Source organism: Sminthopsis crassicaudata, chromosome X, assembly GCF_048593235.1.
Source record: "Sminthopsis crassicaudata isolate SCR6 chromosome X, ASM4859323v1, whole genome shotgun sequence".
Classification (NCBI taxonomy): domain Eukaryota; kingdom Metazoa; phylum Chordata; class Mammalia; order Dasyuromorphia; family Dasyuridae; genus Sminthopsis; species Sminthopsis crassicaudata.
The window spans coordinates 81,937,927-82,078,545 of record NC_133623.1 but is presented as its reverse complement, the minus strand read 5'-3'; the positions used below and the strand labels follow the sequence as shown (position 1 = coordinate 82,078,545).

The 140,619-nt window shown below is 48.3% G+C and overlaps 4 protein-coding genes across 22 annotated transcripts; 1 reads left to right on the top strand and 3 right to left on the bottom strand.

Moving 5' to 3' along the window:
- Positions 1–36,871: 36,871 nt before the first annotated feature.
- Positions 36,872–88,547, bottom strand: FLNA (filamin A). Of its 2 annotated transcripts, XM_074277366.1 has the most exons (48): positions 88,183–88,547; positions 83,124–83,607; positions 75,719–75,967; positions 75,247–75,344; positions 74,778–74,925; positions 74,275–74,393; positions 74,013–74,090; positions 73,757–73,919; positions 72,949–73,149; positions 72,009–72,146; positions 70,178–70,301; positions 69,564–69,700; positions 68,968–69,161; positions 68,249–68,362; positions 68,020–68,163; positions 66,796–66,919; positions 66,240–66,400; positions 65,693–65,783; positions 65,286–65,455; positions 64,661–64,778; positions 64,140–64,402; positions 61,631–62,228; positions 59,563–59,736; positions 59,282–59,444; positions 59,019–59,179; positions 58,311–58,481; positions 57,391–57,514; positions 56,849–57,005; positions 55,521–55,710; positions 55,220–55,243; positions 52,492–52,739; positions 51,610–51,702; positions 51,022–51,124; positions 50,771–50,911; positions 50,432–50,560; positions 47,727–47,900; positions 47,283–47,444; positions 45,845–46,048; positions 45,577–45,729; positions 45,125–45,247; positions 44,210–44,476; positions 43,320–43,457; positions 42,142–42,257; positions 41,354–41,486; positions 40,580–40,756; positions 39,156–39,374; positions 38,873–39,076; positions 36,872–37,602 (listed from the first exon to the last, which is right to left on the bottom strand). In XM_074277366.1, exons 2-48 carry the CDS (start codon positions 83,512–83,514, stop codon positions 37,415–37,417), a joined length of 7,959 nt encoding a protein of 2,652 aa, XP_074133467.1. In that variant the 5' UTR covers positions 83,515–83,607; positions 88,183–88,547; the 3' UTR covers positions 36,872–37,414. The 2 variants fall into 2 exon arrangements, with proteins under 2 accessions (XP_074133467.1, XP_074133468.1); XM_074277367.1 differs by lacking the exon at positions 55,220–55,243.
- Positions 88,548–89,606: 1,059 nt separating this feature from the next.
- On the bottom strand, positions 89,607–96,849 carry LOC141548475 (uncharacterized). Of its 17 annotated transcripts, none has more exons than XM_074277371.1 (8): positions 96,721–96,849; positions 93,831–94,563; positions 93,591–93,648; positions 93,028–93,103; positions 92,223–92,278; positions 92,004–92,099; positions 90,141–90,261; positions 89,832–89,990 (listed from the first exon to the last, which is right to left on the bottom strand). In XM_074277371.1, the coding sequence occupies exons 2-8, from the start codon at positions 94,542–94,544 to the stop codon at positions 89,972–89,974; spliced, it is 1,140 nt and encodes a 379-aa protein (XP_074133472.1). In that variant the 5' UTR covers positions 94,545–94,563; positions 96,721–96,849; the 3' UTR covers positions 89,832–89,971. The 17 variants fall into 17 exon arrangements, 16 of the variants coding, with proteins under 16 accessions (XP_074133482.1, XP_074133469.1, XP_074133470.1 ...); XM_074277375.1 differs by having other exon boundaries at positions 93,612–93,648; XM_074277373.1 differs by lacking the exon at positions 96,721–96,849 and adding an exon at positions 95,957–96,223.
- Positions 96,850–131,535: 34,686 nt separating this feature from the next.
- EMD (emerin) lies at positions 131,536–137,347 on the top strand. Of its 2 annotated transcripts, XM_074278140.1 has the most exons (7): positions 131,536–131,666; positions 131,767–131,856; positions 132,403–132,498; positions 132,583–132,642; positions 133,446–133,621; positions 135,472–135,521; positions 136,314–137,347. In XM_074278140.1, exons 2-7 carry the CDS (start codon positions 131,775–131,777, stop codon positions 136,663–136,665), a joined length of 816 nt encoding a protein of 271 aa, XP_074134241.1. In that variant the 5' UTR covers positions 131,536–131,666; positions 131,767–131,774; the 3' UTR covers positions 136,666–137,347. The 2 variants fall into 2 exon arrangements, with proteins under 2 accessions (XP_074134241.1, XP_074134242.1); XM_074278141.1 differs by lacking the exon at positions 132,583–132,642.
- Positions 137,348–137,376: 29 nt separating this feature from the next.
- On the bottom strand, positions 137,377–140,252 carry LOC141549083 (uncharacterized). The gene is made up of 6 exons (XM_074278406.1): positions 139,966–140,252; positions 139,556–139,630; positions 139,168–139,265; positions 138,158–138,275; positions 137,808–137,928; positions 137,377–137,542 (listed from the first exon to the last, which is right to left on the bottom strand). The coding sequence occupies exons 1-6, from the start codon at positions 140,250–140,252 to the stop codon at positions 137,438–137,440; spliced, it is 804 nt and encodes a 267-aa protein (XP_074134507.1). The 3' UTR covers positions 137,377–137,437.
- Positions 140,253–140,619: the final 367 nt, after the last annotated feature.

Genomic DNA, 140,619 nt, shown 5'->3' with positions numbered 1-140,619 from the left:
AGACTCATCTTGTGTAAAAGTCACAATGCCCCAGAAACTGTGCCAGGACCTTCTGTGTTCCAATGATTTCAAGCTTAAATGCGCCCTTGATTAATCTTAGAAGGGGAACATCCCAGTGACCAAAGTCTGCAGCTTCCTGGGAGCTCTCGACAATGAAGAAACTTTCTCCCCTTTCACGTCTCTCAATGATGTGTTAAAACAATTTCTAAACATTTTTTTTAAGTTGTGAGTTCCCTCCCTTGTCTCTTCCCCTCTCCCTGAGACAGTAAGCAATCATATATAGCTTAGGTGCAATCGCATAAACCATTTCCACGCTAGTCATTTTGTACAAGAACCCAGACAGCCACGGGGTGACTATGAATATAAAAATTCAGCAAAAAGCGATAAAAGCATTATGGGAGGCTCAATTGATTAGATGACATTTACAACAAAGATGTAGATTTTATTATGAGTGTAAATCATGTGCTATGTATCTTTTATGTCAGTAAAATTGAAAATGAACTTATGTGCCCTGTATATATGGACTTTTTTGGAGGGAGATCTCAATGTGAAACATTAAGCACAACTTCTTTCATCATTACAATGTTAGCATTTCACCGTCACATACCTCCTTCCAGTTGTGCAAATAAAACTTATCACTTGAGGTTTGTCTTCAGTCGTCTTTGCATTTCAAAGTTCCTGATTCCGTTCTGGCCTCTTGGTCAGAAAGGCATGAACAACTTGTCTTCCATGAGAAGTTCATTGTTTCCTACCTCTGGGATTATATTTAACTTTGTAGGTTATTTTTGGTTGTAAACCTAATACCTTCTGCCTTTTGGAATATAGTATTCTAAGACGGCATTTTCACTAGAACATGCTAGTATGATGCCGGAGAAGATAGAAATTAGAGAGGAAGAGATTTGCTGGGGGCATGTCGCCCCCAGGGCTGATGTCTCAAAGCATCTAGCGGCGAATGTGTGTTCCCATGAACTATATATGCACGTGGCTCCAAGCTACCAGGGGGTAGACCGAGGCAGGGGTGGAGTCAGAGCACTGAGAAGGGGAGCAACTGACCGGGAGGCGCTGGACATTCTGATAAGTAATGTCTAAGATAGAACGTCTTTCTCCTTGTTTGGGTTAAACATTTACAATTTATACTCTTAGCCAGCCCTAAATCATATCAGTTCTAATGATTAGGAGGGAAGGGGGGTATTGCAATCGGGAAGATTGAGGCAGAACAACTTAAGGGAAACTGAGGCAGAAAGGAACTGTGGCACAACATGGGGTCCTATGTGAAGATACTGACTGTGGTCCCTTGGTATCTGATTTGTTTCTTTCTGGATGCTTGTAGAAAGTATCCAGAAATGTTTTTCTTTAACATGAGAGCTCTGGCTTTGACTCTAGCATTTCTGGGACTTTGCCTACGAGTATTGTTTTAAGGGGGTAATGTTTCTATCTTGTCCTCTGGCTCTAGTTTTCAATTATGATTTCTTGAAATATTCTGTCCAAGATTTTATTTTGATCATGGTTTTTAGAGAGTCCAGTGATTCTTAAATGACCTCTCCTTCACCTGTTTTTGAGATCAGTTGTTTTTAATAGGAGATATCTTCTATTTTGAGTTCCTAATACTTTTTGCTGTCTCATGGAATTATCAATATGTGTTTTTGTTGTTGTTCCCCCCCCCCCCCCCGAGGCTGGGGTTAAGTGACTTGCCCAGGGTCACACAGCTAGGAAATGTTAAATGTCTGAGACCAGATCCGAACTCACGTCCTCCTGACTTCAGTACTGGTGCCCTATCCACTGCGCCACCCAGCTGCCTCTATGTGTTTGTTTTTTTCAAGTTTTCAGGAAATGTAATTTTGGACAATGTGCAAACCTTCCTTTCTAAATTATTTATTTTTCCAATTATTTTCTTCAGAGGCTTCTTTCCTCCCTTCCTCCTTTCCTCCCTCCCTTTCTTCCTTCCCTCCCTCTCTTCCTTTCTCCCTCCCTCTTTCCCTCTCTTCTCTCCTTCCTTCCTTCCTTTCTTCATCCTTCCTTCCCTCTCTTCCTTCCCTCCCTCCCTCCCTCCCTCCCTCCCTCCCTCCCTCCCTCCCTCCCTCCCTCCCTCCCTCCCTTCCTTCCTTCCTTCCTTCCTTCCTTCCTTCCTTCCTTCCTTCCTTCCTTCCTTCCTTCCTTCCTTCCTTCCTTCCTGTCTCCATTTGTAGTTATGGAATTATTCACTACTTTTGGGTGAGATTTCTATATCTATAATATTTTTTTTCTACTGGTTAGCATTTTCTTTGATTTACTTATCTCGCCAACTTTGGCACCTGAACTGGGGCTTTGTGCCAGGGCCAGGCCCTTTTGGTCAGGTTGGTCAGCCCAGCTTGGGTAAGAAACCCTTAGTCCTCTGAGCTCCTCCTGGACTTGGGTTCACCTAGATCTAGAGGATGGATCCGAACACTGAATCTGTGGGGCCTTCTATGGTATGTCAGGATAAAGTATCAAGGACCTCAGAGCTCTCCACTGCTGTGCAATTCTGGACAATGTCACTCCAAGATTTCCAAGGTCCCTGCTATTGTGGAAGTTTCTCTGAGTTCCTTGAGAGCCCAGGGAGAATATCACCCACCATCAAATCTGCAAGTTCCCTGCAAGGGAAGTGAGTAGACACTGACGGATTGGCTAAGATGACAGGAACAAATAATGATGAATGTTGGAGGGGATGTGGGAAAACTGGGACACTGATGCATCGTTGGTGGTGTAGAAGAGGTTGATGAAAATGATTACTGTGAGTTTAGTGGAACCATCTTCCTAGAGAAAAATCCCCTCTGAGGCCCAGGACACGGCAACCCGAGGGTTGTGCCTTACCTCCCTTCTTACTTGCAACAGATGGATTCTCTCATGAAGGGGGACTCCACCACCTTAAACTTTTCCTGTTAATACTGACCATTCAAGAGTCTGACCGCAGCAGAAGAAACCTGACCTGCAGCAAGTCCTAGGACCTCAAGGCTTGTATATTTTCCCCATTTCTGCCTCAGAGTGCCACCAATTGGCATATCTGATACTGGCATATCTTGAGTATCTTGGTAGTTGTTTAGTCTGGTGCACCTTTCAGGATTTTGTAAGAGTGAGTTTGTGGCAACTAGACCATCTAGTTGTATTCTGGCAATGTTGGCCAGATGTCTTAAATTCCGTTTTATTGAGTCTCTCCACATTAGCCTTTGCTGTACAGTATCTGCTCAGCCTGTAAAGCAGAAGGCCTTTTTCTTTATGCTCAATGTTTTAACTGACAAATTTTGTGTACAATTCCTGTAGGGTCCCATTACCTTTAAAATGCATCACTCCATTTTGCAAAAAAGCCTTCCAGATAATTCCAAGTTGTTTGGCCCAAGGGTTAAGCAGAAAATCAAGAGCTATCTCTCAGATTCTCTGTAAATTTGAACATCTTTTCTGACTGATGCCTTCCTCTTTCTGAAGCCTGGATGGCTCCTAGGCTTAGATGACGTGGAGAAGTCTCCCACTGTTGTTCCTCTCAGAGGCATGGGTTCTGTCCAGAAAAGATGCTAAATTTGGGCCTATAGTATCTGGCTGCCACACAACGTCTCGCTTCCTCCTTATCTACACAGAAAGTGTCATTTTCAGACTGAAGGATGACTTCCTGGTTTTCTGGGGGAAAGCCTTCCTCATTCAAGCTAGTTTTCTAAGTTGCTTCTCCTCCTCTTCCTTGTCCTTCATCTCAAAGAGATAGCTTTTGACTTAATGTAGATCCTTAAGATTAGACAGCCTGGAATCATCTGGCAGGACTGTTTATATGCAAAAGGAGCCCTGTGTAGAAAAGGTGGGTCCCACTTGTGCAGAGAGAGCAGTGTGCTATGAGGAGGCTGTCATTGTGCGTGACTTGAAGGGAGGCAGAAGAGATATCTTGGGCTTCTTCCTTTATTCTTCTCCAAAGAAGACTTCATTTCTGCCATGAGGGAAGCAGGAGGACGAAAGGCTACCACTCTGCTCTCCTCAAAGAGGAGGCTACGAGGCTACAAATATATGTATATGTGCGTAATTCATTCATCTGGAGGTATAATTAGCTTTCCACTATGTTCTGATCCCTTTTGTCATTGGACCCCAAGCTCTATATCCAAGACTTGACCTCTTTCCTACTGAATACCAGTTCCATAATGAATACATATAGTAAATAGCAAAGAAACCTACATATCCAAATATAAAACAAAACAGAAATTTGAGATATTTGATATAGGAGAATATATACCAGACAATAGAGGATGAAGGACTTCTCCTTTTGGGAGTCAAGGAACTTAGCTCAACCAAGAGAGCCGGTCCCGTAACTAGCTCAAGGGGAAATTCCCTGAAGTGTTTAGAGCAGTAAACTAGGAATAGGGCCATGAGGAAGACTGCCCACTACTCTCAATTCTTCCCAGTCTTTTCCTTCAGTGACCTGAAATAGAGTTTGTCTTTTCTATCTTTTCTCTTCAAGGTGCCCAAAGCAATGCAACGTGAAGCTTGAAGCATTCCCAAAAAAGAACTGGAAATTGAGGAGTCCCAAAGAAGACTGGCCAAGAACTAAAGCTCTTACCCGTCACCGACTCTGTCCTAACCTTGACACGAGGCAGGGCATCTCCACCAATGAGAAGAGAGTCCTGTACTAATGGACTTTGGATTGAGAGAATTTGAACGAGACTAGAGTTCGTTCCAATCAAAGCTGACACTCTAGGGACTGTTGGAGGGTCTGAATATAGCAGAACCACTGTCCACTTTTCATTTGACACTGTTATGAGAATTTTTCATTTTCCTTTTATTAAATTTTATTATGGCATTTCTTCTGAAATGCCTATCGAAGCCTATCTCTGTCTGCAGTTAATAGCAGCCCCACCTGGCTAAAAACTGACTCATGGAATGATAGCATGTAAGGGAAGACTTTTTCATATTCGTTAAATAAGAAAGCGAAAGGGAGTTTGAGCTTTCCAAAATAATTTAGCTGATTGTATTTAGGATCTTTCTAACTCTAATCCTTTGGTTATTTTTGAGGCATGTAAATCTCCCCATTTCAGTCAGCCCCTGTGAACCCCTTAAATGGAGTTTAATTTGTAACTTGACTTAATTTACTTATAGAGTTTCACTAACCTTACGGGTTATATGACTTTATGGTTCTATTTAACAAAGTTTATTTGGGAGCAGAACCAGCAGATCACTGTACACAGCAACAAGATCATACGATGATCAATTCTGATGCACGTGGCTCTTTTCGACAGTGAGGTGATTCAGGCCAGTTCCAAAGGACTTGCGATGGAAAGAGCCATCTGCACCCAGAGAGAATTCTATGGGGACTGAGTGTGGCTCATAACATAGTATTTTCACTTTTTTATTGTTGGCTGCTTGCACTTTGTTTTCTTCCTCATTTTTCCCCTTTTTATTTGATTTTTCTTCTGCACCATGATAATTGTGGAAATATGTATAGAAAAATTGTACATGTTTAACATATTGGATGACTTGCCAGTTAAGAGACAGATTGGAGAGAAGGGAAGGAAAAAAAGAACCATAAGGTTTTGCAAGGGTGAATGTTGAAAATAGCTTTAATTTAAAAAAATATATATATTTCCCTTTGCATTTTTGTTGAAGTAAAATACTCTGAAGAAAAAAAAAGTTTATTTGATTTTTATGACTTAAGAGGCACACATTTGTGTGCTTCAATTGTCAGAGGTGCAGTGATCCAAAGCAATCCCAATAGACTTTGGACAGTCAATGCCATCTGCACCCAGAAAAAGAACTATGGAGATTGAATGTAAATCAGCACATGCTATATTCACTTCTTTTTCTGTTTTTTTTTTCCCTCTTCCCATGGTTTTTCCCTTTTGTTCTGATTTTTTTCTCCCAACATAATTCATAAAGCAATGTATATTAAAATAAAAAAAAGACAATGAAAAAATTTATTTCTCTGTCTTTTTGATGCAATTTCCCCTGTAAAGGCACTGTTAGGAGCCCTGATTGGAGTTCAGGGTTATTTTCCGACTCTATGCTTAAGCATAATAAAACCTAAGTTTATAACCACTGGGATTTTCATATTGTAGCAGATTTCTTCAGCAGCAGTTACTTATCATATAAATTCAACGGGAATCTACTTTTCCTACTGGCTTAGGAAATTTCAATCTTAAGTGGTATGGATAATCTTTACCAAATCTAAGCCCTGTCATATAGTATTGAAAGACATTTTATCCAAATATTTGTCACTGGAAAAGGACTAATTTTAAAACTGTATTTTATTTTTTCCAGTTTGATGTAACAAGTTTTCATCATTCATTTTTATAAGATTTTGAATTGCAAAATTTTCTCCCTCCCTTCCTTCTTTTTTCCCTCTCTTCTTAACCAAAAAGCAAACAATCTGATATAGCTTACATAGGTGCGATCCTATTAAACATATTTGCACATTAATCATGTTGTGAAAGAATAAACAGAACAAAAAGAAAAAACTATGAAAAAAACAAACAAAGAAGTGAGAATAGTATGCTTCAATCTGCATTCAGACTCTTACCTATTTTTTCTCTTGATGTGGTTGGCATTTCCCATCATGAGTCTTTTGGAATTGTCTTGAATCTTTGTATTGCTGAGAAGAGCTAAGTCGATCATAGTGGATCACCACACAATGTTGCTGTTACTGTGTACAATATTTTCCTGGCTCTGCTCACTTCATTCAGCATCAGTTCATGAAGTCTTTCCAGGTTTTTCTGAAATCAGCCTGCTGGTTGTTTCTTAGAGAAAAATAGAATTCTCTTACATGCACACATCACAATTTGTTCAGCCATTCCTCAGTTGATGGACATCCCCTGAATTTCCAATATTTTGCTACCACAAAAAGAACTGCTATAATTTTTTTTGTGTGTGCATGTGGGTCCTTTCCCCCCCCTTTTTTTTATGAAAAAACGATGGCTAAGTTGGGAATCATTGTTTAAGAAAGCAATGCAATCCAGGGTGACCTCCTTCCCTGGTCCTACTCTGCTTTCCTAAAGTTGGATCAGAAGATTTTTAGCTTCTTCATCACCATATTCTCTTTGCAAATACATCCGACACAAGTATCTCCCTCTAATACACAATAATAACAAAAGTTGGATCAGTTACTCTGATGATGATCTGATACAGGTGGTTTTGTGTGCACTTTTCATTCCCTCCATGCCCTTGGTCCTCTGCCTCACTTCCAAGAGAAATATACAAGATGTGCTGCTGCATCTCTGACCTGATAATCTCTGATTAGTGTCTCAATGACCTATTTCACAGTGTTGTTGCTGCAAACAGTGACAAAGTTTCCTGAGGACTGACATAAGCATTTTTTTGAGGAGGTTGAGTTGAATTTGTTTCAATGATTTTGATATGGTAGAAAAATTTTGTTCCAAAATCATTCTTCTTTTGGGTTCCTCAGATTCTGGTTCAAATAGTCCTGGTAAAAATTTTTTATTGTAAAGCCCAGTTTCTTAAACTGGTTTGTAACCCTATATGGGTCTTATAACTGAATGTGGGGGTCACAAAATTATAATTTATCAGTAAATGCTTTGATTTGTATACCTGGAGTCACATAAAATTTCTTAGGTGAAAATGGGTCACGAGTGGAAAAGATTTAAGGATCTTTCTTCTAAAGTATGGGATCTAGCCAATGTAATTATGATGTTTGATCCTCTATCGATAGACCAAACTAATATACTTTAGTATATTAAAAGCAACATGCTTAGAAACTATGAATAAGAATTTAAAATATCAAAATTATTCTATGTACTGATCTCAGCAATTAACATAGCATGCCAAATTGATAGCTGGATAAAGTGCTTCTCTATGTAAGATGATCTGGAAATGCATTCAATTCAATTGATCGGCAGAAGTTTTTTCTTCTGTTTTAAAATTAATATTACTTCTGTTATTGTTGGGCTTCTAATTTTTCTTGTATGTAATTTTTGGGAAATCATTGTATAAAAAAGGTCATGAATTTGAAAAATGATTTCTTGAGCGTGATGTAATTGTATCCTCAGAAAATTTATTTCTTTTTTAATCTGAATAGTGTGAGATTATGAAATAAGCTGTTACAGAATGTGGCCACAATGTAGAAAACTGTAGTATATAATTTGGTTTCAAATCAACAATAGTAATAACTTACTGTTTGGGAAAAGTATAATTGGCCTTGTAAATTCTGTTTGTCTATGGGGACTTACCCTATTGCTGAAAAAGGTCATAAAATCCTATCCATCTTTCTGAAAGCAGTTTGTGAAATCCTAAAGGAAGGAAGTGGTTTAGTGAGAAATTAGGACCTCTCCCAGCTGAAGTGAGGGAGCTTACAAGTTTGTTTTGTAAGAAGTGATTTTTATCTGATAGATTTTGAAAATTATAGCATTTTACTGTTACAGTATATATTGAAGTTATACGTTTAAACCAGTTTCATCTCAACAGACCCCAAATGTAAAGATTTTATTTTTGCCTTAGCAGTTAATATGCATTACCTCTCACTGCAGACAGCAACTGCAGCCCTGAAATTAAAAGACATTTCTTCTTGGAAGGAAAGTTATGGGCAATCTGCTAAAAAGCAGAGACATCATCTTACCGACAAAAGTCGAATAATCAAAGCTGTGGTTTTTGTAGCAATGTGTGGCTATGAGAGTTGGATTATATGGAAAGCTGAGTGCCACAGAATTGACATTTTTAAACTGTGGTACTGGAAAAAGACTTTTGAGAGTCCCTTGGATAGAAAGGAGATCAAATTAGTCAATACTTAAAGAAATTCATTCAGGCTACTCACTGGAAGATCAAAATACTGAGGCTCAAGAAAACTTGGAAAGGGGTGTGTGTGTGTGTGTGTGTGTGTGTGTGTGTGTAGCATTTGGTCTGCATAGTACCACCTCTTTTCTGGATGATATGATGATGCAATATAATTATATATAATACAATATCATTATATGTAATATAATTATATGCACATACACACACACAGTCACACATACTTGCACATAGACATCTTTTTTAATGTGGGATAGAACAAATATGTGATGTGATAAAGATGTAAAAGTTTTATGCGAAAAGTTTTACATTTGAATGGAGAACTCAATTTTGAGAAAAGCAAGGATATTTCGCTGTTTTTTTCTAAGAAACATTTGGAAGCCATATATGTGTGTGTGTTTCTCTTTAGAATGACAAGTAAACATGATGTCATGATGTTCCTGGATGTTTTTCTTTTGATCCTGAAGGTAATTAAGAACAAAATAAAAAAGTAAAGTATTGAACATCCTTCACATTCAATTGAATATACATGGATGAATTATTTTTGTACATTGTTTTCCTTTTCTTTAGAATACACAAACTTTGATTATTTTTAGTAATAAGTTCTCAAAATTGAATGAACGATTTTGCATGTAAAATTGCATTAATAAATACAAAGAAATTTTTTAATTAAAGCTTTTTATTTTCAAAATATATACATGGGTAATTTTCAACATTCACCCTTTCAAAACCTTGTGTTCTAGTTTTTTCCCTCCCTTCCCCTCTCCCTCTCCCCTAGACAGCCAGTAATCCAATATATGTTAAGCATATGCAATTCTATACATATTTCCACAAATATCATGCTGCATAAAAATTAGATCAAAAAGGAAAAAAATGAGAAAGAAAACAAAATGCAAACAAACAATAACAAAAAGAGTGAGAATGTTATGTTCCCACAGTCCTCTCTCTGGGTGTAGATGGATCTCTTCATTATTTGAACAATTGGAACTGGTCTGAATCATCTCATTGTTGAAGAGAGCCACGTCCATCTTCTTAGAACTGATCATTGTATAGTCTTGTTGCTGTGTATAATGATCTCCTGCTCCTGCTCGTTTCACTCAGCATCAGTTCCTGTAAGTCTCTCAGGGCCTCTCTGAAATCATCCTGTTGGTCATTTGTTACAGAACAATAATATTCCATAACATTCATATCCCACAATTTATTCAGCCATTCTCCAATGGATGGGCATCCACTCAGTTTCCAATTTCTAGCCAGTGCAAAAAGGGCTGCCATAAACATTCTTGCACATACAGGTCCCTTTCCCTTCTTTTTGGAATATAAGCCCAGTAGTAGCACTGCTGGATCAAAGGGTATGCACAGTTTGATAATTTGTTGAGCATAGTTCCAAATTGCTCTCCAGAATGGTTGGATCCGTTCACAGTTTCACCAACAATGCAGTTTTCCCACAGCCCCTCCAATATTTATCATTATCTTTTCCTGTCATTTTAGACAATCTGAGAGGTATGTAGTAGTATTTCAGAGTTGTCTTAATTTGCATTTCCCTGATCAATAGTGATTTAGAGCACCTTTTCATATGCCTAGAAATTTCTTCATCTGAAAATTACCTGTTCATATCCTTTGACCATTTATCAATTGGAAAATGGCTTGAATGCTTATAAATTTGAGTCAACTCCCTACATGTTTTAGAAATGAGACCTTTATCAGAACCCCTGAATGTAAAAAAAAAAAGATTGCTTCCCTATTAATCTTGTTAGTTTTTAATTAACTGATTTTTAATTAATTAAGTTTTTAAAATTAGTTTTGTTTGTACAAAACCTTTTTAACTTAATATAATCAAAATTATCATTTTGTGATCAATAATGAGCTCAGATTCTTCTTTAGTCACAAATCCCTTCTTCCTCCACAGATCTGAGAGGTAAACTATCCTATGTTCTTCTGATTTTCTTATAATATCATTCTTTGTGTGTAAATCATGAACCGATTTCGATCTTATTTTGGTATAGGGTGTTAGGTGTGGGCCAGTGCCTAGTTTCTGCCATACTAATTTCCAATTTTCCCAGCAGTTTGTGTTAAATAGTGAATTCTTATCCCAAAAGCTGGAGTCTTTGAGCTTATCAAACACTAGATTGCTATAGTCATTGTCTATTGTGCCTACAAAGGAAATTTTAAATCATATGTCTTTTCCTGTTTTAAAGTCCCTATCTGACAATATCATGAGATAGTAGGGCTCATTTTTCCAAGTCAGCCCCTCATAGACCTTTTAAAGACTCTTCCTTCAGCCCGAAGATGGCATTATTCACATCAGGTAAAAAGACCAGATGGTATATGAAGACTGAAATTCTCTGAACTTGTGGGAATTATGGGGCCCTAATCTGATGTTCTTTTTATAGCTCTATTGAGCTATAAATATTGAATTGTTTTTCACTTCATGAATTATTGGAAAGTCAACTTTAAGAGATTGTGTTAGTTATATTAGGTTTTATCACTAACAGGCTTTACTAGCAGCTAAAATTACCTTAACAAGCTCTGTAAGTGACTTGGAACTAGGAAGATGGATCTACTTGGAGGAACATCTCTCCTAAACTGCCCTGGCGATGACAACTATTCCAGAATTTCCAAGGGAAAAGGTTTCTTAGGATTAGACAGCTACATAGGTCAGCTAAGACTCGAAATGAAATATCCTAATTTAATGGACATTTGGAGTGGATTACCAGGAATAAGCTGTTTCAAAGAGAAGCTGTGTTATTTAACAATGATTATCATTATTATGTTGTTTTAATGTTTCCTGATGCTTCTGTTTACCTGCAGAAGCAAAATGTATAATGTGCCCATAATATGCTGAAATTGTAAAGTTTAATTTAATTTAATAAGTTTTTTAATTTTTAATAAGTGTACAATTAAAGTATTGCAGATAGCTCCTTATGATCAAAATGGGGGAAAGTGAAATGAGAATTTTTCATTTTTTATTTCCTTTTATTAAATGTTATTATGCTATTCCTCATGGAACATTTTGACTATCTGAAACCTGTTTTCTGTTATTAACCTCACCTACTTAAATCTGATTAATAGAATGATGGCATTAAGGGAAGACTTTTTGATATTCCTCACATATATGACAATAATTTTTCATCTTTTTTCTTTTACTAATTTTTATTATTTAGGGACAGATTTTTGAGCTGGCTGAAACCTGTCCCATGGGATGTGAAAATTTACTTAAGGCTTCAAACATTTCTCAGATAAGAACTGTACTTCCCCGCCCCTCCACCCCACAAGGAATCGAGGCTTCCCAAAGTAATTTGGTTTACCTTATTTGAGGGAGGGATTTTACTCTGTAGGTCCATAAATCCCCTCTCTTAATTAGCCCCTTGTGAACTATTTAAATGTAGTTTAATCTGTAACCTGACTTAGTTTTCTTGTAGGAGTCTGTTTAACCAGGTTTGTTTCCTTAGGTGAACTAAATTAAATTTGTTTCACTTTTTTGACATTGAAGAAGTATGGAAATATAAATTTGTCTTTCAAAAAACTTTTATAGCCTAAAAGAACACACAAGTTTGCAAAATGTAAAATAATTTATTTCTCTGTCTCTCTGATGTAATTTTCTACCTAAAATCTTGCCAGAATCTTTTCAACAACAAGATGGAATCATTCTAATAGACTTGTGATGAAAAGTGCCATCCACATCCAAAGAGAGGACTACAGAGACTGAATGTGTATCAAAATATATACTATTTTCACCTTTTGTTGTTTTTTGCTTTTTTTTTTCTTTCTCATTCCCCCGCCCCCCTTTGATCTGATTTTTCTTGCATAGCATGATGAATCTGGAAATACATTTAGAAGAATTGCACATGTTTAACCTATATCAGATTGCTTGCTGTCTTGGGGAAAGGGGAGAGGGAGAAAAATTTGGAGTACAAGGTTTTGCAAAGGTGAACGTGGAAACCTATCTGCATATATTTGGAAAAATGAGAAACTATTAAAAATAAAAAAGAGAAAAAAGAAGAAAAAATGCTATCCATACCTAGAAAAAATAAAAACAAAAACTTGGCAGAAAATTCTAATCATTTTTCAGGATTATTTGCCTCTTCCCAAAGCCTCAACCTGTGCTTAAACATAATATAACCTAGGTTTTTCTTACTTCTGTAAGTTCTGCATTGCCGTAGATTTATTTCAGCAGCAATAACCTACCACATAAACTCAAAAGGGAAATATTTCTCCCATCGCATCATCATATAGCAAAGATAATTCATTATATTCCCCTCAAAATTTCTCCTAAACTTCTTATTATCAGAGCACCACAAGCATCCTATGCTTGCAACTTCAGTGCTATCTTCTCACTTCCACTCAATACACATCCAAACAGTTGTCAAATTTTTCTCTCATGTAGACCTCTTAACATTCACTCAGCCATCATCCTAGTTCGGGAACTCGGTCCCTTTGACTGCTATAGTAGCATGGTACTTTAATAGCATCTCTGCCTCAAATCTCTACTCCTACCCTCCATTCAGTCATTCAATTAGTCAGTCAACAAGAAATTGATTAATCCATACCATGTGTCAGGTACTGTGTTAAACCGATGAGTTTGAAATGTAAATTTAAGGCGTCCAAAAAGCAGTTGATGATATCCAGTTTGCCCAGGATATATGGATCTGGGAATCATCTATGCTGATGGATATGAACTCAACTCCCAGGATTCAATGGAATAATCGAACCCATTGGAACTGATAAGATAGTAGGGCAAAATATATAATGTGCCCAGGACAGAGCCTTGGGGGATGCCAATTGAGTTTATGGATATGGCAGTTCTGAAGAACTAGCAAACAAGCCTGGGAAGAAGTAGTAAGTTATATCAGGAGGAGAACCAGGAGAGAGCATTATTGCAACCAGGACAAGAGGTAGTCAGAGGAAGGTCATTAAATAGTGTCAGATGCTGCAGAGAAGTCAAGAAGGATCCGAATTGAGAAAAGTGATTAAAGTGGGCAATTAAGAGATCATTTCTTTGTAGACAGCAATTCAAATACTGTGGAGTCACATTTAGTATCACACAAAATTTAGCAGATTTCATATTAAGGGAGTGGAGGGCTTGGGATTTGATATTCTGGAAGGCAAAGAGGTTAGGATTATAACCAAGCATCACCTACCCAGCAAAACTGAGTACGCTCCTTCAGGTAAAAATAAATGTATGTTTAATAAAATAGAGGACTTTCAAGCATTCATGATGAAAAAACCAGAGCTGAATACAAATTTGACATTCAAACATATGACTTGTAAAAAGGTAAAAATGAAAGAGTAATCAGAAGGGTCTCAATAAAGTCAAACTGTTTACATTCCTAAATGGGAAGATGATGGGCAGGTGCTACAAAGGATAGAGTGTCAGATGTGGAGTCAGGAAGACTCATTATTCTGAGTTCAAATGTGACTTCAGACACTTTGTAGTTGTGAGACTCTGGCTTCAGTCTCCTCATTTGTAAAAATGAACTGGAAAAGGAAATGGGACACTGCTATGGTGTCTTTGCAAAAAGCAAAACAAAACAAAAAACAAAAAACTCCAAATGGGGTCCTGAAGAATGAATAATAACTGAATACAAAAAACAAAGAGAAAATGATACATGTAATTCCTAAGAACTTCATCATTATTAGAGGACTTAAAAGGAGTTTACCTAGAGAACATGTATTTGAGTCCATTTTGTTGGAACGATCTAAAAATAGTGAGGAAAAGAGGGATGCACTGGGAGAAGGGGGAAAGGAGAAGGAAAATGGGGAACTTTTTCTCAAATAAAAATCACATAAGAACTTTTACTATGGGGGGGTGGCAGGCAAGACTTGAACCTCACTCTTATTTGCAATTGGTTCAAAGAAGGAAGAATATGCAAACCCAGTTGTATATAGAGATATAGCTTATTCAATAGGGAAATAGGAGAGTAGCAGGGAAAGAGAAACAGAGGGTAGGTTGATAAAGGGAAAGGTGGATTAAGAGAGACAGTTATTAGAAGCAAAATAGGCTTATGGGGAAGGACAGGATAAAAAACAAGAGAAAGAAGAAGAAACAGAAGGAAATGGGATGAAGGGAAATACACAGTAATCATGTAGGAATTTGAATGAAATGAACACACCAATAAAAAAGAAATGGATAATGGAATGGATTAGAAACCAGAATCCAATAATATATTGTTTCTAAAGACAGAGTTGAAACAGAGGGACACACACAGAGTTAAATAAAGGACTGGAGCAGAATCTACTGTGCTTCAATAAAGTAAAAAAAAAAAAGCAGAAGCAGTAATCAAGATCTCAGACAAAACAAAAGCAAAATAGACTAAATTATAAGGGATACTTAGAGAAAAATAAGAAATTTTGCTAAAAGGTACCATAAACAATGAAGTAATATAAACAATTTACAGCAAGTTTCTCTGATAAAAGGCTTCATTTTCCAAATAAATACTGAATATGGAAGTCAAATCTATGAGAACAAGAACCATTCTCTAATTGATAAATGGTCAAAGGATATAAACAGGAAAGTTTCAGAAAAAGAAATCAAAAGCTATTTATACTCATGAAAAAATGCTCTAAATTACTATTGATTAGAAAAAGGAAAATTAAAACAACTCTGAAGTACCACCCAAGACTTATTAAAAATGACAAATGCTGGAGGGGAGGGGGGGAAAATGGGTCCACTAATAGGTACACAATAAGAATAATAGATTCACAATAGTGAACTGGTCCAACCATTCTGGAGAACAATTTGGAATTATGTTCAAAGGGCTATAAAATTGTGTGTATCCTTTGAATTTAGCAATAGCACTACAGGGTCTATATTGCTAAAGGGATCAAAGAAAAAGGAAAAGGACTTAATTGCATTTTAAAATATTTATAGCATCTCTTCCTGGAAATTATGGGAATGTTCATCAATTGGAAAATGGATGAATAATTTGTGGCATATGATTATGATGGAGTACTATTGTGCTGTGGGAAATGTGGGAAACAACAGAGTAAGGTGGGGTTTCAGAAACACATGATAAGATCTATGTGAACTGATACAAAATGAAGTGAGAAGAAATGGGAGATCCTTGTACACAGTAACAGCAATTTTGGAATGATGATCAATTGTGAAAGACTTGACTGCTCTTACAAATACAATGATCAAAACAGTTCCAAAGGACATATGATTTTAAAAATGCTCTTCACTTCCAGAGAGAGAACTCATGAACTCTGAGTGAAAATTGAAGTGTAATTTTCTTACTTTCTTTATTTTTATTGTTTTTTTTTAAGATATGGCTAATATGGAAATGTTTTGCATGATTTCACATGAAGAATACTAATAAATAAATAAATTATAAATGTGAAAAATATTTTGTAGACACCACAACAAGCTGCTCTTAAGAAAATAAAATACTTTGAATAAGTCCAGGACAGAAAGAAGATTGTCCCAAGTTTTATTTTTATTTTATTTATTTAAAATTTTTTGTTAAAGCTTTTTATTTACAAAACATACACATGGTAGGTAATTTTTCAACATTGACCCTTGGAAAACCTTGTGTTCCAAATTTTCCCCTCCTTCCCCTCTCTTCCTCCCCTAGATGGCAGGTAATCCAATACATGTTAAATATGTTAAAATAGTTGAAATATACATATATATGCATATTAATACAATTATCTTGCTGCATAAGAAAACAAGAAGAAAAAAAATTGAGAAAGAAAACAAAATACAAGCAAACAACAACAGAAAAAATGAAAATGCTATGTTGTGAATCACATTCAGTTCCCATGGTCCTCTCTCTGGGTGTAGATAGTTCTCTTCATCACAAGATCATTGGAACTGAATCTGAATCATCTCATTGTTGGAAAGAGCCACGTCCATCAGAATTGATCACCGTATTGTTGGTGGAGTTGTGAATACATCCAGCCATTCTGGAGAGCAATTTAGAACTCTGCTCAAAAAGTTATCCAACTGTGCATTCCCTTTGATCCAGCAATGCTACTACTAGGATTATATCCCAAAGAAATACTAAAGAAGGGAAAGGGACCTGTATGTGCCAAAATGTTTATGGCAGCTCTTTTTGTAGTGGCCAGAAACTGGAAGCTGAGTGGATGCCCGTCAATTGGAGAATGGTTGGGTAAATTATGGTATATGAATATTATGGAATGTTATTGTTCTGTAAGAAATGACCAGCAGGAGGAATACAGAGAGGCCTGGAGAGACTTACATCAACTGATGCTGAGTGAAATGAGCAGGACCAGGAGATCATTATATATTTCAACAACAATACTATATGAAGAGCAATTCTGATGGACGAAACCCTCTCCAACAATGAGATGAACCAAATCAGTTCCAATAGAGCAGTAATGAACTGAACCAGCTACACCCAGAGAAAGAACTCTAGGAGACGACTATGAACCACTCCATAGAATTCCCAATCCCCCTATTTTTGTCCACCTGCATTTTTTATTTCCTTCACAGACTAATTGTACACTATTTCAAAGTCCGATTCTTTTTGTTTAGCAAAACAACTGTTTGGACATGTAGACATATATTGTATTTAACTTAAACTTTAACATATTTAACATGTATTGGTCGACCTGCCATCTGGAGGAAGGGGTGGAGGGGAAAAATTGGAACAAATGGTTTGCAACTGTTAATGCTGAAAAATTACCCATGCATATATCTGGTAAATAAAACGCTATAATAATAAAAAAAAGAAAATGGAGGACAAAAAATGTTAAAAAAAAAAAAAAGAATTGATCTTCATACAGTATTGTTGAAATATACAACGATCTCCTGGTCCTGATCATTTCACTCAACATCAGTTCATGTGAGTCTCTCCAGGCCTTTCTGAAATGCTCCTGCTGGTCGTTTCTTACAGAACAATAATATTCCATTACATTCATAAACCATAATTTATTCAGCCATTCTTCAATTAATGAGCATCCACTCAGTTCCCAGTTTCTGGCCACTACAAAAGGGCTGCCACAAACATTCTTGCACATACAGGTCCCTTTCCCTTCTTTAAGATCTCTTTGGGATATAAGCCCAGTAGTAACACTGATGGGTCAAAGGGTATGCAGTTTGATAACTTTTTGAGTATAGTTCCAAATTGTTCTCCAGAATGGCTGGATCCATTCACAATTCCACCAATAATGCATCAGTGTCCCAGTTTTCCCACATCCCCTCCAACATTTGTCATCTTTTCCTGTCATCTTTGCCAATCTGAGAAGTGTGTAGTGGTACCTCAGAGTTGTCTTAGTTTACATTTCTTGGATCAATAGTGATTTAGAGCACCTTTTCATATGACTAGAAATGCTTTCAATGTCATCATCTGAAAATTGTTTGTTCATTTCCTTTGACCATTTATCAAATGGAGAATGGCTTGAATTCTTATAGATTTGAGTCAATTCTCTCTATATTTTAGAAATGAGGGTTTATCAGAACCCTTAAATGTAAAAATGTTTTCCCAATTTATTGCTTCCCTTCTAATCTTATCTGCATTAGTTTTGTTTGTCCCAACTTTTAGAAAAACAAATAAGGGTGAGGATTCTGGGAAGATGGTAGAATAGATCAGTAAATTTCAAGCTTTACAGATTTTCCTCACAAATGGAAAAAATTTGAACCTCAGGGATAGCATAGACCGATTAAAAATCAAGCAGATGGGGCAAAACAGGGGTCTTCTGGGAAGACCCAAAGAAAGAATGCAGGCTGGGGATTAACCTATGTGAAGTCACAAACACTTTTGGATAGCTTCACAGAAACACCCAGTGGGGCCTCTCAGGCTAGTTGAGTTTGGCGGGAGCCTCAACGGGAACTACAGAAATTTTCACCTCCTAGACTACCTGCAGAGTCTGGGGTCTGAGTGGGAAGACTGAGGGAATCTTGGCTGATTAGGAATGTTACAGAGACACAATCCTGGGCAGAAAGGAACCAGCGCACTGGGAGTACAGAAGTGAGGGGAGGGGGACAGGAATATTGCTGGCTGCATCCACTTGGAGGAGAGGGGAGCTGTTGGTTTGGGGTTCCAGGTCACTGGAAGAGCTGAAGTGAAACTAGAAGCATCATTCCTTCCCCCCCCCCCATGTTATTTACACTAATACTTCTCATTTTAAAAAAAATGAATGGGCAAAAAAGAAAGACTTCCATAGTAGAAACCTATTGGGAATAGGAAGACATCTTCAGAGAAAGACAATGAAGTAAAAAAAAAAGTTTCTACTCGGTAGAGTAATGTTAAATGGTTCTTTGCTCAGAAAGAATTTATAAAAGAATTCAACAAAGAATTTAAAAATCAAATGAATGAATATTAAGGAAAAACTAAAAAAAATTTAAAAACCCACAAAATTATGAAAAAAAAAAGGTTATCTAACTAGAAAAGGAGATATAATCTTAAAGATGAAAATAACTTTGTAAATAAGAATTGGGCAAGGGGAAGCCAGTGAAGCTATAAAAGATCATGAACAAAATAGAATATATGAATGAAAAAATAAACCAGAATGTGAAACATCTTATAAGAAAAATGACAGATCTAGAGAACAGATCAAGAAAAAAAAACTATAAGAATAATTGGACTACCTTACAGCTATAACCAAAACCAAAATTTTGACACAATAATGCAAGAAATAATCTAGGAAAATTATCCTGGAGTAATAGAACATGAGAGAAAATAGAAATAGAAAAAAAAAACCATCTCAAAGAGATTTTTTATGGAAAACACATTTTTCTCCCCCTGAGGCTGGGGTTAAGTGACTTGCCCAGGGTCACACAGCTAGGAAGTGTTAAGGGTCTGAGACCAGATTTGAACTCGGGTCCTCCTGAATTCAGGGCTGGTGTTCTATCCACTGCGCCACCTAGCTGCCCCACACATAGGAATCTTATTCCAATATTTTAAAATACCCAGATCAAAGAGAAAATTTTGCAAGAAACAAGAAAAATAAAATTCAAATACACGGCAGCTGCAATTAGAATTGTACAGGAATCATCAGTACCCACAATAAAAGACCACAGGTCCTGGAATCATATTGTTGGCACTCAAAAGAACTAGGTCTGAGGCCAAAAATATCACATCCAGCAAAATTATCCATAATATTGATTAGAAAAAAATAGACATTCAATGAACTTGCAGATTTTCAGAACTTTCAAACAAACCTGAACTCAATAGAAAACTTGACCTGTAGGAGCCAATGTCAAAGAACAATTCCAAGGAAATTAATATGGACAAATTATGTTTTCACATGGAAATGTATAGTATGTGTTTAAGGTTGACATCAGCTCAAAAGAAAGGATGGGGCAGCACTGAGTGTGATCTGACTCTAAAAAACAAAACCATCTAGGAAAAAGTCAAAATACAGATCATGTTATACAAATGAGGTGCAGAGGAAGAATAGACACAGAAACATCAGAGGGCGGAGGAGAGTTAGTAGTTTTGAAAACCAACTCAAGTTGGGGATGTAGGCAATTTTACACACACACACACACCCAGTCCCACACCCAAACACACACACACACACACACACACACACACACACATGCCATGAAGGGTTTAGCACCCTCCAAAATTTATAAAGAAATAAGGAGGTGGGGAAACTAAGGGTGAGGGAGACAAGGAAGGGATCCTTGGCGGGGGTGGGCTGGGGGTGGGGGGGAGGTGAAGTAATGCAAGGCAAGTTAAGGATCAGAATTAAAGCAGAAGAATCAGCAGAGAGAGGAAAGAAGAGATATATCCAAATATACACAAACACTGCTACGAGGATCTGGAGTAAAATTTATTAGGAAAAATATGGCTAGTAATCATCTATCTTAGACAAAGCCAAACTTAAAGATTCACTCAAGAGAGAATCTACATTATATGCCAGCCATATTCATATTGCTTTAGATGAATGTTTACATATGAGTCAATGCACATATGTGTATATATATGTCTGAGTATAGGATATTATGCATGTTGCTCTATGTATGTGTGTATACAGATATATGTATATGTATGTGAGTGGGTGTGGACGTGTGTATATATGTAGGGTGTATGTGTCTGTCTGTCTATCTATCTCCGGGTTTAACTATAGCGTGCTTGGGGGAAGTGAGGGGAGAATGAAAGAGGAAAAAAGTGCACAGCAGAGAACAAAAGAATAATTTACATGGAAGCAAGGAAAAGATGGACACTCATGAATGTGATTTCTTCTACTTTTATATGTCCTTTCTTGAACCGGAAATTTTTGTTATCATTTGAATCCCCCCTGATGTTCTGCTGGGTGCATGACAATGTTCTGTTTTGTTTTTCTTCTCTATTCTGGTTTTTTTTTTTTTGATAAAATAAAATTAAAACAAGAAAAATGGCCAGGCCCTCAAAGTCATGATAACTTGCAAAAATAAGTGGCAAGAAATTATATTCCTATAGACAGTGCTCTCATGTGTAGAGAAAGAATGGGCCCCACATGTGTAGAGAGGCCTTCTTATGGCAAGAGCTGTCATTGTGTGTGGCTTGAAGGGAGGCAGAATAAACATGTCCAGCCTCTTCTCCCCCACCCTTCCCCAAGGGAGGCTTTCAGTCCTGCCAGAAGGGCAAGCAGGAGGTTGAAGCCAGAGGCTACTCCATTCTACTCGCAGAGGCTCGAAGCAGCTCTGTTCCCCTTTATACATTGTTCTCCTGGAGGACGCCATTGAGTTCCATCTCCCTTGGAGACTTCTGGGGGAAAGGGGAACCCCAAGTTCTCCATCCAAGGCTTGATCCCTTTCCCGCTGAACAGCTGGGATGAGCACACTTACTGAATAACAAGGCAACCCCTTTATCCCAATCCTAGCAAAACAGAAATTAGGAAAGGCACACGGAGGATATAGAATGGACACTAAGGAGCACTCCTATTGGGAGCAAGGTAACCCAACCAAGGCGGAAGACCCTGGGTCGCAGCCAAGAGGAGCCTCCCGGCTGGGAATGGGGACATGGTGGAGACGGCTGCTTCCTCGCAAGTCTTTCCAGAGTCTTACTCTCCTTTCAGCAAACGGAAGGGAAGTTGGCTTTGTGGAAGCCAGAAGAGCCTGAAGTGACTCGACTCAAAGCTTGCTAAGTCCGGCATGGAAGAGTTCCCTAAAAGGGACAGGCCCTAAACTGAAGTTCTTGCCTTTCACCATCTCCGTCCTGCTCCTTACAAAGGGCAGAGCATTCACCGCCATCTTATTTGGGGACAAGGGTTACATTTGCAAATTTTAGTGATGCACTTTAGAGGCAGTGGGACCCTCCAGAAATTACTTACAAAAGTTATCAATTCTTCCCCCTCCTCATATTCCCTTTTGTCCTTGTCGTCATCTTCAGCCTCTTCATTGTCCTTCTTCTCTTCCTTGGTTTCTACAGAAATCTTTCTTCAGCTATCATTTGGTACTGCTGCTTCCCCAGCTTTTCTGCCCAAATTATACCATTACTTCATGTAATGCCTCTTGACATACTACAGTTGCTTTTGTGGCAGCATACAGTCACTCGACACATGTTTCTAACAATCACCACACGATGCAAAATCAGCCAAAAAATCCATAGAGTTTCTGGGGAAAATGAGATGGGGGGAAAGAACCATCAGAATTATATGGACTAAATTGACTCCATCTTGTAAAACGGACTCCATTTTGAGGCAAATGTTCATTTTCCTGTAAATTCCACCTGCTTGCTAATTATGGGATTGACTGACATCCTATTTCACATCTGGAAAAATCTACCTGCTTGCTGTCTCCCCCCCCCAGCCAACTTCTGAAACTTTCTCCTCCCAACTTGAAAAGCTCCTAATCTTTCCAAGAAGAAATCAAATGATTTAGTCTTGTATTTTGGTTTATATCTTGTTAATTTTTTCTTTTAATGCATAAAATATGTCTTCCCTTATAGTTGGGGTTCTGCCCCAGCTGAGGGGGGCTGGTCCTAATTTGTTATGCACATGCATTGCTTACTATGTCAATATGCTTGAAAGCCTGAGTCGTTGCTTCCCCAGTGATTTAGATTCCATCTATCAAATACATTGTTGAAAAAAGAATCTCGAACCGTTTTTTAAAGGCGAAGTGTTTCAGAAATACCTATTTACCACAATCAATAGCAGTAGGGTTAATGGTCTCTGGATACTACTCAGATTTCCACAAGGCTCAGCCTGGCAAAGTCAAGTTGTTGCGGGAGACCACAAAGAGGCTGGGGGACCACAACTCTGAGGAGGGGGAGGGGCATTTGGGATGAGCCAGCCTTCCTCAGTGCACAGCTTCTATAGTGCACCATGAAGAAATACAACATATATGGCACTTTGCCTTGACAAAGCGATCTGATTTTCTTGTGTTAGTAGACATTGGAGAGGGTGTATGTTGGGAGATAGTATGAAGTCGGGCAGTTTTCTTTACTCCCTCCCTATTTTTCAAGGATGAAAACTTGTAAAAGGAAATACCAAATCTGTATCATGTTCAGATTGTTTCCTAACATCACGATTGCTTTGGAACAAATTCATGTTTTCAAAACAGGAGTTTTAGCAAAGCTTAATTCTGTAATATTCCAAGCCGGGAGTCGGGAGGCAGAGTCGGGAGGGGTGAACCTTTTTATTATTATTATATGGATCTAGTCCTAATCTCAGGAGACCTGCCATTATCAACACATAGAACACAATACATCTCAACCCATCTTTTTTTTGCTCTGTGTTTTACATATTCAATAAGACAAGTAATATTAACTCAGAAAACCCTCAGTTGTCTGCCATTAACAAATGGTCCACCTGATGTGGTGCAGCCCTTGGAAAGGATGTAGTAGAGAGCCTATTAGTAGCAGATGCTCCAGTACTTTCTCAAGAAAATTCAGCCATCTTGCCTTGGGAATGATGCAGTCACCTTATAAATGTAGCTAGTGGGCGTGACATGGTACAACTTTGAATATGTGTGAAAGAAAAGGACTTGGGCCTGATATATTTATTCTGCCAAGCTATCCTTCAAGGATGTCTCATTTGTCATCCAGAAGTCTGGGCTGCTATCTCACACCTGGACCCAACAAAGAGCATTTCTCGGTTTCATGGAAGAGGAAAGGGGGCTATTGCTAGACCTCATTACCAAACTTTCCACCAATCATGTGAACCCCAATCCTATGGCGTCTTTTGCCTTGCTTTGCTCTTTGTCCTATATTCCCAAACCCCTATGAATTGACCGACCTCCTCCTTATTCTTTGCTATCTCCCTCTCTAAGGAGAATTTAGCCCACTTTAATTAGTGTCACAATTATAATAAAAATCTGCCTTTTGAGAGTATCAAAGCCTCCAAATTCTTTTGAGAAACCTGCATCATCAGTCAGAATACCAATATTCTGGAGTCCCCCCGAACCCCAAAGTTTTTGATGGCAGCAGTGGGATCAAAGACCAGGGGCTTTAACCTCTTCCTTGTGAAGGTAAGCAAGCCCCCTGTGTTCTATGGCGGTCACGTCCCAATCGCTTAGGAATACTGGCAGGGCCATCAGTGAGCCCTACACTCTGCATACACTCATGGACGAGGTACTTGGTCATGGCAACACTTGCGATTTCTGCCTCCTTGGATGCTGGAGGCGATGTACTATAGGAACAGAATCACCCACAGGTTGTAGCAAAGATGGGAGAATCCAATTCCTAAGGACTCTCCCCTCAGCTGCCTCCTCAATAACAGGGGTAAATTTGGCTCCAAGATCTTGAAAAGTAGAGCCTTGTTTTCTGGACAGGACACCTTGGAGGATCAGGAAAAATGGCCCATCAATGGGTCTCTCAATTAAGTATTTTAATTTCATACTTTGTTGTTTGGATCTGTCTTATCATTTTCTCTGTGTCCACATTTCTGTGTTTGCAGAATGTCTGTCATGTTTGTTCTGTAAGCTAGATTCTGTTACCTTGAAAGATCCAAAATGTTGCCAGCAAGAAAAAATTTCTAAGGGTTGTACTTAGACCACTGGGGAAGATTTATTAGCAACCCCTAACCCTTAACTTTCCATGGGAGGTTAGAGGGAAAGTCTGTGAGATGTTTGGTTTTTTTTTCCCTGTGGTCTTTACACTGGCCAAGTTGGGTGTAGAAATAAAGTTAGAGAATTAAAACTGTAGGATAGCTAAAAAACAAACAAACAAACAAACAAACAAACAAGACAGTGGATTCTGGAGGTTTGTAGGTTGATGAATAAAAATTTGGAAATCAGTCATTTTAAGATTGCAAGAAAGAATTCCTGAGACTTTGGAGGATAATTGCAGGAATTCAACCCCTTTTGAAAAATTTTAGTAAGTTTTGAAGTACCACCCTCTACCACTCTGTGAAATTTATTTTAAGGAAAAAGAGGGAGTAAATCTTATGAAAGTTTAAAAAGGTTTTAAAGTCAATTGGCAAAATTAATAGTTTCAAAAGAGTCTTTCTTTTTCTCTCTCTCTGCCATTTCTTTCCCTGACTGCATTAGGATTAGGTGGATGGAGAAAGAGAAAGAAAGAAAAAATACTCCATGTAGAAAAGATTATTTGAGAAAATAAAAGCAAGTAGAAGAAAGTAAGAAGTGTTGGATCAGTATAAGAAACAGGTGTAGTTTTTAAGGGGCTTTAATCGAAGTCCACTGAAGATATATAAATCTAGGAAGGAAAGCGAGAAAGTTTAAGCATGTAGGAATGAAAGGAACATGGGAAGAAAGGAATTTGAGATTTTGGAAACTTTTAAAAAGAAAAAAAAAAGATGTCTGCTGCCATTTTAAAAAATTCTGGCAGCAACCAATATGTATTTGCATGTTTATAGGGACTCAGGCTTCTAGGGGCTGTCAATGAAAATTTCAAGGTGAAAAGAGGTAAGAACTAGCCATAACCCTTTTGTGGCTCACAAAAGGAAAAAAGGTTTGTGTGAATTGGAAAACAACCGAAAGCTTGAGTGGAATAATTGAGCTTAAGTGGAATATCTGGTTAAAATTTAGGGATTCTTACAAATTAAAGTTAAATACTAATTAATTTTAATGTAACTTTTTAAATGTGTGTGTGTGTGTGTTTGTGTGTTAAAATTGGAAAATAGATTGTAAATTATATGAGACTCCTACCCATTTTTGTAATGGATTATGTTCTAAATGAATTTGAAGGATTGTCTTGTTTTCTCCTTAAAACAAAAGGGAAATTTATTTAAATGGACAGGAGCAGGAAGCCCAAGCCTTCCTGAGAAGTCCCATAACTGCAGTGTCTCAGGAAAAGAAAATCCTACTGCTTGGGTCCACTATTGAGTGATGAGATTCAGAAAATACTAAATGATGAACAGCTAAAAGAAGGTTGAAAATTTTTAAAAATCTGTTCTGTTATTTTACTAGCTTTGCTAGCTCTATTTTATAATGTTTTGTCAATGTAATTTAGGGAACTGGATATTTCCACCCTTGCTTGTAAATTGAGGAAATTACAACTCAAGACAATTTGGCTATCATTTATGAAAGATTGCTAAGTTATTTAAAGTTATTGTGTAATGTTAAAACCTAAAACTGCTAAGTACTGTGGGAAGAAAGGAAGGAATTAATTTTTTCTGGAGTATTTCACCTTGAGGTCTGAGTGTGGGCAGCACCCTTTCCCCTTTTCACAGAGTGGGGGAGGTGTCAAAGAGCATAGCCCAATGCAGCCCTAAAGTTAGATGGGGTGGGAAGACAGGAGCAACAATCTCAGTCCCTTCTTGGGGGACTTAAAAGCTTAATTTATAAGATTTGCAGATTTCTTGAAATCATTGATGTGGGCAAGGTCATCAACTGTGAGAAAAGAGCTTGTTTGGGTTATATAGTTTCCAACAAGAAATGGGTTTATTGAGAATTTAGGTTAGTTTATTATTTAGAAGTGATTTCTAATGATTGGTTTTTATACTAGATGTTTTGGCCCCCACAACACAAATAGGCAAGTGGCGATTGAAAATAAGAAGATGGGGCTGCTGCTAATTCAACAGAGCCATTTAGTGAGAGAAATCACGTTGCTTATATATCTTTTTTTAAATTAATTTATTATTTTTTTTTTTGCTTATATATCTTAAAACAAAATATTACTATGAAAACATTGTTCTGTGACCAACCCTGGTTTCTGTTTTCAATGATCTAATTCTCTGAAGCGTCTTGTTAGTTTGTAGGGACTCAATCTTATTTAAAGTTCACAATGTCCCAGTAAATGTGCCAGGACCTTACGTTTTCTCATGATTGCAAGCTTAAATGCATCCTTCATTAGTCTTAGGAGGAGGGGAACATCCCAGTGACCAAAGTCTCTAGCTTCCTGGGAGTTCTCTACAACTAGGATGAGTTTAAATTTGAGAAGAAGAAAAGAAAAACAAGTGAAAGATGCTAAGTGAAATCTCTTATGTGTGTGATTCCTGGTAAATGTTTATTGCTTATTGCAACTTTATGAGAATAAAAATAATTGTATCTAGCCATATTTGAGATAAAATCTCCTGAGACCGTAACTGATAGTATTTAGAGTTTTGAATTCAGGTATGATTGTCTGGTGGATCATTAAGTCAGCAAACTACCATTTGAGAGACATGCCATAAAATTACGCAGGGGATGTGATTCTGAACTGTTACAGATGGAGTCTAGGCAAAAGCTGTCCTCCTAACCTTGGCTTAGCTTAAAGTGGCTTTTGGCTCAGTTTCCCAACTATGTTTTTTGAAAAAGAATATTTTCCACCTGATTATTCCTGAGTCTGCCTATGAGGTGTAATATTACTGCATGTTTGATTGTTAATGAACTTTTTTTTATTAAAGCTTTTTATTTTCAAAACACATACATGGATAATTTTTCAACATTGATCCTTGCAAATGTTCCAAATTTTCCCCTCCTTCCCTCCACATCCTCCCTTAGATGGCAAGTAGTCCAATATTTGTTAAACATGTGCCATTCTTCTATACATATTTCTACAGAAATGTACAAGAAAAATCAGACCAAAAAGGAAAAAACTGAGAAAAACAAAATGCAAGCAAACAGCAAAAAGTGAAAATGCTATGTTGTGACCCACATTCATTTCCCACAGTCCTCTCTCTGGGTATAGATGGCTCCCTTCATCACAAAATCATTGGAACTGGCCTAAATCATCTCATTGTTGAGAAGAGCCACGTCCATCACAGTTGTTCATCACATAATCTTGTTGTTGCCATGTAGAATGATCTCCTGGTCCTGCTCATTTCACTCAGCATTGGTTCCTATAAGTCTCTCCAGACCTCTCTGTGTTCATCCTGCTGGTCATTTCTTACAGAACAACAATATTCCGTAACATTCATAAACCATAACTTAGTCAGCCATTCTCTGACTGATGGGCATCCACTCAGTTTCCATTAACTGGAACTCTTACCTAAAGCAAACAGAGCTAAGGGTGCTTTATCCTGCCAGATATGTGCTTTTAGACATAAGCCTGAAGGATTAGTTTTGCTGCTTTTATAATTGTGTCCTTTTCTAAGTGTGGCCTTTTTTCTCTTATAGCAAATTTCTATCATCAGATCAAGTAGTCAATAAGAACCATGAGCACAATGCAAGTGTTGTGACCAGCACAATACAAATGGGATTAGGGGTGGTTGAAAATGAGATGGGGTTGCTGATAATTCGACAGAGCTGTTTAAGACCATATGTTATTATGAAAGGCACTATTCTGTGACCAACCCCTGGTTTCTGTTTTCTATGATCTAATTCTCTGAAGCATGTTGTTATTTTCTGGAGACTCAATCTTGTGTAAAGTTCACAATGTCCCACCAATTGTGCCAGAACCTTATGTTTTCTCATGATTTCAAGCTTAAATGCACCTTTGATTAATCTTGGGAGGAGGGGAATGTCCAAGTTTCCAAGTCTCCAGCTTCCTGGGAGTTCAATACATACAAGTATGTAGGATCTTGCTGTTTTCAATCCAAAAATTTCTCAATACTATATCCTAAACAATTAGGTAAGTGAGTATTTGATTTAGTCACCTGCCTGTTACTGTGTGTGTGTGTGTGTGTGTGTGTGTGTGTGTATGAAATAAGGTCTTTAAATTTTCAAAATGATGTAAGAATAATTGGCTATTGATGCAACTATGTGTGAGATCTGTTATTTTATTGGTTATTGAAACTAACTCAGAAATGTCGTTAGTATGATTTGAAGAAGAGAATTTTAGTGCAATCAGTTTTCTTAAGAGGATATAATTTATGGAATATTTTGTGTTACATCAATTAAAAAGTCAATTTTATTCAAGTTTTTTACTAGTGTGGAAATAACATTCATTTGTACTGTGTATGCCATGGTACATTACATGTTTTCTTATAAGTATCTTATTTGATATGTACTGTTCTGTACGTAAGTACTTTCCCAAGTCTTTTATTATCATGTATTTTAATTATTATCAATATCTTAATTAAATTTGTTCAATTAATACTTGTAAATAACTAAAATTAATTAAATTTGATTAAAATTTTATTTATTATGATTAATCAATAACTATAATTAAATAAATTTATTTGTGTAGCCATTAAACCTAGGGGTGGAAAGCCTCCAACCTACAAGAGTTGTTACTCATGTTTCTTTGCCAACTGCTATCTAATTTTCTTGGGAGCTTTGTCTCTTTTGGCTCTAAGCTATGCACCTCCAACTACTTGCTCAAGAGGATGAATAACCATCCTTTATTTACTCCTGAGACTCAGCACCCCTTGGCATCATCCTTCTCAGTCTGGATTCCACTAGGCAGGGACAACTCTCCACCCCTTAGCAGCCTGAAGCATTTTTGGAAGATAAGACCTTTGTCCCTTGGTCCCAAATGAATTTGGGTCTTGAGGGGGGGAATGATGTAAGATAACCTTTGGAAATGATGTAGTTGAAACCCCAATAGTAGTAGAGATCCAAATACTTTTTAAAAATATATTTATTAATTTGAAACATATTCAAAATAAGAAAATAACTACATAGGAAAAGAAACAAAGACAGAAAAAGGGGGAAAAGCATTGTCATGTGGTTAGCAGAACATCAGGGAGGATTCAAAATGTGTAACAATAAATTTCTATTTCAAATAAAAATTTAAAAAAATTAAAAAATTTCTATTTCAAGAAAGCACAAGTAATAATAAAGGGCATTGTGTTCATGACAGTTTATCTTTGCTTCCTTGGAGGTTTTCTTTTTTCTTTGTGGTGCACTTTTTATTCCTTTTTTTCCCCCTTTATTACCTTCAATACCTTCCCCAAGAAGATTATAGTTAGGCACAGGTATATTTATGTATATCTCTTATCTATTTACACACATACATGCCCACACACCTACAGACATCCATATATCTATACACACACACACATAAACCTACATCCATGCAAACACACACACATATACACAAATGCATATACACATACATCTAAAACACTATGAGTATAGCTGACATATAATGTAGATTTCTCTCTTGAATGACTGAGTTGGAGATAATTCATTACTAGTCTTCCTTTTGTTTTATTAAATTCTACTTTTCATCATTGTTATTATGTTTGCATGTATCTCTTATTTCTTATCCTTGATAACTTTTCTACTTTAGTTCCTTAACTTGCCCTGCTATTACTTAACCCCGCCATGGATCCCTTCTTTATTTCCCACCCCCACCTTTTCCTTCCTTCTTTATCCTTTTTTGATTAATCTACTCACCTTGTTTCACTTCTGTTAATCTTCTATACCTCACATTATCATACTCCCTCCCACCTTGTTTCTTCATATTTATACCCTCTTTGGTACACACACACACACACACACACACACACACACACACACACACAAGTTCCCTCTTTAAGCCATTCCCAATATGAGGTTTTCAGAACTAACAGTCTTCAGTTGGTTCTTGCTCTCACACCTTATTCACATAGCATAAATACGATGCTTACTTTTTCTTAGACAATTTTGCTTATTAGAGTCACAACATACTTAGCTCCACCCCAATCTTTCTTGTGGGCTACCCAGTAACGAATGACAATCTTAAACTTTTAGTTTACATTTACATATATAAAACAGTTTGTCCTCATTGAGGTCCTTGAAACTGGTCTTCTTAACATTTAAGAGCAAATATTAAATTAACTCTATTGAGTTCAGATTTTTTTGAGTCAAAATCCTGAAAATTTGAGAGTTCCTTGAATGTCCACTTTTTTGTTCAACATTATACTTAATTTCACTGAATATATTATTCTTGTCCACGACCCATAGTCTTTTATTGTAGCTGATGATAAATCCTGTATAATTCTAATTTGTAGCTCCCGCATGTTTGAAAAAATTTTTTTGTTTGTTTCTTATGACGGTTTCTCTTTGGTCTGGGGATTTCAACATTTAGCACTAATGTTTTCGACAAAGGATCTCTTTGGAATGATGATTGCTAGTTTTTTTCTATTTCTACTTTCCCCACTTGTTCTATTATTTCAGGACAATTTTCTTGTATTATTTTTTGCATTATTGTGTCAAGGTTCTTTTTTTGGTCACAGCTTTCAGGTAGTCCAATTATTCTTATATTTTCTCTTCTTGATCTGTTCTCCAGATCTGTTATTGTTCTTATGTTTCAAATTGTTTTTTTTTTTCATTCTTTATATTTGTTTTTGTTATTTCTTGGTCTCATAGCTTTATTGGATTTCCCTTGCCCCATTTTAATTTTCAAAGAATCATTTTCTTCTTTAAGACTAGATCTTATGATATCAATTCTTTTCAAGAAAAGACCACCAGGCCTTGAGAATGATGTAGTCACCTTAGGAATGTAGTTATTGGGAGTAACGTGGCACAATGTTGTATGTGTGAAAGAAAGGGCTTTGGGCTTGATATCTTTATTCTACCGAGCTATCCTTCAAGGATATCTGGTTTGTCATCCCAAAGTCTGCTGCTACCTTGCACTTGGGATCAAACAAGAAACTTCTTAGGGTTTCACAAAAGAATGAAAATATAAACTTTATGTCTCTCTCTTCCATCCCCAATCCCTGTTCTCTCTGTGCACCTCCTTTCTCTCTCTTCTTTCAGTCTTGGTTCTTTCTGTGTGTTTTATATGTCTCTAATGTCCCTTTCCTCTTCATGTGCCCCTAGTCTCGTCTCTTTATCTTTTTCCCCTATTTGTGTCTCTTATTAGCTTTCTTTTTTTTTTTTTGGTGTGATAATAGCTTTTTATTTTTCAAAATACTGGCAAAGACAGTTTTCAGCATTCACTCTTGCAAATCCTTGTGTTCTAATTTTTTTCTCCCTCCCCAGCTTATTTCTCTCCTAGACAGCAAGTAGTTTAATATAAATTCAAATTTAATATAAATTTAATATAAATGTGCAATTCTTCTAAGTATATTTCCACAATGACCATGCTGTACAAGCAAAATAAGATCAAAAGTGAAAAAATGAGTAAGAAAACAAAATACAAGCTGAAAACAACAGAGAGAGTGAGAATGCTATGTTGTGGTCTGCACTCTGTTCCCATGGTTCTCTCTCTGGGTTTAGATGGCTCTTTTCATCAGTGAACAACTGGAACTGGTTTGAATCCTCTCATTGTTGAAGAGGGCACGTCTGTCAGAACTGATCATCGTATAGTCTTGTTGCCGTGTACAGCGATCTTCTGGTTCTGCTCATTTCACTCAGCATCAGTTCATGTAAGTTTCTCCAAGCCTCTCTGTATTCCTCCTGCTGGTCGTTTCTTACGGAACAATAATATTCCATAACATTCATATACCATAATTTACCCAACCATTCTCCAGTTGATGGACATCCATTCATCTTCCAGTTTTTAGCCACTATGAAAAGGGCTGCCACAAACATTTTGCATATACTCTCTCTGTCCTTTTCTCTGTCTTCATTGTCATCCACTTTGTATGCTCCATCCTCTGGGTGTTCCTCATCTGTCAATGTTTTCTTTTCTCCCTATGAGCTTCTACCATTTTCTGTACCTCTTTCATCCGTATAGAAAGACTATATCCTTTGGTACTTTTTTGGGTGGTTAGGATGCACACATCTGACCACATGGAAATGGATTCTTTTCATTGTAGCCAGGTCTCTGATGGTCAGTAAGTATTTATTATGCTCCTCCATGGCAGCTACTTAGAGTACAAAGAAAGGCACAAGATAGTCCCTGACCTGAAGGAGCTTGCAATGTAATGGCAGACAAAATATGAAAACAAATATAAACAAATTACATGGAGGATAAGTAGGAAATAATTAACAGAAGGAAGGCACTGGAATAGAGTGGTGTTGTAGAAGGTTTTCTGTGGGAAGGTAAGATTTTATTTGGGATTTAAAAGGAGCCAGGGAGGTCAGCATTTGCAGCAGAGGAGGAAGACCATTCCAGGGATGGAGGACAGCCAGAGAAAATACTGGTCAAGAGATGGGATGTCTTGTTTGTGGACCAGTCAGTCACTGGTCAGTGTCACTGGATCAAGGTGTGTGTCAGGGAGTAAGTGTGAGAAGATTGGAAAGGGAGGAGGGGACTGAGTTACAGAGGACTTCGAATGTCAAGCACAGCATTCTGGTATTTGCTCTTGGAGGCGATAGGGAGCTATGAGAGTTTACTGAGGAGAAGAGTGACATGATCAGGCGGAATGGAGGATGGATTAGAGTGGGGACAGATTTGAGGGAAGCAAATCCACCAACAGGTTATTTTAATAGTTCTGGGATGAACAGATGAAGGCCTACACCAGGGGAGGAGCAGTGTCAGAGAAGAAAAGGGGACATCTTGGAGAGATACTATAGAGGTAAAAAGGAAAGGCTTTGGCACCATATTGGGTATGAATGAGAAGAGATGGTGAAAAAGTCTTGGAGGACTCCTATGTTGTAAATCTGAGGGACTTGGGGGATGGTGCTGCCCTCTACGATAATAGGGAAGGTAAGGAAGGGGAGGGGAAAGGGGACTTCAGTTAGGGACATGTTGAGTTTCAGATGTCCACTGCACACCAGTTTGAAATGTCTGAGAGATGATCAGACGTGGGAGACTGGAGGTCACAAGAGAGGTTGTGACAGAAGAGGAAGAGGTAGAGAGCATAAAGATGTGTAGAGGCTAGAGATAGTCATTAAATCTACAGGAGCCAATCATCAAAAAGCATTTAAGTATCTGCTATGTGTTAGGCACCGTGCTAAGGATGCCATTGTGGAGAGCAATTTGGAACTATGCTCAAAACGTTATCAAACTGTGCATCCCCTTTGACCCAGCAGTGCTACTACTGGGCTTATATCCCAAAGAAATACTAAAGAAGGGAAAGGGACCTGTGTGTGCCAGAATGTTTGTGGCAGCTCTTTTCGTAGTGACTAGAAACTGGAAGATGAATGGATGTCCATCAGTTGGAGAATGGTTGGGTAAATTATGGTATATGAAGATTATGGAATATTATTGCTCGGTAAGAAATGACCAGCAGGAGGAATACAGAGAGGCCTGGAGAGACTTACATCAACTGTTGCTGAGTGAAATGAGCCGAACCAGGAGATCGCTGTACACGGCGACGACAAGACTATACAACGATCAATTCCGATGGACGTGGCCCTCTTCAACAATGAGAGGATTCAAGCCAGTTCCCCTTGGGCAATGACGAAGAGAGAGCGATCTACACCCAAGGAGAACCACGGGAACACAGTGTGGACCACAACATAACACTCTCATTTTTTCTTGTTTGCTTCTACTTTTTTGTCTTTTTTTCCTTTTTGCTTTTTCTTGTGCAGCATGATAAGTGTAGAAATATGTATAGAAGAATTGCACATGCCTAACACATATCGGATTGCTTGCTGTCTAGGGGACATGGGGGGAAGGGGGGAAATTTAGAGCACAAGGTTTTTGCAAGACTGAATGTTGAAAACTGTTTTGAAAATAAAAAGCTTTAATAATAAACAGGGAAAAAAAAGCAAGTTTCTGTTTTCAAGGAGCTTATGAAGTAGGGAAAGACAATAGAAAAAGACCCCCGAGAGGTGGTAAAGGGGGAGAGGCGAATGAGATCACCAAGTGAAAGGATAGAGGGAGAACAGAAGCGGGCTCAGGACAGAACCTAGAAGCAAACACCCAGGGGTGTGGCCTTTCTGTCTCTCAGAGGAGTCAGACAGGGAGAGGATCCAGGAGAGAACCAGGGATATACCAAAAACTTAGAGAGGAGAGCACCCAGGAGCATAGGCTGGCACTGACAACGGATTCAGAGAGGTCAAGGGCAATGAGGATGAAGAAAAGGTCACTCGGCAATGAAGAGCGCACCAGTAACTTGGGAGAGAAGTTTCAGTGGAATAAGACTAGAAGCCACAGAGAGATAGAGAGGAAGGAGAGGCGTTTGCTGGAAGCAGCCTTGCCTGGGAGTCTGGGCTGGAGGGATCCAGAGAGGGTTTTGTCAGGCTGCGGAAGCCACAGGCATGCTTGCAGGCAGCAAGGGAGTGGCCAGGAGAGGTTCCAGTTCGCACACTTGCTCAGCTCTATGGGATTGCTGACCCTCATTCCTCCTGGCCTGTTGGCGCTGGAGCATTTTTCTCCCGTACTTGGCTGTAACGTGCTCTCCTGGCAGTTACAATTACTAGTCTGTCCTAGACCCACCAGAGTACCTTTGACCACTGTCCTTTGCAGTGTGAGCTCTACCCGGCTCGCCTCCTCTGAGGCCTTCTAAGGTCTCTGGCCACAATCTCTTGAATCTATAGCTTAGTAACCGGTAGCGCACTCAAGAACAACCACATGTAATCTTAAAAGCCTTTATTATACCTACTCACATAATGCCCTAACTGATGCCCTGACTTGTTGGTTCCCTGGTGAACACCTGGTCAGAAGACCCATGTGTTCACTACCAAAACCCTTACCTCTTTTGGCTACCCATCTTGGCTTGGCCACCCAGCTGGGGAGCCAGGGTGAACAGCAGGAGGTTAAAGAGGGCGGTTGCTGCCTGCAGTGGGCTTATATAGGGCCTGTGAGGTCACACACACAGCCAATCAGCGAGAGAGTCACCCATTACAAAACTATCTCAATATGGCCAGGATCCCGCCCAAGGGCAGTCCTAATATCCACAGAAATTACTTCTGGGCCTCAATCCCGATGCACTGTGTCCGCCCATTTAAAGGGCCCTTACACTTGGCAATGGTGTCCATTTCTTATCTCGAGACCTTTGGTGTCTTATCTAAGGTTAAATGAGTTCCTTGTGTATCTGGGATGTCAGTCAGCTTCCTTGTGTAAACAAAATCCTCATTTAATTTTGAAAATTGTCCATCTGTACGCCTGCGATCCTTTCTCATACTTGCCTAGTGCGGAACGCTTCTATCTACTTATAAAAGGTGCTCTCTCCTTCCTTGCCCCTCTTCCTGATGAGAGGGCTTTTTACTACAACACGCACCATTGGGGGCTTTTTTTTTGGGGGGGATGTCTCTGGATTAAGATGACCGGCAGTAGAATTCCCATTTCAAACGGTTGAACAGCTGATGGAATCCTCAGCAGTGACACCAGGGACCCTTTTGGCTTTTCATGTTTGCTGTGGAAGGTGTGAATACAGGCTAATTTCCCTCCCTTTGTCACCCAAGCCTCCTGATTGGGCTAAGGCTCTGCTCTCCAGTCCCAGCCAGGGTAGAGATGGAGATGAGAAAGGCTTATTGGTGTAGATTTTGCTAGGGCAGTTATGGAGGCAGCTAGGTGGCTCAGCGGATAGAGCATCGGGCCTGGCATCAGGAGGACCCGAGTTCCGGTTTGGCCTCAGACATTTATTAACTGTGTGACCCTGGATAAGTCACTTTACCCGTTTGCCTTAACCCACTGGAGAAGGAATGGGAAACTACTTTGCCAAGAAAGCCCCATGGACAGCATTGATGCAGTACGGTGCACAGGGTCACATTCAGGCAGAACAGATCAGATGGTAGCTGTGGCCCAGTCTTAGTCCCAAGGGAGGAATCCTGCTCCCATCATCCCCCAGTCCCCTCCAGTGACCCAGTTTCCCAAGTCGTCTAGTCCACCAGCAAGTTGATGAACATGTGGAAAAGATGCAGCGGCTCTTAGGGAATGGAGCCCATTCCCTCCTGAATATTCACTCTAGGTCTCCCCGAACACCCCCAGAAGCCTTCCCAGAAGCCCCTTGGCTCCCAAAGGCAGAGTCTGTGACACTAGAGCCGGAGGGGGCCTTCAGACCCGCAGCTGGGCAAACCGACTGGCAGGACTTCCAGAGCGGCTGATCTATCGAGTCTGGAGCCAGAGCCGAGCAAGTCGCCGGAGAGACGAGTCCTTATCGTTCCCGCCACCCCCCTCCTTCCATCGGGCCTCGGCCCTGGCGCAAAAAAGCAGAACTTCCCAGACCAAGAGAGAGTTGGAGCAGAACTTTATTCCCCTTCAGGCGGGAAAGGGAGTGGCAGATGCATGTCCCCTCCCCCCAAAAACTTATCTGAACAAAATAAAACAAAAAAAAAATTAAGAACAAAAACAAAACAAAAAATACCCAACTGTTTCTGAGCCTAAGGACCAGAGAGGTGTTTAGAGCAAGGAGCAGGAAGCAGCCAGCCGGGGACACCTCCGCACGGCGACGAGGGGGCGGCCTAACCCGCGCCAGTAGTACAGTGGGAGTGCCGGCCCTCCCCTCCCCTCCCCCCAGTCAGGAAGCAAGGGGGCCTCCGCCGCCGCCTGTGGGGACAGACGCTTCCCCACCCGCACCACATCCGGGGTGGGCCTCCGGGGTGGGTCTCGGGAGGACACAAGGTTAGGAAAATAGTGATGGAGGAGGTGTGGGAAGAAGGTAAATTCTCCTCCTTGTAAACTGATCCACAGGTCAATACTGGGGGTAGGTAGGAAAGAGGGTCGGGAGCCAGTGGAAGGCAGCTGGTGTGGGCTGGGAGGGGAAGAGGTGGGAATCAGGGCATGGTGATGTGATAGGGGCTCCCCGGGATGTGCTCCTCGCCCCACATGACCATGAGGGTGTAGTCGCCCTTCTCCTTGAGCAGGTAGGTGATGGTGTAGAGGCCGCCGCTGACATGCTTCACCAAGATCTCCTCGCAGGGGGTCTTGGGGCCCTGGACCCCCACCATGAGGATATTATTACCTAGGAGAAGGAGAGAGAGCTCAGACATGTCTTCTAGCCCAACACCACCCAGGGGGTCCTGGTGCTGAGCACTGGCGGCCTGCCGGGACACGCCCCCCACAAGCTGGCTTTCCAGAGCAGAAGGCTCGGGGAACAAAATCGGGCAACCCGGCCATGGCGAGGGGACACGCGCAAGGGATCGGAGGGAGGTGACAATGGAGGACACACACAAGGGCTCGCAAATGGCTCAAAAAGCCAGTGCTCCAGTTGCTGCTGAAGAGCCCGCTTAGGCTGCCGAGTGGCCAGGGCTGGGAGAAAGGCAGGAGGTGCGAGCTGCGAGTAGCAGCTCGTTTGGCACTGCTTGGCTGGGGGCACCGGGCTGGCCCCCAGTAACAACCCTAGACTCTTTAACACGTGACCTTTCCAAAGGCCTGCGGTTTCTAACCCCAAAGCCCTGGTCTAGAAACGCAGAGATAGGAGCAGGGATCGTGCTCCTCCTGGGTATTAGGGAGTGCCACAATGCACAGAGCTCCAGGGGAGGAGTCGGGAAGAGCCGGCCTTGGTGGGCACCCCTATGAGGCTCACTTCGCATGTGACGAGCGCCTTCCTGCCGGGCCACACAATAGGGGTCACAGAAATGGTCATCTCTCCCTCCTCCCACCCCTCTGTCCGGGAAGGACAAATCATTTCCCCGAAAAGGATCGGCCCAGATACAAACTGGTCTGGAGTCGGGAGTGCCGTGTGACCCTACTAACTGCTCAGGACCCCACTCTCTCTCTCCCCTGGTTCCCCTGCCCCCCCACTCCTTCCCATCTCCTTTGCTGGCTGTTCCTCCAGATGTGGCCCTCTAACTGTGGGTGTCGCTCAGGGCTCCATCCTGGGATGAGCCTCCATGTGTCAGCTCCAGGTGTTCTCTCTAGTTGTTCTCCAGGTGTGGAACACTTCCCCTCCTCTGCTCCAACTACTCACCTCCCGGCTTCCTTTTAAGGTTCAACTAAATCGGCACTTTCTATAGGCAGCCTTCTTCGAGGGCTTTTATTTCAGTGCCTTCCCTCTGAGACCCTGGGGGGGGGGCAGCCTACACAGGTCTCCCCCATTAACATAAGCTCCTTTGCTTTGGATCAGTGAGCGTACACCCACTGTTCGAATCCCCTGCTTCCCCTTCAAGTTCTTATACTTCCTGGGCCCCACAAGAGTGGCAAGGTTGCCCAGGGGGTCATTTTGGACCCCGATTCCCACTCCCAGCCCCAGAATCCCTTTCCCCAGTTTCTGGCCCAGTCCCCATGCATGCCTGCTTTGCTGCAGTCCACAGTGAAAGAGTTCTTCTGGCCCACAAAGGCCTTGCTGAGCCCCAGGCCCTTGGCCACCACCTTGCTGGCATCGGAATGGAGCTTGGGGAGGGCCCGAGACTGCAGGGGCGCTTCGCCTTTGGTTACCGAGTCGACGAACACCGACGAGGTCTCGTGAAGACTGTGGCTGCTGACCAGTCGGGGACCTACAGGGCAGATGGCGCGTGAGAATGCGAGAAAAAAGAGGGGATCCAAGGCCGGGAAGGGGGGAGAATCAGTCCACACCTGTGACTTTGGCCTTGAAAGGGCTGCCCACGATGTGGTAGGGGCCTCCATACTTGATGGAGATGAGGTAACTGCCAGGCGCCATGGGCGTGTAGGTTACCCGGTAGCCTTCGGAGCACTCCTGACAATCCATTTTCACCTTGGAAGGGCCATCGATGGTGACAGATAAGGCGCCAGCTCCAGCGCTGCTGGTGTTGACAATGAACTCTGCTGGGCTCCCTGGTGTTGAGGGAAGAAGAGGAAGGTTGTCCCAAAAGGGAAGGGAGAAAGGAGGTTCCCTGAACCTCGTTCTCTCCAGTTCTGGCTCAACGGTGCAGAGGAAGGGAACGGGCCTGCAGATCTGGCGGGCGCCGGTGCTGGGTCGGAGAGCCTCAGCACTTCTGCTGAGCTTTGTGACCAAGACGGGAAAATGGGGGACTTTAAAAAGCGTAAGAAATCACTCTGAACCCCAATGTCGGTTTATTTTTCCCTTTGAGCTTCCCAAGTGGACAAATGGCTAAGGCAGACCCGTCCCAATGTTGCGGAGGGAGAAAGACAAGGACCAATGGGGTCGTATGTAAGGCAAGGCCGGGATCGAGCTCTCTAGAAACAGCTGGAGCAGCCACTCAGGTGAAGGAGAGGTCATGGCCCCAGAGAGAGGGGCTTCTGCCTGGGGTGGACACCGAGACCTGGGTGACAATGGCCAAACATCTGACAGCAAAGCAGGGCAGTGAGGGAAGTTAACTTTGTGGGAGGCCGGCAGGTTCCCCGTCAGGGCTCTGATCTAGAACGAGCTGCCATTGGATGGGCATTTCTGTGTTCCCGTTCCTTCCCCAGCCACATGTAGCAGGAGTGGGGGGTCTGAAGCTGGTTATAGTGTCCGTGCATAAGACATGCTTCTAGGGGTCACGGGGGTAGAGGCCGGAAGACTCAGCGGGCCGAACACGGAGCTTGATCTCAGATGGGCCGAGCTGGGGTCTGGAGACCCCGCCCAGTCTCCCCACCACAGGGGTGACACACCTACCTCCTCAGCTGTTGGGAAAAAAGGGTCTGGCAAGTGCTATGGGCCCGGGGTAGCTTAGACGTCGAGCACCTGGCCGAGCATGGGCAAGGCCTCCCATGCCCCGGCTCGGCCAAGGCTCGACTTCTGGGCCAAAGGTAAACACTGATTCCTGTTGAAAGCTGGTTCAACGGAGCCCAAAGGCCCAGCAAGCTCTCAGGCCAGAGAGATTCCTTCTGGCTAGCGTGAGCATCCCTTGAGACGAGTACCGGTGACCCCCTAACGGCAGAGGGCAGAGAGGGATTTCTTCCCAGAAAGAAGACCTGGCTCTGTCCCCAGCCAGTTGCTGGGCCCTGGGGGGCCATGCTGCACCATCACTGGCAAGCTCTGGCTCCTGCGAGCACACCCGTCACCTTCCCTCGTCCCTTCGTCACTGCGGACCTACCTGTGACCCCACCTTCGAGGCCTGCCCCATAGGCGGATACCATGCCCGGATCCCCTCCTTGCCCGGGCTCTCCCACACGGATCTTGAAGGGGCTGCCGGGGATGTGGGAACCGTTGAATTTGACATCGATCAGGTAGATGCCGTTCTCTCGGGGAATGAAGCGCACGGCGTACTTATCTGATGGGGAGAGGGGAGGTGAGAGAGCGAAGAGGAGATCCCACCGACCCCCACCCCTCCCAGAACTCTGCCCCGGACGTGCCAGCCCGTCCGAGGCCTGTCTGAGGGACAGCTGTGACCCCGCTCATTTCCCCAACAACCACAGTCCGAGCCCCTTCCTGCCACCTTACTGGCAAACTCTGCTCTCAGGGGCCGCCGCCGGCCCGTGGGGCCTCACCCCTACACTGTGTTGTGAAATTTGCCCGATAGACCACAAGCACGTGTCCACTGCTCTTCTGCTTGGGAACACGGGGCCCACACGGAGCCGCAGCAGACACGGCCGGGGCCGTTACACACAACGGGAGCGGCCTCAGGGCCTGTACTCATTTGGAGGGGAGTCTTTCTAAAGCGGTGACCAGGCCTCCGTCTCCAGGGCTGGCACCATGTGCCGGGGCAACATAAACGGACGGGGCGGGGGCGGCTCCCGTTCTCCGGGCCTTTGGAAAGTGTCTCCCGTGTGTGATACTCTAGCTCCGACGCCAGAAGAGGCGGACGGGCCAGCTCGGTCCTCCTGCTCTCCGCCCCTGCCCTGCCTGGCCCAGGGCCACTGGACCTCACCTTGGTCAATCTCGGTGACGTAGCATTCCTCTAGGGCCCCTGAGGGGCTGTGGACCTTGGCATCAATGACGCCCGTGGCCCCATTCAGGCTGACTGCAAAAGAGGCTGGCTGGTTGACCTTTAACCCTGACTCCTGGAATCACAGCACAGGTGGTTAGAGCCCATCAGGGAGCCAGGTTGGTTTGGGGGCACACGGAAGGGGATGGCACGGAGGGACGGAAGGGGAAGGGGGGTGAGCAAACGGGTAGGAAGAGCAGCTCCAAGGCCTTGTCCAACTTACCCACTCGGCAGCAAATTCAGTTTAAAGAGGGAGAGCAAGGGGCGCCCTGGGAGAAGCAGCGGAAGCCACACCCACACGTGGCTCACACCCACACCTGCCACACACACACTCTCACACGGGAGAATGAAGGGAAGGACACTCGCGTCACCAGCACGCAGCCTTGCTGGGCTCTCCCTCTTTAAACCTCAGCCCTGGTACACAAAAGGCACCGAGATCTGTTAAAAGCCTTTAGATCTGAGACACGAGAAAAACCCCCAGCGGTGAGCAGGGGCGGGTGCCAGCCCTGGGCAGGGAGGGGCACAGCCAGGCCAGGAGCTCCTGCGTCCTTCCCCGCCAGCCCGGACGGAGCGCTCGGCTCGCCGATGCTCCCCACTCCTGGCCGGGGGCAGTCCGGACTCCGGGCCTTCGTCCTAAGCTCTCCCCCGTGGCAGGGTCCGGCCTGGCGCTGCCCGCGTCCTGCCCAGGGGGGCTGGGCCCTGCAGGGGGAGGGTTTCTCTCAGTGCCTCACCTGAAGGCTAGAAACAGTAAGGCGCCGGGCATCGCCAGACGGGGAAGCCACGGGCACCACGAAGGGGCTGTCGGGGATGTGGTCGTCGTTGAACTTCACCGAGACCTCGTAGTCGCCTGGGCGGGAAAAACGAGGCGTTAGGTGCCAGACTCTAGGGCGCCTGGCCGTGTCCCCCCTCGGGAAGCCCACTCTGGGCTGCTCTCGCAAGCCCTGCCGACCCCCACCCGGCCCGGCCCGTACCCTGACCTGTGCCCCGACTAGTCAAACCCAGCTGTGGGGGGCTGGCGCCACCGGTGCTTCCCCATAAATGGAGGCAACCCTCCCAAGTGGAGATGACCCCTTGTGGACGGAGGCAACGCTCATAAACGGAGGCACCCCCTTTCGCTGGGGCTAGCCCAATACCCATCTACTGCTTGCTGCTCCCTGGTCCCAAGAGCAGAGGTCGGCCTGCGGGGCGGCAACGCACCACGACCAAACGGCCACGGCAGGGGCAGAGGGGCTCCCCGGCACTTAGCTCTTTGCCTCAGTGCCATCGCTAACCACAGTTCTGTCTCCCCTTGAAACGGGGGAACTCCCCAGAGCTGAGGAAAGAACTTCGTCTCCTCCTTCAGGTGGGGGGGCTCCTTAGAATCAGGGGGGCTTTGTCTCCCCTTCAGATGGGGGGCTCTCCAGAGCCGGGGGCCTTGTCACCCTCTTCAGATGGAGGGGGCTCCCCAGAGCCAAGAGGGGGCCTTGTCCCCTTCACATGTGGGGCTTCTTGTCTCCCCCTTCAGATTGGGGGCTCCCCAAGAGTAGGGGCCACGTCTCCCCCCTCAGATCGGGGGGTTCCCCCAAGGACAGGGGCCATGTCTCTCTCCTCAGACCAGGGGCACCCCAAAGGTGGGGGCCTTTGACCTCAAGGGGCTCCTAAGGCCAGGGCTGGCTCTACATCTTTCCCCAGGGGTCCGTGGCCCTCCTCCATAGGCCCCAGCCACCGAAGAGCGCGGTGGCTGAGCCGGGGAGTCCACCTCTCCAGCTGCTCAAGAATCAGTTATGAGTCTGTCCAACGGCCACCGGGGCGAGGCCGACTGCTCCTGTGGGGAACTCTGTGTGGGAGCACAGGAAGGTCCACACGAGGCGTGGTCCGCCATGACATGTGGCCCGCCGTGGCACGGCCTGCCCTCCCACCCCCCACCTACCGGGCTCTTGGACCACATAGGAGACGCCACAGGAGCCATCCTTGCGGTCCTCAAAGGAGATCTCAGCCTTGCTAGGGCCTTCGACAGCAATGGCGAGGCCCCCAGCGCCAGCCTCCCTCGTCCAGATGCTGAACTCCGCTGTGGAAGGAGAGGGAAACACGTGTGAGGGGCTCGAGTGCCGCAGCTCCAGCTCGGCGCCTACACTCGCCGGAAGAGCGCCGACTCGGATCTGGCAGAGCCCCGCACTTAAAAGCTCGCCTCTGCCACGGCCGAGCCGTGCGCCTTTGGGGGAGTCCTAAGTTCCAGAGGAGTCGACACACTGGACGGCACAACGGGTCGGCCCGATGACAGCCAACACTGACACGGCGGCATCTCGAGAGGCTGCCGAGTGCCTCGACGTGGCCGTCTCGGTGTGTCCCCCCGGAAACCTCTGGGGGCTGGCATTACAGCGGGAAGGCAGGCCCTCGGTACAGAGACAGGTGGAACGGCTGGCCCGAGACCAGAGGGCTCCAAAAGCGGGGCCAAATTGGCTTCCAGGCTCAGGAGTAGGGGACTGCAATGATGGGCCTCCATCTAGCACGGCCCCAGGCTACCTCTCCCAGTATCCAGCGGGTCTCCCAGCTGGCAATGCCCAGGTCCCACCTGGCTTTGGGCATGCGAGTTGGAATGAAGCAGTCTGTCCCACTCTCCCCATCCCAGTACAGATGCCCCAACCTGGCCCTCGCTCCTCTCCCTCCATGTCTCCTAGGGGCGTGCGGCAGGCTCCCTGGACAAGGTTGCGTCACCCTCTCAACCCGGGGATGCCTAACGAGCCCCGTGAAGGAAGCGCTCCCAAATCCCCACGTGGTGCAAGGGAGGAGGGAGGCTGTGGGGGCAGGGGCGTGACTTACCTGGCACTCCAGCTTCTGCCCTCTCTAGGCCAGGTCCACCAGCACGGACTTTGTGGGCGCCCCCTTCTCCCAGGGGTCCCACTGTAAACTGGAAGGGGCTGCCAGGCACATGTTGCCCCTTGTACTTGACGATGACCGTGTGCACCCCCATCTCGGTAGGTACAAAGCGGATGCAGTAGGTGTTGTTCTCTCCCTCCAGGATCTCAGCTTCATGGGGCTTGCCCGAAGGGCTGGTCACCTGGGCCGTCATGTCTCGGACGCTGATTTCTGGAGGCAGAGAGAAGAGAGCACACAGATGGTGGGCAAGGAAGGAAGATGGGATGCGGGCCGGGCGGCCGAGGAAGGAAGATGGGATGCGGGCCGGGCGGCCGAGGAAGGAAGATGGGATGCGGGCCGGGCGGCCGAGGAAGGAAGATGGGATGCGGGCCGGGCGGCCGAGGAAGGAAGATGGGATGCGGGCCGGGCGGCCGAGGAAGGAAGATGGGATGTGGGCCGGGCGGCCGAGGAAGGAAGATGGGATGCGGGCCTGGCCAGGTAATTGTTTCAGGAGACCTGAACCCCTCTAATCCCCTGGCTTCAGAGGCCTGTGCCTTCCCTGCCTTCATTCCAACTGCCTCCCAGCCTGGAAGCTCCCGGCTATCTGACTCACACCTGGACCGGAAACAGGAGGGGGGAGAAGGGGATGGGAAAGCTACGTTGGCCTCCAATATACCCTGGCCCCCCCCAAGACCCTTCCTGTCCCCTGCTGTGATCCCCCAGGAAGCCACTGCCTTCCTTGTCCCCGCCCTGCCTCCTGGACCACAAAGGTTCAAGCTTTGGTTTCCAATTGGATTCTTCTAGCTTTGGAGCGACTTGGGGCTCATGGGAAGGCCCAGGCAGGGAAGTCAGAGACGGCGCCACCTCAGGTACACCTACCGGGGATTTTCAAGCTGAGGTCACAGTGACTGCCGACATTGGCGACCGAGGGGGCTCTCCGTCTCCGAGTGATGCTTTCCTTTACGCGCCCCTCACCGGTCACTTTGACGGAGAAGGGACTGCCTGCAGAAGGCGGAATTCCACCATGTGTTAGTGCCAGCTCCTCCCAAAAAGCAGGGTGATCCTCCTGCTCCCAATGGGCAGGGCCTCACTGCCACACCTACTGCTTTAGCCAGGGGCAAGGTATACAGTAGAAGGCTCAGTGGGCACGCCAACGTGCCAGGAAGGGAGCCGGTCCGCTCGCCTCCCTTGGCTGGGCTGCTCCAGAGCAGCACGTGCTCACATGCCCACTCCCGGGGGGCATCAGAAAGGTCCTGGAAGGCATGCTTCTGTCTCTCCCCCCTCCCCCCACGCATTTTCCCACATGGCCGAGGCCCTTGGCCCGCTCTCACCTGGGACATGCTGGTCGGCAAACTTGATGTTGATGATGTAGTTTCCAGGTTCTGTGGGGCAGTAGGTGACCTTGCAAGTACCATCTTCTAAGTCCTCGGTATTGATGTCAACTTTGCTGGGACCCTCAATGGACAAGCTGAGCCCTCCATAGCCTGGCCAGAGGAAGCAAGACGAGGTCCGGCCTGGCTCTCCCTCCTCCCCTCCCCCAAGGCTTGCTTTTCTCAACTCCCTGGCCTCCCATCCCCCCGCCTGGGCGGTGACAGTCACCTGCATCCCGGGTATCGATGATGAACTCGGCTGGTTCAAAGGTTCGGCCTTCGTGGAGGCCTTGGCCGGAGACATGCACCCGGCTGGCGTCCCCGATCTCCGACTGGCTGATCATCACCGTGATGGGGCTGTTGGGGACATGTTGCCCGTGCTTCTTGACATTCACCAGGTGCTCTCCTATCTCTTTGGGCACGAACGAGATCCCTGTGATGGGCACAACAGAGCCCGGTGAATGCGATGGGGCAAGAACAATTAAGCCCCACTGGGCTGAAAGTCGCCGTGGAGCTCTCGGGTGAGTTCTATCCCCCCCCACGTCTGTCTGTCTTTCTCCTTCCCTCTGTGTGCGGGTGTCTCTCTTGTCTCCCCCCAGCCCTCTCTCCTCCTCCAGCTGTTGGAAAGTCTGCTTGTGCCTCACTGTCCTATGGGTCTCATCCTTCCCTGACCCATATCCTGCCAAGTAGCCTGGCTCATTAGGATTGCTGCCCCATGTTCATTCCCAGCATCACCCACGTCCATGTAGGGAAGGCTCTCAGAGGGGATCAGTCAATTCCCCATGGGGGAATCCCAGAATCCCACAGTCAGAGGGGAAGTCGTCGGCCAAGCCGGACCTAAGAAGCCACCCAAAGGGAGCCACCGCTCCTGTCCCCCCCCCACTGTCTGGAACAGTCCCACTGTGCCTTCCCCTGCGGCCCACAGACAATCAGCCTCAGCAACACGAGAGCCTTGAGGATTACTTAAAGGGAGGGAGTGTTTCATCTCCCCCAAATCTTGCTTTTTCCAGACAAAACGTCCCCAATTCCCATAACCACTCCTTAGATGACCCAGACCTTTGTCAAGGCCTGATCATCCTAGCTGTCAGCCTCTAGACTCCGGCTTAGCAATCTCCCTCTTAGCTCAACTTCCAACGGTTCCAGCCGGGACAGACCAAGGAGGGATGGTCGCCACTCCCTTCTGAGCAGCCATGCACATAGCCCACGGTCCCACCCAACCCCCCACTGACTCCCACTGAGCCGGCGGAGCCCCTGATCTTTTCCCTGCGAGGCCCCGTCTGCCCCTTGTCTTCACCTTCTGGCCTACATTTCTCTCCTTGCCCCCTGACCCATGTGGCCCTGGTTGATTGGAAGGCAAGCCGAAGACCTTCCCTTCCTCCCTCTTCCGTTTCATTGTGCTTGGTTTAGCCTTTGATTCTGGGCCTGCCCACGAAGCTCTTTCGAGCCTGGCTTGCTACCTCTGAGGTCTGATATGTGCCAGTGGGCGCGCCATCCCCAGTAGGTGGGCCTCTTCTTGAATGCTAGCGGTACTGGAGCAATCACTACTTCCCCCTGGGCCAGCTCCAGTTACTGCTAAGTCTTTCCTTATACTTGGCAGTAACCTGGCACCCTCGGACTTCCTCCCTTGGTTCCTAGGGTTAGAGGAGAGCAAATGGGAGCTTCCTAACCAACGTGGCCGTTGCGCAATCTCTTGAGCAGGCAGGGCTCCTCTCGGCCCGACGGGGGCACAACCGTTGCCGTGAGCTGGCTGATGTCGGTCTCCGTGATGTTGAGGGGGATGTCGGCAGCCGAGCCCACCTTCAGGTGGGACATGCGCATGGAATCGTCACCTGTGGGGAGAGTGACCACGCTGGGAGGCAAACAGAAGCTTGACCTCTTTCCTCACCCATGACGTTCTCGATCGGATGTGAAGGGGGGGGACACACGCTTGAGACTCCGTGCCCTGTGGCCGTGCCGGGGAAGAGAAGCCCAGGGGTGGCGTGGGAGCGTTCATATGCACTGCCACTTCCTGGCCCGTTCTCTTAGCGTCTCACACTTTGGGATCTAGCAGCCGGTCTAGGAGCCGAGATGGGCCCAAGAACATCGTCCCGCCTGCCCCGAGAGACCCGTACCTGTGATCTTGGCCGTGAAGGGGCTGCCGGGGATGTGCTTGTCGTTATACTTCACCAGGATACTGTAGTCCCCTGGGAGGACCGGGAGGTACGAGACAGTGCAGGTGCCGTCCTGGTTGTCCGTGCAGCTGATGTCGGCCTTTGAAGGGCCCTCGATGGCCAAGGACAAGCCCCCTGGAGAAGGCACACCGTGAGCCCAGAGGCTCCAGGAGGGGGAAGGGGGGGAGCTGAGCCCCGAGTCTTCCAGGGACTCCTTGAGGGCTTGATCCAAATCGGGGGTTTTGTTAAGTACCTCCGGGTCACCCGCAGTCTGCAGGTGTATACTATGCGCGACACATGCAGATCCCCCCCCCCCCACTTCAGCACCGGGGGTACAACACGGCTCCTTTCCTCGTGGAGCGTGCATTGTCGGGAGGAGGCAGCGGCAGGGGATCCACGTTAAGAAAGGAAGGGGAGGAGAGCATGCTACTGCCCAGGAAGAAGCGACAGGGCTATGGCCCGCTGTCCCATCACGTCTATAGGGTCCCGTGCTGGGGAGATTCCAAGGAATCGGCCCGGGGAGGTCCGGAAAGAGTCCTCCCTATTTAGTGAGAATCTCTAGGAAAAGCAGGAAGGGGCCCAATGGACTCCTGGGATGGCACTGCCACCTCATGCCACACACTGACCATGATCTGCATGTTAAAGACCGTGAGCTCAAGTGAGAAGACCTGGATGTTAAAGGCCCCGAGCTCAGCTGAGAAACTGGGCTGGGAAGGGGCTCACTGCAGGAAGGCAGGAGCTTCTTGGGAGAGGACAGGACCATCAGCTGCCCTGCCGTGCAGAGCTCAGGGAGCTGGCCAGAGTGCTGAGGGGCTTGCCTCAGTCTACACAGGGGTCATCTGTGCTAGAAGCGGAGTCCAGTCCCGGGTAACCTAGGGCCAGCTCTCACTTCACCGGTCACTGCACTTCTCCAAACCAAAGCAACGAAAAAGGGAGATCCGGGACCCTTCCCAGGGATGGCTGAGAGGCAAATGCAAACAAGCAAGGGTGCGCGGCCATTCAATGAAGCTCAATTCAATAGCTTTTGGGGGAACACAATGAATGTGACCAGGGTGAGAGGGATGGGAGACGGGCGGAGTGGGGACCGGACCTTTGTGCTGGCGAGGGGCCGACTGACAAAACTCTACGGGGACTAATGAGATAGGCTCCGACCAGAAACCACGCATGGGGCTAATGGATATTAACACAACGCTGCTCCCAAGACTGTGATGAGCACTCCAAGAGACATTCCCAGCGATCCGCTCCAGCAAACTGGCAAAAGGGGCACCACGGGGCAGCTAGGGGGCGCAGCGATTAGAGCACCAGCCCCGATATCAGGAAGACCTGAGTTCAAATCCGGCCTCAGATACTTAACTGCTCCTAGCTGTGTGACCCTGGGCAAGTCACTTAACCATAATTGCCTCAGCAAAAAAAAAAAAAAAAAAAGAAGAAAGAAAAAAAAGAAAAAGAAAAAAGAAAAAGGGGGGGGGCACCACAAGAACAGTCCAAGTTGGAGGGGTGAGCACAGAACCATAGGCCCAAATTTCCTGGAATTATGTGGAGGAGAAGCCAAATGTCCCCACCCTCACCCCTAGCTGGACACCCGCTCCGAGAAGGACGGAAGCGTACAGAAAGCTATTCATAGCAATGCTCTTTATGGCGGCGATGGAGACCGAGGACACAGCCGGGCGCTTGAGGGCTGGCTCAGAACACTGCGGTATGTGACTACAATGACGGGCAGGGCCTTCTAAGAGGCGATAAACAGCATGAAAAGAAGCAGAGGGAAAGAGGCGAGCAGCCAGGAAAACAATTCTTCTACACTATAGGGGGCAGGAGGGACACCTGAGTGACAGGAAAACAAGGGGGATCCGGAAAGCAACAGCACCAATAACGGGGAGCCTTCCAGGGAGGTGGCATAGAGAGCTGGCCTCCGGGAGAGTGGTGGGCCCCGACTGCCGGAACGCGGAAGAGGAGGGGCCGGACCGTCCCAGAAACGAATGGAGAGCGGGAGGGAGACAGATCTGCCACTGGAACAGTGTGGGGGAGGGCAAAGAGAAAAGGCCAACAAGGTAGTCTGGGTGGAGAGCCTGGCAAGCTTGTGGGCAGGGGCTTGACTACAAAGTGAGGGCTGGATGGGGAGGAGACCGCACAGGCCCGGAGTTGGCAGCTCTCAATCCCGAGGCCTGCTTTTCCCCTCCTCCTCAGCCTCCCTCGGGTCTCCCCTCGGTCCAGGTTTTGCTTGAGAATTCCTACTCAATTGGGAAGGCAGAAGGCCCCAAGTTGACCGTAAACCTAAGGGGCTGATTCAGCTTCTCTGGCCCCAGCTGGGCCCCCTGCCTCCCACACCCGTAGTCATGTGATCTGACTTGACAACGCTTTTGGGTCCCCTGGCAGCCCTGTCACCAACTCGGGGGGAACCCTGACACAGGTCCGTCACAGGGCCCGTTTCCCAGATCTGTAGGAACCTACATCCTCGGGGTGGACATGTCCTCCCTCCCCAATGGAACCTGCTCTAGTTAGGGGCAGATGCAGGCTCTTCCTGTGTCAGAGGCCAGCCACGGCCCCTCTATCCACTACGCCACGCTGACCAGCGTCTGGAACTTAAAATCTGCTCCATAACCTCCCAAAGCAAGAAGAGAAGGTAGTGGGTAAACCAAAGCAGCCTGAAGGCAGCCCTGTGTCCTTACCTTCCCCTGCGTCCTTGGTGTTAACAGTGAAGATGGCTGGTTTGTTCACTAGTCCGTGAGTCAGGCCCGGACCGTAGGCGGTGACATGGCCGCTGTTGACATAGTCCACGTAGAACTGCAGCGGGCTTCCTGCGGGGAGGGTTGGGGCTCAGCCGGGTAGGCCCTTTGATGCCCTGGAAGCCGAAGCCTACCCTGGGGCTCTCCCCCACCGAAGGGCTTGGCCCACTTAGCTGCCCCCCGCCCCTGCCCAAGTGGCGCGACCCGTCTTGGCCAGGCTTCTCCAAGACTTCCCATGATGTCAAGAGTCACCGGGCCCAAACACGCAGCAGTCAGGCCCACCTGGGATGTGCATACTGTCGTAGCGTATGTCCATCTCGTGGAGGCCCGCCTCGGTGGGGGCATAGCGCACGGTCACAGTGCCGTCCTTGTTGTCCGTGATGGAGGGCTTCGCCACCTGGCCCGACGGCATGCGGACCTCTCCTGCGGGGACCAGAGACGTCAGAGATGGCTGCAGAGGGCCTTGCCCGGCACCCGTGACGAGGAGCCGCGGCGAGCCTCCGGCTCCCCTCTCCCCTTGCTTCCCCCCTCACCTGTGATCTCTCCCTTTTTGATGGTAAAGGGGATGACCAGGTCGAAAGGCCGCAGGCCGGCGACGTCGAGCCCGTTCACCCCCACCAACGGCCGTTCTGCGGTCTGTGAGGCAAAGGCAGACATGAAGATGCTCCAGGTTAGGGGTGGTAGCCGGGAACTAGAGCTAGGCTGGGGAGGGGGAATGAGGCGCCCTCGGTCAGAGGGGCCTGTTTCTGAGCTGGGGTTTCTTCCTGTGTCAGTCCTCGGTGGGAAGCCCAAGTCAGGCTCTGGGACCTCGGAGGCCCCGCCTAGTGCACCACAAGCTTTTGGAGACCCTGGCCTTTGCACCGTCAGCACCCATCATTTATACCGGGCTCCTTGTGACCGAATGTTTTTCCAGTGGGAGGTGGCTAGGTGACCTCTGGGGCCCAGTAAGGAAGCAGCCGAGTAGGAACACAGAAAGAAGGCCCGAGCTGGGGCCCAGAGGGCTTCTTTTTCACCCTGTGCTCTGACTGAACAGCCCAAGAGCCACGCTCTAATGGATCCAAGGCCCTCTGGCCGAGAGCAGCCTCTGGTTCTGTCTCAGAGGCGAGCAGAGGGACTCGTACCCAAGGTTGCTGGACACCCGGCGCATACGCGTACGGAGCTGACAACTGCTGGGCCCGCATCTGCTGAGTGCTGGGCTGGTCCCCGTCCAGGGCCTGCAGGGAGAAAGAAGGCCATTAGCAGGCGGAGCAGCTGGAGCCAGCCCGGACGCCCTTCTTCCGGAATGCCTGAATCAGGGAGCGAGAGCCAGGCCGTCGACGCCCATGGCTCTAGCGTGCTCAGCTAGGATAGGAGGGAGCAGGCCCGCCTCAGCATCTGGGCCCCCGGAGGGGGGGCGATGTGGGGTGCGAGAAAGCGCTGGACGAGCCTCCTTTCGGAAACCAGTGGGAAAGGCTTGTCCTACCTGGCTGGCTTCTTGTCCCCATTGCCCCAAGAGAGCAAAAAAAGGGGCTCTGGAGCAGCCAGCGGGAAAGGGCTTGTCTGACCCACTGTCACGTGGGGGAGGCTGGGAATGGGCTCCCCAGCTTGAATCCCAGAAGATAAAGGGCTCATGTGTGCGGGCACCATGTGAACAGAGCCCAGCTGCTAACTCTGGGGTAGAGAGAGACAGCCCCGGCTCCACCCTCACCCAGGACTGTGGCTGCTGAGGCAGATCGGTGGCTCTCGTGGCCTTTGGAAAAAAAATCAGGCCCAGATTAGGGAGGGGCCCCAGGAACTGAGGCATCGAGGATGCTGCCATTCTCTCTGCCGTGTTACCCGTCGCTCGACCTCTCACTTTGTCACGGTCGGTAAAGGGACGAGGGTGGGAGAAGCTTCCCCCGAAACCAGAGCCCTTGTCCACTGCCTTGGGAATGAGCAGCGACCCCCAAATCCCAAACACGTGGACAGCTGGGGAGCCCGGCACAGAAAGGCTCACGCCCTTCGTCTCCCCCCGGCCAACTCACCATGACCTGGAAGGGGCTGTTGGGAATGTGCTCGCCCCCGAAGCGGACGCAGATGATGTATTTGCCCGGCTGGGGGGCCGTGTAGAAGATGTCAAAAGTCCCATCTTCGTTCTCCACCACGTCCACGTCCACTTCCGTGCCGTCAGGGGTGCACACCGTGCACGTGACCTTGCCTTTGCCGGCAGCCTTGGCGTCCACGGTGATCACCGTCTCCTCGCCAATCTGGATGGTGGGGCCGATGCCGGTGCCTGGTGTGGGGCGGGGGAGGGACGGTGAGCCCGGGCCTTCGGCCGACCCTGCGGTCCCCCCCTCCACGACTCCCCAAGCACAGCCAAGGGAGCCCCCATCTGTCCCAAGGGAAGGGGGAGGAGTTTCTCAGTGGGCAGGAAAGTAGCTCCTTCTCCATAGTGTTGGGGGCCACCCCGATCCGGCGGACCCGCCTTCCTCGCTCGGAGCGGCCGAGGCCCGGCTGCCGCTTAGCGTCCCAAAGGTGGGGGGAGCCCTCTGGGGTGCCGGGGGGCTGTGGGAGGGGCGGTCTCTGGCTCAGTGGTAGCAGTGAGTGTGCATCGTCAGCCCGTCTCCACTTAAGGACAGGCACATGCCCTGGCAGCGCAGCGGCCTCATCCCTCCTCCCGGGATTTGCGGAAGGAACCGAGAGCCCCCGGCCCCGGCAGCAGCGTGGGGGGCGCCGAGGTTCCGTGGGAAGTCCTGAGTTTCCTGACGACTGAGAACGCTCACCCCGTGGGAGATGCCAGCACAGCCAGACATGGGGCAGGGGCGGGAGCCGGGCGGGGCCTGGGCGAAGCGTGAGCGCACGCGAGTGCAGTCGGGGGGGGGGGGCCTCAGTGAGATGTTCAGGGCTCAGCGGGGTTAGCACAGCAGTAGTGGCGATGGCAGGGGGGGGGGGTGCACCGGGAGGGGGTGAAGCAGCAGTAACAGCAGCCGCCTAGCGGGTCCCACTGCAGCCTAAGTAGCGGGGCCTGGCAGTGACGTTTGAGAGCAAAGGGCCGAGGGCTGGGGCACCCCAGGGCTCATCTCGTTACACGGGAAGGTCTAGGCCCGAGCAGTTTCCGTGCCACCCTCGCTCCGTTCCCCGGGAGTTGTCTTGCCCCCCACGACTGCCGAGTAGAATTGAGCCGCCAGCCCCGAGTGCCTAGAATCTGGGCAGCTGTACGTATGAGAAGGGAGGCCGGCCAAGGGGTCCCCTGCCCGGGAAGGTGAGGCGGGGCGGACCCGGCAGTAGCCAGGGACATCCCGCTAGACAAAGCACCCACTGTGCTCACAGCAAAAGGCCTGCAGGGGGCACTTTAGCTTGCCCCGCCTCTGCTTGAGGGACACGGCTGATTCTCAGGCCATCTCCACTAAAGGCTCCACCACTCTCAGGTACGTGAGCTTCGTCCCGGCCCGGCCCACCAGTAGCCGATCTCACGTCTAAACGTCCCTGGGTACCCAGGGCTCAACGCACTGGGAGCGGGCTGAGCAGCAGCAGCCCGGCCCGGAGCAGCTGTCGCCCCCCCTCCTCGCCACTCAAACCCCCGGGTTTCCTCAGCAGCGCCGCTGGGCTCCCGACATGAGGGACGGGCCGCCCGAGGCCTTCCTCAGCGGTCTGGCCTCTGCCTCTCCGGCTTCCTGTGGCACCCGCCCCCCACACCACCTCGCCCTGGCTGACATTCCCCCGGCCTCCCCGGCCCCCTTCCGTGACTACTCCACTAAAAGCAACACAGCGAACGTGTATGTGACAACACCAACCCCGACAGAGGCCTACGGGACACCCGTCGCCAGAGGGGCGCCAGACCGGGCCAGGCCCCGGGGACACAAGCACAACATGGCTGCCGCCTTCCTGGGCTTTCTCTCTCCCCTCCCCAGGAACCAGAACGTGTGCAACTACGGCCCCCCATCTTGCCCTTTGGCTGGGCCAGCCTTCAAGGCCCGACTGCGGAGTTCCCTCCCTCGTAAGCCATCGGCTCCCCTGGCGAGGGCCGCCTCGGGTCCCCTCTCCGCTCTCCCCAGAGTCAGGGCCCTCGTTAAAGCAACGTCACTGCTCGGGCTTTGAGGAGCGATGGGTTAGTGGGCCAGGAATGGGGGGTGCGAGAAGATGCAGAACACTGTCTTCTGCCATGCCGGCGGAGCCACCTCCCCAGCAACACCCCCCCTGCCATGCACCCCCCGGAGGTGGGGAGAGGAGTCTGCGGATCCGGCCAAGGCTGGGAAGGGGACGGAGGCCCGCTCCGGGCCGGGGCAAACGACACACTCCCTCAGGCCTTGGGTCTGGGCCCTTGGGGAGGGGGAGGCGGGGTTTCCTCAGCTAGCAAGGAAGAGAGGAAGGGAGGATGGGAGGGAGACAGCTGCCCCTGGAGGAGGTGACGGGGGCAGGGCAGACAGAGAGCCAGGTACCAGGCCCAGCTTCCCTGGGAGAAGGGGCAGCGTTTGTGCCGAGATCCCCAGACCCCAAGGCTCCCTGCAAAGATGGTCCCTGTGGATGCCCCCGACCCAAACAGCTCACAGCCGCTCCCTAGAGAACCCGAGGGCCGAGGGGGGAGCCCCGGGAGAGCGCCTCGCCCGACAGAGCCCCCCCAACCCCGAGTCCACCCTCTCCTTGCCCCTCCCCCCAGCACTGCCCAGAGTGGCTGCAGCTGTGAACGGTTTGAGGGGAGCTGGGACAAGCAGGAAAGGAACCTGTCCCTCTGGACAGGGACGAATGTGGGGTATGCACCAGCAAGCAGCTTACCTAGCCCGTGACCTCCGATTGACACTGAGGTGAAAGGGCAGAGAGCAAGGAGAAAGGTCAAGTGAGAAAACCAGGTCACACCAGGTGCCAATGCCACCTGCATACCCACACACACGCGCGCACACACACGTCTGCACACACAGACAACTGGGGGGGCGGTGAGCAGCGGTGAAACGAGGGGTGTCTGTAAGAAAGCGAGTGTCTGCGGGGCCGCTGACCCGACCTCGGCTTGGGGGGAGGGGGCCCACCAACCCCTCCCCCCAGGGGGGCACGAGGCCCCTCCCCTGCCAGCCACTCTCACCTGTCACTGTGCACTTGCTGGCGTCCCCCATGGGCAGGGCCCGGACCCGGTATGGGGACAAGGGAATCTCGTCACCCCCATACTTGATGAGAATCGTGTATCTGCCCGTCATGTCGGGGACATAGGATACGGTGTAGGTGCCGTCCTGATTGTCCTGAATCGTGGTCTTCTTGGGTTTCCCTTCAGGGTCCTGCCATAAAGGAAGCCAGGATGAGAGGGGACCCCCCGAACCTAGTCTGCCCAGCACGCGGGACTCAACTCCCCCAGACTGAGAGCGGGGAAGAGACCAGAGCCTCGCAAGGTTACCCAAGAGCCCACGGGATTCAAACCTCAGCCCAAGAAACCTAGATGCTCAGGAGGACTTGGGAGGACCGTGGTCCAACCAACCGTGGTTTCTTTTATGGATGAGGGACCCGCGTGCTTAACTTCAGACCCAGATCCGGAACTTGGGTGTTCTTGACTCCAAGTCAGGGATTCTTAACCCGAGACCCAGGCGCTTAAGTTGTGACAAATATCCGGGGGGTCGCGTTGCACCTCAGTGAGCTCTTTTTTGAGCGGGTGCCTGTGCAAACCCGACTCGAAGAGAAGCCTCTCTTGAACCTGAGACGCCGGGGACCCAGGACACAAGCCCTTGGCCCAAGGAGCTCCCCCACCCTAAACCGAGCTCTGTTGCTACAGCTCCCCACTGCCACCTAGGCCAGCCAGCCTTTTGGGACACGGCCGTCCCAAGCAAGCAGCACACAGGGAGCACAGCAGCAAGCCCAAGGACTTCTGAGATGGGCTACATGAGAGATCTCTTCCTCTTCCTCCTTCAAGGTTTGGCTCTGTTCGCCCCAGGCTGCCCTTCTTACCCCCCCCCCCCCCATCTCTTTGTGACTCACCAGACAGCTCCCTGAGGGCAAGGCCCAGGCCTAGCTGCTGGTCCCTCCCGAGCCCCTCCGGGGCCTCCTCACTGCCTTGACCCCCCCCCTGGCGGGCCCTTGGCACAAAGAGCCTTCCCACCACGCGGCCGGCACCTTCCACTATCGTGGCTCCACTTACTTCCGAAGCACTTTGCTCATGAACAACCTCCTGCCGGGTAGGGCCATATACCGCTTGCCCTTTTGCAGGCAAGGCGCAACATCTGGCCCGCTCCTCCTCCGGCTTTTAGTCAGAGCCAGCTGTGGGCCCACGGGAGCGCTTGATAGCCAACACTCGGTGAGTGAATCCCACGGTGGGGCTGGGCTCCCCCTCCTCTAGGAAGGGCTTCCCTTCGCCTTTTGCAGCCTGGCCTTGTGGCTTTTATAATTAGGCGGGCACACCACCTCCCCCGAAGCCCACCAACCCACCGTGATCTGGACGGCAAGCAGGCCTTCGCCCGCATCCTTGGCGTCGATAGTGAATTCCACAGGCAGGCTGGCGGGCACACCTGTGGTGTTGAGCCCGGGACCACTGGCCTTCACCTTGCTGGCATCGTGGGTGGGCAGAACCTTGACTTTGAAGGGACTAGAAGGTCGAGATGGGGATGGAAACAAAAACAAAACTCCATAAGGGGGCATGCCCTCCTAGAAGGGGCTGAGAAGGCCTACCAGCCCAACCCGCACAAATTTACCAGTTCCAGGGACCCTCCCCCTTCTCCTACACCCAACGACCTTGACAGTACCCAGGGAGCACACCCAACTCACAGAATGAGAGGCAGGCATTTCCCATGCTCCTCTGGGCCATGCTTCCTAGATGACCCTCCTTGACAGTTCTCTCTATTGCCATTCAGGCACCACACCTTCTTATCCCCAAGGCCCCCGCTAGGAAAGGGGGCATTTCTTTGCCCCTCTCATCTGCCAAGCCAGATTTCCCCACTTCCTAAAGCTCCCTCCCCACGTAGGGCACTTACCTTCGAGGAACCTCTTCATCCCCATAGAGCACCGAGATGCTGTAGGGGCCCTCCCGGCTGGGCACGTAGTTGACCGTCTTTGTGCCATCTGCATTGTCTACCACATCCACAGGCTCTACTACCCCTGTGGGATCGGAAGAGGATGTACTGGCCATCGGGTTGGGTGAAGATGAGTCAAGATAAATACACACACCCCAAACTCAATATCACTTCTGTTCCAATTTGGCACCAAATGCCAGCTGGACAGCAGTGCCTGGCACACACCTGGTCCCCTGCTCAAAATACCCTTTCTGGCTTCATCAGACCCCACAGCTAGCACGACCCAAGCAGGCCCCCTCCTCCATTACCGAAGCTGAGACCCTCTCCACTTAGCCCAAGCTCCCGGTCTGCTCGGTTCTGGCCAACCTTATCCCAGAAGGCTTTTCTAAAAGCCCCCATCGGTGCCTTCATCAGGGCATCGGGCCTTCCCTCCTTCCCAAGCGCTGTCCTTTGCTAACTCACTGACCCTCCACTTAAACCTTTCGTCACTGTACCCGTCCAACTCCGAGCCTCCAGTGCATTTAGGAGGCAGTTGGATGGTAGAGGACAGAGTGCTGGGCCTGAAGTCACAGAGACTTGAATTTCAATTCTGGCTCAGACGCTTACTAGCTGGGCTCCTGGACAAGTCATTAACCCCTCTCTGCCTCAGTTCCCTCATCTGCAAAAAAGGCATCATGGCTCTCAGGGTTGTTTTGCCGATCAAATAGGTACTATTTATAAAGCAGAGCATCCAGTACCCAGGAAGTACTTAATAAATGCTTGTTTCCTTCCTTAGGACACTCGGTCACTTAAGCCCCTGCCTTGGAGCCCTTCCCATACCATGGCAGTGGGCACTATGCAACCCCCGCCCCCACCAAGAAGGCAGCTGCTTATTAACTTACCCTTCGGCCCCTGCACCTTGACCTGGAGTGGGGCCACGCCCGCCTTACTGGTGTCGACCTGGAAGGACTGAGGGACATTGGCTCGGACCACCCCGGGGCTCAGTCCAGGCCCTGAGCACTTCACCTTGGAGGAGTCAGTGACGTCATGCACAGGAACCTTGAACGGGCTGCCTGTTGGGGGCACGGTGAGAGGCCCAGAAAGGGTGAGGGAAGGCGCCAGACCCCAGGGCCACATGGTGAGACAGGTCCCTCACTTCCGTGCCTCAGCTGGCCTCCCTCCTCCTCCCCACAGAACGATGGCAGACCCCCAGCATCTCTGGGTCAGAAGGCCTCTGGGGAGAGGCTGCGCCGGTAGCGCTCCCACTCCAACTTGCGGCATCAGAAAGGCCCAAATTCACCTTTCGAGCCTCCAGGCACCGTTTAAATCAGCTCTTCAAAGAGTCCAAGATGGCAATCCTGCCTGCTTCCACTTAAATCTTCTTTGCCCTCTTCTACCCAACCGCCTCATGTGGCGCACAGACTGCCGCCCTTCTCTGTCCATCTCTAACTGCTGGCTCTTCCGTTTATCCACGCCCCTCTTAAGTGAACCTCGTAGCCGCCACCAGGTCTGCGGCAGGCCCGGAAGCCCCATCCCCCCACGCTGTACTCGTGAGACCCCTGTGCCCCCAGACTTTTTGAGACACATGCTTTAAATGTAGCTCCTATTACCTGGCACTTGGTGGCCACCATAGGTCACGTTGAGGTTGTAGGTGCCTGCCTCGTAAGGCACGTACTCCACGGAGCAGCTGCCATCCTTATTGTCCATGCAGGACATCTTGGCCTCCGATGGGCCTTCCACGGCCAGCCCGAGGCCCCCTGTGCCTGCACCCCTGGAGGCCCCCAAGGAAACAGACGGTGTCTTATCTTCCGCCACACCACGGCCTCCTCCCCACCCCCGTCCTCCAGGCCCGCCAGGACTGCCCCCCCCGTACCTTGTCTCCACAGTGAATTTGTTGGGCTGGTTGGTGGTACCACTCTGGATGCCTGGCCCATGAACGCGTACTCGGGATGGGTCACAGCCCTCAGTCACAGACACTCGGAAGGGGCTGCTGGGTACGGGGCTGCCGTCATACGTCACGTCTACTGAATGGACCCCTGAGTCAAGAGGAGAAGGAAGCAGTGGCTGAGTCTGGAGAAACTTCCACTGGCCAGAAAGCTTCACTGCCTCTTCTTGTCCCTTTCCCAGCGGGACTCCCACGCTCTCTCACTTTACCTTCCTCATAAGGTGTATATTCAACTTTGTAGGTTCCATCTCCATTGTCTTGGATGTAAGCATCGGTCAGGTTGCCTGATGGATTAGCAACACGTGTCTTGATGTGGGGACCCCCAGCCTTGGTGAGGGCCCGAGCGTCCACACTGAACTCCGTGGTGGCCTCTCGGAACACCCCTGAAACAGAGTGAGGAACGGTGAGGGGAGGGCTATTGTGGCCCTCAAACTCCATCTCCGTCAGAAGCAGGAAGCTGCCATCTCCTGCCTCACCCGAGGGTAGCCCTGCCAGCTGACGGCCGGTCGCTTTCAGCAATGCTAAAAACAAATGGAGCCGGCCCCATCGCTCCTGCCACGGACACGAAAAGTGGATCGTGCGAGGGGAGGTGCAGGGCCCTGGCTGAATAGAAGGGGGGGGGCTGGTTCAGTGTTATATACCTGCCCAGCAGCTGTGGTGGGCAAGTCCCTCTTTTAAGTATTTAGGTGCCCCTCATGCCCTGAGCACTGCCAGAGGCTAAAAGTGAGGAAGGGTTGTGCCCTACTCAATGGGCAGGGCAAAATTAAAAGCAGCTAGACCTCCCGACTTCCAGACTGGAGCAAGGAGCAAGGAGCTCTAGCTTACGGAATTGAGATGGCAAGAGCAGCCAGGGCCCAGCTGCCCAGGCTATCCCACCCACTAACACGGGCCCAGCTGCCCAGGCTATCCCACCCACTAACACGGGCCCAGCTGCCCAGGCTATCCCACCCACTAACACGGGCCCAGCTGCCCAGGCTATCCCACCCACTAACACGGGCCCAGCTGCCCAGGCTATCCCACCCACTAACACGGGCCCAGCTGCCCAGGCTATCCCACCCACTAACACCGGCCAAGTGGTTTCCCTCAATGGGAAGGATGAGTTGATCAACTTCACCTACTTGCCTACAAGTTTCTAAGTCAAACCCTTGCCCCACCAAGCCCGCCAGAGGATCTGTGTCTACGCTCTGTCTCTCCGCCTCAATTCCCAACAATAATGGAACAAACAGAAACCCAGGGAGTTTAGGAGTTCCTCAAGATGAGAGAACAGGTGGAAAGGTCGGATCCAAGCAGATCCGCCGTCTCCGTTCCCCAACTTGCCAACGGCTGAGCCGGGTCGGACGGGACCCACGGCAGAGAGAGCTGGAATGGGCTCGGGGCGCACCGGGAAGTGTACCCCTCTCGTTTCCCTTTTTTCATGCTTTTTTCTTCTTTCCCAATATGACTGAGGTGGAAAAGTTTTCTGTAGTTGCATAACCCATATCAAAGTGCTTGGCAGGGAAGAAGGAATATTGGAAACTCAAAATTTGTAAAAATGAATGTTAAAAATGAGACGTAATTGGGAAAAATAGGCTTGACTCGGAGGTCCTGGCTCTGACACAGGAGCTTGTGTCCCCCAAGAGGGGACGCTGGCAGGAGTCAGGGTCTCTGCTAGCTCCCCAAACCAAGAACTGACCGGTGCAGCGTAGACGAGGGCAAGCTTAGGTGCCCAGAACTGTAGAATGGAACCTTGACAACTACCTTGTAGGCTGGCCTAAGTCCTGTTCCAATGCAGAACGGGCCCAGGGGGTGAAACCCTGCGGTGAAGGGGAGCCCAGTCCCGATACCGAACTGTGCTGGGACTCTCCGTAACTAAGCGCTGCTCCCTCCCCACTTGCCCTGGCTCCCGGGCTCTGTTCAGATGTCTCCAGCCTCTTCCTCAAAAGGCCTTCCATTCAAAACAGCCCTCAAGTGTCCCCAACCTGCCCTGCCCCCTTCAGGGCCTTCCTTCAGGAACTGCTGCCATTCAGCATACTCTGCTCTCTGGACACTCCCCAGCTGACCCTAACCTGGAGCCCCCAGAAGCGTCCTCGAGACTCGTGAGCAAGGACAAGAGCCCGGCTTGCCTGTCACCTCCCTAGCCCTAGAAGTCGTCGGGCCTCTCGGAACACAGCCCCAGACTGACCTCAACTTGCTCTTACTGCCTATGAGAGACAACAGGCAAATCGGCTTCCTGGGCCGTGCAGGCTCCCGTGACCCCAGGAGGGAGGGAAGGGAGCCGTCTAGGGACACGGAGCTCACCTTTGCCCTCCACACCAGGCCCATAGCACTTGACGCCGGTAGTGTCGACTGCCGGCTCCACCAGGAGCTTGCTGGGAAAGTTGGGGACCATCTGGCCGCCGTATTTGATGGTGATGGTGTAGACCCCGGGGTAGAGAGGAATGTAGGTGATGGTGTAGGTGCCGTCCCCGTTGTCTTGAATGTGTACCTCCGCCTGCATGCCCGCGTCCGAGCTGATTTCGATGGTGAGCTCTGCACTCCCGGCGTTGGAGCAGTCCACGTGAAACTGACCCGCTTCACCTGCCGTGGCACGTTCCAGCCCAGGGCCAGAGCACTTGACCTTGGAGGGGTCAAAACAGGGGGCCACGTGGGCTTTGAAGGGGGAGCCTGGGATGTGAGTGTCGGCAAAGAGGATGTTGATGTTGTAATCCCCGGGTTCCGTGGGCAGGTAGGACACGGAACAGGTGCCGTCCCCATTGTCCAGGCACTCGATTTTGGCTTCACACGGCCCCTCGACGGTCAGCCCGAGGCCTCCGGTGCCCGCGCCCTTAGTATCAATTGTGAAGGGAGCCGGGGAGCCGGCGCTGCCTCCCTTCAGCCCAGGTCCAAAGGCTTTCACCTACACGCAAGCAAAGGGGAAGTGACGTAAGTAAGGATGAGGCAGGGTGGGAAGCTGGCCCCACAAGACTTCACAACGTTCACCGGCGATGAGAATGTGGCTGGAAAATGGCTGCCTCTGGGCCTGCTCCTAATCTGGATGAGCGGCTGACTCTTTAGGCCCACGGCCTCAGCATCAAGCGTGGGAAGGGACATGTAAGGGCCTCCCACGGGCCCGCAGAAGTCCTAAAAGAACCACCACCACCACGATATATCACGAGAGAAAGGGATTGCTTCCCCAACGGCAACGTGCTGGGGCATTACTCCCATGTACCGGGAGCTTCGTGCGCCACAAACTGGCCAGGAACCTTGGGGTTATTGGAGGGAAAGGGGGGGTTTGCTCTTGCTCAGTAATGACTGGCCAATAGGACCACGAGCTGACACGGGTGGAGACTACAAGCAGTCAGCCCGAGCACTGCCCCGGAAAAGCCCTGGGTCCCCCATCCTCAAGAACCTCAGCTTGAATCTTCCATCTGGCTGGCGGTCCTCTGCCTGGCAGCTAAGCTCTCCGGGAAGGCCGTCCACAAGCAACGCCTCTGTTGTCTCTCTTGCTGACTCCACCAAAGCCATCCTCTCCCAAGTTCCCAATCAGCTCTTTGTTGCCACATCCAAAGGCCTTTTCCCGATTCTCGTGGCCCCTGACCTCTGCACACTTGGACACCGTGGCCTGCCTTCTCCCTCTGGACACACCCTTCTCCCCAAGGCTTGGGGATACTCCCTCGCCTAGTTTTCCTCCTACTTCTCCGATTGCTCCTTCTGGAGCCTCTTCCAGATCCCGGCCTCTACCTGTCAATGTCCCTGCTCTGTTAACCTCCCTGTGACCTCCTCCCCTTGGGGATCTCAGAGGTTTAACCATCTCTATGCTGATGATTCTCAGAGCTCCCTTTTTCCAGCCCTCACCTCTCTCCTCCACACTGGTTGTCACCCACTACCTAGTGAACGTCTTTAAGTGGATGTCATGTTGCTTTTCCGTTCTGTCTGACTCTCCGTGACCCTCTTTGGGGTTTTCTTGGCAGGGATCCTGGAGGGGTTTGCCTTTTGTCCGTTAATTTTACAGATGAGGAAACTGAGGCAAACAGGGTGAAGTGATTTGCCCAGAAGTCACACAGCCAGAACGTGTCTGAGGCTGGATGGCAACATGGGTCCTCCCGACCCCTGGCCCAGCACCCTGTGGTGCTTCTCCATGGTCACATGGGCATCTCAAAATCAATGAGTCTGGCACGGAGCTCACCCCAGAACGAACCCTGTCCTGTTCCTGTCAAAGGCAATCAGGCCCGGTGGCTCAGGCTCAAAATCTCACGCGAGCTGCTGCCAAGGCCCGGCTGTCTCACCACCCCCGTAGCACCTCTCGAATGCACCCCGTTCTCGCTCCTGACCCTGCCACCCTCGGGATGGTGGCAACAGCTTCCTGACAGTTGGGGGCAGGGGGAGGGGGTCTGCCTGCCTTGCCCCAGTCCAGCCCGTTCTCCATTCACAATGCCAGTGGCGTGTGATCATCTCCAGGATCACACAGAAGCACTTCTATTGGGCATTCCCTACCCACCCTCTTCTACCTCTCCAGTCTCCCTGTATTGCCTCCAGACAACCCTGTTCTTGCTGGTCCACAGGAGGGACCGTCCTCTCCAGCATCCTCCGCTCCAACCCCACCTTGGGCAGGAGGCTTTGCCTTTCCCTTCTGACATGACCTTTCATTCACGGATATGTATCTATTCACAAGCTGTCTCCCCATAGAACGTGACCACCTCGAGGGCAGGGACTGGCTTTTGCTTCCTATGGCACTTAGCAGGGTCCCTGGAGTTTGAGACCTATTATGGCAGTAAAGCGCGGTGCCACGTGGCTTCCCAAAGGCCGTTTCATCAGTTTAGCTGGGTACCTTGGTGGGGTTGGTTGGTGGCACAGCCTCCACTGGGAAAGGGCTCCCGGGGACGGGAACACCGTCATAGGTCACCTCCACTTCATAGGGGCCCTCTTCTCGGGGGATGAACTTGACCACACTGTTGTCTGCGTTCAGGCCCGGCTCCACCTTGCAGGGGACCGCCTTGCCAGAAGGGCCCGTGATCTTAGACGCCACCTTGCCCTGGCCCCCTGCACCCTTGGCCTTGACTGTGAATTCCTGGTCTTTGCCGACTTCCACTTCTGCGGGGGGAACAGCGTGTGAGCGGGATGTCCGCGTGTGCACGTGCACACGGCAACGCACACGCACTTCAGGCGAAGCTCGGGAGCAGAGCTGTGACTCCCTCCCCGCCAATGCTGACTTGCGACCATGGGAGGGGAAGGGGAAGGAAGCCCGGCCTCCCCCCAAACCACACACATGCAGCATCTGGGGAACCAAGGTTCCGGGGACCGGCGACCCTCGGGCAGGGGGTGAGGAAGCGGCCTCCTTCGAGTACTCACTGTCTCCTAGGCCGGACACCTTGATCTTGCTGAGGTCCAAGGTTTGGGCCACCCCCACAGAGAAGGGACTCTTGGGGATATGGTCCCCTCCATAGGTCACATTCACACCCATGTTGCCCTGGATTGGAGGAAGGGAGATAGCAATACTCAGCCCTCAGTTCCTGTCTGCTAAGCTCCGAGGGGGGAAGGGAACTTCTCTCATGATCTGCTTGGAAACGCAGCAGGAAACCAAGAGGCCTGCACATGGGTCCCTGCTCTGCCCATCGCTCACGAGGTGATCTCGGGCCAATTATGTTGTCTCCCTTGGCCTCCCACCTCAGACAAAACGAAGTAGGAAGCCCTCGAGGGGCTCCTTTCTCGTGTAGTCTTGGGGTTCTCGGCTCCCCGTCAGGGACTGTCCTGTGACTCACTGCACAGCACAGCGCCCGATAAGTGCACTCAGTTGAGCACTCAGGTAATTAACTGCTTACAGTCATCATTCACCTTTGCTGAAATTGCAAAAGCAAATCTGAAAACAACTAAAACGACTGCTTAGGGTTGGGTGTCGTCCTCCGAGGGGCTCAGGGCGGGACCGAGAGCTGGCCTGCCATCCCTGGAGGCCCTTGGGCCAGGCCACAGGGCTCACCTGCTGCAAAGGGACATATTTGACAGTGTAAGTGTTGTCGTGATGATCAATGACATCGAAATCCCGAACGGCTTCCCCCTTGGCTGGGCCTGTGAACTGGACATCCAGCTTGGCTTTTCCCGCCGGCTTGGCGTTGACGGTGAAGTGGGTGGGTTTGCCAAGTTCCACGCCTGATGAGAGAAGCAGTGTCACGGGACGGCTAGGGCGACGGCATGTCCCTTAGGGCTATTCCTCAGATGGGATTCTTGGGGCCACAATCCCTTCTTCTGCCCCAGTGCTGCCCTTCCTCCATCCCTTCCTGTTAGCCACACTGGCGGATGCCCTGCCCAGGGGGCAGGAGGCAGAGACTGGTGGGACGGGCCCTTCCCTCCCCGGACTGCCAGATCCCTCCTACTCCCGCCACTCACCATTCCTGCTCAGACCGGGGCCCTCAGCCTTCACTTTGCTGGCATCATGGGCAGGATCCACCTTGATTCGAATGGGGCTGGTGGGTGTGGCCTAGAAAGGAACAAGATGTGGAGTGGTGAGAAGCTCCCCCAGGTCTCTGCCTAGCCTGCTCACGGGTTCAGATTTAGGAAAGCAAAAAGAAGCCACTAGCCACTCTTTGGGAGTTTCGAGGCCACACAGATGTCGGTAAAGAAACAGGCTTCCGTAACTGGAATTCGTTTCTTGCAAGAACACGGGAGAAAAGGATGGTTTTTGGCGAACAGACATCGACTCTTTCCTCTCGGAGGGGGAGAGGAGAGGACCGCTGGCACACGATGGCACATACTCCGTCAGACGGGGTTGGTTTGTAGCAGCAGTTTTACTTGGGGTGCGGTGTGAGAGGAGATTCGAAAAAGTTTAAGGAGAAAAAAACGAATGCATTCAACCAGTGGGGCCAGATAGAGACGAAGGAGAGAAAATCTGGAAAGGCTGCTTAGATTTGAGCTCGAGGCCGCTGGTATCTCTTACCTGGTTGGCAAACAGAACCATGATGGTATAGCTGCCTGCCCCCCGAGGGGTGTACTTGACCGTGAAGGTGTCATTGTCATTTCGGATGATGTCAAAGTCTATATCTGCCTCGGCTGGCCCCACCACTCCTGGGGCACACTTGATGCCAATGCTGACGTCACCTGGAACGGGCCAAGGGCGAAGATTAGAACGGTAACGGCCAGCCCCGTCGCCCGGCCTCTGGTTAGACCGAGGCCATGCTAGAAGCAACTCTGAATTCCCTGTCGTTCGGTAACCTGGGCTGAGGAGGCAGGAGCCAGGGTTTTCCCTTCAGGCTCACGTTCCCTTGGGTCTAGGGAAATATGGGGCCTTGGAGAACAGAAGCTTCTCCTGGCATCCCTCGGGCCCTTTACTTTTGTCCCTGAGGGACCCAACTAAAGGTTGCAGTGATGAACAGGAAACCTTTAAAGGGGAAGAAGTCCATGTACTCCACCCTGCTCCCATCTACTTCATTCTTATAATAGCTCCCCAACAAGCCTCCAAGCTACTTTCTCACCCCATCCCCAAGCTCACTCACCCTGCCCAGCTTCAGTGCAGTCCACAGTGAAGTAGGTTGGCTCGTGGGCCTTGAGACCAGTCTTGGCCACTCCTGGCCCGTAGACTTTTACCTTATTAGGATGGCTTCCTGCTCCCACATTTACCTGCAAAGACAGAAGGAGACAAAGGGGGAAGAGAAGTAATTCAGATGATGAAAAAGGGGAGGAAGAAGAAAGATAGAGGCACACTCCATGCACGGGGCAGGTGGGGGAAACACCTGTGCACACATGAAGGTGGGAGGTGACCGTGTCCTCCAGGTACTGAGCAGATTCAGTCAGAATGTAGTGTCGGTGAAGAGTCATGGGAAAATCAATCTTGGAAGATAGGTTAGGGGACACATCCCTAAGGATCTGGAGCTGCCAACTTCACCAAGCCAGTGGTCTCCAGAGACAGCCACTCATGGAGGGTTTTTGAACCAGGGCAGGAGGAGTCAGGCTTGTTTGTTCCTTATTTAGGAAAACTGTTTTGGCAGCTAGGTGGCCATGGGGTGGGAGAAGGGAGAGAGATAGAGGCAGGAAAGCACCTTCTTCATCTAGGCTACTCTCTTTAAATCCTTAACCGTCTTCCTGTGGCCCAGCTGATGCTTCCCAAGAACCTCTTTCGGTCCTCCTCACCCCCATCTTGGGGAGGAGCACTCCCCCCTCATCAGATTATCTTCCATTCACTCATCTGCTTCTATCTTGTTGCCAACCCCCAAGAGGAAGGGTAGAGACTGCCGTTAAAGACCTGGCACAAGGTAAGAACTTGGCATTCACAGGGTTCACTTGTAATGGGGCTCAGAGGAGAAAAAAAGTGCCTGAGGCTCCCGGACAGGCACAAGTTCAACAGGAACCGGTGACATAGCCACCGCCAAGACAAAAAACCCCAACTGGCTCGGCCCCGAGAGGAACTGACAAGCCCCAGCTGGCAACGTCTATACTGGCGGAGAAAGCTGAGGAAATGGTTGGTCTTCTGGGTCTCAGCTTCCCATCTGTGAAACGGGAAGTACAGTGGGGTAGGAGCAGGGTGAGAGAGGACCCTAGCTCGAATACCTGGATGGGAGGGGACTGGACTCCAGCCCCTTCTGGCTCTAAACTCAGACTCTTGTGACACAACATGGCCGACCCCTGCACGATCCTGGCCAAGTCAGCGACCCTCCCTAGTTCTTTGCATCAGCTGAGGCCCCCGTTTCAGCCTGTGCAGAGATGGGGGGAGGGAGGCTTACCCGGTAGGGGCTGTTAGGGATGTTGACTCCTCCCCAAGAGATCATAGCCGTGTGCTTGACTGCTTTCTTGGGGACATAGGAGCAGCTGAAGGTGTTGTTGCCATTGTCTTTCACGGTGACATCCACAGGGAAGCCCTCGCTGTCCTGAAAGGGGAGGAGAAGCAACTGAGCTCAGCCAGTCTGTTTCGAGGCTCCTGCGGCAGCCCCTTGCTTCTCAACCCCATCTCACCTGCACTTGGACTTTGAGAGGGGCCTTGCCCCCATTCTTGGCATCCACGGTGAACTCGGCCGGCTTATTGATGGCCACGCCGGTCTTCTCCAGACCCGGCCCTCGGGCTTTCACCTAAAGCCAAGCCCCAAAGACGTCAGACCCAGAGGCCCTGCCCCCGACGGGTCAGCCCCGAGCCAGCCAGCGGGCACAGGGACATGGGCTTCTCGGGAAATCACGAGGGGCTCGCTGAAATCTGTGTCCTCTAGCCACCTAGCCAGGGATCTCCAGTCACTCCTCTAGGGCCCACATCGGGCAAGCCAAGGCTTGTTCTCATACAGTAGGGTAAAGGCCTGGCAGACTCAACCCCACCTCCTTGGCGCTGAGCTCCCTGTGCCCTGGTAGTAACATAGTGGGAGCGGCATCTCCCTCCTGAAGGGAAAGGGGTAATACGATCAAAAAGGGCAACCGGAGCAGCCCGAGAGCACCGCCAGCGGACCGCTGAGTTTGGCCACTGGTCTGGGACCCTCTCCAAAGAGGCGAGCTCCCTCCACCTCCAGCTTTGAGCTCTTCCGAGACCCAGAAAGGACAATATGATCAAGTCACATGCATGTTCTCAGGTGGGGGGCGACGAGAAGCCCAGCAGTCAAAAGGCCACAGGCCGTGCCCACGGGTTGGAGGGTGAGGTCGGTCCCCAGCACTGGCCTTGGGCATCTTCCCAGGGCCCGGTCCTTCCTCACCTTTTCTGGGTAAAAGTCCTTGGGGGCGGTCTTGATGTCAGCCATGAATGGACTGAGTTTGATGTCTTCATTGTTGCAGAGCACGTGGACCGCGTACTCCCCAGCCTCCTGTGGCCAATAGCGCACGTCACAGGAACCGTCACCCCGGTCATCACACTCGATCTTTGCCTGTGAGGGGCCTTCCACTGAGAATCCTGGGGGATTGACAGCAAGTCAGCTGAGTAAGAGCCTGGAGGGAGTAGCAGCGGATCTGCCTGTCTCCCACGGCCTTCCAGGGCAGACTACTTCGGAGTTCCCACTATGCGAAGGGGCCCTTGAGAGCCCCCAGCCTCCTGCTCAACAATGAGCAGGTGAGCCGGGATCTGAAGCCACGTCTTTTGCCGCCCCCTCCCCACCCCCCACCCTGACTCCGATAATTTCTCCTTTCTCTGAAGCTGGCACCAGGCCCCGCACCCTCCACTGGGAAATCGCCGGACTGAGTAGAGAAATGTGGGATGCCCGATTTCTCTGCTAGACTGGACACCATCCTGTCATGAGTCTTCCTGTGATTTTCTGGCCTCTTTGCCCACAGCCCAAGAAAGTGCCTTCCGACATACCCAGGGTACCAACGTCATCCCCGATGGCCTCGACCACGAAGTCAGCCGACTTGCCGACCACGCCGCCCTCCAGGCCGGGGCCCCAGGCCCGAACCTTCTGGTTGCCACACTCCGTGCCCACCTTTACTTCGAAGGGACTATTGAGAGGACACACATATATACCACTATGAGAAAAGCATCGAGTTCCTCCCCTTCCCCTACTCCCATCCCCCTAGACAAGAAGGGAAGACTTCATGTCAGAGAAGAGGAGGCTGAGGCTCAAGGAAGGGAATGGTCGTGCCACCGGGTGGCAAGGGCAGAAACCATGGGCAGATGTGACGGACACGGTCAGGTGTAAAAGATCATCCGCAGATCTCGGAGTCGGGAAACTTTAGCTTGGAATCTCTCCTCTGACACTCGCTAGCTCGGGAATCTGTCATCTGTCAGCCCAAACTCCGCTTTCCTTGTTTGCCTGGGTCACGGTAACACTCAAAGGAGACGATGTGTACAAAATGCCCTGGCGCATGGGGATCATTTCTTGGGCTAGGGGGCTTCCGGTCCATGGCTTGGTTTTCATTTTGTTCAAACATCAGTGGCCCGCCCTTAACCGGAAGTTGAAAGGGATCCCTCCTCACCTGCGGGAGATGTTCTGACCGCCCCAGGTGATGGTGACCGTATAGTTGCCGGGGACGGGAGGATAATACTCAAAGCCGTAAACGCCGTCTCCGAGATCTTTCTGTTTCACCCGTTCTTCACCCTCTATTGGGGGGAAGGAAGAGGAGTTTAGGTGAAAGAGTATTCCAAGAGGCCCCAGTCCCAGCATTCCCTCCTGAAGAGGGCCAGGTAGTGCCTGGGAAATCACAGAGTGGCTTCTTACTAGCTCTCCAGGTGTCCATGCCTCCAGAAGAGGCTTTGATAAAATTACTTGTCATTGAGTATCTGCCCCAGCCTATCTATCTATCTATCTATCTATCTATCTATCTATCTATCTATCTATCTATCTATCTATCTATCCATCCATCCATCCATCCATCCATCCATCCATCCATCTATCTATCTATCTATCTATCCATCCATCCATCCATCCATCTATCCATCCATCTATCTATCCATCCATCCATCTATCTATCTACACACACACATACATATATGTGTATAAACCTTTTTTTTCTTTTGTGAGGCTACTGGGGTTAAGTGACTTCTTCAGGGTCACACAGCTAGGAAGTGTTAAGGCTGGGTTTTAACTCAGGTCCTCCTTGCTGCAGGGGCAGGGCTCTATTCACTGCACTATCTAGCCGCCCCCCCCCCCCCCCCCCGTTGGCCTTTTTTCCTAACACCATTTTCCCCACTTCAATTCTGGCCCAGCTAGACTGTACTTTGCCCTCCAGAGCTGTACATACTGGGGGGGGGGGGAGTCTTTCCTTACACCCCCAGCTATTTTTGTCTCATTCTTAACATATCCCCAATTTTTCTGGGAAAGGAAATCCTTCCACAGCAACTTCAAGCCTCACATGGCAAATGGCTTGGCATCTGTCAGACGTAGACAACAGGCAACGTCAGACACGGGTTATCTATGTTGGTGTCTGGACTCTCCCCTACCCCCACGTGACTGTAAACTCCCTGGAGGGCTAAGGAGGTGCCTTGGTTTCCCAGGACCTCCTACAACACTTAGTTCAGAGTCATCGATCCAAAGGGCACTCTCAGTGCCAGGCAGAGGGGACAAAGATTCAAAAACCAGTCCTTTTAATCAGAAGCATCCACTCCACAGAAGCCGCTCTAGCTCCCAGCAGGGGTGGGGAGAACAACGGGAAGGACTGGGAAAAACCCCTGCTACAAATATAACGCAACTACAGGGGGCGGGAGCAGAAAACATCTGAACACTGTAGCGTTGCAGAAGATACAGGGAATAGGCGGGGGAAGAGAAGGATGCTTTCCTGGCCTAGGCTGCAGCAAATGTGCCCCCTTGGCCAGAAGAGAGTGGGGATGAGAGGAGAGATCCAGGCCCATTCGGGGACAGGGAAGGGGCTTCATAAATTCAGCATCATGGCCTGAGGCCTTCTATCCCAGATGGGCCCGCCCCCGCCCCACGATGACAGGGACTTCAGTGACAGGAGTTCATCCCCTTTGCCCGGGCTCTGCACAGCCACCATCAGCTCTGAGGGAGCCCCCCTAGTGTGGAAGGCTCCACCCTTTAGGAGCAAATAAAATCAGTGTGTCTTCCATGTGACAGCTTTTCAAAAATATCACAAGGTGGCCGTCACAGCACTCTGCCGTCCCACGCTGCCTGCTGTCTACCTCCGAGAGATGGATGCCAACCTAAACCTAAACATCCTGTGCTCTTTCAATCAGTCTTCAGGGAGCTCACCCTAAGGTTCCTCTCTGTTGTGTCTGACATCTCCCGCGCTTTGTCTGCGAAAAGCCCCAAGCCCTCTACCCCCCCCACCCCCACTCTGACACTGGACTTACTGGGACCCTTCACGACGACCTTGAGCTCGCCACTGCCCGCCCCCTTGGTGTAGACTTTGAAGTCAGCCGTCTCTTTCACTCGAACCCCTTTGGGCTGCAGACCTCGGCCCACGGCCCGGCAGGCACTGGGATTGCAGGCTGGGGAGAGAAGGGGAGGTCTCACTATTTGGAGATACCCTGAGTCCAAGTAGCCCAAGGTCAAAGGTGAGGCCTCTGCTCTGACACTACGTTCTTGCCTGCCAAAAGCCGGACCCAGGATTCTCTTTTCCCAAAGAATTGGGCAGGAGAAAGCAGTAACCCTGTGCCAGAACAACCAGTGATCAAGTGCAACGCCCTCGTGGCGCAGAGGGCCCGCCAAAGGGGAGTGACCAAGCCAAGCTAGTCGGGTGAGTGGGATTCGTGGCGTGTGCGGGCTCCAGCTGCTTACGGCACTACCAGAGCTGGGGTCCTGTGGTGACGTGCTGGGACCTCCCTCCTCCCCTCCCTCCCCTCCTCCTTCCAACGTCTCCCCCTCCCTCCGAAATAAGCGGGCTCAAGTACCGTCCACCCTTTGGTGAGATCAGAGCTCAGCAGAGATTCCCAGGCAGCCGGAGCCAGGTCTTCAGAGAAGACGGAAGCATGAAGAGACAGACAGAAGAGAGGAAACAAACCACGGAGAGAGAGCAAGTTTGCCAAGAACAGTGAAGAGACAGGTGATGGACGGAAAAGAGGACAGGGAAAGAGGGAGGGGGCCCCGAGGCAGCCGTGAATGAGACGACAAGAAGAGTGATCCGGTGGCCCACCCGCCATGGTCCCGACCTCTCCAGGATGGGGCGGTCGGGGGAGGAGGGAGATGAGGGCAGCCAGAGCAGCAGTGCCTGGGATGGCAGGCGGTCTCCCGGGGTCCCCGGCACAGGACGACTGGCCTCGTGGGGAGCACGACATGCATCAGAGGACTCACCTTGGCCAACAGTGACAGTGTACGGGCTCCGGGGAATGGGTACCCCAGCAAAGGTGACGTAGATGGTATAGATCCCCTCCAGGGTGGGCTTGTAGCTACATCTGTACGTGCTGTTGCCCTTGTCCTCCAGCTGTTGCTCCACGGTCCCCTTCTTCCCCGTGGGATCTTGGATCACTACCTCCACCTCTCCAACACCAGCACCTGATAGGGAAACAGAACTCGAGGATCCCCACGTGGCTCCCCCCCCCCCCCTCGCTGCTTACTCTGCCACACCACCCCCATCCACGATGGGGCCTTCTCAGAGTGGGAGGGGCAGCTTACGCTACAGAACTAAAGCTGAAAAGCCTGACTTTCCTTGGGTCTCTCCCATCTCTGAAAAGATGACAGCAGCCAACGCGTATTGGCGGCGTGCAACCTACGCTCACGGCTGCCGACCGGAAGCGGGCCAAAGCTTCAGATATCAGGACAAAGGACAGGAGTTTAGCGCCAACCCAGTCCAAAGCCTCTTACGGGCTACGAGGGGCCGGAGGAAGCAAGGATGCGGCAGCCCGTACCCTTAGCTTCCAAGCGCTTTACTTATGGATTCTTTTTAAGCTCAAGACTAAGGCTCACGTCCCACGGGAGCGGTGAGTGAACAGCTAAGAGTACGGCACCGAGGAAAAAGCAAGGGGCTTGGCATCAGATGCCCGTCCGACCACTTCTCCATAAAATGAAGGGCTTGACCTTGGTGACCTGCTTACAGGGCTGGCTCTAGGTCTCTGGGATCCTGGGAGGGGACAGGGAATAATAGGAAGGAGGCCAGCCTCACCGGCAGTGAAGATCTCAAAGTAGGTGGTCTTGTTGGCGATGTTCCCAGTGGGCTCCAGGCCCGGGCCTTGGGCTGTGACCTTGCTGGAGTCGCCCTGGGACTTGTCCACATACACCTCAAAGGGGCTCTTGGCAATGTGCTGGCCGGCAAAGAGAACTGTGACCTAGACGAGCGGGATGCAGGGAGACTTGGATTCAAGCGAGCCTGGCAGAGCTCTACCTTCCCTCCCGTCCTCCGGCCCGAGGTCCCATCTCACCTTGTGTGTCCCCGTGACCTCGGGGATGTACCAGACAGAGAAGGTGCGATTCTTATCATTGTTGGCGATCACCTTGGCCTGTAACGATGCACGGGGGTCTCGGTCGGCTCGCCGGGCACGAGGCCGGGACGGAGCCCGCCCAGCTCTCGCGGGCCAATCTTCCCTCTGGGAACCGGCCCCGGACTCCTTGTATTCCTCACATGGGCCTCCAAGTGTCATCCCTCCCGAGCCCAGAGGGGGCAGTGACAGGGGCAGCACCTACCTCTTCCCGGTGCCCAGCGGGGTCCTCCACGTACACCAGGACCTCCCCCTGGCCAGCACTTATTGTCTCCACGGTGAACTCCGCCCGCTTCTTCACCATATTCCCGGTGGGCTCGATTCCTACATGGGAGATGGCGAGGTGAAGTCGGGATAGCACAGGGCTGGCTCCCAACTCTCCCTGCCAAGCAAAGGGGCTCCACACCGACCACTTCACTAGCCTGTGGAGGCCCTTGTCCGATCCCCTACCCACCCCCGCTCTCTCCAATCCGGTGGCTCCCCCCGTTTCCCTAGGGGTCCTGGGGACAGTGTCTGCTGGCTGTCTACCGCCCAGACCCCTTCACCGAAAAGGCGTCGGCAGGAGCAGGGCGGCACCAAGGACGAGTCTCGGCCTGCCTACACGGCTGGTCCTCGTTTCCCCTTCTCGGACCCCTCAGCCGCTCACCTTAGTATACGTGCCTCCCCTCCCACCTCCAAAGTGCCGCCCTCCCCTGTGCGGTTCCTCACCTGGCCCATAGGCTCTGGCTTTCTTTGGGTTGAGCTTGGGGCGCAGCGGGGCCCCAGGCTTCAGCTTGGCCTTGGGAAACTGGGACAGGTAGGTCATGACTGAATGCTCATCAACATTGGGGTCCACAATCTCCTCGGGAGTGATCACCTGCAGAAGATCGGAGGGGTCGCTGCTGCCGGGACGAGGGGAGGCCACGCCACCTTGACGTAATCGTCTAGCTACCCCCACTTACAGCCAAAAGGTCTAGAGTTGGGAACCCACGGGGGGAATTGGGACAAGGGGCCCAGCAGAATCCCAGGACCTATGGTTAAATTCCTCCAACTCTTAATTTCCTACTCCGGGCCTCAGTTTCCCCCCCGTAAAATCAGATTTAGATCGCATGGCCTCCGAGGTCCTTCTCAGCTCTAGATCAAGCAACCGTGTAACTCTCCGGGAACAGGGAAGAGACAAAGGTCGGCAAAGTCGTACCTGCGGAATGCCCAGCCAGTCATCGGCCTGCTGCATGGCTTCTCTGGCGTTGTTCACGGGCTTGCTGGCATCCCAGGAGTCCCAGTCGGGGCACAGGCCTGCAGCAGACGGGAGAGAAAGCCCACGGAATGAGCCGACCCACCCTCCATCCTCAGAAGGAGCTCAGACTGGATTAGCTATCGGGGAAGATCCCTCAGCGGACTCCGGGCCGGCCACTGCCTCGGAACACATCCGTGTGGGAGGGGGGTGTCAGCCAAGGCCTCCTCTGCGGGAGGCAGGGGTCGAGCTGAGCCTCGAAGGGAGGGAAGGACTTTAGAGGCGGAGACGAGGAAGAAGAGAATCCAGGCGAGGGGTCATACAAGATGGCAGGAGATGGAGGGGGTGGGGCCTTCCTTGCTCTCTTCTTCAGCACCAAGGCTCTGGAAGTCTGGCCTCTGCCAGGGCAGAGGAGGAGGCGGGGCTCGGCTCTCACCTGGAGCACAGCTGTCCACGAGGGCACCGAGGGCACGGCCGCTCTGCCAATCCCGACTGAAGTTGGTGATGGGCAGCTGAGGGAGCTTGTTCTGGATCCAGCCCAGGAGCCGCTGCTTGGGCGTCTGCTTCTTGGCCTCCTCATCCTCCTCCTCGTCCCACATTGGCATCGAGATGGAATAATGCAGGATCAGGGTCCAAATCAGACCCAAGATGAGCTTCAGGTTGCCATCAACAATGGCCTTGCTGTCTACAGGGGCATGGGGTGGGAAGAAAGATGTCTGCTCAGCCTCTGCCCAGAGTCCCGGCTGTCCAGCAGACGGCGGGAGCCTCTGCTTAAGGCTAAAACCCTCGAGGATCTGGCAACAAGCACCGATTAAGCACCAACTGGGTGCCGGGCCAAGTGCTGGAGATGCACGAAATCACCATCCCTTCCCTTGAAGGGTGGAGGGTCTGGACCTCTCCAGACCAGAAGGAAGGGGGGGGGCATCCAGGGCAGAGGCAGGAAAGTCTCCCAGGAGGTGAGGAGGACCCCCAGGAGTAGATCTGAGGTCTTGAAAAAGTCCTCTGACTTCCTAGCACAGAGCAATACCCCGGCCTCTCCCCAGAAAGCCAGCCCTGAAGCTCATGGCTTGAGAAGGGAGAAGTGGCTAAAACACTAGACCAGCAATTAGGAAAAATGAGGTCAAATCTTCCTTGCCACTTACTAGCCAAGTGACCCTATCCAAGTCATGTAACTGCTGGGCCTCCATTTTCTCATGTGTACAATTCACTTCACAAGGTTAGAAGGCTCAAGTGAAAGAAAGGGGAGGGAGAGGAGCCGTGGCCGTGTGCTGGTTCTGTGAGCAAACAGGAATCCCTCCTCTCCCATTCTCTCTCCCCCAAATCCCCGGCGAGCTGCTGGCGCTCAGCCAGGCACGTTACAGCTCCATAGAGGTGGAGGAACAGAACACAGAGAGAAAAGAACTCGCAAAAGTCAGCAGAAATTCATGGCCGGGAGGAGGGGGCCGGAAAGACAAGGGAGCCAAGACAATGCGGGCGCAGCTGTCGAGCCCCGAGCCACCTGGGCCTGGGGTACAGGAGCCAGAGGCCCGGACAGAGCACCCCAGAAGGGACCCCCGGGGGAAGCACAACCCCTTGATTTTACAGAAGTGGCAAAGCAGACCCACAGAAGGCAGAGGAACACGGCCCACGCCACCTTCTGCTCCGGTCAAACTGTTGGAGTTTCATCCCTCACCTTTCCCACCACAGGTAAGGCTGGGGAGAAGATGGACGACTATCACAGAGGCTACAAATCCTTTCTTGGTCCCACCCCCACCCCCTTCAGTGCAACCTCCCTAGACCAGCAGGCTCCAGCTCTGCTGGTGAACCAAGATGGCGGCTGGCCCGAGTTGGGGATGGGGCGAGAGGAAGCCATTCCACTGGAAAGGGGAGGCTTTCACAGCTACGGGCCAAGTAACAGGCCCTCTTGCCCCGAGAGCTCAAGAGCCCCTAGAACAAGCCCCATCCAGCTTTGGGGAGGGAGCAAGAAGAAGCTGAGACTGCCAAGAATTCGTTCCCTCCCCGCTGCTCTATTTTGGGCTCCCTAGGCCCAGGCAAAAATAGATTAGACACTGTTTCTCCCATGGCAGGGCCCGTGAGGTTAGAGGGAGGAAATGAAGGGGGGCAGAGAGTAAAAGGAATGGTGCCCATCACAGCTCACCCCAAAGAACTTGGGGAAGAACGCACTGCCACATGATGAAATCTCTGATCTGGGGGACCGAAGCCAAAAGACCAGGCCCAAGGCACAGAGACGGAACCGAGCGGCAGGCCGAAAGCCAAAAGGAGGAACAGGCCCGGCAAAACCTGGCAGGCCCGGCCTGGGGAAATGGTCCAGGATATTCCGAGACCCACCCGAAAGGCCTGGCCAGCAGCCACCCCAATCACCATGGCAACCCCCTGCGCCCCAATCAGCAGAGCTCGCAGCTGGCCTCAGGGAACAAGTAGCCCCCCCACATACCCGCCCTTCAGGGGGCCTTGCCCTACAGAGCTGAGCCGGGCCTGCAACGGGGGGTGGGGGGGGATCAGCCTAAGAAAGGAACGAGCAGCAGAGCTGAGGAGAAAAGTTAGAGAGCAGAGGAAAACTGGAAAAGGAATCTCCCGTTCCGGCTCATACACACCCCACGGGGCCGAAGCGGGAGGAATAAGGGGCACTCCCTTTTAGGCTTCCTATGACAAATACCCAACGGTCTCCAAGAGAAACGGGCCACTGCCTCCGGGCACCTCCCTCACTGGCCGGTTCCAGCATGGGGGTGGGCAGCCGCCCATCGGGCAGGCCGGGGGGGGGGCCTTCTGGTGCCCAGAGGTCGGGCTCAAAAGACTAGGCGGTCCCAGAAGTTTCTGTCATTCTTGCCCTAGCTCTGCCCCTGAAACTTCCCATCTCCGTGGACCTCCACATGTCCGTGTGTGAAGTTAGGATCCCATGAAATGCCACCCAAAGTCTGCCAACACATTTCGGGCTTTCACGGGACAAAAAAGGGGACTCTGGGTGGGTGGGGGCCAATCGTTCTCTGAGCCCGAAAGATCTCAGATCACCTAGCCTCACCCTTCCTACCCAGGAGACCCTTCGGAGGCTGAGCCCTCTAAGGCAGCCCACGGAGATCTGACTCTGCTGCTTCCATCTTGGAGGAGTACCTTGGTCTACCTACCAGGAACCCCAAAAGGACTTCCACAGAGGCAAAGATGAGGCCGATTTTACCCAATGTGGACAGTCCTTTTGTACAGAGCTCGGCAAACGGGGTCCCAGAAGACCTCCTTGGGCCCATCCAAGGGGGGGGTCGGGTGCTCCTAGCCCCTATCTGGAGATTCCTTTCAGAACAGAACAAACAAACAGGCAGGAAGAATGCTTGTCTTCTGACTCAGCTGGGACGGGGGTGGGGAGGGTACCGAGAGGGAGAGGAGGCAAGTCTGCATGCAGACTTCTCCATATAAGGGACTCACAAAATAGCGGGATTGGGCAAGCCTCACAGAGCACCTCAGGCTCCTTATTTACGTGTGCACTGAGCCAGGCTCAGAGAGGAAGGGGCCACAGGGCCCGCGGAGGCGAGGCTGCCCATGGAGGCGAGGCTGCCCACAGGGCCCGCGGAGGCGAGGCTGCCCACAGGGCCCGCGGAGGCGAGGCTGCCCACAGGGCCCGCGGAGGCGAGGCTGTTCCCAGGGCCCGCGGAGGCGAGGCTGCCCACAGGGCCCACGGAGGCGAGGCTGCCCACAGGGCCCGCGGAGGCGAGGCTGCCCACAGGGCCCGCGGAGGCGAGGCTGTTCCCAGGGCCCGCGGAGGCGAGGCTGCCCACAGGGCCCACGGAGGCGAGGCTGCCCACAGGGCCCGCGGAGGCGAGGCTGTTCCCAGGGCCCGCGGAGGCGAGGCTGCTCCCAGGGCCCGCGGAGGCGAGGCTGCTTCCAGGGCCCGTGGAGGCGAGGCTGCTTCCAGGGCCTGTGGAGGCAGGCCTCTAGGCCTCCTAAATCACAATTATTTCCTTTCTATCCCAGACTTTTAGCACTCAGTTCATCCTTCTCCAGGCCTAGAGTTCGCTGCCCCTTCCCTTCCCTGGAAGCAACAGAACGTTTGACATGGCCGAAGCTGCCCAAGGGGTAGTGCGCTCCCGTTCCTGCCAGTGCCGTGGAAGCTCTCGCTAGCACAGGAAGCAAGGAGTTCCTCCCGGGGAGAGGAAGCGCCCGCCCTGCCGCCGCCCGTGCTTTCTCCCACTTGTGAAATCCAACCCTATCCCTGGGATCCCTGGTCGCCTATTTCAAAGTAGCTGCTGGGGAGGGGAGGGGAGGGGACACCAGCCAGTGTTCGCTAGAATGCCAAGTACCACCAAGAGCTGCCAGGCCCCCGGCTGGCACTGGCAAGAGCTCAAGCTGGCGCCTCTCGGAGCACACCCTCCGTTGGGCCAGTGGGCCGAACCTGCGGAAGGCAGGCGGGGAAAGAGCCCTGAGGAAGAGGGGCCCAGAGGGCGCGAGCATCCTTCACTAGAAGGGACTATCTCCGAGCGCCAGGCCACACCCTCCGTTTCCAGTCACAACAATGGCCATGGGGCGTGCGCGCCTGTGCGTGTGGAGGCTATAGGACAGTGTTTTTCTCTACTTCCACAGCAGAGATGCAAAAGGGAAGAGGGAGGCCCCCCAGGAAGGAAGGGGGGTAGCAATCTGCCCCCCAGCTTAGCCCAGGGCCCGGGCCCTTCCCCAAGGGGCCTTTCCCACGCCTGGCTCCCAGGCCCTCCCCTCTCCCCCCATCTCCCGCCTGGGCCCCGCCCCCCTCTGCTGGGGTGACACACCCCTCCCCCTCGGCCGCTGGGCCCCAGCCTACTAATCGCACTGCTTTCCAACATTTTTTAGCCTTATATGGGCAAAGCTCTAGGAATCAGGGGCGGGAGAAGGAAGAGCAAACCCCCCGACTGGGGCAGGGCCCACCTCCCCTCCCATATCCTGCCTTCCTTCCTCCGCTCCCACTCTCTCCACCCACCCTCCCTTCTTCCCCAACTTTGGGGCACGACTGCCCCACCCCCTTCCGAGCCCAGACACAATGGGGGAGGGGGGAGAGAAGGTGAGCCAGTCCCTTCCTGCCCGAGTCAGACTTCTGGGAGGAGAGAGGAGGAAGGGGCCCGGGACAGCCCCTCCGGCTGGGGTGCGGGGCACAGAAGGGGCCCGGGACCAGCCCCTGGGGTCTGAGTGCGGGTGCAGGAAGGAGCAGGGGACAGCCCCTGAGGCCGGGGACAGCTCCTCGGGCCTGGGGCCTGGGCGCAGGAAGGGGTCAGAAGGGGTCAGGGACAGCCCCTGAGGCCGGGGACAGCTCCTCGGGCCTGGGTGCGGGGACATAGGGGTCAGGGACAGCCCCTGGGGCCTGGGCGCAGGAAGGGGTCAGAAGGGGTCAGGGACAGCCCCTGAAGCCGGGGACAGCTCCTCGGGCCTGGGTGCGGGGCGCAGGAAGGGGTCAGGGACAGCCCCTGGGGCCTGGGCGCAGGAAGGGGTCAGAAGGGGTCAGGGACAGCCCCTGAGGCCGGGGACAGCTCTTCAGGCCTGGGTGCGGGGCGCAGGAAGGGGTCAGGGACAGCCCCTGAGGCCGGGGACAGCTCCTCGGGCCTGGGTGCGGGGCGCAGGAAGGGGTCAGGGACAGCCCCTGGGGCCTGGGCGCAGGAAGGGGTCAGAAGGGGTCAGGGACAGCCCCTGAGGCCGGGGACAGCTCCTCGGGCCTGGGTGCGGGGCGCAGGAAGGGGTCAGAAGGGGTCAGGGACAGCCCCTGAGGCAGGGGACAGCTCCTCGGGCCTGGGTGCGAGGCGCAGGAAGGGGTCAGGGACAGCTCCGCGGAGCCAGGGTGGCTGAGACATTCCTGACCCAGAGCGCGAGGGAGGGAAGTCAGCCCAAGCTGCTTTTTCTGGAGATGAGCCCAAAACCTCCAAAGGTGGGGGAGGGGAAGCCTTCCAGGCTCAGCAAGCTCCCTGGGGTGCCCCACTAAGACAGGGGGTCCAGAGCTGGGCGGGGGCTGGCCTTCACCGAGGTGCTCCCTTCCCCCCTCAGCACAGGAAACAGGGTGGGGCCAGGTACCCAGCCCTGCCGGGAGCCACAAAAGGCGCTAGGCAGGAGGGGGAGGGGGGGGAGAGGGGCAGCCCACTCAGAGGCAGAGGCCGAGGTGATGGAGCAGCCGCCAGACTGGAGAAAAAGGAATTCCGGGGCAATGCAGGGGCGGGCAACTCAGGCTGCTCGAGCCATCACCTCCTGAGCAGGGAGGGGAACTAAAGCAAGCCCCAAGTCTCCTCCAGCCTCAGTTTCCCTATCTGCAAATGATAGGATTGGATTAGATGAGGAGTGAATGGGAATCTACCTCCATGCACGGCATCAAACGAACTCAACCACTGACACTGTGCCCCGGCCATTTTCTGGGCGCTTCTCCTGACAGGTGCCGGCCCACCTTTGTTCTCCCTCCCCTCAGCCCAGTGCAGGAGCTTCTCTCCTCCGTTCCCAGCCAGGCTACCTGTGCTTTCTCAGAGGCAGGGGCCTGGGGGGAGCCGGGGCCTGGGGGGAGCCGGGGCCTGGGGGGAGACAGAGCCTGTCCCGCACAGGCTGCTAACCACACAGAGGGGGGCTGGCCCTTCCCAGTTAGCAAGGTCTTTACTGCAACCCTTGGGCATCCTTCCTCCTGTTCCTTCATTAGCGGTGTCCAGCCTCACCCATGATGCTCTCCTGCTAGGCCACCCCTGGGCGCACCGGCCTTCCACATCCCGCTAGTCTGAAATCCCAGTCCACGGCTGAGCTCCCCTCCACCAGGCCGCCTTCCCCGATTACTCACTGCCCTCTGACCCCCTCCCTCCCAGGCTGCGGGAGCGGCTCCCTCTTGCCTTTCACCAGACCCTTCCCATATACAAGTCGGCTTTCATCCGAGCTGGAGGCGGGCCCCAACGGGGGCCTGCTCTGGGAGAAGCGGGCCATGCCCGGAGCATGACGGGGTGCGAGTGGGGGAGGAGAGAGGCCACACAGAAAGTGGCCCGAGGGAGCCCAGGGCTGGAGGAGCGGGGCCCTTCGAGGACCGGAGGATGGAGAGCGAAAGCTGCGGAGAGAGGTGTTCCGGGCCTAGAACGGCGGGAGAAGGGCACTAGGAAGCGCCAGGCCCCGGGCAGGGCATTTTCTCTTCAGCCCCGGACGGGCCCAGCCGCCACTACCCAAAGGAAGGCAAGCGCAGTTTGGCTCCACTGGCGGGGGAAGTCCCGGGCTGGCAGCTCTCCCTCTGCCACACCCACCCCTAGCCAGGAAGCGCCCGGCCCTTCACCAGCCGAGAGGTGCTAGATGCCGGGCTGGGGGGAGGGGGCCCCATCCAGCCTCGGGCAACGCCCCAGCAGAAGCCCGCCCCTCGGCCCCCGCGCTCCCTCAGCCCACCAGATGCTTCCGCCCCACAAACAGTTAACAGCCCCAGCAGCATTCCTCGAGCTCCAGAGAAGCGGCGGCCTCCTCCTTTGTTTAGGGGGCCGCCATCAACCCCAAGACACAAATGTGGAAATGGCTCCCCTCCCCCCCGCAGCTGGCTCAGCCCTTTAACGGGCTCCAGGGAGGGGCAGACAGGGGAACTAGCCGGGGGTGACCTCCCGGGCCCGCGCTCCAACAGGTTAGACCAGCTGTGGGCCTTGGCACCGTTGCTTGGGCTCATGCCGGGCCTGGGGAACATGTGTGGGCAAGGAGGTCTGAGACTGGCTGAGTCACAGTTCCGAGCGGTCCGCCGACGAGGGCTTGGCGCCCGGCCCGCGCCTCGGATGCCCATCCCGCAGTACCCGGCCCCGCCCCGCGCCGCGCCGCCCGCAGTGCCCCTCCCGGTCCCGCCCCACCCGCGCCCGCGCCGCCCGCAGTGCCCCGCCCGGTCCCGCTCCACCCGCGCCGCTCACCGATGGACACGAGCTTGATGCTCTCGCGGTCCAGGAACTCGAGCGCCACGGACACGTTCTCGAGCTGCATCTGGCGGAAGGTGGGCCGCTGGTTGTGCTTGCGGTGCATCTTCTTCTGGCTGAGCACCTCGAGCAGCGCGATCAGCCGCAGCCCGTCGCTCAGGTCGGTCTGCAGGTTGCCGATGCGCTTGCTCACGCACTTGAGGTGCTCGTTGCACCAGCGCGTGAACGTGTTCTGCTGGATCTTCTTCCAGGGCGCGTCCTCGGCCAGGTCCTTCTCCGTGGCCGGCATCTCGGCGTCCTTGTCCTTGTCGCCGCCGCCGCCGCCGCCGCCCGCTACCGAAGCCGCGCTGCTGGGGCTGTGGCCGGGCCGCGGGTGGGAGCTACTCATTTTGAGAGCCTGCAGAGGCTGGGGGCGGTGCTGGAGCCCGGCGAGGGGGCGGCCCTCCTTAATTAAAGACGCAGGCACCTAGAGCCAGACGAGCTGGAGGGAAAAAGACACGGCCGTGCGGCGGCTGAGCGATCCGGCCCTTTAAATGGGAAGGGGCGGGGGCGGGCCAAGAGGGAGAAAGGGGCGGAGGGAAGGGGATGAGGGGGCCGGGCCCGCCCCTCCACCCTTCTTCCCCTCTTCCTCCGTCCCCCCCAGCCCCTCTTCCCCGCAGGCCCCTCTTCCCCACTCCACCCAGCCCAGAGCCACGGGCGTGCTTTTCATCCGGTCCCTGCCCCCACCCCAGCCGCCCCAATTTCCCTCCCAAGCTTAGCCTTCCCCGGCAGGCCCCTCCAGCGCATCCCGTGTCCCTGCCCGTGGGGCTTCGACGGGGAGGGGGCCCCCGAAGGACGAAGGGAAGCCGAGGAAGGGGAACGATCCCGACCTCACCTCCCACTTCTTCGGGCCCCAAACCCCACCCCCAATGACCAAGCATTTTCCCGGTGGAATGAGTCTGGGGAACCCCGTTCACCTCTCCCTGCCCCCGCCTCCTAGAACGGAACGGACCGGCCCAAAGGCACCCCGGCATTGTCCCTCAGCAGCCGGGCTCCCCACCCCAGAGCTTTCCCTTCCCCTCCGCTCCCACTCGTGTCCGCGGTTTCTCTACCACTAGGGCCTGCCGGCCATCCCGACACCCGGGCAATCAGAGCTTTCCTTTAGGCTCTAAGCCGGAGAGGCTCCATTTCTCCCGGTGTAAAAGGGTTGGAAAAGCGCTCCTGGGGGAAGGTCTCGGACCCCGCCCTCCCCTCCCCCCAGACTTCGGCCCCGCATCTTCCCCTTCGCGGTCTACCCCGCCATTCGGTGCCTCCGGCCCTCTTAGCTTCCCCGCCCCAACGGGACCACTCCCTATTTGGCCAAAGAGAGGGGGGAGGAGATTTGCTGACCTCTCTCTTCTCTTCTGACCCCTTGAAGAGGGAAGGGGGCGCTGAAGGAGAGAAGGGCACTTCTCCTGCAGTGTTCCCTTAGGAAAACGCCGCTCCCCATCTCCAGATCAGTTAAGACCAGGACGTCTCCCTCCCTTCCTCCCCCTCCCGAAGCTCGACTAGAAAGGGGGCTACTTAGATTTCTGGGTAATCGGGCCTGTTCTAGTCTCTCAGGCCCTAGTCTGGGCCCCTGCCTCACCCTGCCCTTCCTAGCCAGCCTTGCAGCCCCCCAGGGGCACTCCCAGGTTCTAGAAATCTGCCCCTCCTCCACTTCTCAGCATCCTCCCAGAAGGCAGTGTTCCATGGGAGAGGGCGGGAGTCCAAGAGAGATTGGGGGGGGGGGGTCCGCAAATCCCTTCACCACCACGCCAGGAATCAGGCAGGCCTGGTTTATTTAGCTCCATTTTACTTCCGAGGCGGTGGAGATTCCCAGACTTCAGGGGCAAAGGCCAGGAAGAGTCCTAGAGAGCTGGATCTCTGCCTCAGTGCCCAAAGGCCCAGTGAGCCCCGGGCCCAGATTTCCGGATCTTCTCTCTCCCAGCCTCGGGGGACCCCACGGCCCGTCTTTGTGGTTGTAGCTGGCTGCCTTACCCCACCCTTAAGAGTTGCAGTCCCCAGTCGCCAAATCCAAACCCTGAGGCAGAAATGGGGGGACCACGCCCAATTCTGGGGGAACTGAGTCACATCCCCAGAGATCCGGGCTGCTGACCCCTATTGGTCAAACCAGGAAAAAAGCCATTACTTTACCCCAGTTGGTGGCTACCATTTTTTTTTTTTTTTTTTTTTTTTTTTAATACCAGGTCAAGAAAGAACCAAAAGAAGCAAAGGGCAGATAGCACATGGGAAAAAGAGACAGACAGAGACAGAAGAAGGGAGAGAGACAGAGGGAGGGAATGAGGGAGAGAGACAGAGAAAAAGACAGAAAAAGGGTGGGGGAAAGAGAAAGGAAAGTAGGGAAGGAGAGAGAGAGAGCGAGAGACAAAGGGGAGGCAGAGTGGGGACAGAGAAAGAGAGGGAGGGTGAGACAGAGACAGAGGGAGGGAGAGAAAGCCGAGAGGGGAAGAGAGGAGCCAAGGGAGGCTATGCACAGAGGGTGGGGCAAGGGAGGTCAGGGCTAGAAGGGGAGAAAAGAGGAAGGGGGAGCAGTGAGGGAGGTCAGGGCTAGAAGGTATCTAGGGTACAGGGAAGGGAGGTCAGGGCTAGAAGAGGTCAAAGGTACAGGGAAGGTTGGTCAGGGTTAGAAGGGGTCAAAGATACAGGGAAGGGAGGTTAGGGGCTAGAAGGAGAAAGAAGAGGAAAGGCCAGAGAAGTGAGATGAGCCAAGGAAACTAGGAGGAAGAAAGGGTCAGGGGGGAGGGAAGGGAAGGGAGGTCAAGGTTAGAAAGGGAGAGAAGGAAAAAGAAAGGGCCAGTAGATAGAGAAGGGAATTAAAGAGGTGAGAGAAGGGATAGGAGGAGGAAGAGAAAGAGTGAAGGAAGGATGGGAACAGTTAGAACGGATGTGCTTATCATTCTGGGCTTGGGGAGGTTCCTTCTAGAGGAGGAGCAAGGCACTGAGGAAGGCTGCCCCCATCTCTGTCCCCCAAATGCGCCTGGGTTCCCTCATCTCCAGCTCACCGCGGCCCAGTGCTGCTCACTCCACTGAATGAACCTTAAGCCCCATCATTGAGCCATCTGCCAGGAAATCCTGCGTCAGGCCTGGCCCCTTCCCAACTTCCCCCCCTCTCCTCCCCTGCTCTCCTTTTCCAATGAAGGGGGGGGCAGGCAGGGGGGAGGCCCCGGGTGGTCTCTGAAGCGTGGCCTATCCAAATACGGTCAACTCTCATTTGGATCCCTCTGAATTACCTGAGGTCTATTTTAAATTCTCAACTGGCCTCCTTCTGGTACCAGGGAGCCTTCGGGGGTCATTTCGGTCTTTTTTCATGCGCCTCTCTGGGGAGGGGGAGGCTTCTAGCCGCCGTCTCACATTCAGTGGTGTCCCCCTCCCTCTGCGCTGGCTTCGGGGTGAATGCCCACAAGTCTGGCCTTGGGATTCGAGCTGCTCCGGCCCCCAGGGAAGGAGCTCTCTTTGGGGGGAGAGGATTAGTCCCTCATCACCTCCTGGGGGGGCAGCGAACCTTCAGGCATTCCGGCTTGCAGGCCAGAGAGACTCCCCCAAACCCAGGGCCTCTGCTGGACGCGGGGAGTTTGGGCTTGTCTCCCTGTGGGGGCCGAGCAGGCGAATTCCCAAGAAGACTTGGGACCTCGTGGGACCTCGCTCTGTCACTTCCTTGGGAGTCACTTTGCTTTCAAACCCCCAGGCTCCCGAAGTCATCAGGAAAAAGAAGGGGGCCGAGGAACTGGCCCTCCACTAGCCCTCCAGCGCTAGGGACGCTGGGATTCTCCCAGACTCCTGGAGATTGCAATGCGGATGTCTGGACGCTAGGGGACGCCCCATGCCACGCCTCAGAACCTCCCCTGTCCCAGGAAGCCCAAATTCTTCCCCTTTCATATTTTCCCTTATTTGGAATGAGACTGAGGAGTCCGACGCGGCCCCACACCCCTCTCCTGGCGCGCTGCCCGCCCGGCTCCCCTGCTCCCGGAGCCTCGGGCTCTCGGGGCTCCTCTCCCACCCCGGGCCCTCCGGGACGCTCCTCCTCGAGCCCCGCCGCCGGGCTGCGGCCCCTCCCCGAAAACGCGGGAAGCGCGCTAGGCCGTGGGGACGGGCGGCCGGCCGGGCCCCCCCCACCCCCCCGCCGCCCCCGAGCGCCTCCCGGTCCGAGGCTGTCTGCCTCACGGAGGGCCCGGGGCTCGGGGCTGTTCGCTTCGCTTAAACGACGGGCCGGTCCCGTCAACCGCGGCGCCCCACCCCCTCCCGGACCCCGGCCGCGCCGCCTCCGGAACGCTGCGCCCGAGCGAGGGGCCCGGCCCGGCCTGGCCCAGGGGCCGCGTGCCCCCCCGCTGACAGCCGGGGGCCGCCGGCCATCTCGTCTCCCTCCATCCGGCTAGCAAGGGGTTAGCGCCCCTTCGCCCGGCCCCCGGCCCCCCAAGTGAGCTGCAGTCTCCCATACACTGCCTCCCGTGCCCCTCCCCCATCCAGTGGTTTAAAATCTCTCTCTCCCTCTTCCCTTTTCTCTCTCTCTTCCTCCCTCCGTCCGTCCGTCCGTCCTTCCCTCCGTCCATCCTTCCTTCCCTCCCTGGCTCTCTCTCTGTCTCTCTCCTTGTCTGTCTCCCTCCCTCTTTCCCTCTCCTTCCCTCCCTCGCTCGCTCTCTCCCTCTGTCCGTCTGTCCGTCTGTCTCTCTCTCTCACACACACACACACGCGCGCGCGCGCACCCTGACCCGGAATCCTCTCCCGCCCCCCCCCCCCCCGACCGCACGAGTGCCGGGCAGTCCCCCCCGGGAGCCGCCGGCTCCGAGCGCATCGCTCTGCTGCCGCTGTCTGCTTCCTCCCCTCTGCCCGCCCGGCGGCTCCTGCCCTCCCCCCCCCCCCCCCCCCGGCTCTGTCCGGGCCCGGAGAACCGGCGGGGTCTAGAAAGGGGGTTACAGTGGGGAGGGGGGCGCGCCTTATGGGACTGGGCAGGCCCAGGGTGGAGGAGCCCGGCCGTCTCTACGCCTAAGTTCTAGTAGTCAGTGGCACGGGAGGGTGCAGCAGGGAGCATCTATTTTACCTGGAGCAGGAGCCGGAGCCGGAGCCCAGAGCAGGAGCCCGGAGCCGGAGTCGGGAGCCTAGAGCCGGAGTTGAGAGCCTAGAGTCGGAGCCGGAGCCCAGAGCAGAAGCCCGGAGCCCAGAGCAGAAGCCCGGAGCCCGAGTCGGGAGCCTAGAGCCGGAGCCGGGAGCTAGAGCCGGAGCCGAGAGCCTGGGCGCCTCCTCTGCAGCCGAGGCACTGGAGCCGGCGGCTCGGGGCTGGTGGGAGAGGAGGCGGACGGGCTGGAGAGCCGGGCCGAAGAGCGCGCACCTCAACCCCGAGGAGGGCTCGGGCAGCGGAGCGGCTGCTGGCGGCTGGGCCGGGCTGGGCTGCGGGAGCGCACCCTGTGGCCGGGGCCACCTCTTGTCAGCTGCGAGACCCCCCTGGGTCGGAGCCGGCTCGGGCGGAGAAAGCCTTAATTGGTAAAGTCGCCGGGGAGCCGGAGCGAGCAAGAGCGCAGGAGAAACTGGGGGGGGGAGGGGGCCGGGTGATGGCACCACTGGCGGCGACCCCGCCCCTCGGGGAATGAGCTCACAGTCCAGAGGGCCTCCGGCCGGGGAGGGGGACACCCTCCCCCCACCCCGAGGGCTCCGGGGTGCCCTCTCCCCCCCAATGCTGACTGGCAGGGCTAAAGAAGGAAGCCCCCCCCCTAATGCTTAGCCTCAGGGTCAGGGGTCAGACCCTGGTGGACCCCGACTCGATGGAGCAGAAGGAAATGGGGGGGAGGGGGAAGGGGAGGGAGCATCCTCCGTGGCCTAGGGGAGGGGGCCGGTCTCCCCCTTCTCGCTTCCTCGGGGAACCAGGCCCGTTGAAATCTTGGGGATGGGGCCCCAGCAGGGCCCCCCAAGGGGGAAGCGGCCCAGAGACCCGCAGGCACCCCGCCTCTGAGCTCCAGGCCCCGTCTGGCCCACACCGTCCTTCAGAGTCGGCCCCACAGCACTCTTTGTGAACGAGGCAATGACAAAGAAAAGGCAGGGAAGCCTCGGGCCCAGGATGAGCCTGCCTCTTTGCCCTGTGCCTCGGTTTGTTCTTCTGACAAATGGGGTTATTTCAGACTATGAATTCCCCAAGGTCCCTCCCGGCTCTAACCGTTTCTGAGAACAGAAGCCGATGTGCTGGGGCTGGGCCCTGGGACCCTGCCGGGAGGGAGGCACCTCCCAGGCCGCTCTTCCCCCAAAGCCAGGGGCGGGGGTCCAGGGCTAGGACGTGTGGGGGGCGCACGTGTGTGAGGGAGGCCCCAGAATCCTAGGCTCCGAGGCCCCGGAGTCTAACCCCAGGCTAAAACCCCATGGGGTCCCCTCTGTCTGGGAAGAAGGCAGGTGCTACACCCCCCGGGGTCGTCTTCTGGTCCCTGCCCCCCAATTCACGCAGGAACGCCCCTCCCCCAAATGAAGGAGGATCACAGATGGATCAACAAACGTTTATTAACTCTCTTCCACAAACCTCCGCCAAGGTGGCCGCCCTCCTGGGAGCCCGGCCTGGCTCCCGAGGGTCAGTCTCAAGGCGGGAGGGAGGAGCCCATAACGGACACAAGATAACTGGGGAGACGGCGGAGACAAGGGGGGGGACAGATCTCAGAGACGGGCAGAGGCAGGAGCGAAGGGGTGAGGGGTGGCAGGTCCCAGCCTTGCGGCGCCCCGACAACTCCAGGTCCTCCCGAGGTGGCGAGGATTCAAAAACTGGGGAACAGGGCCTCCGAGCAGGGGCCCCGCCCTCAAGAGGCTGCAAGTTCCTACTGCTGGCCAGGCGTCCTCCAGCCAGAGGCTCTGACCTAGCAGATCAACCCGGGCCTGGGGGGAGAAGAGGGCCCTGAGTGTCTCCCCGCAGCGCCCGGCGCCTGCCTCCCCCCTCCGGGCCTCCCTCTTCCAAGAAGCCATTCCCCATGTGCCCGCTGCGCCCCAGGCAGGGCCCACCCCGGCACCGTGCCATTCGTGCTTTACAGTTTGCATTCACTCCTCGTTCCATCTCCTCCAGCACATGAGCTCACTGAGGCAGGGCCGCTTCGCTTCTGGCTGCTGCTCTTCACGGAGACCAAGGCCCATGGTACCCACCCGGAGCTTGCTGTGGCATCCAAATGAGGGGAGCTGGGTGGTTAGTAGGCTTGCTCTCTGCGCTCTGCCACTAACCGCTGCACCTTTTCCCACTCTGGGACTGAGCTCTCCCCCGGCCCCCTTCTCCTCTCTAGAACAAGGGTTCCCCAAATCCCTTCCGGCTTTGACAGGCCGCCTTTCCCTCGAATATTTCCCAGCACCTGCTGTGTAGGAAGACTTTAGCCCGGCCTACATTTGATGGGGCCAGAGGCCTGGACAAAGTGAGCGCACGTGGCTTATCTGAAGGAAGAGACTAGAGTGGTGGCGGCCCACCGAGGCCCGGCAGCAACTTGAGGAAAGCGTCTCTTTTCCTCTCTTTATCCTAAGCGGCGGCAGCCTCCCCAACCTGTGTCTCCGTAACACCAGGAAGCCGTCCCCGATGGGCCTCCCCGCGGCAGCCTCCCCAACCTGTGTCTCCGTAACACCAGGAAGCCGTCCCCGATGGGCCTCCCCCGCGCCCACCGGTTTTCCAAGCAATTATTGTATTGACCGGCCTCATTCCCTGTCTGCCTTAGGAGCTGGGAAAAGGATACTAAGAGAAATGAAGGGAAGGAAATAGGCCTCATTCTTGGCCTCTGAAATCACTGCACACACTGGCCCCAAACCTGCCTGTTCTCCCTCTTCCTCTTTCATTCTTTCTCTCATCTTCCTTTCCCCCTCTCTTTCTCTCTCCCTCCCTCGCTGGCTTTTGTCTCTCATTTTCCTTTCTCCCTGCTGTCTGTCTTCCTCCCTCCCTGGCTTTTCCCTTACTCTTTCATTCTTTCTCTCATCTTCCTTTCTCCCTGTCTCCTTCCCTGTTTTCTCTCTCGTTTTCCTTTCTCCCTGTCTGTCTCCCTCCTTCTGTTTTCTCCCATATTCTTTCTTTCAGTCTGTGTCATTTTCCTTTCTCCCTCCGTCTTCTTCCTTCTCTGGCTCTGGCTCACTTCCTCCTTCTGCCTTATTTCACAATATTTCCATCCAGACCAGCCCCCTGTGTCCAGGCCCGGGGGACAAGGGTGTGGTGCCAGCCAAGCCGGGGAAGGCTTCTGGGTGTCTTCCTGATCCCTAAGCACGCCCCGATTTTCTGAAGCCCGCTCTGCCTCCCTGACCCGAGCTTTTCCTCGTCATCCACACAGAGAGAGAAGACTTTCTTCCTCAGTTTGTTTTTTTTCTCCTGGCTTTGGGTACAGTGGGGTGACTCTGGCTGGAAGCTTGGCTCCATTACCCTGCTGTCAGAAATTGGGGGGGGGGCCGGTGCTCAGAGTCCCTAATGCTCCCAGGCTCAGTGAGAGAGTTGCTTTTGTCGTAGGCTGTGACGTCCCATCCCGAGAAGCGGGTGGGGGAGGGACTGTGGACCGAAGCTGTCAGCTTCCTCTCTCCCTAAGTTGGAAGGGGCCAAGTGAGCAAGCAAGGCCGAGTGAGGCCCCCTGCCCCTGCCCCGGGTCCTTCCCTAGTTGCTCGCGCTCCCCAGGATGCGCGTTTGCCCAAGAGCTGCTTGGTGCTATTGTTCCTGGGCCAGCCCCCGGATCTGTACCGCTAGCATCCAGGGGTTCTTGCCGCCCAGTATCGAGTCTCTGTGCTCGTTACTTGGGCTAGAGATTTAGGATACTTTGATTCTAACCGGGCTTGTAGCTCTGTGCCTCAGTTTCTCCATTGGAAGGAGGGGCTAATCTCCGAGGCTCTTTCCAGCTCAGTCTCTCGTTGTCCCTGACCCAGATGAAGGAAAAGTCTTACCTGCTTGGGGACGTGTGGGAACGAGGCCTTCAGTTCCCGGTGGAGGCTCTTCCTTTGTATTTTCTTCTGCTGTAGGTCCTGGAGCGGGAGACTTGCCTGCGAAGGAGGGGCAGCGGTGAAGCAGGGGTTTCCGGGGCCCCTCCACAGCCCCCGGCGTGGGCAAGGAGGCCGGGAGATCTCTGCAGACCCCCGGCCCCCTGCTCTCTCCTGCCCACTCACCTGGAGCTTGGGACTCCTCTCTCCCTCCACTGGCAAATGTCTCTGGCTCAGACAGGCTACAAGGTGGAGAGGGGTAGACAAAGGCCTCCTCTGCTTCTGGAGGAGTGCAGACTAGGTGCTAGGGGGTGAGGGAGGGGGCCGCACATATGGGACGCCACAAGAGTCTGCGGAGTGCAGCCAGAGAGGCAGCAGAAGTGGCTGTGCCGACAACAGCGGGGGACGGACGCGGACACGAACACGCGCACAGACACAAGAGGCAAGGACTGAAAAGAGCTTCCAGGGTGGCAAATGCCGGGGCAAAGGAGGAAACGGAGGCTTCAAGAGAAGGGACTTGCCTGGGGTCACACGAGTGCACACAAGCAAACACATCTGAACCCAGAGGCACCTTCCCTAGGCTAGGGGGGAGAGGAACCCCGATGCTAGCTGGGAAATACAGGCAATCTGTGTTCAGAGCACGGCCAAGAAAGGCAGAGATGAGGCCAGTTAGAGGAAGGGGGATTCGGAGGAGGAGAGAGCTCTAAAGAGAAGGGACTTTCTAAGGTCACACAGCTAGGATTCGAAGGATGGAAAGAAGGCCAAGGATGAGAGGAGCAGAGATGTTGAGCCGGAAAGGGTCCCCAAGATTATCGTCTTCTTTGAAAGAGGGGAAACGGAGCTCCGGGGAGCTCAGAGAACAGTTGTGACAAAGCCGGGCTTTGAACTGAGATCTTCTCCAAGCAGAACTTGGGTTTGTCATTGAGAGATGAAGGAAAGAGCAGATGAGGAAGGCACCTGGTGGGTGGGGAGAAGGGTTCGGTAGTCTCACCTCTCCAGCTGCTCCCCAAGTGGGCTCGGGGTCTCTCCAGGCTTCTGGCTACTGGTGTCCCTGAGGCCGTGGCTCTCTGTGGGGGGGAGGGCAGGGATGGGGCTCAATGGGAGAGGGGGTGGGCCCCAGGGGAAGTGGTCCTCCATCTCCCCCCAGAAGGCCGGGGGTCCCCGGGGAAAACTGCCCATCCACGTGCCCAGGTCTGGCAGCCCCTGGGGAACGGCGAGGCTGGAATTCCAGTCCTCATAAGGAAACGGCCTCCTTTTGGCGTAGGGGGGACGGAGTTGTTTATACCACCCAGGGGAGCAGTGAACAGTGAGTCAGTTTTTGCCTGTAGAGGTGGAGATGGAGGGACACACACACACACACACACACACACTCACTCTCTCTCTCTCTCTCTCTCTCTCTCTCTCTCTCTCTCTCTCTCTCTCACACACACACACACACACACACACTCTCTCTCTCTCTCTCACACACACACACACACACACACACACACACACACACACACACACACACACACACACACACACACTCTCTCTCTCTCACTCACACTCACTCACCCCTCTCTTGAGCAGCCTTACCACGTGTTTGCCCCAGGGTGCTGGCTCCTTCTGGGACCTGTGGAGTAGATACTTCCTGAAGTCAAGGAAGGACAGAACAAGGGAGACAGGGCAGAGAGAAATGGGGGGGGGGGGAGCAGCAAAGGGATCATCTTCTCCTAAATCCCAAGAGCAGAAGGGAGGGGGGCAGGGCACCCGGTTGTTTTAGGGCTGGGGAAGGGCCTGCACAGGGCCACTCACCGAGCCTTTCAGCTCCAGATTCGGGCACTTGTCTCTTCTTTGGCAGATGCTAGGAGGACTAGAGGCTGGTGGGCCTTCCCGAGCTTTAGCAGCAGCTTCCTTTCCTCTGGGGCCCTTTCCTGTTTTCCGAACAGGAGCCCCAAATGGATGTCGGCCTCCCTTCTCACCTGGCTTGACTTCCTCAGCGGCCTGGCCCAGGGCGGCCCCCCTCTCTTGAGCTCGGACATGGGGCTCCCCCTGACTGCCCCGGGGCACCGAGGGCTGAGGGCGGGCTGCGGCCGCCAGATTTGCCGAGGTTCCCGCGGCAGGTTCCGGGCTGCCCCGTCTGGCGGCCATCGCGGCCGCGGCCCTGGCCCTGGCCCTGGCTCTGGCCCTGGATTTGGCCTTGGCCTTGGCCTTGGCCTCCAGCTGATCCAGGTGGAGCTGGAGCCTGCACTGTAATTCTAGGCCGAGCGCCATGGCTTGGATAGCCTCGTTCTCCTCATCCTCCTCCGCCGATCCAGGAATGCTCACAGCGTCCTCCTGCAGCCAGTAGCCCCCCCCTTCGGCCCCTCCATAGCCCCACACTTTCAGTTCTTGGGGAACATCTTCCTCGGAGGTATCAGCTTCGGACTCCCCCTGCGGGGGGGTTGGGGCGGGCTGCTTTTCAAGGATGGAATCAGTTGGCTCATTTGCTGCCTTTGCTTCTTCTTGCTTCTTGGTGCCCTCCTCCATTTTTCCTCACAGTCGCTTCCTGGAGGATCAGATGGGGAGGAAGAAATAAGCATTTATATGGTGCCCGCCATGTGCCCGGAGGCAGTTAGAGGGTGCCAAAGTGGATAGGGCACCAGACCTAGAGTCAGAAAAAGCCTCCTCTCCCTGACTTCTGGTCCGGCCTCAGCCACTTCCTAGCTGTGTGATCCTGAGCAAGTCACTTCACCCTGATTGCCTCAGCATCCTCCTCTGCAAAAGGAGCTGGAGAGGGAAAAACTCCATCATCTGACAAGAAAACCCCCCACGTTCACAAAGACTCAGACAGGTGAAATGACTGAACGACGACTGTGTGTGAAGGAATGTCGGCTAGCCGTTGTTAGCTTCGTTTTACAGTTGAAGAAACTGAGTCAGGCCAGGTGAAGCGTCTTGCCTAGGATCACGTAGCGAGGAATATCCGAGGCCTCGTTTGGCTTGAGGCCCTTCTGACTCCCGGCCCAGGGCTTCACTAGCCGTCTCCACTCAGAGAGGGCCGTGTACTTCTCCCAGTCCCAGCCCAAAGCCCTGTTCCCAAGAGAGCACAGAGGCTGCTTAATGTCCACTGGCCTTTCTTCACCATCTCTGGAACCTAAACTGAACTGCCTTTTATTGAGGTCCCCTTGCGTTGCCGGGAGAATCCTGGCTTTTTTCCCATCCCTCTCTGTCACCCCAGTGCAGAGTACTGGGTTTAGTAGCAATGGGGGACTGCTAGGCCGGGCCGGGCCCAAGCATTCAGAGAGAGCTTGGACCAAGGGGTTTTGCACATTTTCTCCCTTCCTACACGGCGCCATGCTTGAGGCCAGGGGTGTCTTTTGCCTCTCTGTCTGTCCTCAGCACTTGGCATAGGGCCTAGCATACAGTAGGAACTTAATAAATGCCTGCCGCCTGCCTGGCATGAGGGGGGGGGGGGGGCCAGGGACCGCTTGTTTCTCTTGAGCAGAGCCACTGCTTGGGGGAAGGGGGCAGAGCCAAGCCCGTGGGCCCGTGGTTTGGGGTGGGAGGCTGCTGGGAGGCAGGGGTTTGGGGGAGAAGAACAGAGTGTCCCGCAGCTCCCCCGCTCCACTAACCACAGGCCCAGGTGCTGCTGCTGCTGCTACTGGGCCTAGGCAAGGGCAGGCAGGCTGAAGGGGAGGGAAGGGAGGGAGGGGAGGGAGAGGAGAAGGGGAGAGGAGGGATAGTGGGAGGGGGAATCACGTGATGGAGGGGATGGAGGAAAGGGGGGATTTGAGGGAGGAGGGGAGGGAGAGTGGGAGAGAAAGAAACCTTTAGGGCGCCCTTTATGGGGCCTCCTTTCCGTCGTGCTGGAGCCACAAGGGGCCCTAAAGGTCAAGGGGAAACCAGATTCGGGCGAGGGCCCCTGTCCCCCTCGCAGGCCCTGGCATGCCAGCTGCGCCCACCTGGGGGCTCCGGCCTGGCTCCCAGCACGTGGCCGGGCGACCGAGGAGGCCTGGCGGGCCGGCGATGGCGGTGGGGCAGCCGCTTCCGGGTTCGTGGTCGGGCACCGGCTTATCCTGGGGAGGAGGGACCACACGGAGCTGCCCACCCGGCCGTCCCGACCCCCACTTCTGCAGGTGCCCAACAGTCGGGCGCACGCCCCTCCCTCACAGCCCAGCCAGGCCTCACGCTCCAGCAGGCGGCCGCCTGGTAACACGCTCTCAGCCAATAGCTAGCCGGTTGAGGCCAAGAGCTATTGGCCATTTTCGGCCGGGCCAATCAGCACGCCTCACCCATCTCGGCCAATCGCAGCTAGGCTTTGCGATAGTTGCTAGGCTCATTTATGCCCTAGGGTGACGTCACCGCCCTCATGCAAGCTTTCTAGCGTCCTTTCTAGGGGGCGGGAGCGGTGGGGGAAGGGAGATTGGGAATGGAAGGGATGGAAAAAGGGATCCAGTATTTTCCGTAGCAGCCTTTGCGCTAGGGGGTGGGGTGAGGGACCTCAAAAAAGAAAACAAAACGAAAACGGAGCACGGCCGGGAACGTGGAGGGGCTGTGGGCGGCCCCCCCATAGCCGCCTTCCCCTCCCCCCGCTCCCCACGCCTAGATTAGAACAGACGCAGAAGCAGCCTGACGGATTCCCCCCCCCCCCCACCCCCCGGGAAAGCGAGAAGGGCCTCATTTTGCAAAAGGGGAAACTGAGGCCCAGCTAGGTTAAATGACTTACCTAAGATCACCCAGATGGCAGAGAGAGAGGCTCCAAATTCAGGTCTTTTCCTTGTGGTGCAACAGACAAGACGATCGAGTGCAGCGGTAATAGTTACACAGAGAAGGTTCGAGGGAGAGGGAACGACGGTGACGGAGAGAATGCGTCGGCGACGGCGGCGACGACTAGAAAGGGACCCAACGTGATAAGGGAAACGTTGGGCTCTGATAAGGCGTGAGGGGGAGGGAAGCGAGAAAGAGCGTCGCCTGTGGCCGCGGCTGGCAATGCCAGTTTTCTGCGCTGGGAGAGGGGCTGAGCCTCCCCGTGGGCCTCCCGCTCTCCGACTCCACTCTCCTCCTTTGCCCCCCCCCAAAAAAAAGCACAGCGAGAAGCCAGGCGTGGGGCCAGGCTGGCAGGGGTCCCCAAACACGGCGGGGTACATGCCTCCCGGATTCAGGGGGGTGCCCTGTTCCGCCTCCATCAATAAGCATTGATTAAACGTCTACTGTTCACCAAGCAGAGTGCTGAGTTAAAAGTCAAAGCCGGGGTGCCCGCTCCCGAACGTAAATCACTGCCAGGCAACGCAGACACGCTCCACGGAGCTGGGGGGGCGGGTGGTGGTGCTGGAGTCCGCCTGTAAAAGGGGAATTTGAATTGCATCTCTGAGGCAGACCGGGACTTGATAGTGAGAAACTGACACGGGGGGGGGGGGGGAGGGGGGGAACGTCCTGGGCAAATGTCCCACAGAAAGCATTCGGCTCGGAGGGGAGCCCCGGGATCACTGGAGTGCCAGTCCTCGGGGGTGGGGGGGCAGGGCATGTTCCGGCCCCCCTTCATGTCATCTCTCTCTGGCTCTATATGTCTCTTTTCTCTCTCTCTTTCTCTCTCTATATAGATGTCCTTTTGTCTCTCTCTCTCTCTCTTTCTATATATCTGTTTCTGTCTTTCTGCCTCTATATATCTGTCTGATTTTGTCTCTCTCTCTCTCTCTCTCTCTCTCTCTCTCTCTCTCTCTCTCTCTCTCTCTCTATATATATATATATATATATATATATATATATATATATATACACACATACATACACACACATATGTCTTTTTCTGTCTCTGTCTATATATCGGTCTGTGTCACTTTTCTCTCTATATGTTTTTTTTTTTTCTATCTATCTATCTACACACACCTTTTCCGCTCTCTTCTGTCTATATATCTATCTGCCTGTGTCTCTTTTCTCTCTTTATATGTCTTTTTGTCTTAATGTATAAATATATCTATATCTATATATCTCTTTCTCTGTCTGTCTATATATGTGTCTGTCTGTGTCTTTTTTTTCTCTCTTTACATATGTCTTTTTGTCTTTATATATAAATATATATGTATGTATATCTTTTTCTCTGTCTCTGTCTATATATGTGTCTGTCTGTGTCTCTTTTATCTCTCTTTATATATGTCTTTTTGTCTTTATATAGGTATATTTTGTTTTTATATATGTTTATTTTGTCTCTCTCTCTGTCTACATATCTGCCTGTCTTTTTCTCTTTTCTCTCTCTCTCTCTGTCTACTTGTCTTTATACACACACACACACACACACACACACACACACACACACACACACACATATATATATATATATGTTTTTTCGTCTTTATATATATACATACGTACATCTTTTACTCTGTCTCTTTCTGTCTGTCTAAATATCTGCTTTTTTTTCTCTCTTTACATATATGTCTTTTTGTCTTTATATATAAATATATATGTATGTATATCTTTTTCTCTGTCTCTGTCTATATATGTGTCTGTCTGTGTCTCTTTTATCTCTCTTTATGTTCTTTTTGTCTTTATATAGGTATATTTTGTTTTTATATATGTGTATTTTGTCTCTCTCTCTCTCTCTATACATCTTTTCCTCTGTCTCTTTTTTGTCTGTCTATATATCTGTCTGTCTCTTTTCTCTCTCTTTATATATGTCTTTTTGTCTTTATATAGGTATATTTTGTTTTTATATATGTTTATTTTGTCTCTCTCTCTCTCTACACATCTTTTCCTCTGTCTCTTTTTTCTCTGTCTATATATCTGTCTGTCTCTTTTCTCTCTCTTTATATATGTCTTTTTGTCTTTATATAGGTATATTTTGTCTTTATATATATATGTATATATGTACATCTTTTCCTCTGTCTCTTTCTGTTTGTCATACATCTGTCTTTGTCTCTTTTCTCTCTATATATGTCTTTTTGTCTTTATATATATCTACATATATCTTTTTCTTTCTCTGCTGTCTATATATGTTTGTTTGTGTCTCTTTTCTCTCTATATATATGTCCTTTTGTCTTTCTCTTTCTATATATCTGTCTCTGTCTTTCTGCCTCTATATATCTGTCTGACTTTCTCTGTCTCTATATATCTGTCTCTCTTGCTCTCTTTCTCTACATATCATTTTGTCTCTCTCTCTCTCTCTCTCTCTCTATATATATATATATATATATATATATGTATATATATATACTTACATTTTTCTCTTTCTGGTGTCTATACATTTGTCTGTGTCTCTTTTCTCTCTCTTAATATATGTCTTTTTGTCTTTATATAGGTACATTTTGTCTTTATATATGTTTATTTTGTCTTTATATATATATATATATATATATATATATATATATGTACATCTTTTTCTCTTTCTCTTTCTGTCTGTCTGTATATCTGTGTGTGTCTCTTTTGTCTCTCTATATGTCTTGTTTTCTCTATATATGTATATATATGTATGTATGTACATCTTTTTCTCTGTGTATATATGTGTCTATCTGTGTCTCTTTTCTCTCTCTTTATATATGTCTTTTTGTCTTTATATAGGTATGTTTTGTCTTTATATGTGTTTATTTTGTCTTTATATACATATATATATATACACATCTTTTTCTCTTTCTCTTTCTATCTACATATCTGTGTGTATCTATTTTTTCTATCTCTATATATGTCTTGTTGTCTTTATATATATATGTGTGTGTGTGTGTGTGTGTGTGTGTATGTACATCTTTTTCTCTGTCTCTGTCTATATATGTGTCTCCTGTGTCTCTTTTCTCTCTCTTTATATGTCTTTTTGTCTTTATATATATATATATATATATGTATATTCCCCCCCCCCCGTCTGTCTATTTATCTTTCTGTCTGTGTCTCTTTTCCCTCTCTCTCTCTATGTCTTTATATATACATGTATATCTTTTTTCTTTGCCTCTTTCTGCTGTATATATACATATATATATGTCTGTCTCTCTGCTTTCTCTCTGTGTATATATTTATATATATGTATGTCCTTTTGTCTTTCTCTTTCTACATATCTGTCTCTGTCTTTCTGATTCTATATATCTGTCTCGCTCTCTTTCTCTACACATGAATCTCTCATTATATACATACATACATACATACATACATACATACATATATCTTTGTCTCTGTCTATATATTTATCTGTGTCACTTTTCTCTTTATATATATATATGGTTTTTGTCTTTATATATATATACATATGTACATTTACTCTGTCTCTTTCTGTCTGTCTAAATATCTGCTTGTCTGTGTCTCTTTTTTTCTCTCTTTACATATATGTCTTTTTGTCTTCATATATAAATATATATGTATGTATATCTTTTTCTCTGTCTCTGTCTATATATGTGTCTGTCTGTGTCTCTTTTATCTCTCTTTATGTCTTTTTGTCTTTATATAGGTATATTTTGTTTTTATATATGTTTATTTTGTCTCTCTCTCTCTATCTACACATCTTTTCCTCTGTCTCTTTTTTGTCTGTCTATATATCTGTGATTGTCTCTTTTCTCTCTCTCTATGTCTTTTTGTCTATACATATATATATTTTTTCCCTGTCTTTTTCTGTACTTGTATATATGTCTGTCTGTGTCTCTTTTCTCTATTTATGAATGTCTTTTTGTCTTTATATATACCTATATCATTTTTATGTCTCTTTCTGTCTGTCTATATATCTGTCTGTGTGTGTCTCTTTTTTCTCTCTCTCTCTCTGTATATATATATATATATATATATATATATATATATATATATATATATATATATATATATGTCTTGTTGTCTTTATATATATACATGTACTTTTTTTTCTGTCTCTGCTGTCTATATATGTGTCCATCTGTGTCTCTTTTCTCTCTCTATATATATGTCTTTTTGTCGTTATATAGATATTTTCTCTGTCAATATATCTGTCTGTCTGTGTCTCTTTTCTCTCTCTCTCTCTATATATATATGTCTTGTTGTCTTTATATATATATATATATATATCTACATCTTTTTCTCTGTTTCTGTCTGTCTTTCTATATATCTATCTGTGTCTCTTTCCTCTCTCTCTCTGTCATTTTGTTTATATATATATCTCCTTTTCTTCTGTCTCTGTCTATATATGTTTGTGTCTCTTTTCTCTCCATATATGTCTTTTTGTATACACACACATCTTTTTTCTCTGTCTGTTTGTCTATGTATATATCTGTGTGTGCCACTTTTCTTTCTATATATATATATATATATATATATATATATATATATGTCTTTTTATCTTTATATATATACACACAACTTTTTCTGTCTCTTTCTATTTGTCTATATATCTGTCTGCCTGTGTTTCTTTTCTCTCTATATAGATGTCTTTTTGTCTTTATATATATATATATATATATATATATATATATATATCTTTTTCTCTGTCTCTGTCTATATATCTATCTGTGTGTCTCTTTTCCCTCTCTAAATATATGCCATTTTGTTTATATATATATATATATATATATCTTTTTCTCTTTCTCTGTCTATATATGTCTATCTTTATCTCTTTTCTCTCTCTATATATATATGTATTTTTGTCTTTATATATTATATCTTTTTCTCTGTCTCTTTCTGCTGCATATATATATATATATATATATCTGTCTCTCTGTTTTTTCTCTCTCTATATATGTCCTTTTGTCTTTCTCTTTCTTTCTATATATCTGTCTCTGTATTTATGCTTCTATATATCTGTCTCTATTACTCTCTTTTTCTCTACATATCAATTTCTCTTTATATGTATCTATATCTTTTTCTCTGTTTCTTTCTGCCTGTCTATATATCTGTCTCTCTTTGTCTCTTTTCTGTGTCTTTCTGTATGTCTTTTTGTCTTTCCCTGTCTCTCTTTCTATCTCTCTGACTTTCTATATATCTGTCTTGCTGCCTCTTTCTCTGTACATATCAATCTCTGTATATATATCTTTTTCTTTATCTCTTTCTGTCTGCCTATATATGTCAGTCTGTGTCTCTTTTCTTTCTCTCTCTATGTCTTTTTGTCTTTCTCTGTCTCTCTTTCTATATATGTCTCTTTCTTTCTCTCTCTCTCTGTCTTATTTTCTTTTCTTTCTATATGTCTCTCCTCTCTTTCTACATATCGATCTCTCTTTATATATATCTTTTTTCTCTGTCTCTGTTTGTCTATATATCTGTGTTTCTTTTCTCTCTATATAGATATGTCTTTTTGTCTTTATATATATCTATATCTTTTTCTGTCTGTCTATATATATATATCTGTCTGTGTCTCTTTTCTCTGTCTCTATATATGTCTTTTTGTCTTTCTCTGTCACTCTTTCTGTATATCTGTCTGTCTTTCTCTTTCTATATATCTGTCTGACTTTATCTCTCTCTTTCTCTATATATCTGTCTCTCTTGCTCTCTTTCCCTCTACATACTGATCTCTCTCTATATATATATCTCTCTTTTTTCTCTGCCTCTTTCTGTTTGTCTATATATCTGTCTGTCTGTGTCTTTTTTTTCTCTGTCTCTCTGTATGTCTTTTTGTCTTTCTCTGTCTCTCTATATTTCTGTTTCTTTCTCTCTCTCTCTCTCTCTCTCTCTCTCTCTCTCTCTCTCTCTCTCTATATATATATATATATATATATATCCGTTTTACTTTCTTTCTCTATCTCTCTCTCTCTCGCTGTATCTTTCTCTCTACATATGGATCTCTCTCTGTATTCCTCTCATTTTCTCTCTCTTTCTCTTTCTCTATCTTTCTATATATCTGTCAATCTTTCTCTCTGTCTCTCTCTTTCTCTCTCTCTGTCTCTCTATATATTTGTCTCTTTCTCTCTGTCTCTGTCTCTCTGTCTCTGCCTCCGCCTATCTCTGTGTGTGTGTGTGTTTGTGTGTGTGTGTGTGTGTGTGTGTGTGTCTGTCTGTCTGTCTCTTTGTGCCTCTTTCTTACACACACACTTTCTAGGCTCTGAGCCTAGCCTATCTGAGGTGCTCAGGATGAAATTTCCAGGGGTGGGTGGGGAGGACAGTGTGGAGAAGAATAGATCCCTGCTTTAGGGAAAGCTGTTTAGTCTAACAATGGTACCTTGATACTACAACCACAACCACCCTGTCTCAGACTCAGAGAAATCCTTGCCCGTCTTCAGGAAAGTCCCAGAAAGAAAGACTTTAGAGGAGAGAGGCAGGCTTAGGAGAGCCTGAATTAAAACAGGCCAAAGAGAAGGGTATTTCCCCTGTATCAGGGAAGGATTGCATGTCAACCTCTTGCCAGGGTGACTCAGATTTCCTGGGTCTGTGGTAGGCACACTAACCCAGACATTGTGTACCTCACCAGGTGCCCACAGTCTTTCCCCCAAAACATGTCAACAAGCTAGGAAATCAGAGGCTTTAGAAAAATGAACAGAGACAGGCAGCCACCCCTGATGTTACAGGGAGGGGTTTCCCTGGGCTCTAAACTCCCCCTGCCTACCATCTGCCAAGTTTAGGGCAGGGAAAATACCCAAATACATTTATTTGGGGAAAGGAGAGAGGGAAGAGAAAAATTGTTCACATTTACAAAGGCTTTACAGTTTGCAAACATTTTACAAATATTTTCATCTCATTTTTGCAATGAGATAAGTGCTATTATTATCCCCACATAACAGATGAAGAAACTGAGGCACAAAAATGGCAGCTTTGGGATTACATAGCTAGTAGGTATTTAAAGTGGGATTCTAACCCACCTTCCTACCTCCAACTCCAGTACTCTCCCACATGGTACACTGCCTGTGAATGTTTGAAAGTCCTGAGCCACTCTTGCCGACATTATAAAGAAAGTAAAATTTCTTTTCTCATCCCCTCTTTTCTCTTTCCTTGGTCGCCACCAACTGTGCATTAGCTTCCTTCTTTTTTTCCCTTTTTTTCTTTAAATTTATTTGGATTTATTTTTTTTAAATTTTATTTTAATTTGATTAATTTAATTCTCTCCCTCACCCATCCATTGAGAAGACATGTGCATTTTACCTTTGAAGTCATGCAAAACACATATTTGTATTAGCCACATTAAAAAAAAGCAATAATAATAAAGGGAAAACATGCTTCAATCGGCACTCAAAATCCATCAGCTCTCTCTCTGGAGCTCAATACTGTTTTTCATACAGTACTTTGGAATTGTTTTAGATTATTGTATTGATCAGAGTAGTTAGGTCTCTCACAGTTGCTCATCATACAATATTACTATTACTGTGTACAAATTCTAAAACTGCTCACTTCACTTTACATCAGTTAATATAGATTTTTCTGAAACCATCCTCATCATTTTTACAGCACAATAGTAAACCCATCACAATCATATTCCTCCTTTGATGGGCACCCCCTTAATTTCCATTTTCTTTACCACCACAAAAAGAGCTGCAATAAACATTTTTGTATATATGGGTCCTTTCCCCCTTTATTTGGTCTCTTCAGGGTACAGTCTAATGGTTTTAATGATTCAAAGCATAGCACAGTTTTATAGTCCTTTGGGCATAGTTCCAAATCATTTTCCAAAATGATTGGAGCAGTTCACAACTCTACTAAGAGTATATCAGTGTACCTGTTTTTCAATATTCCCTGTAGCACATATCATTTTCCTTTTCTGTCATGGTAGTCATTGTGATGGGCATGAAATGGTGTTGTTTTTAATTTATACTTCTCCAGTTTTTAATGATTTAGGGCATTTTTTCATATATTGATCGAAAACTTTGATTTCTCCTTTTGAAAACTGCCTGTTCATATCTTTTGATCATTTATCAATTGGGGGAATGGCTCTTATTATTATTATTATTTTTTTTTTTTTACAAATTTGGCTGTTCTTTATATATTTGACAAATGAGGCCTTTATCAGAGAAATTTGCTATAAGAATTTCCTCCCCATTCCCCACTTTCCTTTTAATTTTAGGTGCATTGGTTTTGTTTGTGCAAAATCTTTTTCATTTCATGTAATCAAAATTATCCATGTCAACAGATCTTCTACCAGAAGGAAGAGATCAGTGCAGAAGATTGGTATGAGATAGTATGGTGGTTTTATGGATTATAAGAAAAGAACTGATTGGCCATTAGCCAAAATCCTTACTTAACAGTGATAGTTTTCTAATGCGTTGGAACCTGAATCTGAAATAAAATTATTGTTAAAGAAAAAAAAATCATCCATTTTTACCTCCTGTGATCCTCCCTATCTCTTGTTTGGCCATTAATTCTTCCCTTATCTATAGATCTGACAGGTAATTTCTTTCATGTTATTCTAATTTACTAAATGTCACCTTTATGTCTAAATCATATACCTATTTGGACCTTATCTTGGTATACAATATGAGATATTGGTCTGTGTGCTTAATTTCTGCCAGCCTGCTTTCCAATTTTCCCAGAAGTTTTTGGGAGTTCTTGTGCATGAAAGCTAAGATCTTTGGATTTATCAAATACTAGATTATTATGGTCATTTGCTCCTATGTGTTGTGTACCTAATATATTTCAATAACCCACCACTCTATTTCTTAGCACACTATCAGATTGTTTTGATGATTGCTGCTTTGCAGTATAGTTTGGAATCTGGAATAAGAATGGGCAGCAAGGAAATAAAACTCTGAAGACAATATGATGGCATACTTAAAGAACCCTAGAGAATCACCAAAAAAAAACTAGTAAGTTTTTTTTTTTAATAGAAGTGGGTATTATATTTTGTCAAAAGCTTTTTCTGTATCTATTGAGATAATAATGATTTGTATTGATTTTGTTATTTATATGGTCAATTGTGCTGATAGTTTTCCTAATATCGAACCATCCTTGCATTCCTAATATAAAATTTACCTGATCATATTGTATGATCTTTGGGATATATTTCTGTAATCCTCTTGCTAGTGTTTTGTTTATATTTTTACATCAATATTCATTAGGGAAATTGACTTATAGGTCAAAGAAAACTATAGTTTTCTTTCTCTGTTTTGGCTCTTCCTGGTTTCGGTGTCAAGTTTGTGTTTTTATTTAGTCATTAGTTTTTTGGGTTTTTTTTTTCTCCTGCAACCTGAGCACATTACCAAAGACATATTCTAGGCTTGAGTTCCTTTCTAATCCTCTTTCCAAAGTTTCTCTTTTCTTCTCTCTTTGTTATGGCTAAGCACAGCCTCTGAGCCCATTTTTTCCCTCTCTCACTTTTACTCCTTGGTCTTATCTCCCTTCTTGATCGCTTCCAAATTCAGTTCCATTCGCCAAACTCATTAAGCATTTCTGCTGTGCAGTTAGAAAATAATTTCCGTTTTTGACTTGGGCTTCAGGTACTAATGAGACCTCTAGGTGGAGATGTGGGACTGAAGCACAAAAGAGCTTGGGTCTGGAAATAATGAACTGGGAACTAAGTGATCAGCCAAGACAAGAATTCTATGTATTCTCCCCTGATTGCTAGGGGACAGTAGAGTGACAGGGAGCAAGGTAGAAAAGAATGGGGGACCAAGGGTGGAGTTTTAGAGATGCCCATATTCACAAGGCTTAAAAGAGGATGGGGAAACAAGAAAGGTGGCACATGGGATCATAGAATCAAATATAGAGCTGGATGATGAGACTTTGGAAGTCATTTCTTTCATCCTATCCTCTTATTTTACAAGGGGGGAAATTGAAGCCTGGAAAGGGGGGATGGAGGGTCTTATGGGAAGAACTGTGAAGGGACCTCAGAACCTGTTGTTCAGTCATGTTTGATTCTTCCTAACTCCAATGCTGTACATGGAGATTTATTTTGGCAAAGATACTGCAGCGCTTTGCCATTTCTTTCTCCAATGGATTAAGGCAAGCAAAGATCCAGGCTTATACAGCTAATAAGTGTCTGAGGCTGAATTTGAACCGACTCTGGGCCCAGTGCTCGCTCTATCCACTGATCCACCTAGCTGCCATCAAGTCATACAAAGGGATAAACATTCCCAAATAGATGACTTGCCCAAGGTCACACAGTAGTAAGTAACTGATCCAGGAGACTGAGAAGGCAATATCTCTGAGGGCAACAAGAGATAAACAAAATACCAAGAAAATGCAGGCAGGTGGTCAGTCATTAATGGTTTGTTAAGTGTCTATTATATGTCAGGCATCGTGCTAAGTAATTGGGAAAGGCTAAAGACAGTCTCTGTCCCAAGGAGCAAAGGCTAAAGAGGATCTCTGTCCCAAGAAGCTTGCACTCTAATGAGGAAAACAAGGAAACTACTATGGATAAACAAGCTACTGACAGAGAAATGAGAAATAATCAATAAATGGGAAAAAGTAGCATTCAGGATTAACAAAAGGCTTCCTGTAGAAGGGAGAATTTTAGCTGAAACTTGAAGGAAGCCAGGAAAGCCAGGAGGCAGAGATGAAGAGAGGAAGCATTCCAGGCCTGGGGAACCATGGGAAGCCGGTGAAAATGCCTGAACTTGAAAGATGGAGAGTTTTGTGGGAAGAATTGAAAGGAGGCCAGTTTTACTAGACTGTAGAGTAGACAGGACTAGAGTGGGGGAGAATAAGGTGTAAGAAGACTGGAAAGGTGGGGAAGGTTAGGGCTTTTAAAGGAGGATTTTATATTCAATTCTAGAAGTAACTGGGAGTCACTGGAATTTATTGAGTAGGGGCTGACATGGTGGGAAAATCACTTTGACAGCTGAGTGAAGAACGGACTGGTGGGGAGAAACTTGTCAAGGAGACCTGTTATGGGCCAGAACTTGAAACAAGGTGCTAAGTCAGTGGAATTGATAGAGACAATGGTTATTTAGCATGGTATTTAACAGTTCTCTAATTCAGTAAGGTACTTAGTACTTCCTATAGTTCCACAAGATTCACACCTTTGGTAAGAGAGCATATAAACTCAGACAAACTCAGACAAAATCAGAACTAGGAAGACCAAAGAAGGGGTGGCAGGCAGCCTCTCCTCCTTGGCTTCCCCTCTGAAACCGAGATCCCAAAGGCCTCCAGAAAACTAGCTGAGCCCCAAGGGAAGGAGACAAGACTTTGAAGGAGAAAATAAAGGATTTGGACTTTTAACACCTCGCTGCACTTGTGGTGATAACTGAACTGAAACGAAGGCTGCTCCCAGAGACCCCAAGAAAACCTCAACAGAGAACATTACATTTTAGAGAGAATATTACAAAGACCAGTCGGCAGTATGAGGTGATGAAGACCTCTACAAGGTTGATGACTGTGTCAAAGGAGTGAAGGAGACATTATGAGAGATGTGACAAAGATAAAATCAAGGGACCACAGCTAGAATAGGAGAGTGACAGTGAGAGCCGGTGAGTTGTTGACACTTAAGTTGCAAACGTAGGGGACTCTGAGGATGGTGTTGCCCTTGATAGTAATAAGGCTATTTTGGGAGGGGAGAGGATTTGGATGAAGAAAGATAATGAATTAAGTTTGGGACATGTTGAATTTAAAGTGTTTACTGGATAATCAATTTGAACTGTTTGAAAAGGAATTGGGAGATTGGGAACCATCTGCCCTGCATGACATCTGCTGTCTTTTACCTACCTTTGGGTGAACCAATTCAACTCTACACTGTTCTTTCTCGAAGCCCTACTCTTGCTGATTATGCCCAATCAAGCCTCAACATTTGGATCATTCCTACCACTTCTTACCTTCGTTCTTTCACATGTGCTGCTAAACAATAATGGGGAGAATCACTCAACCCTTCTGACTAGGTTTTACCAACTCTCTATCCCACTCTCTGCAAAAATTCTTCCAAACCTCATCCCCCACTCAAATCTCCCATGGCTTCTCTCCCCCCTCCCCCCACAAGATGAGAACTTTGTCTCATAAGTCATAGAAAAAAAATTGTGGCTATTTGGACTCTACTGAGGCTATGAGCTCCCTCCTCTCCCTTCTTTCTCATCTCCTGTCTCCTTTACTTCCGTATCACGTAATGAAGTAGCCGTCCCCCTTACCAAGGCTAATCTCTCCACCTGTACAAATGATCACATTCTATCCCTCTTTCTCCCAAGAGATCGATCCTTTTGTCATCCCCACTCTTTTACTTATTTTCAATCTCTCCCCGTCTACTGGCTCATTTGCCTCTGCTTACAAACATGCCTATGTCTCCCCTATTGTGCCGTTTTCTTTTCTGTGGTTTCCTCGGGGTACAAGCCATTTGGGATAATGAAGTTCAAAATGATATTTTGGTCACTTTATTGACATAATTTCAAATTGCTTTCCAAAAGCTAATTTGCAGCTCCAGCAACAATGTATTTGCATGCCTGTCTTCCCACTAACTCTCTGATATGGACTGTAACGATTTTCTGATGTTTTGCCAATTCTCAGGGTATAAGATGAAACTGCAGAATTGTTTTTCTTTGAATTTCTCCTTTTAGAAATTTAAAATATGTTGTCATGTGGTTGTGAATATTTTTAGTAAGAACTAAATTATTAGTTTTATTTATTAATTTTATTATTATTATTTATTTATTAGAGAACTATTTCTGCAATATCCTTTGACTATTTATCTGTTTTGTTGTTATTGTTCAGTCATTTTGCAGTCATGTCTGACTCTATCCATTATAACATCTCGCTGCCCCGAAACCCAAGATTTACTATGTATTATATACTTAAGCTATTCCACTAATCCATGATTCTATTTCTTAACTAGTTGTCGTTTAGTCATTTCAGTTGTGTTCACTTCTCTGTGACTCCATTTGGGGTTTTCTTGGCAAAGATACTGAAGTGATTTGATATTTCCTTCTCCAGATCATTTTACAAATGAGGAAAATGAGGCAAACAAGGTTAAGGGACTTTCCTACGACCATACAGCTAACTAGTGTCTGGGACTGGATTTGAACTGGATAAGACTTTCCCATCTGCAGGCCCACAGATTGTTTTGATGATTACTATTTTGTAATATAGTTTAAAATATGGTACCACTAGGCCACCATCCTTTTTTAAAAAAACTGATTCCCTTGCTATTCTTGATCTTTTGTTCTTCCTGAGGAATTTTGTTATTAATTTTCCTAGCTCTAAAAAGTAATTCTTTGGTAGGCTGATTGGTGTGGCACTGAATACAAAAATTAATTTAGGTAGTATTGTCATTTTTATTTTTATTAATAATTGTGTTCATGTAGTTTTTAGGTATGGATTGGTAGGTAGACTCCCAAGTATTTTATATGCCCTACAATTATTTTAAATGGAATTTCTCTTTCTATATCTTTTTGATGGGTTTTGTTGATGATATACAGAAATGCTGATGATTTATGTGGGTTTATTTTATAGCTTGTAAATTTACGGAAGTCACTAATTGTTTCAACTAGTTTTTTAGATGATTCTCCAGAGTTCCAGACAGTATGTCATCATATCACATTTAAAGGACAATAGTTGAGGCAGCTAGGTGGCACAGTGGATAGAGCACCAGCCCTGAAGTCAGGAGGACCTGAGTTCAAATGTGGTCTCAGACACTTAACACTTCCTGGTTGTGTGACCCAGGGCAAGTCACTTAACCCCAATTGCCTCAGCCAAAAAAAAAAAAAAAAAAGAATGATAGTTGTATTTCTTTCAAAATTGAATGATAGTGGTGATGGACATTTTTGCTTCACCCCTATCTTATTGGTAATGCTTCTAGTTTATCTCCATTGAAGATCATGCTTCCTCTTGGTTTTAGATAGATACTAATTATCATTTTAAGATGCCTCCATTGATTCTTATCTTTAGAGTGTTTTTAATAGGACTAGGCATTTCATTTTGTCAGAAGCTTTTTCTGCATCTATTGAGATAATCATATGATTTTTGTTGTTTTGATTATTGGTGATCAATTATGCCAATAGTTTTCCTAATATTGAATATCTCTTTAACCTCTTTGTTAGTATATTATTTAAGAATTTTGTACCAACATTCATTGGGGGAATTGGCCAAAGTTTTCTTTCTTTCTTTCTTTTGCTTTCCTCCAAATATATATATAAAAATTTCATATCATAGAAGGAACTTAGTAAGATTCTTTCTTTACTTTTTTTTTTAATTCAATAGTATTTTCTTTTTTCCAATTATATGTAAAGATAGTTTTCAATATTCATTTTGGTAAGATTTTAAGTTCCAGATTTTCTTCCTCCCTTCCTTCCCCCCCCCTTCTCAAGACAGCAAGCAATCTAAATTATACATGTACAGTCATTTAAAACATATTTCCACATTAGTCATTTTGTGAAAGAAAAAGCAGAACAAAAGGGAAAAACCACGAGAAAGAAAAAGCAAACAACAACAACAACAACAACAACAACAAAAAAAAAAAAAAAAAAAAAAAAAAAAAAGGGAAAATGCTTTAATCTGCATTCAGTCTCTATAGTTCTCTCTCTGTATGCAAATGACATTTTTGATCTCAAGTCTATTGGAATTGTCTTGGATCAGTGTATTATTGAAAAGAACCAAGGCTATCATAGTTGATCATCACATAATCTTGCTAATACTTTATTTACCTATTTTTTGGAAATAGTTTACATAGTATTGGAATTAACTGTTCTTTAAATGTTTGATAGAATTACTTATAACCCCATCTGGTCCTAGAGATTTTTTCTTAGGAGCTTGTTTATGGTTTGTTTTTCTAAATTTTTCTAAAATAGGACTACTTAAATATAGCCTCTTCTATTCATCTCAGCATTTAATTTTTTGTGAATATTCATCCATTTAACTTAGTTTTATTAGTTCATAATTGGGAAAAAGAGCACCTACAATTATTTGAATTACAACTTAATTGGTGCTGCATTCACCCTTTTTATTTTTGAGTAGCAATTTGTTTTTCTTCTTTCTTGTTTTTAAGTCAAATTAAACAATGATTTATCTATTTTTTTCCTTATAAAACCAGTTTCTACTTTTATCTATCAGTTCCTTTTTTGTTTACTTCCTTTTTACTTTCAATTTTATTAATTTCTCTTTGAATTTTCAGAATGTCTATTTTGGTAATTAATTGGGGATTTTAAATTTTTAAAATTTTTTTAAAAAGTAACATGCTCAATTTATTGATTTGCTCTTTGCTCTTCTGTTAATGCAAGCATTTAGAGATACAAATTTTCTCCTAGTATTACTTTGACTTCATCCCACAAATTTTAATATGATGTTTCATTGTCATTATCTCAAATGAAACAATCGTCATTATCTCAAATGAAACAATTAATTGTTGCTGTGATTTATTTTGAATGACTCCCTCATTTTTTAGGACTCAACTTCTTAAACTCTGGTCTTGTAACTGAATGTGGGAGTTGTGAAATGATGATTTTTTTTATCAGTAAATGTTTAATTTGTATACTTATTTTATATAACTATGTCCTGGGATCATTTGAAAATTTCTTGGGCAAAAGAGTTTGCTAGTGAAAAAAGTTTAAGAAGCCCTGTTTTAGGATTAGATCATTTGGTTTCTAATTAATTTTTAATCTAAGCTTCCAAGATATTTTATTGAATGTAATTTTTATTGTTATCTGAAAGAGTAAATTAAATATTTCTGCTATATTCTATAATGGTTTGTGAGATTTTTGTACCCTAATACATTTTTGTGAAGGTGCCATATACAGCTGAGAAAAAGGTATATTCTTTTCTGTCCCTATTCAACTTTCTCCAGATGTCTATCAAATCCAATTTTTCTAATATTCTCTTTGTCTCCTTAACTTCTTTCTTATTTATTTTATGACTAGATTTATCTAGCACCAAGAGGGGAAAGTTGAAGTCCCCCCACTAATATAGTTGTACTATCTCTACAATTCTTCCTGTTACTCAATTTAACTTTTACTTTAAGAATCTGGAGGTTCTGCCATTTGGTGCATATTTGGTTAATGTTGATATTGTTTCATTGTCTATGGTACCTTTTAGCAAAATGTCATTTCCCTGCTTATCTCTTTTATCCACTTTTGCCTTTGTTTTGTCCGAGATAATGATTGCTACTAGTGCCTTTTTTACTTCAACCAATGCATAATCAATTCTATTCTAGCACCTTATTTTTAATTCTGTGTGTGTCTACATACTTCAAGTGTATTTCTTATAACCAACATACTTTTAGATTCTAGATTCTATTCCATTCTTCTATCCACTTCTGGTTTATAGGCAAATTCATCCCATACATATTCATAGTTAAGATTGCTGAGTATATTTCCCTCTATCCTATTTTCTTCTGTTTGTCCTCTCTCTCTCTGTCTCTCTCTGTCTCTCTGTCTCTCTGTCTCTCTGTCTCTCTGTCTCTCTGTCTCTCTCTCTCTCTCTCTCTCTCTCTCTCTGTCTCTCTCTCTGTCTCTCTCTCTCTCTCTCTCTCTCTCTCTCTCTCTCTCTCTCTCTCTCTGTCTCTGTCTCTCTCTCTCTCTCTCTCCCCCCCTTACTCTAAACCCTGTTTTTGCTTCTCACCACTGCCTTTTTTTTATCTTCCTTCCTTCCCTCTTCCCTCTTATCACTCACCCCTAAAGAGCACTTTCTCTCATTCCTTTCTCCTTCTCTTTCCCTATTGAGTAAATTATATTTCTATACCTAACTGATTATATGTATGTGTGTATATATGTATACATACATCTATGTACAACCACATATATAGTCTTCCCTCGTTGAAAAAATTCAGATGAAAGTAAGGTTCAAGCATTGCCATCTCCCTCATCTCATTTCCCTGTCTACTATAAAAACTTTTCCTTTCATGCTTTTCATGTGAGATAATTTTACCCCTTCTTCCTTTTACTTTCCTCTCCTCTCAGTGCATCTCTTTTTCTTACTCCTCCATTTTTTTTTTTTTTTAGCTCATCTTATCTACGTCCTTTGTTTATATATACCTTTTCTGACTGTCCCAAGAGTGATAAAGGTCTAAGGAGTTCCATCTTCCTTATCTTTCCATATAGGAATGAAAACAGTTTAATCTTATTATCTATCTTATAATTACTCTTTCATTTACATATTTTTATGCTTCTATTGAGTCTTGTATTTGAAAGTCAAATTTTCTATTCAGCTCTGGTCTTTTCATCTGGAGTACTTGAAAGTTCTCTATTTTACTCTATATCCATACTTAGTTTTTCTGGGTATATTATTTTTGGTTGTAAACTTAGTCCCTTTGCATTCCAGAATATTATATTCCAAGCCCTCACTTCTATAATATGGAAGCCAATAAATATTGTGTGATTCTGATTCTGGCTGCACAATATTTGAATTGTTTCTTTTGGTCTGCTTGAAGTATTTTCTTTTGACCTGGGAGCTTTGGAATTTGGCAATACTATTCCTGGGAATTTTTATTTTGGGATCTCTTTCAGGAGATCATGAGTGGATTCTTTCAATTTCTATTTTACACTCTGGTTCTAGGATATCAGGGAAGCTTTTCTTGATAATTTCTTGAAATGTGACATCTAGGATCTTTCTTTCATCATGGCATTCAGATAGTGTAATAATTCTTAAATTATCTCTCCTCAACCTATTTTCCAAATTATTTGTTTTGTTAATGAGATATTTCATACTTCTATTTTTTTCATCTTTTGACTTTGTTTCATGGTTTCTTGTGATCTCATCAAGTCATTACCTTCTACTTGCCCAATTCTAATTTTGAAAGAACTATTTTCTTCAGTGAGCTTTTGTACCTCTTTTGATTAATTATGCCTTTTAAGAAGTTCTTTCCTCCAGGAAGATTTTGTATATTTTTTATCATTTGGCCAATTCTGGTTTTTAAGAGATTATTTCCTTTGATATTTTTTGTGCCTCCTTTTTTTTTTTTTTTAACCAAGCTGTTAATTCCTTTTTTTGTAATTTTCTTGCATTGTTCTTCTTTATTTTCCCAAATTTAATTCCATCACTCTTACTTGATTTTTAAAATTAAAATTTTTTGATGCTTTCTTTAGTTCTTCCAGGAATTCTTGTTGGGCTTGTGTCCAAACTGCATTTTTTTTTTAAGGCTTTGCTTGTAGACATTTTCTCATCGTTCCCTTCATTTGAGTTTCCGTATTGATTTTCCCTGTCACCATAGTAGTTTATTATGATCAAATTCTTTTGTTTGTTTGTTTGTTTGTTTGTTTGTTTGCTCTTTTTCCCAGCCTATGCCTTGAATTGAAACTTCATGATAAATTTGGGCTCTGCTTAACCTGAGTGTAGATAACGCCTTCAGGCTTTTTCATGCTGCTGCTTTCAGAGCTAGTTCTGGAAGTCTGCAACTTTGGGGTGCTTCCAAGATGGTGTGATTCAGGGAAAGGTATAGTCACTGCTCTCTTGGTCTGCATTATAGTCCTTATCAAGGTAAGGCCCCTGGTAACTGCACGTATTCATCTCTGTCTTGGAACTGTAACCCTGTACTCTGTATGGGCAATGGAGTTACCAAACAGTGCCTAGTCTTGTTACCTGTACAGGGGTATTCTGCAATCTATTTCTGACCAATTATTCAACCTTCACACTGTCTCTTGGCTGAGAGCTCCCAAAACTACTGCTGCCAATGCCACTGCTTCCAAGGTTTCCACTCCCAGTGTCACAGATCTCTCATTACAACTTCCTAAGTTGTCTTGGGCTTTATTTACACTTTTTGTTGGCTCTGCCACTCCAGAATTCAATTTGAAGTGTAATTTTAAAGTTGTTTGGAGAGTAGTGTTGGGAGGATTTGGCTCTACTATGCTCCCTTGACTCTTCCTGGTCTTAGCCTGAGTCTAATATCTGTCAGATTGCTTTCCAGTTTTTCTAACAGTTTTTATCAAATAGGGAATTTTTCCCCAGGTAACTTATGTTATTCACTTTATCAAACACTAAGTTAATGAATTCTATTATTTCTGAATTTTTCTTCTCTAGTCTGTTCCACTGATCTATTTCTTTATTCTTTAAACCAATATCAGATAGTTTTGATGACTACTGCTTTATAATATAGTTTGAGTTCTGGAAGCACTATTCTCACTTCATCTTATTTCCCTTGATATTTTAAATCTTCTGCTTTTCCAAATGAATTTTATTATCATTTTGTTAAGCTCTGTAAAATATCCAGTGTAATTTCTTAATATTATCATTTTTATTATAATGATACCAATTAGGAACCAGCATTAAATATTCCTGCAGTTATTTAGGTTGGTCTTTATTTCTTTAAGGAATGCTTCATAATTGAATCTATACAAGTTTTTTGCATTCTTTGGAGGTTTGGTACCTAGATGTTTTGTGCATTTTGTTGTTTTTTAGAATGGGATTTCCCTTTCTAATTTTGCTTTTTATGTACTATCATTGTTATAGAGAAATGCTGTTGGTTTTTGAGGATTTATTTTGTAGTCTTCAACTTTGTTGAAGTTACTGTTTTAATGAGAATCTTTGTTGCTTTCCTGGGATTTTTCAAGCAATCCATCCTATCATCATCAAATAGGGATAGTTGTATCTCTGCCTTACCTGTCTTTATTTGCCTTTTTTTTTTTGCACCATCCTCCCAACCTACAATTAGAGCTTCTTACATGAAAACCTCTTATTAAAAAAAAATGAACCAGCAAAGAAGAAAGTACCCTATCATAGAAACTTACTATGGGAACAGGGAAGACAGGGGTTCATCTCCAGAGGAAGACATTAAAGTAAAAAGAGTTTCTTCTATCCCAACGAGTAACATAAAATGACTCCTTGCCCAGAACTCAAAGAACTAAAAAAAGAATTTAAAAATCAAATGAGAGACAGTGAGGAAAAACTTTTAAAAACTATCTAAGAAAAACAAGAAGATTATGAATAAAAAGTGAACCAACCACAAAAGGAGATACATAGTCTCAAAGATGAAAATAACTCTGTGAAAATTAGAATTTTGCAAGGCCAAGTCAGTGAAACTATAAGAGACCAAGAAATAACAAGACAGATTCTAAAGAATAAAAAAATAGGACAGAATGTGAAATATCTTATAAGAAAAATGACAGAGCTGGAGAACAGATCAAGAAGAGAAAATATAACAATAATTGGACTGAAAGTTATGACCAAAAAAAGAATCTTGACACAATAATGCAAGAAATACTCCAAGAATTTTGTGCTGGAGTGATAGAACATGAGAGGAAACTAGAAATTCAAAAAATCCACCAATCGCCACCTCAATGAGATGCTTTGTGAAAACCACATAGGAATATTATTGTCAATTTTTGAAACCCCAGATCAAAGAGAAAATTTTGCAAAAACCAAGAAAAAACAATTCAAATATTCTGGAACTACCATTAGAATTGTACAGGACTTATCAGCACCCACAATAAAAGACCATAGGTCCTGGGATTACATATATTGGCAATCAAAATAACTACATCTGCAGCCAAAAATATCATATACAGAAAATTTATCCATAATATCTAAGGAAAAAAAATAGATATTCCTTGACTGAGTCTGTGTGATGTTCTTCTCTAAAGATGTAATTTTCTCTGTGAGCAGGTTTCTTGGAGGGTTTCTGGAGGCAGCCTTCCTTTCAGTTCAGTTTCAATAATCGCCTCAAATTCAGCCAGGAGTTAAAGTCCAAATCCTTTATTGTCTCTGTCCAAGTCTTGTCCTTCCTTGGACCTGGTTAGGTTTAATAGAGGCCTATCTCTCTCCTTGGTTCCAAGAGCTCTTGCTGCTAGTCCTTTGTCTCTGCCAGCTTCAGCCTCTTGTCCTCCCAATGTCTCCAGCCAGCACAAAGGTGGAAGTTGGAATGAATTTGACTTCGCCTCCGAGAGTGGGCTTGTAGGCTTCTGTGGGCTTCTGACTTGTGAATCTCCTGAAGTCAATCCTAGTTGAGGCTCCTAGCTTATGTATGTTCTCTAAAAGTATGAACTCTAATGTGTGAACTCTCTTAAAGGTATGAACTAAGTACATAAGCGTTGTCTCTATCAATTCCAGTGACTTAGCATCTTGTTTCAAGTTCTGGCCCATAACAGGTCTGTATCCCAAAGAGATCTTAAAGGAGGTAAAGGGACTCACATGTGCAAGAATGTTTGTGGCGGCCCTTTTTGTAGTGGCTAGAAACTGGAAAGTGAAGGGATGCCCATCAATTGGAGATTGGCTGAATAAATTATGGTATATGAATGTTATAGAATATTATTTTTCTGAAAGAAATGATTAGCAGGATGGTATCAGAGAGGCTTGGAGAGACTTACATGAACTGATGCTAAGAGAAGTGAGCAGAACCAGAAGATCACTGTACATGACAACAAGATTATACAATGATCAGTTCTGATAGATATGGCTCTTTTCAACAATGAGATGATTCAGGCTAGTTCCAATAGTCTTGTAATGAAGAAAGCCATCTGCACTTAGAGAGAGGACTGGGAGACTGTGTGGATTACAACATAGTATTTGTTTGCTTGCAATTTCTTTCTTTCTCATTTTTTTCCTTTTTGATCTGATTTTTATTCTGCAGCATAATTGTGGAAATATATATAGAAGAACTGGGCATGTTTTCCATATATTGAATTACTGGGCTTCTGGGGGAGGGAAAAAATTTGGAGCACAAGATTTTACAAGGATGAATGTTGAAAATGATTTGTGCATGTATTTAGAAAACAAAAAAAATTAATAATAAAAAATTAAATATATATATATATATATATATATGTATATATGTATGTATTGGATTACTTGCCGTCAAAGGGAGGGGATGGGGGGGGAAGAAAGGGAACGAATTTGGAACAAAAAGTTTTGCAAGAATGAATGATGAAAAGGATCTATGCATATGGTTTGAAAATATAAAGCTTTGATAATAAAAACACCCATATACATTAGATTAATTGCCATCTAAGGGGAGGAGGTGGGGTGAAGGGAGGGAACAAATTTGGAACACAAAGTTTTACAAGGGTGAATGTTGAAAATGATACATGCATATGTTTTAAAAATATAAAACGTTAATAATGAAAAAACCCCAAAAAATCATATTGGATTACTTGCTGATTAGGGGGATGGGATGAAGGGCAGGGAGGGAACAAACTTGAAACAGCAGGTATTGCAAGGGTAAATGTTGAAAATAATGTATGCATATGTTTTGAAAATAAAAACCTTTAACAATAAAATGAACAAAACAGCATATATTGAATTACTTGCCATCTAGGGGAGGGAACAGGGGAAAGGGAGGGAACAAATTTGGGAGAGTGGATTTTTCAAGGGTGAATGTTGAAAATGATCTATGCATATGCTTTTAAAACACAAAGCTTTAATAATAATAATAATAATAATGATAATAATAATAATAATAATGATAAATGTATATGAAGGAACACATTTGGAACACAAGCTTTTTCCAAAGGTGAGTGTACAAAATGATCTATGCATGTGTTTAAAACATAAAGATCTTTAATAATAAAAAATAAAGCAAACATATATTGGATTACTTGCTGGCAAGGGGAAGGGGTGGGTTAAAGGGAGGCAACAAATTTGGAACAGCAGGTATTGCAATGGTGAATGTTGAAAATAATGTATGCATATGGTTTGAAAATTAAAAGCTTTAATAATAAAAAAACAAAGAAACTTATATTGGATTTCTTGCCATCTAGGGGATGGAGTGGACTGAAGGGAGGGAACAAATTTGGAACACAAGATTTTCAAGGGATAATATTGAAAATGATCTATGCATATGCTTTGAAAATATAAACTTTAATAAAAAAAACCAACAAAACTTAAATTGGACTACTTGATGTCTAGAAGAGGGAGTGGGGGGAAAGAAGGAAACAAATTTGGAACACAAGATTTGCAAGAGAGAATGTTGAAAATGATCTATTCATATACTTTAAGAAAATAAAGCTTCAATAATAAAAAAGGGGGCTTACTTGCCATCTAGGGGAAGGGGGGAGGGGAGTGGGAACAAATGTGGAACACAAGGTTTTCCAAGGGTGAATGTACACAATGATCTATGCATTTGTTTAGAACATAAAAACCTTTAATAATAATAATAATAAAAAACATATATTGGATTACTTGCTGGCAAGGGTGGGAGGGGATGGGCTGAAGGAGGCAACAAATTTGGAACAGTGCATATCGCAAGGGTGATTGTTGAAAATGATCTATGCATATGGCTTGAACATAAAAGTTTTAATTATTAAAAAAAATATTGAATGACTTGCCGTCTAGTGGACGATGGGTGGAAGGGAAGGAGGAAGAAATTTGGAACAGCAGGTATTGCAAAGTTGAATGTTGGAAATGATCTATGCATATTCTTTAAGAACATAAAGCTTTAATAATAAAAAAAAAGAAAAATATATTGGATTACTTGCCGTCTAGGGGATGAGGTGGGGGGAAGGGAAGGAACAAACTTGGAGCACAAGGTTTTGGAAGAGTGAATGCTGAAAATGATGTATGCCTATGGTTTGAAAATATTAAGCTTTAATAATAAAAAAACAACAAAAAAGATATCAGGTTACTTGATGTCTAGGGGACAGGGTGGGTTGAAGGGAAGCAACAAATTTGAAGCACAGGGTTTTGCAAGGGTGAATGCTGAAAATGATATATGAATATGGTTTGAAAATGTAAAGCTTTAATAATTAAAAAAATATCAGGTTACTTGATGTTTAGGGGAGGGCATGGGTTGAAGGGAGGCAACAAATTTGGAACACAAGGTTTTGCAGGGGTGAATGTTGAAAATGATACATGCATATGGCTTGAATATAAAAGCTTTAATTATAAAAAAAGAAAAAATATATTGGATTATTTGCTATCTAGTGGATGGGTGGAAGGGAGGGAGGAAAAAATTTAGAACACCAGGTATTGCAAGATTGAATGTTGAAAATGACCTATTGCATATGTTTTAAGAACATAAAGCTTTAATAATAAAAAAGAAAAATATATTGGATTACTTGCCTTCTAGGGGCTGAGGTGGGGGGAAGGAAGGGAACAAATTTGGAGCACAAGGTTTTGGAAGAGTGAATGCTGAAAATGATGTATGCCTATGGTTTGAAAATATTAAGCTTTAATAACAAAAAAACCAAAACCATATCAGGTTACTTGATGTCTAGGGGAAGGCGTGGGCTGAAGGGAGGCAACAAATTTGGAACACAAAGTTTTGCAAGGGTGAATGTTGAAAATGATACATGCATGTTTTGAAAAAAAAAAGGTTTAATAATAAAAAAGAAAAATATATACTGGATCATTTGGTGTCCAGGGGATGAGGTGGGGGGAGGCAACAAATTTGGAACACAAGGTTTTGTAAGAGTGAATGTTGAAATTTATTTATGCATATGGTTTGAAAATAACAAGATTTAATAATAAAAATATATATATTGGATTATTTGCCATCTAGGGGATGGAATGAGGGGAAGGGAGGGAACAAATTTGGAACAGCAAGTTTTGCAAGGGTGAATGTTGGAAATGATGTATGCATATGTTTTGAAAATTAAAAAAGCTTTAATAATAAAAAAAGGAAAAAAACATATTGGATGATTTGTCTAGTGGATGAGATGGGTGGAAGAGAGGGACGAAATTGCAAGGTTGAATGTTGAAAATGATGTATGCACATGTTTTGAAAATAAAAAGCTTTAATAATAAAAACAATTTATTACTTGCCATCTAGGGGATGGAGTGAGGGGGAAGGAAGCCAGCAGATTTGGAACCCAAGGTTTTGCAAGGGTGAATGCTAAAATTGATCTATGCATATGGTTTGAACATGAAAACCTTTAATTAAAAAACAACAACAAAAACAAACTTATATTGGATTATTAGCCATCATGGGGAGGGGATGGGCTGAAGGGAGGGAACAAATTTGGAACAGGAGGCTTTGCAAGGGTGAATGTTGAAAATAATCTATGCATGTGATTTGAAAATATAAAGGTTTAACATTTTTACATTCAAGGGTCCTGATAAAGGCCTAATTTCTAAAATATATAGAGAATTGACTCAAATTTATAAGAATTCAAGCCATTCTCTAATTGATAAATGGTTAAAGAATATGAACAAATAATTTTCAGAGAAAGAAATTGAAACCATTTCTAGCCACATGAAAAGGTGCTCCAAATCCCTATTGATCAGAGAAATGCAAATGAAGACCACTCTGAGATACCACTACACACCTGTCAGATTGGCTAAGATGAGAGGAACAAATAATGCAGAATGTTGGAGGGGATGTGGGAAAACTGGGACACTAATACATTGCTGGTGGAGTTGTGAAAGAATCCAGCCATTCTGGAGAGCAATCTGGAATTATGCCCAAAAAGTGATCAAACTGTGCATACCCTTTGACCCATCAGTGTTACTACTGGGCTTATATCCCAAACAGATCTTAAAGTAGGGAAAGGGACCCACATGTGCCAAAATGTGGCAGCCCTTTTCATAGTGGCTAGATCCTGGGAACTGAATGGATGCCCATCAATTGGGGAATGGCTGAATAAATTGTGATATATGAATGCTATGGAATATTATTGTTCTGTAAGAAATGATCAGCAGGATGGTATCAGAGAGGCTTGGAGAGACTTACATGAACTGATGCTGAGTGAAATGAGCAGGACCAGGAGATCACTGTACACGATAAGAAGATTATACAATGATCAATTCTGATGGACATGGCTGTCTTCAACAATGAGATGATTGATGCCAGTTTCAATGATCTTGTGATGGAGAGAGCCATTTACACTCAGAGAGAGGACTTGGGAACTGAGGGTGGATCACAACATAATATTCTCACTCTTTTTGTTGTGGTTTGCTAGAATTTTATTTTCTTTCTCATTTTCAAAAACTTTTTGATCCAAATTTTCTTGTGCAGAAAGATAACTGTATAAATATGTATGCCTATGTTGAATTTACATATATTTTTACCATGTTTAACATATATTGGATAACTTGCCATCTAGGGAAGGGTGTGGGGAGAAGGGAGGGGAAATTGGAACACCAGGTTTTGTAAGAGTTAATGGTAAAAAATTAGCCTTACATATGTTTTGAAAATAAAAAAGTTTTAATAATAATAAAAACACTTATATTGCATTACTAGTTGTCTAGGAGTGGTAGTGGGAGGAATGGAGGGAACAAATTTGTTACAGCAGGTTTTGTAAGGGTGAATGTTGAAAATGATCTATGAACATGGCTTGAAAATAAAAAAGCTTTAATAAAAAAAGAGAAAATATATTTGATTATTTGCCGTCTAGGGGATGGGGTAGGGGGAAGGGAGGCAACAAATTTGGAACAAATGTTTTCAAGGGTGAATGCTGAAAATTATCTATGCATATGTTTTGAAAATTAAAAAGTTTTAATAATAAAAAAACAAAAAATACATGTATTGGATTACTAGCCATCTAGAGGAGGAGGTCGGGGGAAGGAATGGAACAAATTTGGAATAGCAGGTTTTGTAAGGATGAATGTTGAAAATAATCTATATATATGGTTTGAAAATAAAAAAAGTTTTAATAATAACAAGTCTATATATTATATAATATAATAATATATATATATTAGATTACTTATAGTCTAGGGGATGGGGAAGGGGGAAGGGAGGTAACAAATTTGGTACACAAGGTTTTCAAAGGTGAATGTACAAAGTGATCTATGCACTAATAACTATCTTGAAGAGATCCCAGGAGGACAATTTACAGGACTATCAAGCAACAAGAAAAACCCAATTTAAATATCATGAAGTAAGGATTACATAAGACTCAGAAGCTATTACATTGATGGACTGTAGGTCTTAGCATAGTATATTTTGTATAGAAAAAGAGCTAGGAGTATGATCAAGAATAATTTACCCAATAGTTAAATATAATCCTGAATGGAAAGAAATGGCTATTTAATGTATTCAAAGACTTTTAGGTTTTTGTGACAGAACTTTAGAGAAAATTCAACTTACAACGTCCAGGAAAACTATAAGGTAATAATTAATGGCCAATTATAAGGGATTCAGTAAGGTATTCATTTTGTACATGGGAAAATGTTAGCAGTACTCTTATGACTGTCATCATTATGCTTGCACTAAACTGTGTATGATGGGGTGATTCTAAATGAAACTGGAGAGTTAAAAAAGTACTTATCTCTTACAAATGAGCCATAAAAGGAAAAATTGATACAGAAGAAGCTAGTAAAAGGAAGGCAGATAGTGCTGGAATCTTACATGCACTGGGAATGGGCTAAAGAAGAAGCAACATATTTGTCTATCATCTATCTATTTATCTGTCTATCTATCTATCTGCATCTAGAATAGTGTAAAAGTTTCTAAGTTCAGAAAGAAATAAGAGGGCAAGAGAATAGGGTGGAGGGAGAAGGTAAGGGAGGGACTATTAGAGGAGTGGATGGGTTAAGGAATAGGAGGGCAAGGCAGTGGGTAAAAGTAAAGCAGAAGAGTGAGGAGGGTTGGGGTAAATAGAGTAAGAAGGATAGTGAGGAAAACTAGGAAGGGGGAAAACACAGGAGTAATTGGAGCTTAAAATGTGAATGGAATGAATTTTCCCATAAAGTGGAAATGATAGATGATTACAAATTCAACAATATGCAATTTTCAGGAAACATTTTTAAAAAATAAAAGAGAGACATATAAAATAACATTTAGTATGTAAAAAAAGCAGCAATGGTAATCATCTCAGATAAAGTTAAACTAAAATAGATTTAGTCAAAATTTTAAAATAGAGAAACTACATCATGTCAGCAATATTGTTCAATATTGTTTTAGACCATTTAAAATATCTAAAGAGTATAAAATGTCTGAGAGTATACCTGTAAAACAGACACAGGAACTACATGAACATAAACATAAAACACTTTTTTATATAAAGTCAGATATAAGTAATTGAAGTAGTATTTATTGTATATTATTGTTTTTCCTGTCTTCTTACACCTTATACAATAACATCTACCCTGTTATCCAGTGACGCTAACTTCTTTTCTATTCCTGAAATAAGATAATCCATCTGTAGACTCTAGACATTTTTGCTGAATCTCCTATGACTGAAATGCTCTCTTTATCATCTACATTTCCTGGCTTTCTTCAAGTTCCAGCTAAAATCCCACCTTCTTTCTGTAGAAAGCATTGCCAGATATTTTTTCATTCTAGGGCCTTCTCTCTGTTGATTATTTCCAATTCATCACCTAGTGGACACCACAAAGGATCACTGGGAATGTCAAACTTGAGCAACATTCATTCTACCTCCTAACTGTCTGCTTTTGATTCTCAGGATATTTTAGCTTCTCCTAGATAATAAGGGAGCTCAGGCAAATCAAGGTGATTGGTAAATTCATTATTCATTCCATTTGTACAGGGGGAATATTTTGTACTCACCAGTTGAAGTTTGAACCTACTCTCCTCAGATCTTGATTATATAGAGGGGAGAGTGTGCACTTCCAGTTTAGGGTGATGTCTTAATAACATCTGTCCATATATGTCCTTTTGTAAAAGCTAACTGATTGTGGATGATTAGTATCAGATCAGACATTAGAAAGCACACCTCTTTTATTCTGGATGTTGGATTGAATTTGGCTGTCCAGCACATTCCTGAAACAAAGCATAAAAACCCTAAACTGTGGCAGAAGTAATGTAGAGGAAGAACACTGGCTCTATATCAATATTAATATTGACGGCTCTATTGTTATCTGAATCTGTGTTCTGTCTGTATCTATATCTGCACCTAGATTTATATTTAAATCTATATCTGTGCTTATGACTATCTGTATCTATCTCTGGGCCTGCTTGTGTCTATATCTGTATATTTGTACGTACATCTGTATTTCTGTTTGTATCTACATTTCTATCTACATCTATATCTGTAATTGTGACTGTGTCTCTCTGTATATGGGTCCATATTTCTATATTATCTATACCCATTTAGGAACAAAAGATCTGGGTTACCTACAGACAATATAATTAATATAACCGAATATGATAGAATGGGATTTATGTAAGAAATGATACATAATATGTAAGATTTCATTGTTATTTCATTACTCCACATTTTCTAGAGAAATGAATTTAGCTTCAACCACAATGAGGCCAGAGCTTGATTGAATATATACATACATGCATACATTTTATATGTACATACACATGCATACACACACATATATGTTAGATCCCAATCTCTATCTAAATATTATACAATTTTCTCTTCCTGGTTTAAGTAGCAGTACCATATTTGCATGATAGAAGGAATTTGGCAGGACTCCTTTGTTCCCTATTTTTCCAAATAGTTTACATAGTATTGGAATTAATTGTTCTTTAAATGTGTGGTAGAATTCACTTGTGAATCCAGGTGGTCCTGGAGCCAAAATTTTCTTAAGTGGAGGGTCAGAGTGGTTGTGACTGAACTCAAGACTTAACACAAACTCCCTAATTTTTTTCTTTTAGTAGTCAATATTTACTTTTATAAGATTTTGAGTTCCAAATTTGTTCTCCCTCCCTCCCTTTCCTCCCCCCTCTCCCAACAGCAAGCAATTTGACAGGCTATATCTGTATAATTATATTAAACATATTTCCCCATTAGTTATGTTGGGAAAGAAGAATCAGAACAAAAGGGAAACACCATGAGAAAGAAAAAAAAGTGAAAATAATCACCTTCAATCTGCATTCAGACTCCATAGTTCTTTCTCTGGATGTGAGTGGCATTTTCCATCATGTAAACTCTCGAATATTGAAGAGAAGGGAGCCATATTGACTTAGGGGATCATTATATTGTTTCTGTAGGCTTAAAAGAAGCCAATTAGTGTAACAGAGTGTTTGTTATACTTTACAGTCAAAACCCACAATTTAATGACATTCTCCAAATATTAGACACATAAGTTTGTTTCTAGCTACAAACATTACTTGATTAATGGTCAGAGACTTTTTGAGAAGTATGAATATTTGTTAAATTAACCTAGTGATGGTGGGGGCAGCCTAGTCAGAGGATGAGGACTTGGGTCTGAACTTACTTTGGCTGCTTTGCAGCTATCTGAGCACCAATCAGTTTTTCTGTAAAATAAGGGGGTCAAACTACATGAGTTCCAAGACCTTGTCCAGGGAGGATGTTATCCTTAAGTTCTCTATGAGCTCTGACATGTTTTCTTTATTTATTTAAAATTTAAATGAAAAATAGAAAAAGAAAGAAATGTTGCCGCTTGCACAGCAGAAAGTAAAAGAGAATTCAAAATATGAGACAATAAATTTTCATTTCAATAAAGCCTATATAATGAAAATGACATGTTGGGCTCAGAGCCGTCCATCTTTTCTTTGTTTCCTTGTAGGTTTCCTTTTGTTCTCCGATGTATGCTTTTTTTTTTACTTTATTCCTTTTCCCCCTTTCCCTTCCCCCAGCAAGTTTCAATTGAGGTGAGATATATTTTATATATACATAGATATCTATAATCACACATTTATATTCCTATGTATCTATATAAGATATTATACTTGTTTGGCCTCTATTTCTCTAATATCTTTCTTCATAATTCCAAGTCTTTTCCTATTTTTCTAAATTTATCAATTTATCATTTTCTATCACAACAATATTCCAAACTTATACTGTCTAGTTATTTTCAATAGTCAAAAACAATATTGATTAATACAAATGGCATATAGTGTAGTTTCTCTATTTTTTCTCTTTTGACCAAGTCTATTTTAGCTTTAACTTTCAGATCAATGATTACCACTCCTGCTTTTTATTAACCTAATAAATTCTACTCCTGTTTTTTATTATTATTTGTGTGTGTATCTGTTATTTCCTATCCCCACTGACACCTCTATTATGAGCTACTTTGCCGTCCTATTACTTAACCTACTCTCCTTCCAAGGCTCCCTTCTGAATCTTTTCCCTCAACCCTTGCCCTCCTTCTTTATCTTATTTATTTAGATTATTATTATTAGATTTATTTAATCTATACACTTTATCCCATTTCATTTAATCTATACACCCTTCTGTACCCTCATCCTATTCCTTCACTCTCTTATTTCTTTATAAGTTCAGAAGGCTTTTATTCCCTTCTAAATGTATATGTTATTATTATCAGCCTTCCTCCCCATCTAATTCCTCTGAATCTGTTCTTCCTCTTGTACCTCATTTATATATATATATTTTTAACCTTTTCCTACATGTTTTTGCTTTTTAGAATCACATACTTTCTTTTGAACTACCTAATTACTAATGACAATTTTACACGTCTTAGATTTTCAAATATGAAAAATAAAGTTTGTCCTTACTGAGTCCTTTACTTGCAGTCTTTGATGTTTATCTTAGATTTATCTTGAATCTTATATGAGAAATTTTCTATTAAATTTTATTCTATTTATTTATTCTATTGATTATTTATTATCTTCCCATCTTTCCTATGTGTCCTTTTCTCTTTACTTATATGATTTCTAGCCTACTAGATTTGGACCTGAGCTATCTTGAAAGAAATCCCACAATGAAAATTCCCAGGAAAAATTTTAAAGCCAAATTTCAGATTTTTCAGATCAGAGAGAAAATACCACAAGCAGCTAAAAAGAAATAATTCAAATATCATGGAGCCAAAGTCAAGACAACACAAGATTTAGCAGCTTTTATATTAAATGATTGGAAGACTTGGAATATCATATTCTGGAGGGCAAAAGAGCTAGGATTACAACCAAGAATCATCTCTATAGCAAAACTGATTATAATCTTTCAGGGGGAAAATGGATATTCAATGAAATAGAGAACTTTCAAGCATTCTTGATGAAAAGACCAGAATTGAATAGAAAATTTTACTTTCAAATACAGGTCTCAGGAAAGCAGAAGGGAAAATCAGGAAGGGAAAATCATAAGGAATTTGATAAGGTTAAACTATTTGTATTTCTAAATGGGAAAATTCTATCTATAATTCCTAAAAACTTTTTCATTCTTAGGGCAGTTAGAAGTATACCCAGACTGAAAACAGAGGTGTGAGTTGGATGTGATAGTGTAATTATCAAAAAAAAATAAAAATTAAGGGATGAAAAAAAACTGCACTGGGAGAAGGGAAGAGGGGAAGTAGAATGGGATAAATGATCTGACTTAAAAGTAGCCTGAAAAGATTTTATAGTGGCAGGGAAAATAGGGGAAGTAGGGAGGGGATTATTGGAATTGTCTCAAAGAAGGAATAATATATACACTCAGTTGAGTGTAGAATCTACCTTACCATACAGGGAAGTAGGCAGGGAAGGGATAAAGGAAGGTGGCGTGGGGGAAAGCTGATAGAAGGGAGGGCAGTTTGGCAGAGATAAAAGATGCAAAACACTTTTGAGAATGGACACTGTAAAGGAGAGAAAATAGGATAAACTGGGGGAAATAGGATGAAAGGAAATACATAGTTGGTCATCATTATTGTGAATTTTTTTTTTTTACAGTTCATTACTTCATTTCTCAAATAGAAAACTGAAATGATATACTGATTCAACCAGTCTGCCTTATAAAACCATGCATAGCTAGCAATACCAGTAGTAAGCCTGTAGCCCAAATTAAAAAACAAACAAACAAAAAAGAAAAGGACCTATGTATAAAATATATTTCAAGTAGCTCTTTTAGTGATGGTAAAGAATTGGAAATTGAGAGATGTCCTTCAATTGGGGAATGGCTGAACAAGTTGTTGTACATGATTGTGATGGATTACTCTTGGGCTTTAAGAGATGATAAGCGGCTTTGCTTTCTTTCTTTTGATCGGATTGTTCTTGTGCAGCATGATAAATGTGGAAATATGTATAGAAGAATTGCACATGTTTCACATCTAGGATTACTTGCTGTCTAGGGGGGGAAGAGAAAGGAACAAATTTGGAACGGAAGATTTTGCTAAGTTAAATGTTGAAAACTATTTTTGTAAATATTTTGAAAATAAAAAGCTATTATTTAAAAATAATCAAAATTTTAAAAAAGAGATGATAAGCAGGATGTTAACAAAACATGGAAAGACATCAACGGATGGAAACTGAAATGGACGGGATCACAAAGACATAACAGTAACAATCATCTTGTGTGATCTACTATGAATAACTTCAGCATTCTCAGCAATGCAGTGATCTAAGACAATTCTGTGGAACTTATGATAAAAGGGGGTGTCTGTGTGCCCAGAAAGAACCGGGGGAGGCTGAATGCAGAGCAGAGGTACTTTTTCTTTTCTTTGACTTTTCTTGGGTATTTTTTCCTCTTTCACAGAACGAACTACATGAAATGTGATTTGTGTGACTACACATGTTAAGTTGCTTGCCTTCTCCTGGGGGAGAGGCTAGAGGGAGAGAATGTGCAACTCCAAGTGGTTAAAAGTTTTTACATGTAATTGGGGGAAAAATAAAATACTAGAGTTCCCAATGTCATGGGCAAAGCACAATCCAGAAAAGGAAGCTGAAATGGGGGCTGGGGACTACCAATGGTACCTTGTAGGAACATGTTTTTGTGAAAGGGAAACTTGCTTGTGGAAAATGAAGAGGAAAATCAGTTCTCGTTGTCTTTAATTCAGCAGCACGAGCCAAAGCAGTTTAGCAGCTGGAGGGCCTGTGGCATGGGTTGCCCTGCAGAGAGGATGTTTGGTTTAATTTTGTTTTTGTTTTGTTTAGGCAATTGGGGGTTAAGTGACTTACCCTAGCTAGTAAGTGGGAAGCGCTGGGGTCACTTTGCAACTCAGAGCCTCCTGACTCCATCTTTGGGGCTCTATGCACTGCCCCAAGTAGGTGCCTCGCCCAACATAGAGGAGAAACAGCATTGGACAATTTAGTGTTGGACTCACGTGGCACTGGCTTTATACAGAAATAGCAGGAGGCTCTTGGAACTTGGGGCCGTTTTGTACGTGCCCGCTACCGGCCTTGTTTGTGCAGAAATGGCCAGGAGCTGAGGCCATTTAATGCATTGCTTTGCCTGTCCGTGCCCTCTTCTGCCTAGAGCCTCTGTGTTCCGTGGATGTTGGTGACAAAACTGGCGAGCTCTCCAGTTCAGGGGCCGAGGGTGTCAGCAAGCGGAAAAAGGTGCCAGGCGACCCCAGCCTTGGGAACCCCCATTTCTTGTGCACCTACAAGGGCAGACATGGAGCCCCATGGGGCCAGCATGATCAATGGGGTAGCGAGGGGCTGGTCTAGGCCCAGGCCTCGGCTTTCTGGGGCACTGGGACCAAGTCACATGGGTGGGACTTGAAGCGGGCCCCCAGGAACCCCCGAGGAGTCTCCGGGAGAGCCCTGGTTCTTTCCGCATGATTTATTTTGCTCAATTTTCATTGTGTTTAATCGCCTCTTTGGCTCCATCCTGTTTTGGATGCTTTCTAGGTTCTGAGGGGAAGAAACGCTTCCTTGATTGAAAACTCGGGGCCTCTTGGTGTTCCCGTGGAAGGGAGGAAACGAGACATGGAAGCCCCGTGCCAGGTGTCAAACCCGCTGGGCCTGCACGAGAGGGCCTCCAAAATGGCCACTCTGGTCAGTGCGTCCCAAATAAAAAAGGCCGTGCAAACGGGATTTTCTAAGAAAAAAGGTTTCTCTGGGATACATTTAACGGCCTTTTTTGCCAGCGTCCCACACCCTGGGCTCGGAGCGCCTGGGGGCGGGGCCCGCTCAGCCTTCTGCGGCGCGTTTCCCTCCCCCCCGCCCCCGCCCGATGGCTCCGCCCCCTCCACCCCTGGACTAGGGCCCAGTCGCCCCCGTCGGCTCCACCCCGCCCCCTCAACTGCCCGTCCACGCCTAGATCACGCATGGCTCCTCCAGTCCCCAGCCTCGCTCTCGCCTGCTGGCTCCGCCCCCTCCGCCCCTGGGCTACGGCCCCGTCGCCCCCGGCCGGCCGCGCCCCGCCTCCTCAGCCGTCCGGCCACGCCCAAACCACGCCTCGGCGATCACTTCCCGTCGCGGCTGCACTCGTTCGCCTTTGCTCGCTCTGCTGCCCGCCGACGCTGTTTCTCTCCCTGGCTGAGGCGCGATCGCCGGTCTCTCACTGAGCGGTAAGCCCCGCCGCGGCCGGCCTCTCTTGATTGGGCGTGCCGGGCGGCTCCTCGAGGAGCGGCGGCTCACCCGCTCTGGCTCCGTCGGGCCTTCCCTCAGGTATCCAGATGGAGGACTACCGTCGCCTGTCAGATGAGGAGCTCTCCCGCATGCTCAAGCTCTACAACATCCCTCACGGGCCCATAGTGGGTGAGTGTGGAGAAGGGGGAGGGGCGGGGAAACGGCAGGGTGGGGAACGGGGCGAAGGGGGGGACGGGGGGCGCAGAGGCCTGGCGGGGGGAGGAAATGGGTTAAGGAGTGGGGAGGATGGGGGCGACGTGAGGTGGGGGGGTGAAGGGGGAAAGGGAACATCTCCGAGGTCCTCCGGGAGCCCAGGGGGCGTGGCAGGGCGCCGAGTAGGTGAGGCGGGCACGGAAAACGGGCGCTGCCGGCCGCAGGGTCTCGGCCTCGGCCGCCCTGCCCCCCTTTCCCCACCGAGGACGAGGCCTAAGAACACGGCCCTGCCACTCTGCCCTTGAAGCCGAGAGGGATGGACAGTGGTCGATGCATCCCTAGTCAGAGTTGGAGATCTCTGGGGATTTGGTGACACCCTCCCCCCCCTCAGAGGGGCAGTGTCTGGGGGCGTGCCTCCTCTCCTCCTTCCCTTCTCCACCCGCCCCCCCCAGCTCCCACGGCCACTCAAGGCTTGGGGGCTGCTTGGGGGGGGGCCTTTGGCAATATCCACCACGAATCCAGGTTCCACCCGAAAATTGTATGAGAAGAAAATCTACGAATATGAGAGCCAGAGAACCAAGCTTGCCCCTGGGACCATCGGCACTTACCAACACTCAGGTGAGGGGGCGGGCCCTGGCAGGGGGGAGCTCCCGGGGAGGGAAGGCGGCCTCGCTCACATAGCATCTCTCTGTGGTCCCACAGAGGATTTTGAGAGCGAAGCTTATGATTCCAACCAGGATGAAGATGGATCCCTGGAAGATAGTAAGTGTGGTTCCTGTGTCCCAGGAGAGCTCAGGCTCGCCCCAGGGAGTGGTAGGGCCTTGCCTGGCTTGGCGTTGCCTCTCCCCGGCTGCCTGCAGTGTACATCTAGGGTGCGGCCCAGAAGAATGGGGCTGCTTTGGAGGCAAAGGACATTGTTGTTCTCTAGCTGCACCCCCCCTCCCACATGCTGGTGCTTTGAGGCAAGACAAATAGGCCGGGCTCCCAAGGAAGGCCCCGGGGTGAGAAAGGTGAGAGAGGAGGCCCATGATCTTGTTTGAGCCCTGTATCCCCGGCCCATCCCCTTCTGGCCTGGGCTGGCTTCTCTGATCCCTGTTGCTCATGTGGATATCCTTTCCCCTCAGACACACTGCTTGTCCGTTCATTTGTGCTCTCATTTCATGGATTAGGCCCAACAGGGAGTTTGGGAGGCGAGAGCAACTATTTCAGAATTGGAGGTAATCGGGGCCTGCCCTTGGCAGCCTCTATGGCTATTCGAAGCCCAGGCCTGGAGTCTTGGCCTCCAACGTTGATATAGTGCTTAGTCTTGTGTCAGGTACCATACTAAGTAAGCATATAAGAGATATGGCCATTGGTCCTCACAGCCACCCTGGGAGTAGAGTGCTATTATCATCCCCCCTTTATAGATGAGGAAACTAAAGCGGGCAGTGGGGATCAGTGAGATCAGGTTCCGGCTCAGATTTTCTCACCTCCAATTCACAGGTGGGCATTGCCCCATTTAGCCACTTCTACCATAGTGTTGGTCTTTGCCTCTCTCTCTTTTCCTTCCTCTGTGACCCTTCCAGTTGACTTTGACAATTACTATGAAGAGAGTTACTCAACTACCAAGACTTATGGGGAATTTGATGATGCCTCAGCCAATCCAATAGTCAAGGCCAAGACCAGCTTCCTGGAGACCCTGCCCTCCACAAGACACGGCAGTGAGAGTGCCACAGGGCCTACCTACCATATACGCCAGCGGGTGAGTGCGAGCCCCTGACCTGATCCCCACCGCCTCCTTGCCAAAGTCAGTTAGCCCATCGGCCTTCTCAGCCAGCTATTAAAAGGAGGCTGTGAGGACCTAGAACGTGATGCCATTGGTATTGGAGTGAATTCTTGCTTGAGGATGCTCCCTGTGTATCACACATGGCATCATTTCTTTAGCAAGTTACCTAGAGCACTCAGGGCCCTCTAGGCCCCATGGGTCAGATAGTAAGACAGGAAGCCAACTTTTCCTTGTTCTGAGGCTGGCTTGCTAAACGTGACATCAGTGGTATCCAATCCAGGCCTGTGGACAGCCAGCAGAACTCCTAAGTGACCCCTCAACTCAATGAGAACATCACTGGGAACCATTGACTGGAATGAATGGCAGTCCAATACAACATAGGCAATGTGAATTTATGGTTTTCTAAGTCAGTGTTACAGCACGAATCCATTGCTAGAGTTGGGCCCCGCTGCACTGCCCCCTGCCCCCTCTCTAATAACAAACAGAATGAGCTGCTGTTCAAATTTGCCACGTAATATCATACGTGCATAATCTTTTTTAGGTAGAATTCCCCAGAGGGCCTTTGAGACAGATTGTCACTATCCTCTTCTCCTGGGTAGCATGTGGGCATGAGGCAAGGGGGGCTGCTTTCCTGAGGAGCCCCCTCAGTCCTTCCCCTCCCCTCAGCTCTTGGTGAAAAGGCCACTTCCAAATTTCTCAGTTGCCCACAAAGAAGAGCTTAGCCTCCATAAGGGGGAGCATGTATTTAGAACCAGAAGCCCATGTGAGCTAAAACAGGAGGGACTCCCAACTTCCAGGACAGGAAAATGAGATCTTGGGAAACTAAGGGACTAACCAGCCTTCCTCATAAGCAGAAGGACCTGGATTTCCACCTATTTCCCAGGCCCTTTGCTGTGTACCTCATTGCCTCTGGGTATTTTGAACCACTCAGTTCCACTTCTCCCAGGGGTCCAAGGCAGGGCAGAAGGCTGATTTTAGGAACAGAAAAATTACCTTAAATTAATCCAGGTTAATTGCTGAGCACTGCTCCCCCCCCCCCCACCAGGCAGAACTCTTGAAGCCAAGCTTTCCTCATTCTGAGGCTCTGACCTCGACATAGAGGTGTGGAGAGGGAACAAGTTGGCCGAGGCCTTCCATTGACCAGCTCCCAGTCTGGCTAGGGAAGGAATCAGAGACTGAGACTCCAGCCCCCACCAGGACAGTTGGCCCTGGAAAGCAGAATAAATGTGCCATATAGGATGCCAAGGTCACTGAGTACAGGGCCAAGGAGATGGCTAATGGAGGCTGGGAGGGGTGGCCCTTCCCTAATCACCCCCTGCTTTTGGTAGAGCAGTGCCAAATACTGGTCCCTGCCTCTCTTAGTGGGAAAAGGGGACTAATTGGCTTCCTGTCTGCCCAACCAAAGCTTTGTGGGGGAGAGGAGGTTAAGGGGGGACCCTGCATACTTTCCTTCTTGAGAGGCGGGGGCTTGGAAGTCAACTCAGCACAGAAACACCATCCAGCTCCTTATTTGAGCAGGAGACGGAACAGCTGCAGAGCAGCCCACACTGGCCCATTGGTGGGGGGGGGCCTTGGAGATAGAGAATGAGGCTATGGGGGCAGGGCGCCTGTTCTTTCACCCCCATAAGCAGCAGGCCAGCAAGTGGCTGGTTACCTGATAGGTCTGTCCCAGGAGGCAGCTGCTCCTCTCCTTAGCAGGGCATGACCGGGGGGGGGGGGGGAGTGCCTAGGCAATCCTTGGCAATCTCAGGATTCTCCTCAGCAGGAACAATGACGGCCCGCTCCCAGCGAGCCTGACCTCGCATTGTTTCTCTGCCTTGTTACAGATAAGAGAGAATATTCTCTGTCCTTCAGCCCAGGAGGAGAACGTGGACACGTAAGTGTCCTCTCATCCTGCCACTCTGTGCTGGCTTCCGTTCTGTGCCTTCCCATTGGCACTAACAGGGCTGAGGGATGGGGGTGGGGAGATCTGGCCTTCATTGGGCACATGTTGCTGGAATACCAGAAGGGTGCACGGCTTCTTGGCAGGGGCGAAACAGTTGGTCCTGGCACACAGGCCCAATGGGGAATGAGAGGAAGGGGCCTTAGGGAAGTACCAAGCGTTTGGGGGATTCAGAGGAAAGCAAACCCACTTCCAGCAGGGAAAGTGGGGCAAGAGACCCTGGAGAATGGGGCTTTTGATCAGGCTCTTAAAGACCAGGGGGTATTTGGGCAGGCCACACCAGGGGAGAGGGCTCTTCAAAGAAGTCGACCATGTGGGCCAAGGGATGCTGTGTGTGTTCAAGGGGAATGTAGTACTAGAGAAAGAAATGGGTCCTCAGCACTGGGGGAACTATGGCCACTGAGAGCATTGGGGTAACTAGGGAACTATGGCCATTGGGGGCACTGGGGAACTATGGCTATCGAGGGCACTGGAGAACTATGACCATGAGGGGCACTGGGGAATTATAACCATTGGGGGCATTGGAGAACTTGGCCACTGGCGGCACTGGGGAACTGTAACCATTGGGGAGCAAGGAGGAAAGTTGTTGCTGGAGAAACTGCTTCTGAGACAGCGGGGGCCTTGGGCTCGAGGCAGTGCTCCTGGAGAGGAGGCCTTGCATTGGAGGTGTGGGAGAGGGCCAGGGGCAAGGTTGAGTCTTTCTGATACTTCTCTCTCTCTCGATAGTGACCCACTCTACTACAGCAAGGGCAGCGGTGCCTACCAGCATGTTTCTTACTACCGATCCATTCCTGACTCGAGCCCTGACTCGTCCTTCTATTCTGGTCCAATGGTCTCATCTTCCACTCCAGTTTCCTCAACCTCCCCAACTTTCCGCTGGTACACCCAGCCTTCAGGGGTGGAAGCCCGTCAGGCTATTAGAGCTGGTCAAGGCTATGGGGCTGAGATTGGAAGGAATGGCAGAATGGTGCCCATTTGGGTCCAGTTCCTTCTCTTTCTTGGTTTCGCTCTTTTTCTGGCCTTTTTCTACTATTTCATGCAGGCAGGTGATGACAACCCCTTCCGTCTCCAGAACTGAGGGCTCCTTCTGGGCCCTGGGAGGAGGCAGAGTTCTGGCCCCATTTTGACCTTTTCTGCCTCTCACTCTTGCTTTCTAGCCTCCCTTGGGGGGTGAATAGGGGCACAGGAAGATATTCCTGCTGTTGTTTTGCGGTAGGCCCTGTTGGGAGTGTCTTTGTGGCCCATTTGGTTTCTGCAGGTCCTATCCATAGTGCCTTGTTGTTTGGCTGTGTTTTAAGCCTTTTGTTGGAACAGTGTTCGTGTCTGGATAAATGTTGCTGGAAAAGGAATTGACCTGACCCAGCACGGTTATGTTCCTCACCCCCATTACATTTGGACAGATGGGGGGAGGTTTCTGGGAATCTTTTCCCTGAAGAAAACTGCTTTAGCCCCCCACCTAGACTTCCCCTGGGAACCTTCTCTCCTGAGGTTGGGGGAGTGGTGCCCAAACCCCATAGTATTCTCAAGGGCTTCATTCTTTGGCGCCTTATTTAGCCTCCACGTCACCTGATGCTTCAAGAGCTTCTCCCATCCCACCAATGCCATCACTCCATCTGCATCTGAGGGCTATTGACTGACCCTTCCACCCCCCCCTTGGGCCTCTCCACCTGGTGGAGAAGGGAGACAAAAAGTGCCAATCATCTTGTCCTTGACTTTGTTCTCAAACATGTCATAAATTAAATGATTTGTTTATTTTTCAACACGTGTTAGTGTTTTATTCTTGGGGGAGGTGGGCCGGGGAGATGCAGTCACCCCCAGGACCTGAGGAGGGCAGATCGCCACAGGTGGCGTCAGGGCCTCGGGGGCTGAGGAGGTGGCCGGTGGCGGAGCCGCTCGCGGACCCTCACGAATTCCAGCTGCTCATCTTGACCCTCGTTCTTCGTTTCTTCCTGCTGCTGCTTGGTGGAGGGGGGGAGAGGGTGAAGGCTGAGATTTCCATCTCCGCATTAGATTTTAGGGGGAGGGGGTACACCATCATACAGCAGCATTTCAGAGATGAGAAGATGGGCCCCCAAAGAGCCGGGGAGAGGCCCAAGATTTCATATTAGGGCAGATCCATTTGGGATAGCTCTGCTCCTCCCAAGTACCTAGGTCCATGGACCCCTCTGGGCCGAATACCTCCTTCCTAGAGCCAGCCTAGAACAGGCCCAAAGCCCCTACCTTCTGTTGCTTCTGTTGCCGACGATGAAGTGCCTCCTGCAGAGGAGTGGGCTCGGGTCCAGGTCCTTGTCTCTTCTCCAGCACGCGAAGGAGTTCGGGCCTGCTCCGTAGACTCAGGCCCCTGGGGAAAGGGGCAGGAGAATTGGAAGTGGGATGAGTTCTAGCATCTGGCTTGGCCTCTAAGTGGGGCCCCTTGTCCAGCCGAGGCCTCCCTGAAGGCCATTTCTCCTACTTGTACACAAGAGTGGGAGCAGAGGGAAGGATTTCCACCCGAAGCCCACCTCCCCTCAGTGGCCTGCCCCATGCCACCCTCTCCCACCATCGGCCTATGCAGGGAGGGGGCCCTTTACTTCCTGTGGGTCAGCAACAGCTCCCTGTGCAGGGCTTGGTGGGTGTGACTGGGACTAGGAGGCAGACAGCAGAGTCCTCGGAAAGCAGCAGATGGGGCCTCCCCTGCAGTCCCATCGACTGGAAGACAAAGCAGGGACCGTCGGTCTAAATGCTCCTAGCCCGAGAGAAGCCAGAATACGGCCGACCTAGACTCCCGGGGGCCGACTCTGTTGTTGGGAGGGGAAGGGTCCAGCCCCTGGCCTCTGGTCTGCTTGAGAAACAGCCTTCACACAGGCAAAGGTAGAGTGGTACGTGGAGGCCTTTGGGATAACCAGCGGGGACTTGAGGGAGGTGGCATCTGAGTTGGGTCTAGAAGAATTAGACAAGGGGAGGCATTCTGTGGGAGAGGACTTTTTGGAGCAAATCATAGGAGGCGGAGAAAATGGCCCGTGGCTAGAAGGGCAATCTGGAGTCCAGAGTGAGGTATGACTGTGGGAGTTTATTTCATAAGGCAATTGGAGTGAAGTGACTTGCCCAGGGTCATGACTGGTATTAAGTGTCTGAGGCCAGATTTGAACTCAAGCCCTCTTGACTTCAGGGCTGGTGCTCTCTATCCACGGTGCCACCTCGCTGCCCAGAGATATGACTGTAAAGGGAAGTCGGGTCTCACTACGGGGGTCAGGAAAGCCAGGTGGAGTTTAAATCCTCTCCCACTTCCATCACAGAGAGGAATGATCGACTTCTGCAGGGGCCTTGGGCGTTTGTGGCCCAGTAAAGACTTTAGAGCAAGAACAAGTCATTTGAGAACTTTTGAGCCCAAATATGGGAGGATGGAAGGGTGGGAGAGGAGAGACTCCAAGCAGAGGGCAGCCGGGAGGCTTTGACAGTCGTGCAGCTAATTGGCATGGGAGGTTTGAACTGGGCCATCAGTCGAGGTTATGAAAAGAAGGGAACGGACCAGAAAAAGGGTGGCTCGGCTGCCAGGATTGCCACCGGCGCTCCCGAGTTTGGGGGCAAGGGTGGTGCTCACCATGGGAGGAAGCCGCTGAAGCCCCACTCTGTCCCTGGGAAGGTCTCAGTGAAGCGAGGACCTGGCCTTTCGCCCAGATCCACAGAGCCCTTGAGAAGCTGAGCAACAAAGAGAAAGGAGGGCAGGTTGGGCCGCAGACGCCTCCTCTCCGCTCCTTCTCCTCCTCCCCCTATTCCTCTCCTCCCTCTCCCTTTCTCTTTCCTGTGGTCCAAAGCCCTTGGCGTCTCCATCCCAGTAGCAGGCAGGGTGGAGGTGGCAGAAAGGGGGCCACGGCCAGAGTGGGACTGCCTGGGGGTGATGACCCAACGACAAGGTGTCCCTTCTGTATGTCGGCTTCTCTGGTCAAGGCCTTCCAGAGAAGGGAGAAGGGCTTGTGCCCTCGGCTCACCTCAGCGTTGTGCCGGGAGGCGGAAGGAGACGAGGATGGGCAAATGCTTGGAGACGGCCATCCTTGGTGACCAACCTGAGAAAGGGGAGCCAAGGGAGCCATGGCCACTTGGCTCCCTGCCGGGGGGCCTTCCCTCGGTTGTCGTACTGGGCCACAAATGCAAACTCGTGTTATATAAACGCCCCCCCCCCCCATAGACACAACGCCCTCCACACACACTCTGTGCCCTGGCCCTCCCCCCGGCATGCCCGATTCCACTGAGTCCATCTCGGCCCCCTCAGCCATCGGGTTCCAGTCCCAGTGCTTTGGCCATCTGATCTTGCTGGATTTCCCTCCTGGAATGGAGACTGGGAGGAGGCTCTAGGCTCCCTCAGGCAGGAGAGGCCGCCAGGGGCACCCCACACTCTTACCTGTCCCCCGGCGGGGATGCCACAGGCCCGCTTCTGTGAGGGGCCGGGGGGCCTGCTGCTCGCGTCCCGGCTGCAGATGGAGCTGCCCAGTCGGGAGCGGGCTGTGTGAGCCGGGGCCCAGGGGCTGGACAGACAGCCTGTCGGCCCGGCCTCTCCATCCCGGTGGTCCCAGGAAGAAGAGAGGAGGCTGCTGGCAGCTGGGAGACGGCGTCCTGGCCGCCCGGCGGTAACCGGAGCTGTCTCTGGGAGCCTCCTCTTCCTGGGGAGGGAGGGGAGCCCACTCTCATGTCTGCAACTCTAGCTGGATGGAAAGGCAAGCTTCCAAACTGGGGCAAGCAAGGGCAGGAGGAGCTGCCCACCCCAGCCCAGCCCCCAGGCGGCAACGGTCATGAACCAAAGTCACCGGTTTGTCTTTGGGGTGCTGAGGGTGTTCTCTCAGAGGTCCCCAGCCCCAAACTCAGGACGTCAGGGTTGGAGGGCAGCGCTTTCTGTGGGGGGATGCCTTCCCCCCGCTTCAGGAGCTCCATCCTCATTCCCGCTCCCCAGAGCCTCTCTTGCATTTATTTGGTGTGGAAGATGTGCTCGCAGACATGGTGGCTCCCCCAATAGGCTGTCAGCTCCCAGAGAGCAAGAAAAGCGTGTTCTCCCAGCACA

Bases quoted from the DNA above. Each gene is read 5' to 3' on its own strand.
- FLNA (XM_074277366.1), bottom strand. From the start codon at position 83,514: ATGAGTAGCTCCCACCCGCGGCCCGGCCACAGCCCCAGCAGCGCGGCT. The intron at 69,701-70,177 runs GTGAGGAGGGAT...TCCTCTCAATAG, and splicing joins GGTCAGAACATCTCCCGCAG to TCCCTTCGAAGTAAAGGTGG. The intron at 66,401-66,795 runs GTGAGTGAGCTT...GGCCCGTTCCAG, and splicing joins CTGCACTGAAGCTGGGCAGG to GTGACGTCAGCATTGGCATC.
- LOC141548475 (XM_074277368.1), bottom strand. From the start codon at position 94,544: ATGGAGGAGGGCACCAAGAAGCAAGAAGAAGCAAAGGCAGCAAATGAG. The intron at 92,279-93,027 runs GTGAGACTACCG...TCCACCTTGTAG, and splicing joins CTTGGGGAGCAGCTGGAGAG to CCTGTCTGAGCCAGAGACAT. The intron at 89,991-92,003 runs GTAAGACTTTTC...TTCTCCCCCCAG, and splicing joins TCCCACACGTCCCCAAGCAG to GCCCGGGTTGATCTGCTAGG.
- EMD (XM_074278140.1), top strand. From the start codon at position 131,775: ATGGAGGACTACCGTCGCCTGTCAGATGAGGAGCTCTCCCGCATGCTC. The intron at 131,857-132,402 runs GTGAGTGTGGAG...CCACGAATCCAG, and splicing joins CCCTCACGGGCCCATAGTGG to GTTCCACCCGAAAATTGTAT. The intron at 132,499-132,582 runs GTGAGGGGGCGG...GTGGTCCCACAG, and splicing joins CGGCACTTACCAACACTCAG to AGGATTTTGAGAGCGAAGCT.
- LOC141549083 (XM_074278406.1), bottom strand. From the start codon at position 140,252: ATGAGAGTGGGCTCCCCTCCCTCCCCAGGAAGAGGAGGCTCCCAGAGA. The intron at 139,266-139,555 runs GTGAGCCGAGGG...TTTGTTGCTCAG, and splicing joins CCTCCCGGCACAACGCTGAG to CTTCTCAAGGGCTCTGTGGA. The intron at 138,276-139,167 runs GTGAGCACCACC...TTTGTCTTCCAG, and splicing joins TTCAGCGGCTTCCTCCCATG to TCGATGGGACTGCAGGGGAG.